Source organism: Rana temporaria, chromosome 8 (genome assembly GCF_905171775.1).
Source record: "Rana temporaria chromosome 8, aRanTem1.1, whole genome shotgun sequence".
NCBI classification, from domain to species: domain Eukaryota; kingdom Metazoa; phylum Chordata; class Amphibia; order Anura; family Ranidae; genus Rana; species Rana temporaria.
Genome location: NC_053496.1, coordinates 28,945,207 through 29,067,102, shown reverse-complemented (window position 1 = coordinate 29,067,102; position 121,896 = coordinate 28,945,207). Strand labels below are relative to the sequence as shown.

Genomic DNA, 121,896 nt, shown 5'->3' with positions numbered 1-121,896 from the left:
AAAATTTGGCTTTTTTTCCCCCCCACAAATAGAGCTTTCTTTTGGTGGTATTTGATCACCTCTGCAGGTTTTTTTTTTGCGCTATAAACAAAAATAGAGCGTCAATTTTGAAAAAAAATCAATATTTTTTACTTTTTGCTATAATAAACATCCCCCAAAATATATATATATATAAAAAAAATATTTCCTCAGTTTAGGCCGATACGTATTCTTCTACATATTTCTGGTAAAAAAATCCCGCAATAAGCGTTTATTGATTGGTTTGCGCAAAAGTTATAGGGCCAGATTCACATACAAATGCGTTACGCTGCGGCGGCGTAACGTATCTCATTTACGTTACACCGCCGCAAGTTTACAGCGTAAGTGCTTGATTAACGAAGCACTTACCTGTAAACTTGCAGCGGCGTAGCGTAAATCCGCCTGGCGCAAGCCCGCCTAATTCAAACGGGGCGGTGACCATTTAAATTAGGCGCATTCCCGCGCCGAACGTACTACGCATGCTCCGTCCCTAAAAATTTCCCGACGTGCATTGCGCTAAATGACGTTGCAAGGATGTCATTGGTTTTCGACGTTAACGTAAATGGCGTCCAGCGCCATTCACGGACGACTTACGCAAACGACGTGAAATTTCAAATTTCAACACGGGAACGACGGCCATTGTTAACATTGGTTAGACCAACTAGAGGGCAGCTTTAGTTTTACGTGGCGTATCTCTACGGAAACAACGTAAATTAACAGGGACGGGCAAAGCGGACGTTCGTGAATCGGCGTAACTAGTCATTTGCATATTATACGCCGACCGCAATGGAATCGCCACCTAGCGGCCGGCCTAGAATTGCAGCCTAAGATCCGACGGTGTAAGTCACTTACACCTGTCGGATCTTAGGGCTATCTATGCGTAACCTGATTCTATGAATCAGGCGCATAGATACGACAATCTTATCTCAGAGATAGGACGGCGTATCAGGAGATACGCCGTCGTATCTCTTTTGTGAATCTGGCCCATAGTGTTTTCAAAATAGGGGATAGTTTTAATGCATTTTTATTAATATTTTTTTTTACTAGTAATGGCGGTGATCAGCGATTTTTTTCGTGACTGCGACATTATGGCGGACACATCGGACACTTTTGACACATTTTTGGGACCGTTGTAATTTTCACAGCGAAAAGTGCTATAAAAATGCACTGACTGATTACTGTGAAAATGACAATGGCAGTGAAGGATTTAACCACTAGGGGGCGCTAAAGGGGTTAAGTGTGCCATAAGGGAGTGATTCTTACTGTAGGGGGGCGTGGCTGGTCGTGTGACGTCACTGATCGTCATTCCCTATAACAGGGAACAGACGATCAGTGACAAGCCACAGAGAAGAACGGGGAAGGTTTATTTACACTCACCTCTCCCTGTTCTTCAGCTCCTGTGACCCGATCGCGGGACACCGGCACGATTGGGCCTGCGGGTCCCACGGGCGCGATCACGGAGCTTCGGACCAGGTCGCGAGCGCTCCGCCGGTGGCTAGCGCGCGACCCACGGCTGGGCTCTTAAAGGGCAACGTACCTGTACGTGCCTGCGCCCAGTCGTGCCATTCTGCCGATGTATATCGGCGTTAGGCGGTCCTTAAGTGGTTAATTATTTTTTTATATTTATAGCAAACTCTTCCATTCATTCACGTCTCCATGCTTTATTGTTTTGAGAAATCCCTTTGAAAAACACCCCCTTAGCATTTCTAGCCGCAGCCATCTTAACCTTTTCATTATTGGGCACTTAAACCTCCTTCGTGCCCAGACCAATTTTCAGCTTTCAGCGCTGACGCATTTTGAATGACAATTGCGCGGTCATACAACACTGTAACCAAATTATATTTTTATAATTTTTTTTCCACAAATAGAGCTTTCTTCTGGTGGTATTTGATCACCTCTGCGATTTTTTATTTTTTGCGCTATAAACATAAAAAAACTGAAAATTTGGAAAAAAACACAATATTTTTTACTTTTTGTTATAATAATATCCCAATTTCTCTCGGTTTAGGCCAATACGTATTCTTCTACATATTTTTGTTAAAAAAAATCGCAATAAGCGTATATTGATTGGTTTGTGCAAAAGTTATAGCGCCTACAAAATAGGGGTTAGATTTATGATTTTTTTTCATTTAATTTTTTTTACTAGTAATGGCGGCGATTCGCGATTTTTTTGTCAGGCCTGCGATATTGCGGCGGACACATCGGACACTTTTGACACAATTTTGGGACCATTCACATTTATACAGCGATCAGTGCTATAAAAATGCACTAATTACTGTATAAATGCGACTGGCAGTGAAGGGGTTAACACTAGGGGGTGAGGAAGAGGTTAAATGTATTCCCTGGGTGTGTTCTTACTGTGTGGGGGGAGGGGGGTGACTGGGGGAGGTGACCGATGCTGTGTCCCTATGTAAAGGGACACAGATCGGTCTCCTCTCTCCCTGACAGCATGTGGAGCTCTATGTTAACACACAGAGCTCCACGTCCCTGCTGTGTCACCGACGATCGCGGGTGTCTGGCGGACATCACGGCCGCCAGGCACACGCATCGGCTCCCGAGCGATGCGGCGGGCACGTTGTTTCCCCGCTGCGCTCCACCAGCGGCGTGCACGGGGAATGACAACAACAGGACGTCCACTTGGATGTCTTTCGTCCATAGTGCGGATCCCAAGTGGATAAATAAGGGCAGATGACTCATTAAGCATTAACTTCCTGGAATCCATCTGTCCTTAGCTCAGGCATACAGGCAGGAGTGTGTGCTTAGCTGAGAAACCCCTTCCCCCCCCTCCTGAAGACTCATGGGAGGAGGCAGGAGGGTGTGCTTAGAAGAAAACCCCTTCTACGGATGAAAGAAAAATGTGCTCATGGCATATGATATCATTTTGGCCTTGGGGCAAAAAAATAGGAAGCAACTAATTAAAAAAAAAGTTTAAAAGAAGTAAATATAATATACCTTCCTATCAAATTACTAAGCATTACAAAATAGTTAACGTTGAGTTTAGCTTTGCCTTACATGGATATTCCTTGAGGGTCCCTGGATAAGTCTCAGCAAAGTAAAAAAAATGTTGGTGCAAATCCAGTAAAAGTTTATTAGTCTTGGTAAAAAGTCAGAAGACAAAGCCAATGCCGGGCTCAAGGCTCCCTCTTCATCAAGATGAAATTCCAGCACTTTGGTGATATCCACAAAGAAATCTCCTTTATTTCCAAGAAACCATTCAGAAAATCCACTTGAAAGGCCAACAACACACGTTGGCCAAATGTCCCGATTAAGGCCTACCTGCCTGAAAGCATTACATTTTCAAGAGAAGTTTATGCAATGATTCCTTAGAAATAAAGGAGATTTGTTTGTGGACACGACTTACGTGTCGTCATTTCATTATGATATTGTCTTACTTGGGTGTGCGGCCCAGTCTTAGTCCGTAGGGTTCAATATTGAGTTGGCTCACCCTTTGTAGCTATAACAGCTTCAACTCTTCTGGGAAGGCTGTCCCACGCCTCCTTCACCGCTGAAGAAGTCCCCGCCCATAGAGGACGTAACGCGTACGGAAGGAGCGTCGTGACGTCACCCGCGGCTACCATTTTGCTCAATATACACGCTGTATACATCGGCACCGATCGTGGTGCCTTCATTGTGAGTGTTTTTCTATCTTTTATTACGATTAAATCGTTTATCCAAATGGAGAGCACTATGTTTTGGCATTTGTTTATTACATGACCTGGGATGACCTATCGGTTTCTCTGTAACGTCTCTACTACTGCTGGATTTGCTGATATTTACACATAAAGCGCCTTTGACCCTCCATAATCAAAGGGTCCAGGTGGTGAGGTGAGAGGCCATTTCATGTGGTGGTGGATGTGTGTCTAGCACGTGTGAAGTTACCTACACAGTCATCTGTCTGTCTACATTGGCACTCACTGGAGGTGTACTGCGATTTTATGGACTTTCTATTCATCTTTTATTATTTTATTTGAGCGCTGCACCATCTGTATTTGTGTGTCTATGGGAATGTTTGACCATTCTTCCAAAAGCACATTTGTGAGGTCAAGCACTGATGTTGGACGATAAGGCCTGGCTCTCAGTCTCCACTCATCTCAAAGGTGTTCTATCGGGTTAAGGTCAGGACTCTGTACAGGACAGTCAAGCTCCAAACTCGCTCATCCATGTCTTTATGGACCTTGCTTTGTGCACGGGTGCGCAGTTATGTTGGAACAGGAAGGGGCCATCTCCAAACTGCAATTGTCCAAAATGTCTTGGCATGCTGACGCCTTAAGATTTCCATCTGCAGCCCCGCAACTGAAACCGGCCGCAGAACAGGCAGCCTACCAGGAGATCTCCCGATCTCCCGGTAGGCCAGTCCGGCCCAGACTGTAACTAGGGGGCCAAGCCCAAACTCTGAAAAAGAACCCAACGCCATAAACCCCCCTATCGGGGAAATAAGCACATCCCCAGGCGCAGTAGTGCAGGGATCGCGAACCGGCATAGGCACGCTGGCGCAAACTAGCTCACAAGGGCACGCAGCGACGTGAAGAGGCAAACGCGCATTCGCAGTGGCACGCGCACAGCGTGATAGTGGCGACACTGCCTATTTAAACCCGCTGCTGACAATGGTGCATTGCTGGTTTATCGTGAGCTTCCCTCTGTGTTCCTGTGCCTTGTTAATCCTGCTGATCTGACTTCCTGTGTACCAACCCAGCTTGTCTTTACCTGCTCTTCTTGATTCCCTGGGTTGACCCTTTGGCTTGTACCCTGACTTATCTCGGCCTGCTTCCAGCATCTGATCCCGGCCTGGCTTACGGACTCTGCCTTACCTGTCTCCTGTGCAAGGACTTGGCTGACCCCTGGTCACACTGATCTTGGACACTGATCTCTTACCGTGAATGACCCCTGGCCTGGCTCCTGACTCAGCTATCCGGCCTGCTCTACTGGTATGCACCTCTTGGACTTCCAAAGCACGGCTGCCTTACCATATACCTTGCCTGTCTCAGAAAGTTCCTGGCAATCAGCTCCAGCAATCAAGCAACCCGTGCTTCTGTGGGCACCTCACCTCCTGTGTCACCTTCAGGGGTGTGCTGTGCTCGGCTGCAAGGGAAGCCCTCCCAGCATCTCGGCCTCCTACCAAGTTCCTGACAACCCCCTCCCCCAAATAATTTGGACCAGTGCACAAAGCAAGGTTCATGAAGACATGGATGACCGAGTTTGGGGTGGAGGAACTTGGCTGGCCTGCACAGAGTCCTGACCTCAACCCGATATAACACCTTTGGGATGAATTAGAGCGCAGACTGTGAGCCAGGCCTTCTTTCCAACATCAGTGCCTGACCTCACAGATGCGCTTGTGGAAGAATGGTCAAACATTCCCATATGCACACTCCTAAACACTGGAACCCTACAGACTGGGATGCCAATAAAGTTCATATGCGTGTAAATGCAGGAATGGGCTCCTGATCATGTGACCACTGTGGCAGCTAATCACAGTGATCAGAAGATCAGAAACTCCGCCTTCGTCTTCCAGTGTTGAAAGGGCCAGTGAGAAGGAGTTAAAGGGTGAAAACAAACGGCAACTACCCCAACCTATAACTGGCCTTAAAGGGGTTGTAAAGGTTAGTTTTTTGGGGGTTTTTTTAGGCGCTCCTGGCCCCTCCTCTTCTTGAGTGCCCCCACAGAGACCCGCATTCCATGGGGGCACTCGTACGACACGCTCCCGAGTCCTGCTGCTGCATCCATTGACACAGACAGAATGCATAGAATGCATTAAGGTGAAAAACCCCTTTAACAGCAAGGAGCACAGGGTGATGCATGTCAAACATAAACCAGGAAAACGTTGTCACCTATCCATGAATGGGAAGAAGCAGTCCTTTTCTTATCGAATTACTTCAGTACCGTGTTTTCCCGAAAATAAGCCTGGGTCTTATATTAATTTTGGCAACCAAAAACACAGTAGGGCTTATTTTCGGGATAGGGCTTGCTATTTAATGTGCTGTCTTCTCTACCTCTCTCCCTCCCTGCCTGACAGGAATCCTCTGTGTGAAGTAAAGTAAAAGTGGTTGTGGGCTGCTAGATCCCTCCGAGCATTGCAGATCCCCCACTGGCAGGCAGTAGAAGGAGATCGGAGTGCCGCTCTGGGCTTCCATTCCCCTCCTGAGCTCTCTTCTGCGATCCAAGCATTGCAGAGGGAGGGGGACTGAGATCCCCCACTGACAGGCAGGAGAAGGAGATCTGAAGTCCACTCTGGGTTTCCATAGCCCTTGTGAGCTCTCTTTACTGCGATCCGAGCATTGCAGAGGGAGGGAGGACCAAGATCCTACACTGACAGGCAGGAGAAGAGGAGGAGACAACCACTTCAAATTAGGTCTTATTTTCGGGGTAGGGCTTGCTATTTAATGTGCTGTCTTCTCTATCTCTCTCCCTCCCTGCCTGACAGGAATCCTCTGTGTGAAGTAAAGTAAAAGTGGTTGTCTGCTGCTAGATCCCTCCGAGCATTGCAGATCCCCCACTGGCAGGCAGTAGAAGGAGATCGAAGTGCCGCTATGGGCTTCCATTCCCCTCCTGAGCTCTCTTTTGCGATCCGAGCATTGCAAAAGGAGGGGGACTGAGATCCCCCACTGACAGGCAGGAGAAGGAGATCTGAAGTCCACTCTGGGCTTCCATAGCCCGCCTGAGCTCTCTTCTGCGATCCGAGCATTGCAGAGGGAGGGAGGGCCAAGATCCCCCACTGACAGGCAGGAGATCTGAGTGCCACCCTGGGCTTCCATAGCCCGCCTGAGCTCTCTTCTGCGATCTGAGCATTGCAGAGGGAGAGGGGGTCGAGATCCCCCGCTGACAGGCAGGAGAAGAGGAGGAGACAACCACTTCAAACTAGGTCTTATTTTCGGGGTAGGGCTTGCTATTTAATGTGCTGTCTTCTCTACCTCTCTCCCTCCCTGCCTGACAGGAATCCTCTGTGTGAAGTAAAGTAAAAGTGGTTGTGGGCTGCTAGATCCCTCCGAGCATTGCAGACCCCCCACTGGCAGGCAGGAGAAGGAGATCGGAGTGCCGCTCTGGGCTTCCATTCCCCTCCTAAGCTCTCTTCTGCGATCCGAGCATTGCAGAGGGAGGGGGACTGAGATCCCCCACTGACAGGCAGGAGAAGGAGATCTGAAGTCCACTCTGGGCTTCCATAGCCCGCCTGAGCTCTCTTCTGTGATCCGAGCATTGCAGAGGGAGGGGGGGCCGAGATCCCCCACTGACAGGCAGGAGATCTGAGTGCCCCCCTGGGCTTCCATAGCCCGCCTGAGCTCTGTTCTGTGATCCGAGCATTGCAGAGGGAGAGGGGGTCGAGATCCACCGCTGACAGATAGGAGAAGAGGAGCAGACAACCACTTCAAACTAGGTCTTATTTTCGGGGTAGGGCTTGCTATTTAATGTGCTGTCCTCTCTACCTCTCTCCCTCCCTGCCTGACAGGAATCCTTTGTGTGAAGTAAAGTAAAAGTGGTTGTGGGCTGCTAGATCCCTCCGAGCATTGCAGACCCCCCACTGGCAGGCAGGAGAAGGAGACCGGAGTGCCGCTCTGGGCTTCCATAGACCACCTGAGCTCTCTTCTGCGATCCGAGCATTGCAGAGGGAGGGGGGTCGAGACAGACAGGAGAAGAGGAGGAGACAACCACTTCAAACAATGTCTTTTTTTCGGGGTAGGGCTTATATTGCAGCCCTCCTGGAAAACCAAGGTAGGTCTTATTTTCAGGGTAGGTCTTACTTTCGGGGAAACACAGTAGTTTATGATTCATTTTTTTTCCTTGCATCTCTGCAATCTTCACAAATAAATACTTCAGACCACAAAGATAAATAAAAAACAATATCATTTTATTAATACTCTTGAGGAATATTTGGTGAATTACAAAGTTGGTCTGTTTGAGTATGACATAGGAAAGGGAGGACGGAAATACAGATAACTTTATAACTTAATACAGGTGTGTTGAAGAACAGTGTACAGATGGGACATGGTCTGGCAGCACGGTATACAATACTGTTTATGGGATTAGTAATAAAATGATTATGTAGTCAACATGAAGAAGTTTCCGCCAAGGCTGGTGAAGTCTTCTGGTGTGCACAGGAGACAATACAGATATCCATATTGTATAAAGCAAAGTTACAGGATGTAATGCTTCTTAGGAGCTCAGTGGGTGACCCTGCCGGCCCTGTTCCATTCAATAAAAGTCATTCGATTGTTCGATCAACTTTTTTCAAAGGAACTAGGAGGACATTTTTGGCTTTATCCTCTCAGCTGCAGCTGCTGTTTGGGTATTCTGCCAACTGTCGCCAGCTGTCAGATTACAGTAGCTCAGCAGGAAGATCTGTTTAGCGTGGATGAATAAATCTGTTAGATTTCTTTTGCTCAGTCCACAAGCTGAACAAAAGAAATTTAACAGTGTGTGGCCAGCTTAACAGTGCCAAATCAGTTGGCTACTTGGCCAATGCCGTAATTTCCAGCCTGTTTATCAGCCCCCCAAGAGATCTTTTTTCCAGGCCGTTTAAAAGTGACTTTACTTCTGAATATAGTCCATAGGACATATGTATAAAGAAGTCACATTTCTTATATTTCCTATCGATTTTAGCCATTTCTCCAGCCATTCTTTTATACAACATCAGCCCTAAATTACTGTCAGTCGCCCTCTGCTCAGAAAAGATAGTTAAAAGCCTCAAAATGTCTGTAAAATACAGTACTCTGAAAGCACCTCGAAAATGTTAAATAATGCTTAAAACAGCTTGCCATTACTTGTTAATGCTCTTGTATTAACATTCACATAAAAGTGAACTCTGAATCTTGTATAGCAGCTTACTTACACATTAACACTGTATATAAAGGTACATGGAGTAGACTCAGACTGCACTACCAAGAGGCAGAGGGTGGATGATACATGGGAATATTGAGTTGTGGCCAAGGGAGCAATGATCCATTGAAGGCATGAACTGGGGGACAAGGGAGCAATGGTCCAGGGGAAAGGTGAGTTGGGGGGCAGGGGAGCCATAGTTGATGGGAGAAGTGGGTTGGAGGGCAGGAGTGCAATGGTCCATGGGAGGACTGGGCAGGGGGCAGGGGAGCTATGGTCCATGTGAGGACTGGGTTGGGGCAGGGGAGCTATAGTCCATGTGAGGACTGGGTTGGGAGCAGGAGAGTTATGGTCCATGTGAGGACTGGGTTGGAGCAGGGGAGCTATAGTCCATGTGAGGACTGGGTTGGGGGCAGGAGAGCTATGGTCCATGTGAGGACTGGGTTGGGAGCAGGAGAGTTATGGTCCATGTGAGGACTGGGTTGGAGCAGGGGAGCTATAGTCCATGTGAGGACTGGGTTGGAGCAGGGGAGCTATAGTCCATGTGAGGACTGGGTTGGGGGCAGGAGAGCTGTGGTCCATGTGAGGACTGGGTTGGGGGCAGGAGAGCTGTGGTCCATGTGAGGACTGGGTTGGGGGCAGGAGAGCTATGGTCCATGTGAGGACTGGGTTGGGGGCATGGGAGCAGTGGTCCACGGGAGGCCTGGATTGAGGGGTAGGGGAGCAATGGTCCCTAGGAAGGAATAGGTTGGGGGACAGGGGAGAAAATGGTCAATAGGAGGACTGGGTTGGGGAGCAGAAGAGCAATGGTCTATTGGAGGACTGGATTGGGGGACAGGAGAGCTATGGTCCATGAGAGAACTGGGTTAGGGAAGAGGATAAATGGGCCATAGGTGGACTGGATTTGGGGGCAGGAGAGCAATGGTCTATGGGAAGACTGGGTTGGAACGGCAGGAGAGCAATTGTCTATGGGAGGATTGAGTTGGGGCCCAGGGGATCATATGCCCCAAGGGCCAGTACTAATTATATATGTTGGGCTGGTGGTCAACAGTAAATACATTTTACCATTCGACCACTCAGTGATACATGCTCCCCATTTAGAGTTCTGATCCTAGCAGAGGGAGGTCTTCCAGCACCGACCTTCTTTGCCACTCTGCAAGGTCATGAGACCAAATGCTGAGAACAACGAAGGAAGTTGATGCTGCAAAATATTAAAAGGTGACATTATAAACCACGTGCTTTAGTAACATTTGTCTTTCACCATTACTATCAATTAATACCACACCATGGCATGTTTTTTTTAGGCCACAGAAACGTGTCCCTACTCCTTATGGTTAAAGCGCTAGTTGTTTGCTCCCCAAGGCCAAAAAGGTCTTGGTTCTCCCCTGGAATAGTCTCAGGAGGAATATTCTAGGGGAAGGTCCTAAGACTAGACCTCTACCCACCTTGTGCTACTACACCCCAATACTCTACTACTTTCAGATTACAGGTTAAAGCAACAAAGACCAAGTGCAATGCTCCCTCTAATTAGCAGAATAACCCTATACAACTATTCCATTTGTGTCTTTTGTTTCGTCACCAGTAAACAGAACCAAAAAACGGCCATTTTTCTGTTTAGAACTTTTTTTTTTTTATGAAGACTTGCATTTTTATCCTTTTAATTCCATTTTCATTTTTTATTTTTTTAATGTTTCAATGACCAAAACATTTAAAATACAATAAAAATAATTTATAGGAAGACAACAAACAGTAATGAGTACAGAGAGCTGTTTTTCTAGACAACACCGGAAGACCACAAAACCATTGGGACAAAGCTGCTGCAGGCAAAAATCAAACAGGTAGAAAAACACTGTATGTGCACGGCACTGCTAAATCTTTTTACAACTCAACGTAAAAAATATATATCTCAGCAGTGACCATAAGGCCTCCATACACACGATAGGATAGCCAGAGGACAACGGTCTGAAGGATAACCGATGAAGCTGACTGATGGTCCGTCACGCCTACACACCATAGGTTAACCACTTGAGACCCGCGCTATAGACAAAAGACGTCCACAGCGTGGCTCTCAAGTGCCAAGTGGACGTCTTTGGATGTCCTTTTATGTGCATTACCCACGCGCGCCACTGGGGGGCGCGCAGCAGGTAAACACTGTCCCGGCGCATCGCTGAAGAGCCGATGCGTGTACCTGGTGGCCGCGATGTCCGCCGGGTACACGCGATCATCGGTAACACAGCAGGGACGTGGAGCTCTGTGTGTAAACAAACACAGAGCTCCACGTGCTGTCAGAGGAGAGGAGACCGATCTGTGTCCCTTGTACACAGGGACACAGCATCGCTCACCTCCCCCAGTCACCCCCCTCCCCCCACACAGTTAGAACACACCCAGGATACACATTTAACCCCTTCCTCACCCCCTAGTGTTAACCCCTTCCCTGCCAGTCACATTTATACAGTAATTAGTGCATTTTTATAGCACTGATCGCTGTATAAATGTGAATGGTCCCAAATTTGTGTCAAAAGTGTCCGATACGTCTGCCGCAATATCGCAGTCTCAATAAAAATCGCAGATCGCCGCCATTACTAGTAAAAAAAAAAATAATAAAAAAAATAATAATTCTGTTCCCCATTTTGTAGGCGCTATAACTTTTGCGCAAACCAGTTGCTTATTGCTAATTTTTTATTATTTTTTTTTACAAAAATACGTCGAAAAATACGTATCGGCCTTAACTGAGAAAAAAAATTGTTTTTTTTTTAAAAAATTGGGATATTTATTATAGCAACAAGTAAAAAATATATATTTTTTTTTTAAATTGTCGCTTTGTTATTAGCGCAAAAAATAAAAACCGCAGAGGTGATCAAATACCACCAAAATAAAGCTCTATTTGTGGGGAAAAAAGGACGTCAATTTTGTTTGGGAGCCACATCGCACGACCGCGCAAATGTCAGTTAAAGCGACGCAGTGCCGGAAGCTGAAATTTCGCCTGGGCACGAAGGGGGTTTATGTGCCCAGTAAGCAAGTGGTTAAATAGAACGCGGTGACGTAAAACACAACGATGTGCTGAAAAAAAACTAAGTTCAATGCTTCCAAGCATGCGTCGACTTGATTCTGAGCATGCGCAGGTTTTTAACCAATGCTTTTGCATACTAACGATCGGTTTTGACCTATCGGTTAGGCGTCCATCGGTTAAATTTTAAAGCAAGTTCCTATTTTTTTTAACCGAAGGTTAAATAACCTATGGGGCCCACACACGATCGGTTTTGACCGATGAAAACGGTCCTTCAGACTGTTGTCCTCTGGCTATCCTATCGTGTGTACGAGGCCTAAGTCATTATATGTGATTGAAGAACATGGCCAATACAAGAGGATGGATATGACATATACCTTACTTCTGTGTATCATTGGCATTATATCACAATGCCATATTCTTTGGCAAGTAAACCTGAAGAAGGGCAATAATTGGGTTGATCCTATATAATGGACTGATACCTGGGCTATTCTCTTCATTGTATACATAGCTCAGAGTTGGAAAATGTGTACATGAATGTTTATAGCAAGCGAATTGATACAAAACAGAGCGCTGAAGGAACTATAAAAGTCAAAAAAGAAATCAACCACGCAGAAAAATGAGATGTGGTTTTGTCACCTATTACCAAGCTGATCGGTACAGAAAAGACAATCGATTGTCCAAAAAGTCCATGTGTTGAGCCCTAAGGCAGCACCAGTGTTAGGTAAACCCTAATCTAGGACCTACCTTATCAACAGTACAAGTTTCATTATCCTATTTCTGAGACTGCTACTAGAGGTATTGTCTTGTACACATCTGTGAGCCGATTGCAAACATCTGCTGAGGAGCTAACAATGATTTCCTGACGCCACCATGACAGCATAGTGGTCCCTATTTTTGGACTTAATTTTTTGTGGTATAGCTGGAGGCCTGGCACTCTCCACACACAGGTTGTAAGGAGTCCATGTGGGATGGATTTTAAACCCAAAATGATAACAACCTGACAGCTAACAGGTTTTGGCAGGAGTTAGCTTTTATCATTATGGTCCAGTTACCAAATAACGGAAAATTGTATCTAGGGCCGAAACACTGAATCGATTAATCGACAACTAATCGATTATAAAATTAATCGATTACTATTTTTATAATCGCTTAATCGCCCAGTAACATAATGGGGTTTAAAAAAAAAATTAAAAAATAGCCCTTTATAGTAGAAAAAGAGCAAATCGCTACTGTAAATATTACTTTCACTGTCCCACAGTACAAAATGAACCCCTTACAGTAGCGATTATTTGCTCTTTTTGTACTAATTTTAGTTTTTTTTTAACCCCATTATGTTACTAAACGTCTCAGGCCTGGGATCACACCTCTGTTTTTTTGGTGCTTTTTGCAGAAACACACTACAGTTCATTTACATGGTTTCTCATCCATGATTTTTTCAGCTGCTGCGTATTTGGAAAGGGCAAGGACTTTTTTTAATGCAAAACTGTGTTGTTTAGTTTTTTTGGTTCAATATACTTTAATTGATAATCTGCAGAAAAACATGTAGGGCCAGATCCACGTAGCGCAGGGTATTTTTAGGCAGGCGTAGCGTATCGTAGTTACGCTACGCCGCCGCTACTTTGAGAGGCAAGTGCCGTATTCACAAAGCACTTGCGTCTAAAGTTACGGCGGCGTAGCTTAAATGTGTCGGCGTAAGGGCGCGGAATTCAAATGACAAAGAAGCGGGCGTGTTTTATGTATATTAACTGTGACCCCAGGTAAATGACGTTTTGATCGAACGGCCGTGGGGGTATCCCAGTGCGCATGGTCCAAATGACGTCGGCAAATCGTCATGCTTTCGACGTGAACATAAATTATGGCCAGCCCCATTCACGGACGAGTTACGCAAACGACGCAAACTTAACATTGGCTGCGCCATGTTTTTGGTGGTTTATCTTTACGCCTGAAAACCCCTTACGCAAACGGCGTATCTTTACACGCCCCTAGCGGCCAGCGTAAAATTTGCAGTTAAGATACGACGGCGTAGGAGACTTACGCCGGCCATATCTTAGCAACATTTAAGCGTATCTCAGTTTGAGAATACACTTAAAGTTGCGACGGCGGGGATTCGGACTTACGACGGCGTATCTACTGATACGCCCGTCGTAAGTCTTCGTGGATCTGGCCCGTAATGTGTTTTTGCAGCAATTTGTGTTTTTTAATCTGCCAAACAAATTGGCCAAAAAATATGTAAAAATGCAAATCGCCGCAAAATCACCTTTTGTTTTGTGTTTTAAGGTTATTAACCGATTATTCGATTTATTGAAACAATAAATCGGCCAAATTACTTACCGTAATTTTCCTTTCCAGACGTCAAACCATGGCAGCATGAGGTCCCACCCTTGTATGTTTCGTATGTAGCTAATTACAGACAATGGGGTGGGGCCTAACTAGGCCTTTAATTTATGCTATTCACTGGTCCTGAGGGAGCGGTCAAGAAGCGGAGCTCTATCACTAGTATGCTGCCATGGTTTGGCGTCAGGAAAGGAAAATTACGGTAAATATTTGATACAATTTCCCGTTATTTGGTAACTGGACCGTAATGATAAAAGCTAACTCCGGCCAAAACCTTTTAGCTGTCAGGTTGTTACTATTTTGGGTTTAAAATCCATCCCACATGGACACCTTCCTTACCACCTGTGCGTGGAGAGTGCCAACCTCCAGCGATACCACAAAAAATTCCAAAAATATCTTTCTTGCTTATTTGCACAGTGACACTTTATACATTGATCACCCTTTGACGTTGTATGATATTAATATTATTATTTTTGTGGACCAGCAAGTGTATTACACCATACACTATATATGAGCCGTCCTGGTCCTTTATTTTCTGTAGTTTGCACATATTTGTTTGTTTAGTTATCTACATCTTTAGCGCAAGATCATTTTAAGAGTTATTTCTTTACTTTAACATAGCACACAGGAATGAGCTGTGATATTCACTTTGTACCATTTGTCTGTCACCTGGATAAAGGGAACCTGTGTATCCCCGAAATGTCGAAATTTGTTTTTTTATTTCTTTTAGCTTGAGTAACAAATCTTGAAATTAATCCCTTTGAGACATATAGGTAGATTCAGTAAGAGTTAGGCCGACTTATCAGTAGATAAGCCGACCTAACTCAGAATCTACGCTGACTTATGTTTAAGCGTATGCTCAAACAGAGATACGCTTAAACATATCTAAGATACGACGGCTTGCGCCGTCCTATCTTAGATTGCAATATTTTGGATGGCCGCTAGGTGGCGCTTCCATTGCGGTCGGCGTAGAATATGTAAATGAGTAGATACGCCGATTCACGAACGTACGCCCGGCCGACGCAGTACTTTTACGCCGTTTATGTAAGAGATAGGCCGCGTAAAGTTAGAGCTAGGCCCTATTGGAATAGTAATGTCAAGTATGGCCGTCGTTCCCGCGTCGAAATTCGATTTTTTTACGTCGTTTGCGCAAGTCGTCCGTGAATCGGGATTTACGTCGTTTACGTCCACGTCAAAATCAATAGGCCCGTGCGGCGTACTTAGCCGCAATGCACACTGGGAAATGTAGGCGCCCGGCGCATGCGCAGTTCGCAAAAAACGTAAGGTCATGCCCCATTAGCATACAACACGCCCCCCTCAAACACATTTGAATTAGGCGCCCTTACGCCCTCCGATTTAGGCTACGCCGCCGTAACTTAGCAGGTAAGTACATTGTGAATCATGTACTTGCCTCGCTAACTTACAGCGGCGTAGCTTAAATAACTTAAGCTACGCCGCCGCAAAGTTAGGCATAGGTACCTGAATCTACCTAATACTGATCATTTTTGCACTTCGGGTTATTCTTGCTGTCTGTGTCCCCATTGGAGAAACTGAACAGATGACAGAGAAAAGTGTCTCCAAGAGGGACTCAATAATAAAGATGCATTTGTAGTATAGTTTGTGATGCTTAGAATGGCTGTTTTATTTTTATTTTCCCATCGTATAGGTTTTCCTTCACCCTCCCATGGGGTATCACCAGAACAGAAAGTATGACAAATTCTGGCATAGGTTCTAACCCATGGGTTCTCAACCTGTGGTCCTCCAGCTGTTGCAAAACTCCCATGAGGCATTGCAAGCTGCTGAGGCCCCGTACACACGACCGAGTTTCTCGGCAGAATTCAGCCAGAAACTCGATGGAAGCTGTATTCTGCCGAGGAAACCGGTCGTGTGTACACTTTTGGCCGAGGAAACCGACGAGGATCTCGTCGAGCCAAATAGAGAACATGTTCTCTATTTCCTCGTTAGTCAATGGGGAAACATGGCTCGCCGAGATCCTCGGCGGCTTCACAAGGAACTCGACAAGCAAAACGATGTGTTTTGCTCGTCGAGTTTCTCGGACGTGTGTACGGCGCCTGACATAGCTCCCAAAGGCAGAGGCATGATGGAACTTGTAGTTCTAAAACAACTGGATGGCCACAGGTTGAGCACCTATGTATCTAACCCGTCCCTGTTGTATCCAAAAGCTTTGGTTGGACTTTTTAAAAAACGTTGAAGCTATTTAATCGTTTCTTGAAACAGTGCAAGCTGTCCTTTGACAGCCTCATGGTCCATTTTACCAAATTTTTCATATTTTTATGATAAGCCATCTTAAATATTAGGCAGCTAAAAGAGCCTAAGGCCGCGTACACACGATCGGTTAACCAGAGGATAACGGTCTGATGGACCGTTTTCATCGGTCAAAACCGATCGTGTGTGGGCCCCATAGGTTATTTAACCATAAGTTAAAAAAAAGCCAACTTGCTTTAAATTTTAACCGATGGATTGCTAACCGATAGGTCAAAACCGATCGCTAGTAGGCACAACCATCGGTTAAAAATCCACGCATGCTCAGAATCAAGTCGACGCATGCTTGGAAGCATTAAACTTCATTTTTTTCGGCACGTCGTTGTGTTTTACGTCACCGCGTTTTGACACGATCGGTTATTGAACCGATGGTGTGTGGGCGCGACGGACCATCAGTCAGCTTCATCGGTTAACCGATGACAACGGTCCTTCAGACCGTTCTCATTGGATGGACTGATCGTGTGTACGCGGCTTTACAGTAAGATGGACTTTATGCCAGTTGGACTATTGATTGAGTTACACAAAAGCTCCTGTTTACAGATGCAATCTAGCTGGAAACAAATATTGGAAGACCCTTTAACCTTGGTAAAGCAACAAGACGTGTTGTCCCGCACATAGGAGGCAGCTGATGCAATATTAAAATGGAAGACAATAAACCTATTCTCAAATAATTCTTTGTCCTTAAATACTTGACATGTAAGAAAATACTTACCTTAAATCTGCATAATATTATTATTATTTTCTTTCATATGCTATAAATGTGTCTACTGGCTCTTAAAGTCCATTTAAGTTAGAGGCTTATGGTATTGGATTGTCAACAGTAGAAGATAAAACAGAATGAGAAGTTTTGTGCCAAGTCTGGGGTGGCGATTGTCTGAAGCTCCATGATACTGGTTTGGTGGTTTTTATGTCCCTCGCCTCCTTTCCGCCGCCCGAGGTGCAACTTTTCTCATATGGTTCTTGGAGTTCAGATTTCTAGATGGAATTTTTTCTTTTGAGCTTGAGGACCTTTCCTTTTTCAGCTGAAAGTTAAGCTGTGGATATATAGATAAGCATATGTAGCATTAAAAGGTGGCTCCGTTCATATTTTATTTATTTATTGTTGTAATATGTTCAAGACTAAGAGGTGCATTAAAAAAACGTTTTTTTATTTAGTTTAACCCCTTCCATACAGGGCACTTATACACCTTCCCGCCCAGACCAATTTTCAGCTTTCAGTGCTGTTGCACTTTAAATTACAATTGCGCGGTCATGCTACACTGTAAACAAACTAAATTTTTATCATTTTGTACCCACAAATAGAGCTTTCTTTTGGTGGTATTTAATTACCTCTGGGATTTTTATTTTCTGCAAAAATGTTTCCGTTATAAAACATTGTACGTTTTCTCCTTCACTAATGGGCACTGATGGTAATGCACTGACTGGCACTGATAAGGTGGCACTGATGGGCCCCGATGAGGTGGCACTGATGTGGTGGCATTGATGATGGGCACCAATATGCGGCACTGATGGGCGGCACGGATGGGCACTGATGGGTGGCACGGATAGGTGGCCCAGATGGGCACAGATAGGCAGCACGGATGGGCAGGGATAGGCGGCACGGATTGGCAGGGATAGGCGGCACGGATGGGCAGGGATAGGCGACACGTATGGGCATTGATAGGCGGCACGGATGGGCACTGATAGGCGGCATGGATGGGCACTGATAGGCGGCATGGATGGGCACTGATAGGCGGCATGGATGGGCATAGATGGGCACTAACTAATGTGTTGTACTAATGGATGCCAATCAGTGCCAAACAATGCCTGCCAATCAGTGATGCCCATTCTGGGCACTGATTGGCATCCATTGTGGCACTGATTGGCATCCATTATGTGTCATCCCTGGTGGTCTAGGGTGGCATACCTTTGATTTAATTTCCTGGTGATCTAGTGCAATCCCTGGTGGTCCAGTGGGCATCCCTGGTGGTCCAGTGGGCATCCTCAGGGGGGGCTGTGCTGATAATCGATCAGCACAAACCCCCCGATCGGCTCTCCTCTACTCGCGTCTGACAGACCGATTACCGGCTTTTGCTGTTTACATCGTGATCAGCCTTGATTGGACACGGCTGATCACGTGGTAAAGTGTCTCCGTGAGAGACACTTTACCTAGATCGGTGTTGCGGGGTGTCAGATTGACACCCTGCAACAACGATCGCCGCGATGCGCGCCCCCGGGGGCGCGCAGCGGCTCAGAATCCTGAGGACGTCATATGACGTCCAGTCAGGATTCTACAACCACTTTGCCGTCGTCAATCTGTCATTGGCGGGCAGCAAGTGGTTAATCAAGTAAATGGGAGCTATTGTATATGAAACTTACATATTTACACTACTGCAGACTAAGGCCTCGTACACACGTCCGAGTTTCTCGGCAAAAAACAGCAAGAAACTTGCTGGGAGATATATTTTTGTCGAGGAAACCGGTCGTGTGTACAAGAGAGCATGTTCTATATTTCCTTGACGGGAATGGAGAAAATTGGCTTGTCGAGTTCCTCGACAGCCTGACAAGGAACTCAACGAGGAAAACGATGTGTTTCGCCCGTCGAGTTCCTCGGTCGTGTGTACGAGTCTTCATTTTAATACTATGCTGTGAATGGCAAGAAAAACGTATATGCATGTGGTTGCGGTGAGCTAGTGCAAGGTTCAAAGGGTTATAGCAGGTGGTAAAGAGGCAATAAAACACCTCCTCCCCATATGCAAATGCCCATCATGTTTGAATCGCTCTTCAGAGATAAAACCACGTGTTAATGAGCCCTTAAAGCAGGAGTCTCCAAACTTTCTAAACAAAAGGCCAGATTACTGTCCTTCAGATTTGGGTGGGCCCGGACTGTGGCCAGTGGGAGTAGAAAATGCCCCTGGTGTAAGCAATCCACAGTCTTGGTTGTCAGTAATAAATTTACATAGCTCCATTGGTCAGTGGACGGGGGAATAGTTCCCCATTATTGGGTATAGGTGGGAGGAAGATTGCCAAGTGTTGGTATCAGTGGGAGGAATATTGCCCCATCATTGGTGTCAGTGGGAGAAAAAGTCCTCACCATTGGTGTCAGTGGGAGAAAAAGTCCTCATCATTGGTTTCAGTGGGAGGAAAAGTACCGCAATGTTGGTGACAGTGGGAGGAAAAGTGCCTTGTATCAGTGGGAGGAATAGTGCCCCAAGGCCAGGATAGAGGCAAGCATCAGGCCTGTGGGCTGCAGTTTGCCTTAGAACCAGACAGTCAAAAAGTAGCTTTTAAATAAAGCCAGGCTTTCATGATTCATGGTCCATGAAAGAGTTTCAGTAGACTTGGAACCCAGGGATCAAATATCTACAGACATAACTAATTCCAGAGAGAGGAGACTCAATGGAGGGAAAGCAGTGATCAAGGGTCAGTAGAGGATAAGTAGAATTATCTTTTTCCTTTTCGACTCCCTTTTACCTCCCTATGTGTTTTACAATCTACTTGATCCTTATTCGCCTGGCTAAAATTTACATCCCTTTTTGCCTTCTGCTTCGAAACATAAGCCTTCAAGTTAAATAAACTCCAAACTTTGGTTGAGTAATAATATTTGGAATGTATACACTACACTAAATATGTACAAAAATAATTCTCGCGCTAACATGTAATACCAACAGTATAAGACCAAACTCTGAAACAATTTGGGCCGGATTCAGAAAGAATTTCCGTTGGCGTATCTATTGATACACCGCATAAACTCTAGAATGCGCCGGCGTATCTTCTTTCTGTATTCAGAAAGTAAGATACGCCGAAATTTGGCTAAGATACGACTGATGTAAGTCTCTTACGCCGTCGTATCTTAGTTGCATATTTACGCTGGCCGCTAGGTGGGGCTTCCGGAGATTTACGCGTAGAATATGTAAATTAGGTAGATACGTTGATTCCGAAACGTACGTCCGCCCGGTGCATTTTTTTACGTCGTTTACGTAAGGCTTTTTCCGGCGTAAAGTTACCCCTGCTATATGAGGTGTAGCCAATGTTAAGTATGGACGTCGGGCCAGCTGCGAATTTTGCGTCGTTTACGTCGTTTGCGTAAGTCGTTCGCGAATAGGGCTTTGCGTAAGTTACGTTCACGTCGAAAGCATTGACTATTTGCAGCGTAATTAGGAGCATGCACACTGGGATATGTTCATGGACGGCGCATGCGCCGTTCGTTAGAAATGTCATTTACGTGGGGTCACACTTAATTTGCATAAAACACGCCGACATCTTCCATATTTGAATTAGGCGGGCTTACACCGGCCCTTATACGCTACGCCGCCGTAACTTCGGGCACATAATCTTTCTGAATACCATACTTGCCTCTCAAAGTTACGGCGGCGTAGCGTATAGGAGATACGCTACGCCCGCCTAAAGATACACAATTGTATCTGAATCTAGCCCTTTGTATTACTGACTATACTGAAATTGATAAAAGCCATTGACAAGAAAAAAGTAAGAAGCTTCTGGTCAGTTGGGTTATTAGAGAATACACAAAGCTCTAAAAAATTATTGACATGGAAGTGCCATGTAAACAGTGTTAGGCCTCTTCCACACAGGCTCAGCGGGAGATCTATCCGTTGATCTCGGCTGAGCCGGCGAATGACAAGACCCTCTCTGCTCACTGAGCGGTGAGGGGCTTGTGCAGCGCCGATGTCTCCTTTGGGGAGATCTGATGAAAATGGACAGCATGTCTGTTTTCATCAGATCTCACCCGATCCGCCATGGACGGATGGGGACGTATCGCCATCTGTCTGATTTTGGCGGATCGGGTCGGATGTCAGCGGACATGTCTCCGCTGACATCCGACGCTTCATTGGACTGCATGGAGCGGCCGTTCAGGTCCGCCGTCAAAACTGACAGGCGGACCTGAACGGTCCAATCGTGTGAAAGGGGCCTAATTCTTTAAAGTAAATATTTGATACGAAAAATAATAAATAATGGAAGGTTTAGTGTATCAACTTATGTTGACTTAAGTTGACCGATACCCATCACACAGTAGATTTCCTTTATAACTAAGGGCTAGATTCAGGTAGAGGGACGTAAGGTTATGCGGGCGTAGCGTATCTTATTTACGTTACGCCTCCGCAACTTAGACTTGCAAGTGCATTATTCACAAGGCACTTGCTCCGTAAGTTGCGGTGGCGTAGCGTAAATCTTCCGGCGTAAGCGCGCCGAATTCAAATTGTCAGGAGGTGGGCGTGTTTTACGTATATAAAACATGACCCCACGTAAATTACGTTTCTCACGAACGGCGCATGCGCCGGCCGTGAACGTATCCCAGTGCGCATGCTCCTAATCACGTCAAAAATATAGTCAATGCTTTCGACGTGAACGTAATTTACGCAAAGCCCTATTCGCGAACGACTTGCGCAAACGACGTAACATTTTTAAAATTCAACCCGGGAACGACGTCCATACTTAACATTGGCTATGCCTCATATAGCAGGAGTAACGTTCTGCCGGAAAAAGACTTACGCAAACGACGTAAAAAAATTAGCCGGGCGCACGTACGTTTCTGAATCGGCGCATCCAGCTCATTTGCATATTCTACGCTGAAATTGACGGCAGCGCCACCTAGCGGCCAGCGTAAATATGCACCCTAAGATACGACAGCGTAAGAGACTTACGCCAGTCGGATCTTAGCCTAATTTCGGCGTATCTTGCTTTCTGAATACAGAAAGAAGATACGCGCAGATTTGAATTTACGCGGCGTATCAGTATATACGCCGGCGTAAATTCTTTCTGAATCTAGCCCTAAAAGTTTTAGTAAAGTTTGGCAATGACGGCCTTTATTTCTTTCATTAAGTAATCCCTGGATCCCAGGTATGGTGAATATTCTAATCTGGTAAGGTCGTTTTATATATTGTAGGGAGCTCTCTGGTGCCCAAGAGAGCCTCGATAGGGCCTTTGGGGTCTTAAACAAGGTTAGGAAGAGGGCGCCAAGTTGTGGATGCCAGTCCAAATGTAATTTTTTATTTTCAGTGTTTTTTTTTTTAAAGACTCCCTTTCACCAAGGCTCACAATCATGCTGAAGGAATCTAGACCAGGTCCTGGGGCTATATTTGCAAGGAATGGTTGAAGACCAGAGACAATCAAAGAACAGAGTGTGCTTTAACCTGAAGGGGGATCCTTATATATATGTTACTAGTGTATTTTTAGATAGCTAAACAGTTCTGCCATTGGCAACTTTGGGAAGTACAGTATTTTGTTAAGAATTCTTATTGCAGGCATGCAACAGACTTGTAACTTACCTCTGTAGCTGCATCTGGACCAACAGTGACTGTTGCAGTCTTTGGATGGTATCCATCTGCTGAAACTGTTACCGTATATGTGTCTGGTAACAACAGGCGGAAATAATCTCCTCCTTCACCTACCAGGAAAAAAAAGAGATTTAGTACTATCATAGGTGTGCACAGCCTGTTGCATTAGGGTGTGCACCTCAACGCTCCAACACTTATGCGTATATGACATATATACACCGGCTCTCCATACAGAAACAATGGGTGAAGGGGGAGACCCGGGCAGAAGAAAAAGGGGCAGAAGGGGTGGCGGGGGTGGCATATATTGGTACCAATCTCCTGTATTTTTCTCCTGTGGCAGCTGAATGTCTGCAAGAGGGAGAGGGGAAACCTACTTTCAGCTGCTGCAGGAGGAAAATACAGATCGTTTCCACTAAATTCAAACTCTACCGCCTCTCCTGTCCAGGTTCTGGGGTTTGGCAAGGAAGGATCAAGGCTTTCCTATCAGCTGCCCACTATCAACAGGTAGATTATAATTGACAGGTTGCCAACCCCAGGATTAGGGTGTGCCCAGGCACACCTGGCACACCCCTTGCGCAGGCCTATGAGTACTATGTGCATGTTTAAAATATCAAACCACACACAAATTATACTTCATTTTCAGGTAGATGTTTGGAGACTAAAACCACCTTTCATCCTTCAGGGACTGTTGGGGAGAAGTGTTTATGTCTGCACAACCGCTGTGCCTATTATGAGGTGGTCCCGGTGCCCATGCTGGATGTTTGATTCATTTAATATTTGGGGGGACAACCAAAACTCACAGTTATTGGCCTGTATATCTCACTAGAAGAGTATCCTAGACATAGAAGCCAGGGGCTGCTTCTACCTACTAATCTCCACCTATAGCAAATGAATTACTTGTGGGTAGACTGACCCTTTAATATACTTACCAGAGAATATGTTATGGGTAATACCGGCCACTGAGATGACAGCGTTGGCTATTCCATTATTATTTTCATCCGTCACCATACCTTTAATGCCTTTGTGCACCTAAACAAAAAAAAACAGACACAAGTATTGCAGATCCTGGTTTGTTCAGTGTGGTCAGTTTTACAAGCTCCAGAAAGGTCTATGAACTACATCACAGATAGTAAAACCGAAGGTGAACCCCACCATCCGCTGATGCTGCAAATCACCTTGTGCATACAATTATAGGCTTTAATATCTCAATCTTGTGACTGATCATTGTCACTATAAATCATCTGTGCTCTCTGTATCCAACATACTTGTATCCTTTATTTAACACTTCTAATTACTACAACATGGAAAAGTGCACGGGCTGCACACATCGACCTTCAACATTAAAGCTTCGTACACACGATCAGTTTTCCCGACGGGAAAACTGCGAGGAGAGCTTTTGGACGGGAATCCCGTGTGTATGCTCCTCACAGTTTTTCCGACAGGGAAAACTGCCCAAAAACCGCCAGACAAAAAAAAGAGAACCAGTTCACTTTTTTCCCGCCGGGAAATTTTGCCCGGTGGTTTTTGACAGTTTTCCTATGGGAAAAACTGCGATGGAGCATATACACTTCCAAAGCTCCTTTGCAGTTTTCCTTTTGGGAAAACCGGCCGTGTGTAGGGAAAAGACTGAACCGAGAAGGTTCTCGGCTTTCCCCTCGGGAAAAGTTCCCGTCGGAAATCCCGTACGTGTGTACGAGGCAAAAGGCTTTATTAAAGTAAACTCAATTACTAAAATAGAGAGTTAGAGAGTTTTAACTAACGGAATAAAGAATGAGCTGTACGTTACATAATAAACTTATCTTCAGCAATAATTATGAAATAAAATAAATAATAAAAATGACCAGAAAAAAAAAAAGATAGTGAACAGTGTATTACTCTTCACATCGATGGTCAGTGTAGAAGTAACCCCTTACATTGGTGTTCAGTGTAGAAGTAACCATTTACAATGGAGGTCAGCAACAAGTAACCATTTACAATGGTGGTCAGTGTAAAAGTAATCCCTTACAATGGTGGTCAGTGTAGGAATGGCCCCTTACATTGGTTGTCAATGTAGAAGTAACCCCTTACATTGGAAGTCAGTGTAGAAGTAACCATTTACATTGGTGGTCAGTATAGAAGTAACTCATTACAGTGATGGTCAGTGCAGGAATGGGCCCTTACATTGGTGGTCAATTTATAAGTAACCCCTTACATTGGTGTTAATTGTAGCAGTAACCCCTTACTTTGGCAGTTAGTGTATAAATAACCCCTTTACAATGGTAGAAGTAACCCCTTACATTGGAGGTCAGTGTAGAAGCAACCCCTTACATTGGTGGTCAACATATAAGTAGCCCCTACATTTGTATTCAGTGTAGAAGTAGCCTCTTACATTGGAGGTCAGTGTAGAAGTAACCCCTTACAATGGTGGTCAGTGTAGGAATGGCATCTTACATTGGTGATCAATGTAGAAGTAACTCCTTACATTGATATTCATTGTAGCAGTAATGCCTTACATTGGTGGTCAGTATAGAAGTAACCTCTTACATTGACGTTCATTGTAGCAGTAACCCCTCACAATGGTGGTCAGTGTAGACGTAAACCCTTACAACGGTGGTCAGTGTAGAAGTAACCCCTTAATATGGCAGTCAGTGTTAAAGGAAACCCTTACGTTGGTGGTCAGTGTAAAAGTAACCCCTTACATTAAAGGTCATTGTAGAAGTAAACCCTTATAATAGTGGTCAGTGTAACAGTGGCCCCTCACATTGTTGGCTGGTGTGGAAGTAGCCCCTACAGTGAGTATTGAAGTAGATACTAAGGCCCCGTACACACGACCGAACATGTCTGCTGAAACTGGTCCGACAGACCAGTTTCAGCGGACATGTTCGGTCGTGTGTACGGCCGACCGGACAATTTTCCGGCGGATCGGACAGTTTCCATCGGACAAATGTTTCTTAGCATGCTAAGAAACATGTCCGCTGGAAGCCTGTCCGTCGGACATGTTCGGCCGTCTGTACAGACTCACCGGACATGTCCGCTCGGCCCCAAGCCCTCGCATGCGTCGAAGTGATTCGACGCATGCGTGGAAGCATTTACCTTCCAGGGCCGTGTCATCGTCACGTTGACGGCGCGGCACGTCACCGCGTATCGTGTCCGGCCAAATTTCTGTATGATGGTGTGTACAACCATCATACAGAAATCTCCGAGCGGACATGTCTGCTGAAAACGGTCCGGCGGACCATTTTGAGCGGACTGTCCGCTCGTGTGTACAAGGCCTCACACTGGTGGCCAGTGTTATAGTAGACCCTTAAATGGGTGGTGGTCAGTGTAGAAGTAACCTCTTGCACTGACAGTCAGTGTAGAAGTAACCCCGTTGGAGGTCAGTGTAGAAGTAAACTCTTATATTGGTGGTCAGTGTAACAGTGACCCCTCTCATTGGAGGCAAGTATTGAAGTAGCCCTGAGGCCTCGTACACACGATAGGTTAAACAGAGGACAACGGTCTGATGGACCGTTTTCATCGGTCAAAACCGATCATGTGTGGGCCCCATAGGTAATTTAACCATCGGTTAAAAAAAGCTAACTTGCTTTAAATTTAACCAATGGATTCCTAACCGATGGGAAAAAAACGATCGTTAGTAGGCACAACCATCGGTTAAAAATCCACGCATGCTCAGAATCAAGTCGACGCATGCTTGGAAGCATTGAACTTTGTTTTTTTCAGCACGTCGTTGTGTTTTACGTCACCGCGTTCTGACACGATCGTTTTTTTAACCGATGGTGTTTAGGCGCGACGGACCATCAGTCAGCTTCATCGGTTAACCGATAAAAACGGTCCATCGGTTCTCATTGGATGGACTGATCGTGTGTACGCGGCATGACACTGGTGTTCAGTGTTAAAGTGGCCTCTTACATGGCTGGTCAGTGTAGGATGAACCCCTTACATCGGTGGTCAGTTTAGGATGAACCCCTTACATCGGTGGTCAGTTTAGGCAGAAGAATAAAATGTTTCACAAAACCCTGGTTGAGAAAGGATGGATTACACTGGTAATGGTGGTGATAGTGTTACAAATCACTGCATATAATTTCTATAAATGAACAGAATACATTCTAGCAGGAGACACAAATACCAGATATTTTTTTTCCTAGATAACTGGAAATCCAGTAAATAAAATGTAATCAAAGCATTGCACTAAAATAACCTTTGCTTAAAAAAAATACCCAGTGCATCGTCATCCTGTCTCTTTCATCATGGTTCGTCTATTTAATTACCCTCCATTTCTACACGATGAAAAGTACACAGAGACAGTTATTCCAGAGCTGCAGGTCGGTTACTTGGAAAAGTCTGCAGAGCCTTAGGGTCTATAAAACGAGACTCTGAGCCTGGCCTAGGCTATGACTGCTGGAACACACGAGCTGGAAGGTCAACAATAAGCGCAGTGTATGGAGGTAATGTAGCCTGGAGCTGGGTGTAGGATGTGTGACTTAAGTGTTCTGTTCTTCCTGCATCCATTTCCTCTTCCCTGTCTGCCTGGCGCACGTCTGTTTTACCCTCAAATATGAAAGAGGCTCACAGCCAATCCTTCCAGAAATCTTTGTAGTGCTAATGGATGGGATCTCAGACACATTTAACATCTATAAAAGAGGACTAAGGGGGCCATTCCTTGTTCTTCCACTGAAGGGTATAAAATCTTTATAGTAAAGAAGGTGATAACTGAACTATACAAAAATTATGACATAAAAGCTAAACAAAACTAAATAATTAACATAGTAAAAGTGTGAAAACCTTTCCAATAATATTAATAATAAGGGCCATAAATGAATAACACAAAGCCTTTCCAAAAATTATAATATTAATAATAAGGGCCATAAATGAATAACACAAAGCCTTTCCAATAATAATAATATTAATAATAAGGGTCATAAATGAATAACATAAAGCCTTTCCAATAATAATAATATTAATAATAAGGGCCATAAATGAATAACATAAAGCCTTTCCAATAATAATAGGGTGATAAATTAACAGTGCAAAGCCCTCCCAATGATAAAGTTATGAAAACTAAACTATGAAAAAACTTTAAAATAATAAAAGTTAGATATGTGCATTCCCATTCGTACGAATGTTATTTTCGTACGAAAATGTTCATTTTCGTACCCGCAGAATAATGTGTACATACGAAAAAAATAAAGCACCAAAATACGAAAACGACGGGATTACGAATGAGCTGCATAACGAACAACCACAAATACGAACGAACGATCTGACGAAAATACGACAAAACGAAAACGGCAAAAGAACAAAAATTACATCTATAACAAAAGATTTGCATTCTGTATCCTGTTTGAATCCCTTCTCTGTTCGCACCCTCAGTCGCATGCTCACACGACATCCACAACAAAAGACCCGCACCCTGTATTTTGAATTCCTTTTTTCTGTTTGTATTTTGGATTCAACAGAATGCAAATCTTTTGCCACAGATGTCACACGAACACTCGACCGAAAACACCAAAAGAAAAAGGACCCAAAATACAGAATGCAAATCTTTTGTTATAAATGTCATTTTCGTTTTTTTGAATGGGCAGTGAGTGTAGTTAGTTAGTAAAGCAGCTTCTCTTTTGTGCTGAGTAGTACAGTAAAGCCAAATAAACTTTTCTGTGGATTTTCATCTGAAGGGAGATCAGTTGGCCAGACTTTTGAACCCAAAAATGGTTTTCTGATGGAGTTTAAAAACGAACAAATTTTCTGAGAACGAACGGAAAACGATCGTTTTTATGTTTGTTGTTAAAAAAGTCTGACCAAGTGTATGGGGCTTAACAATCGTTAATATGGATGAGCCGCGTGTTGAAAGTGTCGCGAATCCCCGCGATATATTTACAAAAGTACAAAATGACGAAAATCCTTTTTCTGTTCGTATCTTCAGTCGCATGCCCACATGACATCCACAACAAATTGTCATAGATGTCACACGAACACACGACCGAAAACACGAACAGAAAAAGGAATCCAAAACACAGAATGCAAATCATTGACGAAAATTCACGAAAATTATTGTCTAACAAGTAATGAACATGAATTAAACAGAATAACGAACCATCCCGCATGTACGAAAATAAAACGGTAACGAAAATACGAAACGATCGGAATACGAAAAAATCTCGTCATACGAAAAACAAACGGGAACGAACAGGAAAACGGGCGTCTTACGAAAAACGAACGGAAACTAACCTACGGAACGATACGAAACAGAACAAAAAAAAACGAAAAAAATTTCTGTGCACATGTCTAATAAAAGTCAAATAACTGAACAATACAACATATTAACCATAATAAAAGGGAAAAAACTGAACAATACAAAACCCTTAGGCCTCGTACACATGACCGAGAATCTCGTCGTAAAAGAAACGTCGTTTTCCTCGACGAGGTTCTTGTCAAGCTTTCCTTGCATACACACTCTCAAGACAAAATCTCGTCGTTCTCAAACGCGGTGACGTAGAAGACGTACGATGGCACTATAAAGGGGAAGTTTGATTCCACTGGCGCCACCCTTGGGGCTGCTTTTGCTAATCTCATGTTACTGCGTGTTAAGTAAAAGTTTGGTGAATAGAAAAAAAGATTGAAATTGGACCAAATAAGGACAAAAAGCAAAAACAAAAGAAACAAAACAAAACCAAACAGAACCTCACTGCTTTTAAGGTATACATGTGTATAAAAATATAGGGGCCATCTATATATTATAAAGTTTGAAAAAAATCAACCCCAAATGGACGCCTAGATGTTGTTAAGGTTACACAAATAAGATGTAAAGGGAAGAAGGACGCCGGGAGTACTGAACATTGCTCTCATTCATACAAAGGAGACACGTCCCATTCAAAGTTTAACCCCGCCGGCTTCCTAGTATTGAGGTCGAATATCCAGAACGCCTCTCTTTTGCAGAGTGTCCTGAATCTATCACCTCTTCTGATAGGCATGATAATCCTCTCAATTCCTTGTGCAGTGGAACCTTGGATTACGAGAATAATCCGTTCCAGGAGAATGCTCGTAATCCAAAGCACTCGCATATCAAAGCGAGTTTCCCCACAGAAGTCAATGGAAATTACTTCTATGGCATGCAATACCGCATGTGGCCAGAGGTGGGGGGCACGGGAGAGCCTCGGAAATACTCGGGACAGCTCAGCTGAACTCGGAAACCCTCAGAAAGGCTCAGGAACAGAGTACCGTATACACTCGAATATAAGCCAAGTTTTTCAGCAAATTTTTTGGTGCTGAAAATGCTTATACTCGATTCACCTTTTTGCGCCTGATCTCCCGGATAGTTGAAAGATACAAATCCTTTTACAATAATAATAAATGAGTGAAAACTGAAGCATACAAAATCTTTACAATAAAAAAAAAAAAAGGGATGAAAACTGAATATTGCAAAACCTTTACCATAATAAAAGGGTGATAACTGAATAATACAAAACTTTATAATAAGAAAGGGGTGATACAAATTTGCCCTTTACAATAATATAGGGATGAAAAATGAACAATGAAAAAAACAGCTTTACAAAAAAGGTCATAGCTAAATGATACAAAACCTTTTCGTGTTTCATGTTCTCATGTGAATTTAGAAATGTACCAGTTGTAAGAGTAAAAAAAGTAAAAAAAAAATGTTTTTGTGATATTGGTCAACTATTGATAGTAGTGTGCAAATGATTGGCTCCCACTGGTCCCCCTCCCATTAGGGCAGGGTAAAAAAGAAGGATAATATAAAACATATTTAGGTAACGATACAAGCTGCATTTTTTTAGAACTCATAGTTGATATTTTGGGGATTTGTGATGGACATAAAAATATTATTTTTTTGTTGTGTTTAACATTAGATTATAGAGCGATCTCCTATTATTTGCATGGAGTTCATGGTGGAATCACATTACTTTGAAACCCATCAGGTCACAGAAGGCTGCCTTGACTTCCCATCTTTAGTCATACATAGGGCCATAAATACAGTGGAACCTCGGTTTAAGAGTAACCTGGTTTGAGAGCGTTTTGATTTGCGAGCAACTTTATTTTTTAATTCTGACTCGGTTTGCGAGTGTTGACTCGCAAGACGAGCAGAATTCAAGCTAAATAGGCCTGCAGTACCTCATTTGGCCTGAGGTACGGGGGTGCAGGGAACGAGCCAAAGTGTCCTCTGGCCTTTTCGGCGCTCTCTGTCGCCCCCCCCCCCCACCTCTGGCCGCATTCGGTATTGCATCCCTTTGAAGTCAATGCAGAACAAATTATTTTAGTTTCCATTGACTTCAATGGGAAAACTCGCTTTCATATGCGAGTACTTTGGATTACGATCATACTCCTGGAACGGATTATGCTCGTAATCCGAGGTTCAACTATAATGCCTTTCACATGAAGTGGTGGTTTAAGTGTTGCAGGAAAAGTAATGTTGCCAGTTGATAGACTTCTTAGAGACTCCTAGGCTTCAATCTAGGCTGGCCTCCAAAGAGGAGGGCTTTCGTAGCAGTGAAAAGGTTAAAGCGGATGTGCCACTAAAAAAATATATTAAAAGCCAGCAGCTACAAATACTGCAGCTGCTGACTTTTAATATAAGGACACTTACCTGTCCTGGAGTCCAGCGCCGATCGCAGCAGATGACGAGCCGATCGCTCGTCACCCTGCTGCTCCCCCCGCCATCCACGCTGAGGGAACCAGGAAGTGAAGCGCTGCGGCTTCACTGCCCGGTTCCCTACGGCGCATGCGCGAGTCGCGCTGCGCCCGCCGATTGGCTCACACGCTGTGTGCTGGGAGCCGAGTGTTCCCAGCACACAACGGGCGACAGACGGGAAGTCAGAAAAACCCGTCTTTCGCCCGTAGCGTGAGGCCGGAAGTGGGTGCAAATACCTGTCTTTAGACAGGTATCTGCACCCCCCTCCCCCCTGAAAGGTGTCAAATGTGACACCGGAGGGGGGGCGGGTTCCGATCAGCGGGACTCCACTTTAGGGTGGAGAACCGCTTTAAGGTGTAGGAGCACCAAAAACAAGAAGTTAGAACTCAAATAATTATATTTTTTCATCCTTTTGCTTGCCCAGACTCTCTAAAGCCTCGTACACACGACCGAGTTTCTCGGCAAAAACCAGCAAGAAACTTGCTGGGAGATATTTTTTTGCCGAGCAAACCGGTCGTGTGTACATTTTCGTCGAGGAAACTGTTGAGAAACTCGACGAGCCAAAAAGAGAGCAAGTTCTCTATTTCCGTGACGGGAATGGAGAAACTTGCCTTGTCGAGTTCCGACAGCCTAACAAGGAACTCAAGAGGAAAGCGATGTGTTTCGCCCGTCGAGTTCCTCGGTCGTGTGTACGAGGCTTAAGAAAATTATTGGAGAACTTGAGCAAACAAAAGGACAAAAAAACGCATTACTCTGACCTTATGTGTTTGAAGGTCCTACGCCTCAACCGCTCCAGTGTTGTGTGCATGAACCCAAGTATTATGGAGAGAAGAGCTAAGGAGTGTAAAGACACCGTATCAGGAATTTTTTCGTTTTTAAAATAAGTTACATTTTTAGTTCACAAAAAGATTTTATTGCACAAATTAGTTTTGTTTACAGATGTTTTTTTTCTTATTATATTAGTGACTTATGAGGATTTATTTATTGATTTTTTGTAAAAATAAAAATCACAGATACTATTGCTCAGGTGTTTGTACATTAAAATCTCTTATTTAAGAAGTTCTATGTTGGAAAAATGGAAAGTGGAGCCATTCCAGGTGGAGACAAAATAATAAATTATTAAATAAATAAATAAACAGTTAAAGGGTCAGTCCATCAAAAACTGTTTTTTCATTTTCATAAAAAAATGCTGAACTGTTAAATCCCCTTAAGTTTCTTGTATCTCTGAGGACCTTTTTTGGTGAGATCTCTGTGCTCCGTTCCAGTATACCCGCTATGGCCATTATGAGGAGTTCCCACTATATTTATGTTATTTATTTTATTTTATTGAGAATGTAACAGAAGGAGTTGGAACAAACAACACTGTTTAAGGACACCCAAATCTTCTAGGTGGAGAGAAATTATAACATTTGGTAATTATATGAGGGAGATCCCGTTGATGGAAATTGACTTAGGCCACCAGACTCTACCAATCACTTTTGGGTGGCATGACAATTTAATGTTCTCCTTCTGGATGGATCTATGAAACAAAGAACATTTGGTCCTTCCATCTCTTACACATTGGGTAGAGAACTCACCTGTTCTATAAATGAGATCAGAGCCTCGCGGTTCCCATCCCACTCCCGCGGCAACTCCGCCTCCTTGGGGAACTTATTGCAGCTCAGTTCCAACGTTATTTCAAAACAGTTTTTGTAAAGGTAATTGAAGTCCTGCATACCTGTTAGAATAAATAAAATTACAAAATATATAGTTTGTAATATGGAAACTTGTGCTGTATTGGGTTTCTATTGCTGTTACACTGCTAACATTTAATATAAGGAAACTTACCTGTCCAGGGATCCAGCGATATCCTCACCTAAGCCCATTTTTCAATCGGCATCGGGTGCAGGCGCCGGCATCTTAACCCCCCTGTCGGTATTCCTGAGTCTGGCTCGTGGTGGAATTTCAGGACCAAAATCGGTAACCCAGAGTCCACAGGCACAAGTTACTTACCTTGTCCCTGGATCCTGCAAAGCTGCCCCGGTCCATGGTCGGACCTTTGGTCGGACAAAGGTCCGACCATGTGTACAGGGCTTTACATTATTCTGCAGCCCAAATGTAAGTGACAGTAGTTGATCCACACACCAATATAAACATATTCCAGTGGAGGTAAAAGGTTAATTCTCTCTATAATTCCTCACTAAGGTATTGAGCACAATTCTAACATAAAGTAGAAGGTCGATTACTAACATCTTAATATACAAACACACACTCAGTGATTCAAACATGAACGTTCCATTAATAAAACAAAGATGCCGATTGTAATGTAGCGGCATAATTAATGAAGTGGAATGTTGTGTGTTATGTTCTCAGTGGTGTCACCAGCCCAGGAATGTAAAATGTCTGTAGCCAGTTACTCCCAGAAATAATCTCATTAACTATTTTAGGCATTTTGGTTGGTTTAGCTTTCCATGACCTCAAACAATCCACCCGGCTTGGTTATGCTTAATTATTACAGGAAGGCAAACATAACCAACAGCTATACATTTAGAAATTCTTGAATAAAACTGAAAGTTTAAAAAAAAACAAAAACCTGAGTTTTTATTAATTTGCGACATTCTGTTTATGGTGCAAAACGGATTTCATAAAATGCTAAAGTTAGCACATTCTATTGAAGATGACAGTGGTCTGTATTATAATATATGTGTAGTTTGTAATCTAAAGAGTACATTCTACACTACTAGAGGTGAGGATGTCCTACACTACGAGAGGTGAGGATGTCCTACACTACGAGAGGTGAGGATGTCCTACACTACGAGAGGTGAGGATGTCCTACACTACAAGAGGTGAGGATGTCCTACACTACGAGAGGTTAGGATGTCCTACACTACGAGAGGTGAGGATGTCCTACACTACGAGAGGTGAGGATGTCCTACACTACGAGAGGTGAGGATGTCCTACACTACGAGAGGTGAGGATGTCCTACACTACGAGAGGTGAGGATGTCCTACACTACGAGAGGTGCGGATGTCCTACACTACGAGAGGTGAGGATGTCCTACACTACGAGAGGTGAGGATGTCCTACACTACGAGAGGTGAGGATGTCCTACACTACGAGAGGTGAGGATGTCCTATACTACGAGAGGTTAGGATGTCCTACACTACGAGAGGTGAGGATGTCCTACACTACGAGAGGTGAGGATGTCCTACACTACGAGAGGTGAGGATGTCCTACACTACGAGAGGTTAGGATGTCCTACACTACGAGAGGTGAGGATGTCCTACACTACGAGAGGTGAGGATGTCCTACACTACGAGAGGTGAGGATGTCCTACACTACGAGAGGTGAGGATGTCCTACACTACGAGAGGTGCGGATGTCCTACACTACTAGAGTTACATAGTTACATAGTTATATAGTTAGTCAGGTTGAAAAAAGACACAAGACCATCCAGTTCAACCACAAAAAAATAAACAAACAAAATAAAAAACACAATACAATCCCATACACCCAACTCCATACCCACAGTTGATCCAGAGGAAAAAAAACAGCAGAGCATGATCCAATTTGCTACAGCAGGGGAAAAAAATGCTTCCTGATCCCCCGAGAGGCAATCGGATTTACCCTGGATCAACTTTACCTACAAATCTTAGTACTCAGTTATATTATGTACATTTAGGAAAGAATCCAGGCCTTTCTTAAAGCAATCTACTGAGCTGGCCAGAACCACCTCTGGAGGGAGTCTGTTCCACATTTTCACAGTTCTTACTGTGAAGAAACCTTTCCGTATTTGGAGGTGAAATCTCTTTTCCTCTAGACGTAAAGAGTGCCCCCTTGTCCTCAGTGTTGACCGTAAAGTGAATAACTCAACACCAAGTTCACTATATGGACCCCTTATATATTTGTACATGTTGATCATATCCCCCCCCTTATTCTCCTCCTCTCAAGAGTGAATAAATTCAGTTCTTCTAGTCTTTCCTCATAGCTGAGCTCTTCCATGCCTCTTATCAGTTTGGTTGCCCTTCTCTGCACTTTCTCCAGTTCCCCAATATGCTTTTTGAGAACTGGGGCCCAAAACTGAACTGCATATTCCAGATTAAGTCTTACTAATGATTTGTACAGGGGCAAAATTATATTTTCTCTCTGGAGTCCATACCTCTCTTAATACAAGAAAGGACTTTGCTCGCTTTGGAAACCGCAGCTTGGCATTGCATGCCATTATTGAGCTTATGATCTACCAAAACCCCCAGATCCTTCTCCACTACAGACCCCCCCAGTTGTACTCCCCCTAGCATGTATGATGCATGCATATTCTTTTTTTTTTTTTTTTACTTCAGACTCCACCTCATAGAGTGTGCATTTACATGCTCATGTTCTGCGTACCAGCCCATTGCATCTCTATTTCGGTTTTGCATCATTAGTGTCTCTGTTTCTTATGTAAGTTGTTTTTGTTTTTCCTCTTATGTGTTTTTTTTATTTTTTTTTATTTAAATATATATATGTATTATTTTCTTGAATACATATTTAACTTCTTTTGCTAGACGTATACAAAAGTTTTTCCCTTAATACTTCACCCCCCTTACCCTTCCCTCCCCCCCCCTCCTATCTCACCCAAAACAATCTCCTTATACCTCTACTTCTCTCTGATTTTTCTATGGTGGCATTAAATATCTTCTCTTAACTTTTCCGCGTAACTCCATGATTTCTTAAAGGTTCTCCAATTTTCCCATTTCATATTTTGTAATATGTTATTGCCCTCCATGTCCTCCTGCAGTTCCTCCATTTTATACGTTTCTTCAACCGCATCGATCCATTCCCAGATCGATGGGCATTCCACCTCTTGCCAGCCCCTTGGAATTAATCTTTTGGCAGCATTCAGTAGGTGTGGTACTAGCGATTTTTTATAACTTTTAATGCCTTCTTCCCCTCCGTGGAACAGGACAACCCAAGGGTCCATCTTTATCTTTTTCTTTGTAATCTCTTCGACGCAGGCCAATATTTTTTCCCAGTACCTCCTTATCTTAGGGCATCCCCACCACAGGTGCGCCATATTTCCTGGTGAACCGCAGCCCCTCCAGCACTCTCCAGTCTGTCCCTCTTTAAACTTTTTTAATTTGTCTGGTGTCATGTACCATCCGGCTATGCATTTAAAACACATCTCTGCTGTGCGGCTATCCACCGCGGAGGAGTGTGTCAGGGTCAGCATTTTCTCTATTGTGATCCTATCCCGCTGTGTCCCTAGTTCCCTTTCCCATTTTTTAATGAATGGAGGTATGTTCTGCTCTTCCATCTTCAGTAACATCTTATATAGTCCCGAGATAGATCCTCTGGCATTTTTTGTAGAGCATATTTTTTCCAATTCCAATAACTGATCTCCCGACCTCAGTGGGTGTGGAAGGTCTTGGATAAAATGGTTTAGTTGCCGATATCTCCATTCATTAATTTCCAGGAAAAAGTTTTTTAATTTCAACTCCTGTAGTGTTAAAATGTGCCCTTCCTTCATTATATCCCTTAATTGTATAGTGTCCATTTTAATCCAATTTCCCCCCACTTGTGTTTTACCTGGTGCAAAATAATCGTTATTCTTTAGTGATATAAGGGGTGAATTGTACTCTTTCACAATTTTCTTATAAACCGTGTCCCAAACTTTAAGTGCATTTTTAGTTATCTCGTGTGCGTTTTTATCTATTGTCCTAAATTGGGGAGGGTTCCAAATTATCTTATCTAACCTTGCCTGTGATAATTCATTTTCTACACTAACCCACCTTTTTTCTTTGCTAGCTCTGGCCCACTCCACCACTCTTGTTAATATCACCGCCTCATAGTATCTCTTGACATCGGGCACCGCTAATCCACCCTTTTTTTTTGGTTGTTTTAGGGTCTGAAGTGCTATCCTGTGTTTCTTATTTCTCCATATATAATTCATTATTAATTTTCTAAGGGCCGAGAGCAATGTCCCGGGGAGGGCAATGGGGATCATCTGGAATTTATATAAAATTTTTGGTAGAATAACCATTTTGCAGTAATTAATTCGTCCTATCCATGATATTGCCCTGTTTTCCACCCTTTTTGTTTCTGTCTTAATTTCATTTAATAAAGGGATAAAATTTATCGTATACATCTCCCTAGTAGATTTTGCTAGCAGTATCCCTAGGTATTTAAGTTCTTTAACCCAAGCAAATTTGTACTTCGTTTTCAGGAGTTGCTCTTCTATCTTGCTTATGTTTATACTCATAATCTCCGTTTTTGTGATGTTTAATTTAAAGTTTGAAATTTCTCCGTATTCGCTACATAGGTTTAGAAGGTTTGGGATTGATGTTTTGGGTTCCATTAAATAGAAGAGGACGTCGTCTGCAAAAGCTGCAAGTTTATGTTCTTCCTCTCCTATTTTAACCCCTTTTATTTTTTGAGAGTTTCGGATCCTAGCCAGCAGGGGTTCCAATGCGAGCACGAACAGTAATGGCGATAGAGGGCACCCTTGCCTTGTACCGTTTCTCATTAAGAAGGTTTGAGAGAGACTTCCATTTATTTTTATTTTGGCCGTGGGGGACCTGTAGAGGGTGCCAATCCACTCCATCATCCTCTGTCCAAACCCCATTTCCTTCAGGGTGAGCAACATAAGTCCCCAGTCTACCCTGTCAAACGCTTTTTCTGCGTCTATCGACAGGAGTAGACCTGGGGACCCCGCCGCCTTCATTTTCCGGAGGATTAACAGTGTTCTAACCCCATTGTCTCTCCCCTCTCTTCCCTGGACAAACCCCGTCTGATCCGGGTACACCAATTTCGCCATTTCCTGTTTAACTCTCCGGGCCAATACCTTTGCAAACAGTTTTAAATCTGTATTGAGCAGAGATATCGGCCGGTATCCTGAACAATTTCCGATGTCCTTCCCTTCCTTAGGGATAACGGTGATAGTTGCATGCATATTCTTAACCCCCAAGTGCATAACTTTACATTTGTCAACATTAGAGGTGAGGATGTCCTACACTACTAGAGGTGAGGATGTCCTACACAGCTAGAAGTGAGGATGTCTTACACTACTAAAGGTGAGGATGTCCTACACTACAGGGAGAAGAGCACTTTCTACATACTACAGGGGAATACATTCTACACTACTAGAGGGGAATATATTCTACACTACAACATGGAAATACATTCTACACTGTTAGAGAGGACCACATTCTACACTGTTAGAGGTGAGCACCTTCTACACGAGGGGAGCACATACTACACTACTAGACGTGAACACATTCTACACTACTAGGGGGGACCACATTTTATACTACTAGAGGGGAGCACATTTTACACTACTAGTGGGGAGCACATTCTACATTACTAGAGGGGAGCACATTCTACATTACTAGAGGGGAGCATATTCTACACTTCTAGAGGGTAGCACATTTTAAAAACATCTTATTGGTATAACTGATGCATACCTTTCGATAGGGAATACCAAGAAGCTCCATTAGTAATGCCATAAGGAAAGTAATCCCCACAATTAAACTCTCTATGCATCCATCCATGAGCAAAGGAATAAGACATTGCTAACTGCAAAGACAAAAACAATTCAGATATCAGCCAGGTAATATTGATGTACAATGTCAACAAATGTAGAGTATGAAAATATCGGTAACTAACAAAAGTGCCAAGCGCAACAAGATTGGATATCAGCTGAAGAGTTGCCACTTTAAAAGTACCAACAATGCACATTGTTAACCACTTAAGCCCCGGACCAATATGCTGCCCAAAGACCCAAGGGGTTTTTGAAGTTCGGGACTGCGTCGCTTTAACAGACAATTGCGCGCTCGTGCGACGTGGCTCCCAAACAAAATTTGCGTCCTTTTTTTCCCACAAATAGAGCTTTCTTTTGGTGGTATTTGATCACCTCTGCGGTTTTTATTTTTTGCGCTATAAACAAAAATAGAGCGACAATTTTGAAAAAAAATCAATATTTTTTACTTTTTGCTATAATAAATATCCCCCAAAAACATATATAATTTTTTTTTTCCTCAGTTTAGGCCGATACGTATTCTTCTACCTATTTTTGGTAAAAAAAACCCGCAATAATCGTTTATCGGTTGGTTTGCGCAAAATTTATAGCGTTTACAAAATAGGGGATAGTTTTATTGCATTTTATTTTTTTTAATTTTTTTTACTACTAATGGCGGCGATCAGCGATTTTTTTCGTGACTGCGACATTATGGCGGGCACTTCGGACAATTTTGACACATTTTTGGGACCATTGTCATTTTCACAGCAAAAAATGCATTTAAATTGCATTGTTTATTGTGAAAATGACAGTTGCAGTTTGGGAGTTAAACACAGGGGGCGCTGTAACATTTAGGGTTCACTTTGTGTGTGTTTACAACTGTAGGGGGGTGTGGCTGTAGGACTGACATCATCGATCGAGTCTCCCTAATAAAAGGGATCACTCGATCGATGCGCCGCCATAGTGAAGCACGGGGAAGCCGTGTTTACACACGGCTCTCCCCGTTCTTCAGCTCCGGGGAGCGATCGCGACGGGGCGGCTATAAACGAATAGCCGTGCCGTCGTCCCGGATCGCTCCCCGAGGCTTACCGACTGCCGCATGTACGGGGGGGGGGGTCCCGATCGGACCCCCGACCCACGTCAAGCAGAGGACGTATAGGTACGTGCATGTGCCTGTCCGTGCCATTCTGCTGACGTATATTTACATGAGGAGGTTGGCAAGTGGTTAAACAAAGTCAACTATTAACATTAGTCTCTGAAAAATAATGTTAATAGCACATATTACTCAACTTGTGTTCAGGGTAGTCAACCACCACACTACATAGGTTAGCCATGCTACAACAAAAGTCTAGGAAGGATGACCTCTACAAAACATGTGTTTGAGAAAGACAATGTTTACACAGCATGTGCTAAGAAAGTTACACCATTGTGTATGTACAGTATGGGACAAAGAAGGTCAACCACTATATGACAATTGTTCACTACACAATATATGTTTAAGGATGCCAGCCAAAAACATACATCCAAGAAGGTCTAGCAATACACAACATTTATCCATTAAAGATGAACTATTCTAAAAAGTGTGTCAAAAAAAGTCATAACTCCCTGAATCAACTAAATTAAGCAAAAATGCCTACAACCAGGGATGCTACGCGGTTTATTTACTAAAAGCGTAGCGTGCAAAATATGGAGCCAATCGGCTTCTAACTTTAACTTGTTCAATTAAACTTTGACAAAAGAACCTGGAAGCTGATCGGTTTCTATGCAGAGAGGCATCAGATTTTTCACTTCAGTTTTAGTAAATAAACTCTCTATATAAAACTAAAACATTTGAGAAAGCATCACAGTTCACCACCTTCGGAAAAAAAACATGTCAGTCAGCTGGAAAAGTGATGGCCTCTGTTTTTTTGGGATTGTAAAGACATATTGATGGTGGATTTCCTTCCAAATTGGCCAGTCCATAAATGTACAGTTTTATGCTAACTTGCTAACCCAACTTTGTGAGGAAATAAAATCCCAAAAACTTGGGATGCTGACAAAAGGTTTGCTATTCCACCAGGGCAATGCTGAGTAGAGTTGAGCGAACCCGAACTGTAAAGTTCGGGTTCGGTACGGACTTTGGGTTTTTCCCGAACCCGCACCTGAACCCGAATAATTGGAAAAAGTTCGGGTCCGGGTTCGGAGTTCGAAAAAAAAAAATGCGCGAAGGTCCCCGCAAATTCAATAACCAGACCCTTTAGGTCTGGTATGGATATTAAGGGGAACCCCGCCGTCAATTTAAAAAAAAAATGACGTGCGGTTCCCCCTAAATATCCATAACCAGACCCTTCAGGTCTGGTGTGGATTTTAAGGGGAACTCCACCCCAAATTTAAAAAAAAAATGGCGTGGAGTTCCCCCTAAAATCCACACCAGACCCCTTTTCCGAGCACGTTGACCTGGCCGGCCTCAGAAAAGAGGGGGGGACAGAGTGCAGCCCCCCCCTCTCCTGATCCGCACCAGGCCACATGCCCTCAACATTGGGAGGGTGCTTTGGGGTACCCCCCAAAGCACCTTGTCCCCATGTTGATGGGGACAAGGGTCTCATCCCCACAACCCTTGCCCGGTGGTTGTGGGGGTATGCGGGCGGGAGGCTTATCAGAATCTGGAAGACCCCTTTAACAAAGGGGACCCCCAGATCCTGACCCCCCCCTGTGTGAAATGGTAATGGGGTAATTGGTCCAGCGATGAGAAGGTCCGTCCATTCAGAGCACAGCTCCGCGAATGACGCTCCGGAACTTGACATTTCTTTTATAGGGGAGGCGGGCCACGCGTCACGTGACCCCGTCCCCCTCTGACGCACACTGTGCTACGTCACTGGGAAAGCCTATTCCTTACTAATGTTGAGGGCATGTGGCCTGGTGCGGTTCAGGAGAGGGGGGGGGCCGCACTCTGTCCCCCCCTCTTTTCTGCGGCCGGCCAGGTCAACGTGCTCGGATAAGGGGTCTGGTGTGGATATTTAGGGGGAACCGCACGTCATTTTTTTTTTAAATTGACGGCGGGGTTCCCCTTAATATCCATACCAGACCTAAAGGGTCTGGTTATTGAATTTGCGGGGACCTCCGCGCATTTTTTTTTTTAAAAGTCCGTGTCCCATTGACTACAATGGGGTTCGGGTTCCCGAACCCGAACTTTTTTTTTAAAGTTCGGGTTCGGACCCAAACCCGAACATCCAGGTGTCCGCTCAACTCTAATGCTGAGCCTCACACTTCCACAGTTGCAATTACAACAATTCACCAGTGTGGCTACAATTTAATACCCCGCCCACTATATTCACAAGATTTAGCACCTTTGGTCTTCTACCTCTTCGGTGGAACTAAAAGTTCTTTAACCACTTGGTATCCTGTCTATAGGCAAAAGACGGCCATAAGGTGGCTCTCAATTGCCGGGAGGATGTCTATAGACGTCCTCCGCTCCTCTGGCCACTGGGGGGCGCGACCGCCACATCACTGCAGTGCCGATGCGCGTGCCTGGTGGCCGCGAAGTCCGCCAGGCTACCGCGATCGGTTGTTACTCAGACAACAACGTGGATCTGTGTGTGTAAACACAGAGATCTACGTCCTGTCAGGGAGAGGAGGCCGATGCTGTGTTCCTTGTACATAGGGACACAGATCGGTCACCTCCCCAAGTCAGTCCCCTCCCCCCACAGTTAGAAACACTATGCAGGGTACACATTTAACCCCTTCCTCACCCCCTAGTGTTAACCCCTTCCCATTCCACATTTATACAGTAATTAATGCATATTTATAGCACTGTTCACTGTATAAATGACAATGGTTCCACAAATGTGTCAAAAGTGTCCGATGTGTCCGCCATAATGTTTCAGTTCCAATAAAAATCGCAGATCGCCGCCAATACTAGTAAAAAAAAAAAAAAAAAACATAATTCTGTCCCCTATTTTGTAGCTACTATGGGCCAGATTCACAAACGAGATACGACGGCGTATCTACTGATACGCCATCGTATCTCTGTTTCTAACTATGCGACTGATTCATAGAATCAGTTACGCATAGCTAGCCCTAAGATCCGACAGGTGTAATTGAATTACACTGTCGGATCTTAAGGATGCAATTCTAGGCCGGCCGCTAGGTGGCGAGGCCATTGTGGCCGGCGTAGGATATGCAAATGAAGACTTACGGCGATCCCCGAACGTCCCGAACGGCCCGTCGATCTAAATCTACATCGTTTCCGTCGAGTTACGCTGCGTAAAACTAGGGCTGAGCCCTAGTTCTCTTAAGCCATGGTAAGTATGGCCGTCGTTTCCGCGTCTAAATTTAACATCAACGTCGTTTGCGTAAGACGTCCATGAATGGCGCTGGATGCCATTTATGTTAACGTCTAAGCAAATGACGTCGGTGCGACGTCAGTTAGCGCAATGCACGTCGGGTAATTTACCCGACGGAGCATGTGCAGTACGTCCGGCGCGGGAGTGCGCCTAATTTAAATGGGACTAGCCCCATTTGATTGGGCCCGCCTTGCGCCGGACGGATTTAAGTTACACCGCTGCAAATTTCCAGGTAAGTGCTTTGTGGATCGGGTACTTAGGCAGAAAATTTGCGGCGGTGTAACTAAAATCGGAAAAGTTAAGTTGCGCCCGCTGGTTGTGAATCTGGCCCTATAACTTTTGCGCAAACCAGTCGCTTATTGCAATTTTTTTTTTTTTTTTACCAAAAATATGTAGAAGAATACGTATCGGCCTAAACTGAGAAAAAAAATCGTTTTTTAAAAAAAATAATTGGGATATTGATTATTACAAAAAGTAAAAAATATTGTGTTTTTTTTCAAAATTTACGCTCTTTTTTTGTTTATAGCGCAAAAAATAAAAACCACAGAGGTGATCAAATACCACCAAAAGAAAGCTCTATTTGTGGGGAAAAAAGGACGTCAATTTTGTTTGGGAGCCACGTCGCATGACCGCGCAATTGTCAGTTAAAGCGACGCAGTGCCGGAAGCTGAAATTTCGCCTGGGCAGGAGGGGGGTATATGTGCCCAGTAAGCAAGTGGTTAACAGAGTAGGTTATACATGCTGTAATGCATTTTTTTGCAGAGCAGAAGGAAACTGACATTATGGCACTGGAACATGGATGGACTAAGTGCAAAGACTCGAAAAGGGATTATGTTGAGAAATTACAGTTTGAAAAAAATCTAAGTAAACTCTTTCTATGCAGGGCTAAGAAAGAACTTTTCAATCCACCCTCATAGAAAGTTAGAACCCCTTTTTTCTTTCTTTGTCCCCTCTGGTGAGATTCCCCCTTTCTATTTGTAATGGTAACTGGGCAGAAATTTATGGGAAATCCCAAATTTTACAATGTCACCAGAGCAGAAGATAAGGGTAAAATTTCCAGTAAGGACAGTAAACCTGATTTAGTGGCAAGAGAGGATTTTCCTTAACTTTTGTGAGATTTTGAATTATTACCTGCTGTATTTAACCTGGTCACTCAAACTAGGGCATAACATTTGCTGGCTATACACATATATCTGTATGGACAATGTCAAAATTCCGAGCAACATGTAGTTATACCTGGTGTGGGCTAGAGACTATAGTCTGGAAAATAGTTTTACATGAAGAAGTAGTCAGCAGGGGAGGGCTGGGCCGGGGGGCAGGGTGGCAATTGCCTCCCAGGCATCTCTAACTTATGTTCAAAATGGCCCACAGCCGCTGCCCTCTACCATTTTCTTTTTTATTTTGCACTAGGAAGTCGAGCTGGGGGCTGGGAGCCACATCGGCTCACCACTAGCTGTTGCATTCCGTTGTAGTCCATGCTCAAGCTCCCGGTGGGTGGAAAACAGAGCAGTACAGAGGAAACTACAACTCCCTGGGACCGGATTCTTGGAAGCAGGCAGAGGCAGTGCATGCCAGGACCTAGCAGGGCTAGGTGCTGGCTGCAATTTTACCCCAGGACCAGGAGCATTACCCCCCCATGAGGCCGTGGCGTGCAAGGACCTGCTGAGCTGAGATCACTGAGGTAAGAGACCCCGACATGCCTAGCTGACCCCCCCATTGATGGGCACTGGTGAGGCTGCATTGAAAAAACAGGTGGGCCATGGGTGGTGAGCTCATTCGGCGGTTCAGTAGGCCACTCCTGGTAGTCAGCTGGGATGGGAATGTTTTGCCAATTGCTCATTCTTCCCACTCTTTGTAGAGGACTGCCAAGCAGTATGATGTACATACCATTTTTAAAGTAGAGACCGATAATCAGCTTTAGGCCGGGTTCACATATGTGGTTCGTACCTGGGTTCCCGTGAGTATCAGTTCACCGGATCAGGTGCGAATCAAGTCTGAACTTTTGCCTGAATTCGCACCTAAATCGGAACCCAAACACGCACAGGACCCTCTTTCTAGGGACTGCGGCCGCCCCTGACATGTGTGAACCAGCTCCAGCTCCATTGAGAAACGGTCACACTCACATGTCATGCAAATTGGATGCGGGGAACTTCAATTCGCATATGTGTGAAGCCAGTCTTAGAGTAAGATAATATGATATGACTTACTGCTTTAAACAGTTTATCATCTGGTGTAGCAGAATAGCTTGTGGTGCGGCGGTAACCCCTGACCCGAAGATCTTTACTTTTATCAAATGGATAATTAGCTACAACAGCTCCACCGTGGAGGTTTGCAGAAAGAACAAAGTTGTGACTTTCAATCCAGTTAATTATGGCTTGTGTTTCCGGCTCCACCTGTGAAAGATCAGAAAGAATTATCTGCAACATGAATAATAATAATGAAAACTAATTATTAATGTAATACATAAAAACTTTAAATCATATAAACAAAAAGTAAAGCCTCGTACACACGACCGAGTTGCTCGGCAAAAACCAGCAAGAAACTTTTTTTTTTCGTCGTGTGTACATTTTTAGACGAGGAAACTGTCGAGGATCTCGTCTAGCCAAAAAGAGAGCATGTCTTCTTTTTCCTCGACGGCAATGGAGAAATTTGGCTCCCCGAGATCCTCGACAGCCTAACAAGGAACTTGACGAGCAAAACGATGTGTTTCGCCCGTCGAGTTCCTCGGTCGTGTGTACGAGGCTTTACAGATCAGTTCTAATTCACTTGTTACTTTCTGGTAGATGCTAAAGAATCAATAAGGTATATCTCAAGCTAAAACATTTAGAGTAGTTAGACCCCTTTCACACATCTGCTCCTCACACTCCATTATGAAAGCCAGAGGGCTTTCACTCTGGAGCGGCGCACTGGCAGGGCGTCAGAAAAAGACGCACCGCTCCTAATGCGCTCCTGTCCATTGAACTCAATGGGCATCGCTGTAGCGGTGGTTTGCGGGCAGTTTTAACCCTTTTTCGGTCGCTAGCGGGGAGTTAAAAGAGCCCGCTATCGGCCGAATAGTGCCGCAAATCCGAAGGCAAAGCATCGCTAAAAATATCGGCCTTTTACCACCGACGCTCGTGGCGCCAGAGTGTGAAAGAGTTCAAGAAGAAGAATTCCTTCCACAACCTTGTTTGCACAATGCAAAGAATTCCATTGCGTAGTGTGGAGAATTTTTAAAATGGAGCTTGCTGATTCAAAAAGAGTACAGAGATGACCTCGTAAGTGAGAAGCTGTCCCTTCACTATCCAATACCTGACCTTGAACTAGCTGCATTGCTCTTACTGCAGTGGAGCACAGTAAATTACTTGGTTTCTAAATTAGAAATCTGGTGAAACAGAACTACACATTTTCTGCCAGGTAGGACAAGTAGTTGGGATGGGATCTATGAGTCTCTAGTTGCCCAGAAAATCTAGTCCCCCACAGAAATTGATGCTCTTCATCAACATTCTGGAACAGAGATCCATAAGAGCCATATTTTGCTGTTCCCCTAGACTTAAGCCTTGTACACGCGACCGAGGAACTTGTCGGAAAAGACACATCGTTTTCCTCGACGAGTTCCTTGTTAGGCTTGTCGAGGAACTCGACAAGCTTGCTTTGCGTACACACTGTCAAGACAAAATCTCCTCGTTCTCAAACGCGGTGACGTACAACACATACAATGGCAGGGGAAGTTCGATTCCACTGGCACAACCCTTGGGGCTGCTTTTGCCAATCTCATGTTACTGCGTGTTAAGTAAAAGTTTGGTAAGAGACGATTTGCACTTTTCAGTCTGTTACAGCGTGAAAAATTTGCTATCTCCATTACAAACGCTACTTTTACTCCCGTCTCACACTTTATTCTGAGCATGAGCGGGTTTCTTAGCATACACAAGCTTGAGTTTCTCGTTGAAAACCAGCCCGACGAGGAACACGACGAGGAAAATTAGACTCCCGTCGAGGAAAAAGAGAAGTTGTTCTCTTTTTTCCTTGTCGCGTTCCTCAACGGTTTCCTCGATGAAAAACGTACACACAACCGCTTTCCTCTGCAAAAAAGCTCTCCCACCAAGTTTCTTGATGGATTTTGTCAAGTTTCTCGGTCGTGTGTAAGAAGCCTGACACTTAAAAATTGTGCTGTTTTTAATTTAGATATAGGTTCTAATTAGGGCTTTTGAACTTGTTGGCGGATAGGCTGAGGTGGGCCCTGCTAAATGTTCAGCTGTAGATTTTTTATCTAACTTGTATTTTCTATCAGTTCTTTCTAATAAGGGGAAAAATCTTCAGTCTGCCAAAAGATTCACCTTAAACAGCACCGTGAGCTGACGTAGTTGGCCAGGAACGTTGAAACTCACTGATTTATAGGGAGCAAAGTGGACAACTTGAAAGAATTTTAGATACTTTCCTGATTAAATATAAACTCAATTACTTGGCTTTTCCTAAATTAAAAAAAGGTTCAATAAAAGCAGCAGCACCGTAACAGGAAACATCTAGTTGTTTTTAATGTCAAAGATGTCTTATTTATTTTAAAGGTTTAGTTCACCCAAAGGTGATATTTTTATATGGAGTTTGGTAGGCTGGACCATGCGCCTTACATCTCTGAAGGGCTCCAGTAGTGAGATCTCCCAGCCGTAGTTTCTGTATATAGTACAACCCACTTGGGAGTTTTAGGCCCCTTGCATATGGGGCCCGTCTAGGAGCAGTGCATCTCTTCTGGTGTTTTAGTGTACTCGGGAAGGATAGGTGTAGTGTCCTGCCCTGCTGAAGGCAGCCTGTCAAAGCTTATGGCGGGTTGCAGCTGGACAGGGTTGGACATTGTACAGCCGAAGGCCTCGTACACACGACCAAGTTTCTCGGCAAAAACCAGCAAGAAACTTGAAAACCGGTCGTGTGTACATTTTCGTTGAGGAAACTGACGAGAAACTCGACGAGCCAAAAAGAGAGCAAGTTCTCTATTTCCTTGACGGGAATGGAGAAAATTGGCTTGTCGAGTTTCGACGGCTTAACAAGGAACTCGACGAGCAAAACGATGTGTTTCGCCCGTCGAGTTTCTTGGTCGTGTGTACGAGGCCTCATGTGTAAGGGGTCCTAGGTGTTTCCACCCCTCCGTGTTATAGAATAAAAACTGAAATTCCAACTTGACGATTAAACCCATAGCTCCCAACTGTCCCTGATTTCGAGGGAATGTCCTTCTTTGGAGCAATGTCCCTCATTCTTCCTCGTTTGTCCCTCATTTTGGTCTGATCTATATAGATGAATACAAAATGCACTTTTTATCTTAAAAAAAGTGTTTTCCAGTGCTAAATCTTATTTCTAAATTGCTGCATTTGTAAATTCCAAAAGCCAATATAAAGCAATAGTAGTGGTAAAAAAGCACTTGTGGGTTTAATAAAGCTTGTTTTTTTGTTCAATTCTCCTTTAAGAGGGCGTGTTAAGGGGTGTGTCCTATGCCTGCATCCTTTTGCTGATAGGTGTCCCTCATTCCCATCTCAAAAAGTTGGGAGGGATGTTAACCTCCCTGGCGGTATGATTCTGTCTGGAATTACGTACCAAAAGCGGTACAATTATTTTGCAAGGAAATTTGGCGTTTTATACTGTAGGCCTGTAATTTTTAGAAATAACTCACTTAAATCTGACCAAGCAAGAGTCTTGTAGGCATCCCGGGTATGATTTTTTTTTTAAAACAAAATTATAAATTATAATATAATAAATAATTATAAATAATTATAACAAATAATAATATAATTATAATAAAAAATATTCAATAATGTAATCAACTCAAAATCACTGAAATGTGCTCAGTTGCAGAATTGTCGCTGTCATTATTTTTTTTTTTATGACGAATTTCCCCACAAATCGCTATCGCACATTTCTGCAAGTGATTATAATTTATTATCGCTGTTTTCTAGCTGATCTAAAACCATTTTTGACATAAAGGGACACTTTTGGACAATCTACAGTTTTTAGGCAGAAATTAAATTTTTTATTTTTATAAAAGTACATGTAGGGCACTGGGCAGACCACTAGGGACAAGGGGGTGTGTATTTTTTACATACAGTACTGTAATCTATAAGATTACAGTATACTGTATGTAAAGTGTTTGTTTACTTTTTTTGAATTTGGCGCCGTTCTCCGCTCCCGTGCGTCGTAACGTCGCAGGGAACGGAGATCGGCGGCACACAGGGACACTGTGAATCGAGCGAGGAGGTCCCGCTCGCTCACACAGCGGGGTGGCATCGCTGGATCCAGGGACAAGGTAAGTAACTTGCCTGTGGATCCAGCGAGAAGGTAAGCCGCGCTGCTGCACACTCTGCACGTCCACCCCGAGCGTGACTCGGGGTTACCGATCCTAACATGAAAAACCAACCCCGAGTCACGCTCGGGTTTACCGCCAGGGAGGTTAAACCCCTTCATTAACTCTATTGAAATAGATATATTTATTTTGGTTGGCCTGACCCATTAAAGTACAAAGGAAAAAACAAGGTTGCATAATATCAAGTTCCCATTCAAGAGGGCTAGTGAGAACTATTAATGTTTAACTCCAAGTAAAACAACTTTTACATTTTGAATGGAGTGGGGATAAGTTAAAATATAACATTGAGAGTGAAAAACAGACGTTTATGGCTATATAGGTAGATCAGGCCCACCAGTTAGATAGAGTTTACATACTTAAATGGTCCCTCTCTCTTGCAAGGCGAGTAAGAGAGTCTTTTAACCTCCTCACTCCCCAACAGTGTGTATTTAAAGGGGTTGTAAAGGTTCCTTTTTTATTTTCTAAATAGGTTCCTTTAAGCTAGTGCATTGTTGGTTCACTTACCTTTTCCTTCAAATTCCCTTCTAAATGTCTGAATTTCTCACTTCCTGTTTCTCCTCAGTAAGCTTGCCCCCATCATCCAAGCCATTCTAGCTGGGGGTTAGTCAGCCAGAACAGCTTACTGAGGAGGAACAGGAAGTGAGAAATTCAGACAAAGAAAACAAAGAAAAAAAAAACATTTAGAAGGGAAAAGGTAAGTGAACCAACAATGCACTAGCTTAAAGGAACCTATTAGAAAATAGAAAATAAACTTTTACAACCCCTTTAACCATACCTCCCTCCTACCATCTGGGTACAAAGTGGAATACTGAACACCCCCCCCCCCCCCGCTTATGTTTCATGAGGCAGTGGTTCTCAACCTATCTAGTGCTGTGACCCCTTGATAAAATTTCCAAAGTTGTGGGGACCCCTAACAGTAAAATTATTTTCGTAGCGTGGGTTGTCAGCACCCAAGGAAAGACAAGTAAGACAACCTGTGAACATTTAGCGCTCCCTGAGTCCCTTCCATGCCTACAGTATTAAAACCCCTTATGGTACATTTTAGGATTTACCTCTCTTTCTCTTTGTTCTCCTTTATTTCTTTACTCACTGTGTCTCCAACTTTGTGGTGTCTCGTAGCAGTGACACCTATGCCGAAATCAGGAGATAGGGTCTCCTCCAGCCCCTCCCACTTCACATTACTCACCAGTCAGCTGACCTCTAGTCTCCCCTCCCTCACCCATGCCGTGAACCTGCGAAGAGGCTGAGTGGTCGACCACGGGCTGCAGGAACAGACCAGCTGGGCGGCCATGGGCTCCAGGGACAGCGCAGCTGGGCGGCCACAGGCTCCGGGAACAGCCCAGCTGGGCAGCCACAGGCTTCAGGGGCAGCCTTGCTGGGCAGCCGCAAAAAGACTGGGAGAGCAGTGCGGGATTCAGGAACAGCCCAGGATACTGTGACCCCTGGCAAATCATCATTCGACCCCCAAGGGGGTCCCGACCCCCAGGTTGAAAACCACTGCTCTACTGTAGATTGTCTCAGCATTTTCACATGTGTTGGTCTGCAACTCCATGTAAGTTTTGACAAGATGGTTTGAAGCTTACATGGGGTTTTTTATGCACCAATACCAGCTGGGTATATGCTGTTGGGAAGATGTGGAGTTAACTGACTCTACTGCTTTGCCCTGCATTGATAACTTAAAAAAAAGGTGACATTAATATTTATCGGGACAGAAAAGTCATACTGTTTCAGTAACACCTTTGCACATTGACGTCTATACCAACCTGCTCCTTCCAGTTGTCCGGGAGAGGAAGGTGATCAGTTGGTCCTCCATTCCTCTCATTGTAGTACATAACCATGTTTAGATCAGGGAAGTTCCGATTCAAATCTACTTCGTTGAAGTTATTTCTTCCAGTCAAGTATCCATTAAAATACGGCCCCTGTAAGGTAAATTCGTATTTTTAGTACTATATATGAGGTCAGTAAACATTCTGAGCAGCAACACAAGACCAAAAAAGAAGCCAGGAAATGTTTTGTGTTGTCTGTAGCAGCAGATTTCAAACTTTTCCCTAAAGCCCCGTACACATCCTCGGTTTACTCGGTAAGAACCAGCAAGAAAACTAGTGGCAGAGCTTTCTTGCCGAGTATACCGAGCGGGTGTACGAGGCTTTCAGGATTCTTGACAAGAAAACTGCCCAGAATCTAGACGAGAAAAATATAGGCATAGGTAGGGTGCAGCAAGATGGCGGCGACGGCATAGAATGTCGCGATGACGTCACCACTTTCTTGCCTTTCAAGAGAACTGCGATTCTTTTGAAAGGTCTGTGTGTACACTCGGGCGGCAAGAGATTCTTGCCAAGAATCTCGTCGGGAAAAACAACATTTTTTTCCTGACGAGATTCTTGCCCGTGTGTACGAGGCCTCAGGCCTCGTACACACGACCGAGATTCTCGGCAAAAAACAGCAAGAAACTTGCTGGGAGATATTTTTTTACAGAGGAAACCGGTCGTGTGTACATTTTCGTTGAGGAAACTGTCGAGAAACTCGACGAGCCAAAAAGAGAGCAAGTTCTCTATTTCCTCGACGGGAATGGAGAAACTTGCCTTGCCGAGTTCCTCGACAGCCTAACAAGGAACTCGACGAGGAAAACGATGTGTTTCGCCTGTCGAGTTCCTCGGTCGTGTGTACGAGGCCTCAGAGTTCAGGTTAGTAGATGACACAGGATTTGCCTATCTTTTATGTCATCACTGCAAATCAAAACCCAATTAGAAGGTGTGTTTAACCCGCTATGTACACTCTACGCCAAATTAAAAAGTAAATAAATATTTTTGAGAATAAAAAGTCTTTCAAGACTTGATATTAGTAACAGATTACTCCGGACACATACAGTAAAGAGCACTTGTGATCAAACTACCCAGTATAACACGCAATCGTAGTCCAACAGGTGATGCAATCACTCGTATCGCTGAAGTCCAAGTTCAAGGTTCAGTTCCTACCAGGCAGACCGTGGCATGGTGTAGATCAGCTATTCTCAACCTTATAACCCTGGGGGAAAAACAATCTGATCTCAAGGAATCCCTAAAAATGTGCAGCTCACGGAACATTGGTGTGATGATCAGTGAGTTGTAGGTGTAACAACAAATATGTAGAGATATAAGAATAAATAAGGGTTAAAGTAAAATCATACCCCTTTGCACTTGGACTCAGTGCAAACCCCAGTCTACATCGGTGCTCAGTGCAAACCTCACTCTACATTGGTGCTCAGTAAAAACCTTACTCTACATTGGTGCTGAGTGCAGCAGTCTACATCGGTTCTCAGTGCAAACCTCAGGCCTTGTACACACGACCGAGTTTCTCGGCAAAAAACAGCAAGAAACTTGCTGGGATTTTTTTTTTTGCAGAGGAAACCGGTCGTGTGTACATTTTTCGACAAGGAAACTGTCAAGAATCCCGTCGAGCCAAAAAGAGAGCATGTCTTATTTTTCCTCGACGGGAATGGAGAAACTTGCCTTGTCGAGTTCCTCGACAGCCTAACAAGGAACTCGACGAGGAAAACGATGTGTTTCGCCCGTCTAGTTCCTCGGTCGTGTGTACGAGACCTCACTCTACATCGGTGCTGAGTGCAAACCTCACTCTACATCGGTGCTCCGTGCAAACCTCATTCTACATCAGTGCTCAGTGCAAACCTCACTCTACATCTATACCAACATTTATAGATCAAGTGCTGGAGCAAATTGGTTCATGCTGGGGTTTTTCGCCTTCCTCTGGAACAACTGTGGGTATAAGATTGCGTATATAGGTTTGTATAGTTTTTTTTTCCCCTTGGTTGAACTAGATGGACTTGTGTCTTTTTTCAACCTGACTATGTAACTATGTAGTCAACAAGATCAGGGCATTAAAGCCACCTTTGAGCGGATATTAATCATCATAGTAAGACCCTAGGTAAGAAACCCTAGAGTACACAGATAAATTATACACTGTGGCCCAGATTCACGTACGGCCGATCTACGTTGCGCGGGCGTAGCGTACCGTATTTACCCTACGCCGCCGCAACTTAGAGAGGCAAGTGCTGTATTCACAAAGCACTTGCCTCCTAAGTTACGGCGGTGTAGCGTAAATGGGCCGGCATAAGCGTGCGTAATTCAAAGTAGGCTGTAGGGGGCGTGTTGTATTTAAATGAGGCTTGACCCCATGTAGATGCATGGCCGAACGAACGGCGCATGCATGCTCAGTATAACGTCGTATTTACGCCCAAAGATACGTCGGCTCAATGTATGTGACGTGAACGTAATTTACGCACAGCCCTATTCGTTTACGACTTACGCAAACAACGTAAAAAGATACGCTTTTTCAGATGTCCATACTTTGCATGGGATGCGCCACCTAGAGACCAGCTTTATCTTTATGCCGGCGTATCTCTAACATAAATGGCGTAACTAATTGTGACGGGCGCACGTACGTTCGTGAATCGGCGTATCTAGTCATTTGCATATTCTACGCCGAACTCAACGGAAGCGCCACCTAGCGGCCAGCGTAAATATGCACCCTAAGATACGACGGCGTAGGAGAATTACGCCGCTCGTATCTTAGCCTAATTTAAGCGTATCTGGTTTCCAGAATACGCTTAAATTTACGACGGCGCAGATTCGGACTTACGACGGCGTATCTACTGATACGCCGACGTAAGTCTCTGAGAATATGGCCCTGTGTATTAGCTTTACACCAATTCTACACAGATATTTGCATTCATTTTTCAAAGCGTGGTAACATACTCCGACCAACGCAGATAATAGAAAACAGGATGCCATTAGGAATTGTCTATGATTAGAACCCATGACTTCGCCATAAGATTGCTATATAAGGAAACAATGTCATTCTATTCATAGAGGGAGCATCCCCTAGTTTATGTTCTAGAGAGAAATTTACAAATCCTTCAGCTTTACCACTTTGGTAAGTGTAGGATGCAATAAACCTAATTACAGTACAATGAAAATATATGAATACAATTTCCATGTATGGAAAACAAAGGAAAGGCATTCCAGTTACCATGTCAATATTGTGTTCTGTGGCTAAGTGGAATTTGTACACACTAAGGAATAATACGTTCCTTATGTATCCTTAGGGTGGTTTCTGGCACACGACACAGAAGAGCACACAGGAGGCCTCAGCTCCACTCAGAGAACAGCTTGATTTTCGGCTTTAATTGGTGTCCAAGAAACGACAACTTCCCTGGAGCTACAATCTGAACAATGCCATGTCTGGTTCTTGTTCCCCAGATAGTCACTCGCCACTTTGTGTCCGCCAATGCTGTGGAATTACTTGAACTTACTACCTGACAGCAGAGGTTCTTCCACAATTTTACCCAAACTGGCTACAACAAAGGACCTGCCACTGCCCCGCAATGGGGGCACCACCATTATTCTCCTTCTCACTGACAATGCAAGCCCCTTATGCCGCGTACACACGAACGGTTCGTCTGATGAAAACGGTCTGATGGACAAAGGAAAGGCATTCCAGTTACCATGATTTTCGGCTTTAATTGAGTTGGAACCTGTTTTAAAATTATCTGATGGATAAAAAACCGATAGAAAAAAACGATCGTCTGTGGGCAAATCCATCGGTTAAAAATCAACACATGCTCAAAATCAAGTCGACGCATGCTCGGAAGCATTAAACTTCATTTTTCTCAGCACGTCGTTGTGTTTTATGTCACCGCGTTCTGACACAATAATTTTTTTAACTGATGGTGTGTAGATAAGACTGATGAAAGTCAGCTTCATCGGATATCTGATGGAAAAATCTATCAGACCGTTTTCATCGGATGAACCGATCGTGTGTACAGGGCATAAGAATGCATGTTTACTATGCAAGACTTGACAGCACAGGAGCTACTCAAACCAATCTTCAGGCTTCGTACACACGACCAAGTTTCTCGGCAAAAACCAGCAAGAAACTTGCTGGGAGATATTTTTTTGCCGAGGAAACCGGTCGTGTGTACATTTTTGTCGAGGAAACTGTCGAGAAACTCGACGAGCCAAAAAGAGAGCAAGTTCTCTATTTCCTTGACGGGAATGGAGAAAATTGGCTTGTCGAGTTCCTCGACAGCCTAACAAGGAACTCGACGAGGAAAACGATGTGTTTCGCCCGTCGAGTTCCTCGGTCGTGTGTACGAGGCTTCACTCTTTGCAAACAAGTAAAGCCAGAGAAGTGTCCTCAATACTGAAGAGGTACATTGAGATGCCATAATGACCAATTACATAGCACCAACTGGAAGGTCTCCGTTGTTTTCCAGGGTAATATCGTTACCATAAGCCCAACTCCCTCCCGGGCAACCACTGTGGAAGGAACTAGAAACCACTAGGCCACAACTAAGAACCATGGGATACAGGGCCATCTTTAATGTTGATTGGACCCTGGGCAAAAAAATTCTTGTAATTTTGCTCTCCACCTGCTCTGAGACATACAATAAATATCAGCTAGACTTAAAATCAGTTTATTGTAACAGGCAGTGATTGCAATTGGTTGCCAGAGGTTACAGCAAATCATTACCACTTACTGACTGGTTGCTAGAGGCTACAGCACACATTAACTACTAGCCGACCGCGCACCGTCATTATACGGCGGCAGGTCGGCTCTCCTGGGCGAGAGCCCGTAGCTATACGTCCTATCGTATAGCCGCCACTAGGGGGCGCGTGCGCGCCGCCGGAGGCGCGCGCGCGCTCCCCGCTCGCCCCCGACTCCCGTGCGTGTGCCCGGCGGGCGCGATCGCCGCCGGGCACACGCGATCGCTCGGTACAGAGCGGGGAACGGGAGCTGTGTGTGTAAACACACAGCTCTCGTTCCTGTCAGCAGGGGAAATGCTGATTTTCTGTTCATACAATGTATGAACAGAAAATCAGTGTTTCCCCTAGTGAGGCCCCCCCCCCTCCACAGTAAGAACACACCCAGGCATACTTAACCCCTTCCCCGCCCCCTAGTGTTAACCCCTTCACTGCCAGTGGCATTTTTATAGTAATCTAATGCATTTTTATAGCACTGATCGCTATAAAAATGCCAATGGTCCCAAAAATGTGTCAAAAATGTCCGAAGTGTCCGCCATAATGTCGCAATACCGAAAAAAAAATCGCTGATCGCCGCCATTACTAGTAAAAAAAATATTAATAAAAATGCCATAAAAATACCCCCTATTTTGTAAACGCTATAACTTTTGCGCAAACCAATCAATAAACGCTTATTGCGATTTTTTTTACGAAAAATATGTAGAAGAATACGTATCGGCCTAAACTGAGGAAAAAAAATGTTTTTTTATATATTTTTGGGGGATATTTATTACAGCAAAAAGTAAAAAATATTCATTTTTTTCAAAATTGTCGCTCTATTTTTGTTTATAGCGCAAAAAATAAAAAACGCAGAGGTGATCAAATACCACCAAAAGAAAGCTCTATTTTGTGGGAAAAAAAGGACGCCAATTTTGTTTGGGAGCCACGTCGCACGACCGCTCAATTGTCTGTTAAAGCGACGCAGTCCCGAATCGCAAAAAGTACTCTGGTCTTTAGGCAGCAATATGGTCCGGTGGGTAAGTGGTTAAGGCTCACTGATTAGTTGCTAGAGGTTACAGTACGTGATTTCTTCTTGTTGATTGGTTGTTGGAGATTACTGTACAGTAATAATGCTCACTGATTGGTTGCTAGAGGTTACAGCACAGGGGCATGATATACTGTACATATGAATGCCACCTTTACTTACATATGAATGCAGCCGGCCTCAGATATTTACATATGAAGGCCACCGCTATTTACATATGAATGCCCCTGTTATTTACATATGAATGACATTTATTTACATGGTCTGCAGGTGAGTCATCTGTACACAACAATAGGGCAGAGCTGGGCAGCATTAGTAGCAGCACTTCACACTGAGATATCGGGACACAGCAAAGGACTCAGGGCCAGATCCACAAAAGGGATACGACGGCGTATCTACTGATACGCCGGCGTATCCCTGTTTCTATCTTTGGAACTGATCCACAGAATCAGTTTCCAATAGATAGGCAGAAGATCCGACATGTGTAAGGGACTTACACTGTCGGATCTTAGGATGCAGTACCTCGGCCGCCGCTGGGGGCATTTCTCGTCGAAATGCCGCTTCGGGTATGCAAATTAGCACTTACGGAGATCCACGAAGCTTTTACGCTTCGTTTTTTCTCCGTAAGTATTAGTTTGCAAACGCAAAATTAGGGCTGCTTTTACAAGGCCTAAACTGTTTACACCTTGTACACCTTGTAAAAGTAGACCCTTCTATCCCGCGTCGCCATCTTTTTTTTTTCAAATTTTTTTTTCCCGCCGCAACTCAAAACCCAGCGCAACGTAAAACCGCGCAAAGCACGTCGGGAAAATGACGTTGTGAGCATGCGCAGTACGTCCGGCGCGGGAGCGCGCCTAATTTAAATGGTACTCACCCCATTTGAATAGGAACGCCTTGCGCCGGCCGGATTTAAGTTACACAGCCGAAAATTTCTAGGTAAGTGCTTTGTGGATCGGGCACTTAGGTAGAAATTTTGCGGCGGTGTAACTTAAATGGGAATATTTAAGTTACGGCGGCTGGCTGTGGATCTGGTCCTAAAACTTCAAGGGACAAGGGAATTTAAACTGGGATAGTTGGCAAGTATGAGGCAGCTGCTTTGGGCCCAGGCCAGCTACCCCTTTTGCCCTGCCTTAACGACCTGTTAGGCCTTGTACTCACGGCAGGACATGTCCGATGAAAACGGTCTGCAGACCGTTTCCATCGGACATGTCTGGCCGGGGACTGCCCGGGGACTTCTGTTCGATGGCTATACACACCATCGAACAGAAGCCCGCGCGTAAACATTACGCGGGGCGTGTCCGCGGTGTCGCCGCGTCGATGACGCGGTGTCGCCGCGTCGATGACGCGGTGTCGCCGCGACAATGACGCGGCGACGTGGGCGGGCCGCCTTAAATATGCTTCCACGCATGCGTCGAAGTCATTCGACGCATGCGAGGGATGCGGGCGGCAGGACATGTACGGTAGGTCTGTACAGACGACCGTACATGTCCGGGCGGACAGGTTTCCAGCGGACTGTTTTAAAACAAGTCCGGGAAACAGTTGTCCGCTGGAAACCTGTCCGATCCGTCCCAAAATGGTCCGCTCGGGCCAACACACGGCCAAACATGTCTGCTGAAACTGGTCTGCGGACCAGTTTCAGCAGACATGTTTGGTCGTGAGTACGGGGCCTTACATATCCATTTGACCACGTATTGATGAAGATTTCCTTGTCATGTGCACTGTAGAAGCAGTTCTACTGGTGGAACACAAACATATTTGGTTGAAATTAATTTAGTTTAGAAACAAAATGTGCCCACTGAATGAAAGGATAGAGCTTACTAGTACCTGGTCTGCAGCAACTTCATAGCCATCTGGGTTCATAGAAGGCATGATATGTATCCGTGTGTTCTCAATGAGTCGGACAATCCTCTCATTCCTGTTCCGATACTCTTCACACAGAAACTCAGCCAGTTGTAGGAGAAGCTCTCTTCCCAGGATCTCATTCCCGTGCATGTTGGCTACATACTTAAACTCCGGCTCCACTATGGAGAGAACAGAACATACATTGATTGAATACCTGAGCTTTACACCATAAGATAGAAAAGACTTGAAGAATACTCCAACATGGAAATATGAAGCATGCTATTGCTAACTTGATTGTAAAGTTGCACATTGTCCGGTGGTCTTCCGACCTGCTGAGTCACAGACCTGGAACATTCACACTCAGTGACATCACACTCCCAACCTACCTACTTTTTCAAGGTCGGTGGCCCACTTTAAAGCCATATAAGGATGAGGATGACAGCCACAACCAGGGATGGACTGGCCATTGGGACTACAGGGAGTTTCCCGGTGGGCCGATGGCTCAGTGGGCCGGCTACAGTGACAGCGGACCGCCTCCCCCCTCCGCTCCTCTGCCTCTCCCTTCCCGCAGCACTCACCTCCTCTCCCTGCCCACAGCGCTCACCTGGGGGGAACAAAGAAGCAGGGGGAGGACCAGAGGAGCAGGGGGGACGACAGAGGAGCATGGGGGGAGGGGACAGACAGCTGACTCAACAGCTATGGCCTGGGAGCTTCTCACTTCTGCCTAATCTTGTCCCATAAGGGGGGGGGGCACCAAACTGATTCTTTGTGCCGGGTGAAATAATGTCTAGCTTCCCCACTGGTCCTGCCTATCAGAGTACCAGTACCAGCCGTTCTACTCTAATAAAGTAGAACGGCTAGTGGCTAGTGAAGGGGGAGAGGGGGCTTGGGTGGCTGGGGGGGGGGATGGCGGGAGTTGTCCGGCTGCCGTGTGAGAGACCTGTCAAAGTGGGCCAGCCTGGATGAAGTCCAGGGCCAAATTTTTGTCCCAGTCCAGCCCTGGCCACAACTCACATGTTTTAAAAACAAGATAGTAGGCAGCTCCATATATCTATCCACATGGGTTCTCTTAAAGTAAGGATTGTGAGTACATAGGTACATTTGGGTAACTGCGTTTTACATTTGCCCCATGTGACCCTGGCAACCATGTTGGGTCAAGCAGAGTCTATTTAAGACTCTGACTGCTTGTTTTGGTGCACTTTAAACGAGTGGCTAGGGTAGGCACACGTTCCCCCGTTTTGGCAAGGTCAGTGTCAGTGATAGGGAAAGATTTGGGTGGGTTAGGGATAGAGCAGGGCCTATGTCTACCTTCTCAGGACACCTCCCTTTTGGGTCAAACCAGCCAGGTCACCTACAATCCTTGTGACAGATGTTGTTTGCATCCCTGAATCTTCTGAGTGGCACCGGTGAAATAAGCTTCCCCGCCGGGCCTGTTTGTACTATTAACTTGCTGTTTTAATACGTCATTCTTGCATATCGGGACTTACTGCCTACCATCTCTGAGGATTATTGTAGCATCCCATATTATGTATGTTTTTGAAGATTTAGGGGTTGGGAGGGAAAAAAAACTGGGCTAGATTCAGAGAGGAGATACGCCGTCCTATCTCTGAGTCCGGCCGATCGTATCTATGCGCCTGATTAATAGAATCAGTTATGCATAGATTTCCCTAAGATACGACCGGCGTAAGTGTTTTACACCGTCGTATCTTAGGCTGCATATTTACGCTGGCCGCTAGGTGGCGCTTCCGTATAGTTAAGCGAGGAATATGCAAATGAGCTAGATACGCCGATTCAGAAATGTACGTCCGGCCAGCGCATTTTTTTTATGACGTTTACGTTAGGCTTTTTTCGGCGTATAGTTACCCCTGCTATATGAGGCGTATCCTATGTTAAGTATGGCCGTCGTTCCCGCGTCGAGTTTTGAAAATGTTACGTCGTTTGCGTAAGTCGTTCGGGAAAAGGGATGTACGTAATTTACGTTCACGTCGAAAGCAATGACGTTTTGTGGGGGATTTTTGAGCATGCGCACTGGGATTTTTTCACGAACGGCGCATGCGCGTACGTCAAGTACGCGGGTCACAGTTAATATACATAAAACACGCCCACATCATCCACATTTGAATTAAGCAGGCTTACGCCGACACAGATACGTTACGCCGCCGTAACTAAGGGCGCAAGTTCTTTCTGAATACAGAACTTGCGCCCTAAATTACGGCGGCGTAACGTATCTGAGATACGTTACGCCGGGCAGAGAGATAGACGATTCTATCTGAATCTAGCCCACTGTCTTTAGAGATAAATTTGGGCCAAAACTTGCCTGATTTCGCTGGCTAACTCCCTCTGGTGTACCTAGAATTATTTCCTAAATGTTCCGGGATCCGAACCTCCATAAATCCAGGCTGGGAATTTACTCATTCTTAGCTCCTCCCCCCTGTCCATTGCAGGACAGTTCTCACATCAATAGGTGATGTTAGCTATAGGGAAGACATGGTTAAGGAAATTATGTTTGGATAGTTGAAAAGGATAAGAAGTTTTCTTTTCAACTCTGGGACCCCTTTATGGAGATTTCCCTTCTTTTCCTCCTCCAGTGACCAAGCAGGAAGTGAAACACTCGAGCTGGAACACAGGTAGCCATTACCAACTGGCAGAAGTTCTGCCCCTTCTCGGTGCTACTAAAACAAGTGCTCTTTGTAGAGATTCTTCTTCTGGGTGATCCAGAGGCGTTGCTAGGGGGGTGCGGGGGGTGCGGTCCGCACCGGGTGACACCCGCTAGAGGGGTGACACCATCCGTTTTTTTTTTTTTTTTTAGCTGACATGCCCAGCCTGCCCTGTGCAATTTCAGCCTGCCCTGTACCACCCCAGCCTACTCTGTGCCACCCCAGCCTGCCCTGTACCACCCCAGCCTGCCCTGTACCACCCCAAACAGCCCTATATCACCCCAGCCTGCCCTGTACCCCCCCAAACAGCCCTGTACCACCCCAGCCTGCCCTGTACCACCCCAGCCGGCCCTGTACCACCCAGCCTGCCCTGTGCCACCACAGCCTGCCCTGTACCACCCCAAACTTTCCCATGCCACCCCAACTTGCCCTGTGCCACCCTAACTTGCCCTGTACCACCCCAATCTGCCCTATGCCACCATAACTTGCCCTATACCACCCCAACCTGCCCAATGTCACCCTAACTTGCCCTGTACCACCCCAACCTTTCCCATGCCATCCCAACTTGCCCTATGTCACCCTAACTTGCACTATACCACCCCAACCTGCCCTGTACAACCCCACTACACCAACCTGCCACTATACCACTCTATACTACCCTAACCTGCCACTATACTGCCCTATACTATCATTTACAGGGGCTGGTTTGGGGTGCGCCCTGTGCCCGTGCGCTGCCTGCTTGGTGCTGGGCAGCCTAGACAGATGGGGGGTGACACCATGTTTTACTGCACCGGGTGACACCAACCCTAGTGACGCCACTGGGGTGATAACACAATACGTATAGAGAATCTACTCAATGGGTAAAAAAAAAAAAAACACGTGACAGAGGTTCCAACCCTTCTCCACTCTTTAAAAAAAAAAAAAAATAGCTTGTAATTTAATGTTGGCTTTGTCTTATTGGTCCTTTAGGTTGTGCAAGTTGATAAATAATTAATCTTAATGAAGAAATTAAACATCTGTATTGATCAATAATCCCCTCAGGATCATCTAGGTAAGATCACTTTTCACAAATGATTGGGAATAATGGAAGGACGAGATCACTGCTGAAGCATTCAAAACGTATAATAACTTTTTTTTAAATATAATATTTTTTTGTGTAACTTTAATCGTCACTGGGACAAAAGGTGACAAAAGACTTTTTGGGTTAGAATAATGTTATGAAATACAAGAGGTCGAAAAAAAAAAAATCCTAACTCAAAGCATACGTTTCCTTCCATAAAGGAGTTATTAATAACATGTAACCCCGACAGGATTTATGATTAGAAACATCTGATATAACAATAAATAGAAACTCTCCATATTATTAGATATTCCGAGATGTGATGACATTGCCCTCTGCCTCCCTTATTATGAATGCAGGATAGGAAAGTATTTCCCCAACAATCACAGCTTTATCACAGAAAAATAGATCATCTCTAGAGTTCAAGTGCTTAGGTGTGATGGTTGCTTTAGTTTTCTTATTTTTTTCAGGTCAACAATATTTTCAGCAAGTATAGCAAATATCTGTTGATCTTGCCGGAGTGCCAGTGTCGTTCTGTGCACCAAGTTTTTCCAGCTATTTTCTGAGAACTTCAAAAGACCTCGGCCCGGATTCAGAAAGAATTTACGTTGGCGTATCTATTGATACGCCACGTAAATTCTAGCATGCGCCGGCGTATCTTCTTTCTGTATTCAGAAAGCAAGATACGCTGAAATTTGGCTAAGATACGACTGACGTAAGTCTATTACGCCGACGTATCTTAGTTGCATATTTACGCTGGCCACTAGGTGGCGCTTCCGGAGATTTACGCGTAGAATATGCAAATTAGGTAGATACGCCGATTCAGAAACGTACGTCCGCCCGGCGCATTTTTTTACGTCGTTTACGTAAGGCTTTTTCCGGCGTAAAGTTACCCCTGCTATATGAGGCGTATCCTATGTTAAGTATGGACGTCGGGCCAGAGTCAAATTTTTCCGTTGATTACGTTGTTTGCGTAAGTCGTTCGCGAATAGGGCTGTACGTAAGTTACGTTCACGTCGAAAGCATTGACTATTTGCGGCGCAATTTGGAGCATGCGCACTGGGATACGTTCATGGACGCGCATGCGCCGTTAGTCAAAAACGTAATTTACGTGGGGTCAGCCTTCATTACCATACAACACGCCCACTGCATGGATAATTTGTATTCCGCGGGCTTACGCCGGACCACATACGCTACGCCGCCTTAACTTAGGGCGCAGGTTCTTTCTCACTAAGTTACGGCGGCGTAGCATATCTGAGATACGCTACGCCCGCATAAATTTACACCGGGCTTTTTTGAATCCGGCCCCTCCTCTCTATGTAATAGAGGTAAGAGGAGCCTTGGGGGACAACTCTGCTCCTCCATAGATGCAGTGCAGGAAGTCAGTGATGCCGCTTTAGGACAGGAAGTGTGGTAAGGGTTGGATTACTAGGTGATAAGAAAAGGAAAAAAAAATCAGAAAGAAATTAAATAAAAATTAAAAATGTAACTGCCACAGGACTGGTAAGCTTACAAAATTATATATATATATATATATATATATATATATATATATATATATATGTGTGTGTGTGTGTGTAAAAAAACTGTGCTAGATGTGGTATGTGAAAAAACTAAATGTAAATATAGTGTGCAAAATAAAGCTGCCAGCACCAAAAGTCTTAAATACAAAAAACTTAATAGAATAATTATAATTCTTTATAAATATATATATATATATATATTAGAATATATTTTTCTTTTCAATACCTGAATATTTATAATACGTTTAGATTATTAGCACTGCATCCATTCTTTATAATTATAATATATATACTGGGGGTGGGGGGGGGGGGGGTTAAAGACACATTAAAGCTAGTTTTATCTTTTGGATTCTTTGAACTGTGTAGGTTGATAGGGAGGTGTTATCTTCACTGAAAACAAAGCATTCAAGCATCTGTATTGATAATCATCACCTCTGGCGATCCCCTCCCAGTAATACATTAAAGAGATAATAGATTAGGAATGCAAGCAATGCGAGGAAACACCAAACAATTAGGACAATTAAATGCTAATGCTATTATTTCCACTTGTCGACAAAACAATACAGATACAGTGATTGATGTTTACCTACACAGTCTGGGATTTGTCTGCTCTGCTGCTACTGTAACCGCTGTCATTCTACACCAGTCTCTAGTACCAGGGTCCCTCCTGAGGGTTCTAGGGGTTGACATCAATGGTCTTTTTTAGTTACAGTACAGACCAAAAGTTTGGACACACCTCATTCAAAGAGTTTTCTTTATTTTCATGACTATGAAAATTGTAGATTCACACTGAAGGCATCAAAACTATGAATTAACACATGTGGAATTATACATAACAAAAAAGTGTGAAACAACTGAAAATATATTTCATATTCTAGGTTCTTCAAAGTAGCCACCTTTTGCAGCAGACACATCTCTAGAACTGGTAAGAGGAGACTGTGTGAATCAGGCCTTCATGGTAGAATATCTGCTAGGAAACCACTGCTAAAGAAATGCAACACGCAGAAGAGACTTGTTTGGGCTAAAGAACACAAGGGATGGACATTAGACCAGTGGAAATCTGTGCTTTGGTCTGATGAGTCCAAACTTGAGATCTTTGGTTCCAACCCCCGTGTCTTTGTGCGACGCAGAAAAGGTGAACGGATGGACTCTACATGCCTGGTTCCCACCGTGAAGCATGGAGGAGGAGGTGTGATGATGTGGGGGTGCTTTGCTGGTGACACTGTTGGAGATTTATTCAAAATTGTAGGCAAACTGAACCAGCATGGCTACCACAGCATCTTGCAGCGGCATGCTATTCCATCCGGTTTGCGTTTAGTTGGACCATCATTTATTTTTCAACAGGACAAAGACCCCAAACACACCTCCAGGCTGTGTAAGGGCTATTTGACCAAGAAGGAGAGTGATGGGGTACTGCGCCAGGTGACTACCTCTTGAAGCTCATCAAGAGAATGCCAAGAGTGTGCAAAGCAGTAATCAAAGCAAAAGGTGGCTACTTTGAAGAACCTAGAATATGAAATATATTTTCAGTTGTTTCACACTTTTTTGTTATGTATAATTCCACATGTGTTAATTCATAGTTTTGATGCCTTCAGTGTAAATCTACAAACTTTTGGTCTGTACTGTGTGTGTATATTCTTCCCAATGACCACCAATGTAATGAGCAATCCTCCTACTGACCACCATTAAGGAGCATTATTTTCACTGACCACCAATGTAAAGAGCATTCTTCCCAATGACTACCAATGTAAGGAACATTCTTCTCACTGATCACCAATGTAAGGAGCATTCTTCTCACTGATCACCAATGTAAGGAACATTCTTCCCACTGATCACCAATGTAAGGGACATTCTTCCCACTGATCACCAATGTAAGGAACATTCTTCCCACTGATCACCAATGTAAGGGACATTCTTCCCACTGATCACCAATGTAAGGGACATTCTTCCCACTGATCACCAATGTAAGGGACATTCTTCCCACTGATCACCAATGTAAGGAACATTCTTCCCACTGATCACCAATGTAAGGAACATTCTTCCCACTGATCACCAATGTAAGGAGTATTCTTCTCACTGATCACCAATGTAAGGAACATTCTTCCCACTGATCACCAATGTAAGGGACATTCTTCTCACTGATCACCAATGTAAGGAACATTTTTCTCACTGATCACCAATGTAAGGGACATTCTTCCCACTGATCACCAATGTAAGGAACATTCTTCTCACTGATCAACAATGTAAGGAGCATTCTTCCCACTGATCACCAATGTAAGGAACATTCTTCCCACTGATCACCAATGTAAGGAACATTCTTCCCACTTATCACCAATGTAAGGAACATTCTTCCCACTGATCACCAATGTAAGGAGCATTCTTCTCACTGATCACCAATGTAAGGAACATTCTTCCCACTGATCACCAATGTAAGGGACATTCTTCTCACTGATCACCAATGTAAGGAACATTCTTCCCACTGATCACCAATGTAAGGAACATTCTTCTCACTGATCACCAATGTAAGGAACATTTTTCTCACTGATCACCAATGTAAGGGACATTCTTCCCACTGATCACCAATGTAAGGAACATTCTTCTCACTGATCACCAATGTAAGGAACATTCTTCTCACTGATCACCAATGTAAGGAACATTCTTCCCACTGATCACCAATGTGGGGAACATTCTTCTCACTGATCAACAATGTAAGGAACATTCTTCCCACTGATCACCAATAAAAGGAGCATTCTTCTCACTGATCACCAATGTAAGGAACATTCTTCCCACTGATCATCAATGTAAGGGACATTCTTCCCACTGATCACCAATGTAAGGGGCATTCTTCTCACTGATCACCAATGTAAGGGACATTCTTCCCACTGATCACCAATGTAAGGGGCATTCTTCTCACTGATCACCAATGTAAGGGACATTCTTCCCACTGATCACCAATGTAAGGGACATTCTTCTCACTGATCACCAATGTAAGGAACATTCTTCTCACTGATCACCAATGTAAGGGACATTCTTCCTACTGACCACCAATAAGGAGCGTGCTTCATACTCACCACCACCAGTCCTAATTGGGACAATTTTCCCACTGCGTTTTGACCAGGAACATCTCACTTGCCCTCCTTTTTAGTCTTGAATATACACTAGACACTTTTACAAACACTTGCTGCTACAATGACTCTTAGGAATACATAGTATATGTACAGTTACATCATTTCTAGATGTGTTTAGGACTATCATTTATTTTTTCGAGAGCAATAATTCTAGCACTAGACCTCCTCTGTAACTCTAACCTGGTAATTTTGTTTTTTAAAGCCCCGCCTATGGCGATTTTTAGGTACCGTAGCTTGTCGCCATTCCAGGAGTGTGTGCAATTTCAAATCATAACACGTTAGGTATCTATTTACTCAAAATAACATCATCTTTCCCATTATACAAAAAAATTGGGCTAACTTTACTGTTTCGTTTTTTTTTTATTCATGAAAGTGTGGTTTTCCCCCAAAAACTTGTGTTTGAAAGACCGATGCGCAAATACAGTGTGACATAAAATATTGCAACGATCGCCATTTTATTCTCTAAATTCTCTACTAAAAAATATATATATATATATATATATATATATATATATATATATATATATATATATATATATATATATATATATAATGTTTGGGGGTTCTAAGTAATTTTCTAGCAAAAAATACAGATTTTAACCTGAAAGCAACAAGTGTCAGAAATATCTATAAATTGATAAAGAAAGGACTGGGGAAGTGAAATAGCCTAAGAAAAGGTTATTTTAAAAGAGGTTACCTGTAGCAACAAATGATGATCTTCACCAAAATATGATACAACTTAAATTTATTCCGGTATCAAAAATGTTAGAGAGTGCAGTTATTTAGAACTTGATGACACAAAAATGGATCATTTAAAAAAAACTGTCAGAAATAGGCTTAGGCATGAAAGGGTTAAACTGCTGAGGCTGCAAAGCAAGGGACTGATGAATCTACGTCCTCAGTCACTTTTGGCCAGGAAGGGGGGCCCTGTCAGGTAGGCTGTATGTGGTTTCTAACAGCAGCCCTGTGAGTAGGATTAGTATGAGAGAACCTGAAAATTAGCAGCTGCCTCCACATCCCGCTGTTAAAGGGGTTGTAAAGGTAAATGTTTTTTCACCTTAATGCATTCTATGCGCTCACCCCCGACATCCTCTTGGCCGGTCAGCCGGGCTGTTGATTGGTTACAGTGGATAGATTGAAAGCAGTGCAGCCATTGGCTCACGCTGCTGTCAATCACGTCCAATGATGCGGCGCGCCGGGGGGCGGGGCTGAGTGATACAATGAGCGGCTATGGCCGCCGGCTGTATCACGGGAGCGCGCCCGCAAGAACTCAACACCATGCTTGCATGCTCGAATGAAGGTGTTGAGTACTTGCGGGGGGAAGCCGAAACAGCCGCCGGGGGACCCCAGAAGACCAGGTTCGGGGCCACTCTGTGCAAAATGAGCTGCTCAGTGGAGGTAAGTATAACATGTTTGTTATTTAAAATATATATATATATATATATCTTTACTGATCCTTTAAGAACCAGAGGAGAAGATGCTGGGAAAAGAAGCGCAGTGATTGCACTGAGCCACTGAGTGCTCCCTCTAGTGCTTGACCCACAAATCTCTATTTTAAATACAACAAAAGTGTGGCAAGTGTGTTAAAAAAAGTGAAAAATGCAAAAAAAAAAAAAAAATGTAAAAGATAAATAAAAAGTGACTTTCACATGAACCTGAAATAAGTGCTCAGGGACAATACACTATACTTCCCCTTTAACGCACAACTGTAGAAGTTGCATAACGCTTGGCTTTATTTAGAAGACGTCTGAATCGCCTTCATGTATAAACTGTCTGAAGACGAGGAAATGATCAGAACAGAAGAGGAGTTGGTAGAGTGGAGTTTATTTTCCAGCGCAGACTTCCTGCCCACTAATCCCATAGAATAGGCTTCCAGCTGTCATTTTGTTGCCTGCCTCTGCCAGCAATGGCAGCCAGCACACAGCCACAGGCTGCACTGCAACCTTATGTAATTGGCAGATCGCTTCCTCGTTGTCTGGAGACTTCTACATACTCTCTGGATATTACTAGTCTACATATCACAAAATATACTCTATATTATATAACTGTATGAGCCTCTGTCTGGAAAAGTCTGTCTGTCTCCCGGCACACTGGGCTTAATTAAACTCAATCCAAGCTAGCTTTAAATTTCCTGGGCAGCGGAATAAAAGAAAGAAAAAAAAAGAAGAAGAAAAGCAACACCACCTGCACTCGATTGAATGTTTAACACAAAAACTTCCCACTTTAGTAAATCCCCCTCAATTTAGTTTGGATTAGCAAAAATTAGAACAACTCTCCTGAAGCCACATCCGTATTCATAGCTCCCAACTGTCCCTGATTTCGAGGGACTGTCCCTGATTTGGAGCAATGTCCCTCTTTCCCCCGCATTTGTCCCTCATTTTGGTCTGATCTATATAGTTGTAATACTTTCAAAAAGTTGTACAGTCCCTGACAAAAGTCTTGTCGCTTGTGTACAAATTGACCTGAAGTGCCGCTAAAATATATTTCTAATCAAGATTTTGCTACAAGAAACGGGTCATTTTTGTAATAATGTTTCAGTGCAACTGACAAAAAGTATTCTAATATTCACAGATTGGTAAAGCCCATTGGGCCAGATTCTTGTAGAATGGCGTATCCTTGCGGCGGCGTAACGTATCCGATTTACGTTATGCCTCCGCAACTTAGACGGGCAAGTGCTGTATTCTCAAAGCACTTGCTCCGTAAGTTGCAGGGGCGTAGCGTAATTCGGCCGGCGTAAGCACGCCTAATTCAAATTTGGATCAGGGGGGCGTGTTTTATGCAAAACTACTGTGACCCGACGTGATTGACGTTTTTTCGGAACGACGCATGTGCCGTCCGTGGAATTCCCAGTGTGCATTGCTCCAAAGTACGCCGCAAGGACGTCATTGGTTTCGACGTGAACGTACATGACGTCCAGCACCATTCACGGACGACTTACGCAAACGACGCAACTTTTCAAATTTTGGCGCGGGAACGACGGCCATACTTAACATTGTTTCGCCGCACTTATGCCACCATATAGCAGGGGCAACATTACGCCGGGAAAAGCCTAACGTAAACGTCGTAACTTTACTGCGTCGGCCGCGCATACGTTTGGGAATTCGCGTATCTAGCTAATTTTCATACTCAACGCGGAATTCGACGGAAGCGCCACCTAGTGGTGAAAAAAAATGCAGTTTAGATCCGATGGCGTAAGAGACTTACGCCTGTCGGATCTAATGGATATCTATGCGTAACTGATTCTAAGAATCAGACGCATAGATACGACGGGTCACATTAGGACTTACGACGGCGTACATGGCGCTGCGCCGTCGTAAGTCCTTTGACAATCTGGGATTTTGAGTGTTGTCGCCTTGTTATATGAGCTTCACCTGTGACTAATAATGGATCAATTAGGTCTCATGTGTGTATAAAAAGAACACCAGTACACTAGACCTTCTCAACTGCAACTAGACCTCTGCAAACATGCCTGTAGCGCCCCCCTACTTTCAGTACGGGCGCTACACTAAAGTTAGTGGGGAATGGGAGGCTTAGTTTTACTCCCATTCACAAATTATGGAAATTCAGGCTGCTGTCCATTCCAGAATTTGTCCTGTAGGTCAGTCTGCGCTCCAGGGGTACGTTGACACCCCTGGGCGGCAGTTGGCGCTAGTGGGATTCTGGCAGACCCACCTGCTCCCAGCAGCCAATCAGAGGAGTGTTCCCTCGTTAGGCATGCTGGGGGGGCATATATCTGGGGCAGCCGCTTTTGGCGGGTTCTGCTTGTGGGGCCCGAGTTCCAGGTGCCGTACCCACCTTCAGGGTACGCGCATCCATGGGCCCCGCCACCGTGTCCTGCCATGCTGAGGCCGTGTACCATGCGGAGCCTCTTCCTACTATTGAAAGGGGCCCCAGCGACTTGCTGGGTCCCTGCCTTCTGCTGAGAGGATCCTAAGCTGGGAGCTGTGCGATGGGGGATCGGCCCGGGAGAACCTAGAACTAGAGGTTGTCCAGGAGGCCCAGACGAACCATCGGAGATCCGTTCACCACACCGTATGACGGGTATGCTCAAGCTGTCAGTGGGTGACATTGATTGAACTGACTGGGAGGATTTGCTCAAACTGTTTTATCACAAATCCAAAATTATCCAGCCTGTGGCAGAGGCCTTGAGTCGGGCCTGTGGCAGAGGTCTGTTTCCTCCCAGTGATTTATAGGTGACGCTCCAGCTGCCAGGCCTGAGATAGCTGCCTGTCCGGGGGCACTTTACCCACCCTGATTGGGGTGGCGACAAATTGAGCTACACGATTGCTGGGAGCAAGCTTGCTCTCTCTGAATATCCAAGGCCTGATACTAAAAGTTCCTCTAAGCTCATCAACCTTCTTTATCGTGTGTCATGTTGATGTTGGCCAGGTTTGGCCTTGGAATAAAGCATTGAAAAACTGAATTGGTGTCTGGACACTTGCTCTTTGCTTACACTCACAGAAGTCACCCCTAGACCAAGTCAGGAAGGTAACTTAGAAAGCCGGTCCCAAAACTAATCAGCGGCTCCTTCGGGGGTGAGCGCTACATGCCTAAGATTCACCCAGAGACTAAAGTGTTGATTATCAAGAGGTTGAAGACCAGATCCACTGCTGATGTGGCAGACACCTTCAATGTGTCTCAGCGTCAAGTTCAGAGGATAAAAAAAAAGATTTGAAGAGACTGGAGACGTTTTGGACAAGGCCAGGTCAGGCCGACCCTGCAAGACAACTGCCCGAGAGGACCGTTGGTTGGCTCGAAAATCCAAGGCCAGACCATTTTCCACTGCAGCAGAGCTCCACGAGACCTGGTCACCTAAAGTCCCTGTGTCAACCAGACTAGTTTGTCGGATTCTGTCTCGAAATGGCCTCCATGGTCGAATCAGTGCCCATAAGCCAGCACTAAACAAAAGACAATTGAAAAACCGTGTGGCATTTGCCAAGGGCCACAGCCTGCTAAAAGGATGGACTCTGGAAAAGTGGCAGAAGGTGGATTTTTTAGATGAATCTTCTGTTGAATTTGTTGCCACAAATATTGCAGGAGACCTACTGGAACCCACATGGAGCCGAGATTTACCCAGAAAACAGTGAAGTTTGGTGGAGGCAAAATCATGGTCTGGGGTTACATCCAGTATGGGGGTGTGCGAGGGATCTGCAGGGTGGAAGGCAACATCAATAGTCTAAAATAATAAGAAATCTTAGCTACCTCTTATATTCCCAACCATAAAAAAGGCCAAATTTTACAGCACGATGGTGCTCCATCGCATACTTCCATCTCCACATCAAACTTCCTTAAGGCAAAGAAGATCAAGGTGCTCCAGGATTGGCCAGCCCAGTCACCAGACATGAACATCATTGAGCATATGTGGTGTAGGATGAAAGAGGAAGCATGGAAGACGAAATCAAAGAATATTGATGAACTCTGGGAGGCATGCAGGACTATTTTCATTGATATTCCTGATGACTTCATCAATAAATTGTATGAATCCTTGCCAAACCGCATGGATGCTGTCCTTCAAGCTCATGGAAGTCATACAAGATATTACATTTGGATCTCACAACACCACTACTTACCGTATTTATCGGCGTATACCACGCACTTTTTTGCCCTAAAAATCAGGGCAAAATCGTGGGTGCGCGATATACGTCGATACCTGCTTTCCCGCGCCGAGTTTGAATACTGCGCCGGCATATACCGAGCGCAGTACACGCGTGTATAGTCAGGCAGGCTCGGCTCCTCTCGCGCTCACATCCTGTACGTCCAGGACGTGAGCGCGAGAGTAGCCGAGCCTGCCCGACTATACATGAGTGTACTGCGCCGACATATACTGAGCGCAGTACACTCGTGTATAGTCGGGCAGGCTCGGCTCCTCTCGCGCTCACGTCCTGGACGTACAGGACGTGAGCGCGAGAGTAGCCAAGTCTGCCCGACTATACACGAGTGTACTGCGCTCGATATATGCCGGCGCAGTATTCAAACTCGGCGCGGGAAAGCGGGGATCGAGCGGGAAGGACGCCACAGAAGAACGCCAGACCCGACGAAGAGGACACCCAAAGCCGCAGACGGACGCCGGACCCGACGAGGCCGCCGATAGATGCCGCGCAAGACACCAAAACTGTAAGTACAAAAATCTTTTTTCCACAGGAATGCAGGTCCACTTTAGGGGTGTGCGCTATACGCCGGAGCGCGCAATACCCCGATAAATACGGTAATTTGCTGACATATTTTTGGGTTTTCAGTAAAGTTGTTCAATATCTGTATAGGCGACAAAACTTTTGTCTTGCCAAAATTTGACCTTTCTGTCTTGATTAAATGATACATCTTTTTTTCAGTAAAACTAATTTATTTCAGTGCATTAAACATCATTTGGGAGGGCTTTAGCTTTTCATATGAGCTATTTCTAACACCAATTGATTAATTAAAAGTCAGGTTAATAGCAGGAGTTTCTACAAAATAGAGAAGCGACAAGACTTTGGTCAGGGACTGTACTTTCAAAAAGTGTTTCCGAGTGCTAAACCTTTCATCCAATTTCTAAATTGCTGCATTTGTAAATTTTAAAAGCCAATATAAAGGAAAAGTAGTGGTAAAAAAAAAGTCCTTCTGGATTTATTTAACTTTTTTTGGGTTAATTCTCCTTTAGGGGGGTGTGTCCTATGCCTACATACGTTTGCAGGTAGATATCCTGGGTATGGGGTTAAATTGATAGGGCTCTAGATCGGACTTTGTAGGCAAAAATGGACGAGAGTAGAATAAAAATGATATTTTTTTAACAGCGAATCATTTACAAATATGCACACTGAAGCTGATAAAAGCTATAAAAAAACGTCAGTAGCTTTGCAGGGAGCCTTTCAGCGTTTTTTAGCGTACAATAGCTTTAATCAGCGTTTTTCAGTGTAGCTTTTTTTTTTACTTTTTTTTTCAATGGATTAAAAAACGTAAAAAAAAAGGTTGGCACCGGCGTTTTTCAGCGTTTTTCAGCGTTTTTCAGCATTTTGCTTTTTTCAGCGTTTTTTTCCGCCAAAAAACGGCACTTTGAACGCAAATTTCGGGCGTTCAGAAAAAAGCCAATAAACTCCAAAGCTCATTGGGCCTGATCCACAAAAGGGATACGCCGGCGTATCAGTAGTATCCCTGTTTCTATCTATGGAACTGATCCACAGAATCAGTTTCTCATAGTTAGGCAGAAGATCCGACATGTGTAAGGGACTTACACTGTCGGATCTTAGGATGCAGTACCGCAGCCGCCGCTGGGGGCATTTCTCGTCGAAATCCAGCGTCGGGTATGCAAATTAGCACTTACGGAGATCCACAAAGCTTTTACGCTTCGTTTTTTCTCCGAAAGTATTAGTTTGCCGTCGCAAAATTAGGGCTGCTTTTACAAAGTGTAAAGTTAGTACACCATGTAAAAGTAGACCCTTCTTTCCCGCGACGCTGTCAAAATTTTTTTTAAATATTTTTTTTCCCGCCGCATCTCTTTTTTTTCCCGATGCAACTTTTTTTACCCGGCGCGATTCACAAAACTCGGCGTAACGTAAAACCGCGCAAAGCACGTCGGGAAAATAACGTCGGGAGCATGCGCAGTACGTCCGGCACGGGAGCGCGCCTAATTTAAATGGGACTCGCCCCATTAGATTAGGAACGCCTTGTGCCGGACGGATTTAAGCTACACCGCTCAAAATTTCTAGGTAAGTGCTTTGTGGATCGGGCACTTAGGTAGAGATTTTGCGGCGGTGTAACTTAAATGTCAAAAGTTAAGTTACGCAGGGTTTTTGTGGATCAGGCCCATTAACACTAAAAAACGCCCAGGTGTGCATTCGCACATAGGCTAACATAGAGCTCAGTTTATGGGCTTTAAATAAAAAAAAAGCCAAAACGCCAATAAACTGCAGTTGGAGCCTAAAAAACATATATATAACACAAATGAGTTCAGATTAGGTTTTTGCACACACACCCAGGAACAAGAGATGTCAGCTGTAGGGTTCAAATCACTGAGCAATCTTCTTTTCTTTTTTTTTTAATACATCATCCACTGGATAACATACATTGCCAATTCACAAAGCTTTAGCACCAGGATAAGTATCATTATTTCAACCTGTCATTTTCAACTCTCATTTGATTTAACTGAAAATAACTGTCACTTAACCACTTAAAGCGCAGTTCCACGCAAAATTTGGAATTTGGTCTGACAGTGTGCATGCAAGACAGCTTGAACGGAATTCTGTCGGAAAAATCCGCCTGAGTTTATCCCGACGGAAATTCCGATCGTGTGTACGGAGCATAACAGTCGACTTGTGTCTAACCGGGCTGTTGGAAGACTTTTGTCGATCAGCGGGCTGCAGCCACTGGTCAGTGTATTCTGACAGTGGGAGGAGTCCCTGCTGTCACAATACATGGGGCAAAGGCATGGCATGGGGCAGGGTGCGCTAGGTGACTTGGGAATCTCTATCCTCTCAAAAGTGAGACATCCAGGGTTCTGTTTAGTTCCCTGATATTTCCCCAAAGCCCCCCCCCCCCAACAGGGCTCCTACATTTTTTTGAAAATAAATAATAAATAAAAAAAAATTGTAAAAAAGTTATAATAAAAAAATTATAAATTTGTAAAGAAAGTTATAATAAAAAAAAAAAAAAAATTGTAAAAAAGTTATAATAAAAAAATAATACATTTGTAAAAAAAATAAAAAAAGTTATAATAAAAAAATAATAACATTTATAAAAAGTTATAATAAAAAAATTATAAATTTGTAAAAAAAGTTATAATAAAAAAATAATAAAATTGTAAAAAAGTTATAATAAAAAAAAATTGTAAAAAAATTATAATAAAAAAATAATAAATTTGTAAAAAAAGTTATAATAAAAAAAAATAATAAAATTGTAAAAAAGGTATAATAAAAAAATAATACATTTGTAAAAAAAAAAACTTTTAATAAAAAAAATATAAATTTGTAAAAAAAGTTATAATAAAAAAATTATAAATTTGTAAAAAAAAGTTATAATAAAAAAATAATAAAATTGTAAAAAAAGTTATAATAAAAAAATAATACATTTGTAAAAAAATAAAAAATAAAAGTTATAATAAAAAAATAATAACATTTATAAAAAGTTATAATAAAAAAATTATAAATTTGTAAAAAAAGTTATAATAAAAAAATAATAAAATTGTAAAAAAAGTTATAATAAAAAAATAATACATTTATAAAAAAAAAAAAAAAAAGTTATAATAAAAAAATAATAACATTTATAAAAAGTTATAATAAAAAAATTATAAATTTGTAAAAAAAGTTATAATAAAAAAAATTGTAAAAAAGTTACAATAAAAAAAATTGTAAAAAAGTTATAATAAAAAATAATAAATTTGTAAAAAAAGTTATAATAACACAAATAATAAAATTGTAAAAAAGTTATAATAAAAAAATTATAAATTTGTAAAAAAAGTTATAATAAAAAAATAATAAAATTGTAAAAAAGTTATAATAAAAAAAAATTGTAAAAAAATTATAATAAAAAAATAATAAATTTGTAAAAAAAGTTATAATAAAAAAAATAATAAAATTGTAAAAAAGTTATAAAAAAAAATAATACATTTAAAAAAAAGTTATAATAAAAAAATTAATAATAACATTTTAAAAAAGTTATAATAAAAAAATAATAACATTGTAAAAAAAAGTTATAACAAAACTCTCTGCTCTACTGCCATATATACACACATACACACACACACACACGTGTGTGTTTGAGCTTTAGAGCGCACACCCCAATGCAATAGGCTGCACACACCTATGACGTGGGGGTTGATTTACTAAAAGCAAATAGACTGTGTACTTTGCAAGCACAGTTGCGCTCTGCATGGGAATTTGCTCCAGGGCTTAGTAAATGGTAAAACTTCACTTTGTAAAGAATTCCCAAACATAGGTAAGGAAAATTAAAAAACAAAACAACATTTTTTTGCTTGCACATGATTGGATGGTAGAAGTCAGCAGAGCTTTCCCTCATTTATTAAGCTCTGGAGCAACTGTACTTGCAAAGTGCTCAGTCTATTTCCATACCTCCCAACATTTTCAGATGGGAATGAGGGACACCTACTTGCAAACGTATGTAGGCATAGGACACGCCCCCTGTCACACCCACTTAAAGGAGAATTAACCAACAAAAAGAAAAGTTAATTAAAGTCACAAAGGACTTTTTTTTTACCACTACTATTCCTTTATATTGGTTTACAATTAACAAGTGCAACAATTTAGAAGTTGGATGAAGGGTTAAGCACTGGCAAACACTTTTTGAAAGATAAAAAGATAAAATTGCCCCGAAATTCCTGTGGAAAAAAGATTTTTGTACTCACAGTTTTGTTGTCTTGCGCGGCGTCCATCGGCGTCCGTCTGCGGCTTCGGGTGTCCTCTTCGTCGGGTCCGGCGTCCTTCTGCGGCGTCCTACCTGCTCGTTTCCCGCGCCGAGTTTGAATACTGCGCCGGCATATACCGAGCGCAGTACACTCGGGCAGGCTCGGCTACTGTCGCGCTCACGTCCTGTACGTCCAGGACGTGAGCGCGAGATGAGCCGAGAATGCCCGACTATACACGAGTGTACTGCGCTCAGTATATGCCGGCGCAGTATTCAAACTCGGCGCGGGAAAGCGGGTATCGGCGTATATCGCGCACCCACGATTTTGCCCTGATTTTCAGGGCAAAAAAGTGTGCGGTATACGCCGATAAATACGGTACATCTATATAGATGGGATCAAAATGAGGGACAAATGAGAGGGAAAGCGGGACATTGCTCCAAATCAGGGACAGTCCCTCGAAATCAGGGACAGTGGGGAGCTATGTATTTGCCTTTAGTAAAGCAACCCCAATGTCTCAGCGGGGAGGATTCTTCCATTCACCTTTCATGTGTGGATGGAGGAATCCTCTCGTTTTTTTTTTTTTATTATTGAAAAAAGTTTAAATCTATGAAGATTTGGTAGCGCCATGGCGGTTGGGTACTTACGTGGCTCGTGGACCCCGGGATAGTCGCTGAACTCAATGACGTACAAGTGTCTCCCTAGGTGGCTGCGCCCCACGCTGTAGATCCTGGTGATGTAAGGACAGGAGCTGTGCACGTCGTACAAGGTTTGCATGAGTTCCTCATAGCGGTGGTATTTGAAGCTGATGCTGAGTGACACCTTACACAGGAGGAGAAGTTGGAGGAGGCAGTAGAGTGTCACCTTCATTCCTGCAGCCTTTCCTTGGTGTCCCATATACAAAGCTCTCCTGATCCTTCTCCCCCTGCAATCACTCTGCTCTAGTTACACAGAGAACTGCCAGCCCACTGCAGCTCAGTCTGAGAGGGGGGACTCAACTTTACTCTGGCAGAGCCCCTCCCTGTACAGCATCCTACAGAGTGACTTACAGCCTTCATTTCTAACGTTTGTTTGTCAAAGAACCCCCCCCCCCCCGGCCCCCCTTCCTCCTCCAAACTCCCAGCCCTCCTCCCCCTGCCCCGCGCTCCCACCAGGTGAACTGGCCTCAGTTCACTTATTAACTGCCATGTCAACTGGCAGAGCTGCCTTCCTATTTACTTTAAACACATCGGAGGCCACGTGACAAGGTTGTGGGACGGAGTAGAGATTGCCTTCGCTCAGCAATCGCGACGTTCGCCCTAGAATTGCTCTAGGAAACGTTAAAGTGGTATTAAACCCCGAAAACAAAAATGTATTACAGTATTTATCGATCAGGGCAAAATCAGGGCAAAATCGTGGGTGCGCGGTATACGCCGATACCCGCTTTCCCGCGCCGAGTTTGAATACTGCGCCGACATATACCGAGCGCAGTACACTCGGGCAGTCTCGGCTCCTTCCGCGCTCACGTCCTGGACGTACAGGACGTCAGCGCAAGAGTTGCCGAGCCTGCCCGACAATACACGAGTGTACTGCACTCTGTATACGTCGGCGCAGTATTCAAACTCGGCGCGGGAAACGAGCGGGGAGGACGCGAAGACGCCGCACCCGACGAAGAGGACACCCGAAGCCGCAGACGGACGCCGGACCCGACGAGGCCGCCGATGGACGCCGCACAAGACACCGAAACTGTAAGTACAAAAAAACTTTTTTCCACAGGAATCCGCTGCAACTTTAGGGGTGCGCGCTATACGCTGGAGCGCGCTATACCCCAATAAATACGGTATATTGCAACTTATTAATTCTTGAAGGGTTAGTTTGCTTTTTATTTTTGGTAAAAAAAAAATGAAAAGGTGAACTAACACCATACAGCCATGGCCAAAAGTTTTGAGAAAGACACAAATACTAATGTTCACAAAGTCTGCTGCCTCAGTGTTTGAGATGGGAAATTGCATATACTCCAGAATGTTATGAAGAGTGATCAGACGAATTGCAATTAATTGCAAAGTTCCTCTTTGCCATGAAAATTAACTTAAAGCGGGAGTTCACCCAATTAATTTTTTTTTCTCTTTTCCCCTTAGATGTATGCTCGTTTTGTCTAGGGGAATCGGCTAGTTGTTTTAAAATATGATCCGTACTTACCCGTTTTCGAGCTGCATCTTCTCCGTCGCTTCCGGGTATGGGTCTTTGGGAGCGGGCGTTCCTTCTTGATTGACAGTCTTCCGAGAGGCTTCCGATGGTCGCATCCATCGCGTCACTAGTAGCCGAAAGAAGCCGAACGTCGGTGCAGCTCTATACTGCGCCTGCGCACCGACGTTCGGCTTCTTTCGGAAAATCGTGACGCGATGGATGCGACCGTCGGAAGCCTCTCGGAAGACTGTCAATCAAAATAGGAACGCCCAGTCCCGCAGCCCATACCCGGAAGCGGCGGAGAAGATGCATCTCGTAAACGGTAAGTACGGATCATATTTTAAAACAACTATCCGATTCCCCTAGACAAAACGAGCATCCATCTAAGGGGAAAAAGTGTCCTGTGTGGGTGAACCCCCGCTTTAATCCCATAAAAAAAAAATTCCACTGCATTTGTGAAGAAGGCTTCAGGGTGCCCAAGAAAGTCCAGCAAGCGCCAGGACCGTCTCCTAAAAAGGATTCAGCTGCGGGATCGGAGTGCCACCAGTGCAGAGCTTGCTCAGGAATGGCAGGATGCAGGTGTGAGCGCGTCGGCACGCACAGTGAGGCGAAGACTTTTGGAAGATGGCCTGGTGTCAAGAAGGGCAGCAAAGAAGCCACTTCTCTCCAAAAAAAACCATCAGGGACAGATTGATCTTCTGCAGAAAATATGGGGAATGGACTGCTGAGGACTGGGGCAAAGTCATATTCTCCGATTAAACCCTCTTTCCGATTGTTTGGGGCATCAGGAAAAAGGCTTGTCCGGAGAAGAAAAGGTGAGCGCTACCATCAGTCCTGTGTCATGCCAACAGTAAAGCATCCTGAGACCATTCATGTGTGGGGTTGCTTCTCATCCAAGGGAGTGGGGGGCTCACTCACAATTTTGCCCAAAGACACAGCCATGAATAAAGAATGGTACAAAAACACCCTCCAACAGCAACTTCTTCCAACAATCCAACAGTTTGGTGAAGAACAATGCATTTTCCAGCACGATGGAGCACCGTGCCATAAGGCAAAAGTGATAACTAAGTGGCTCGGGGACCAAAACGTTGATATTTTGGGTCCATGGCCTGGAAACTCCCCAGATCTTAATCCCATTGAGAACTTGTGGTCAATCCTCAAGAGGCGGGTGGACAAACAAAAACCCACTAATTCTGACAGACTCCAAGAGGTGATTATGAAAGAATGGGTTGCTATCAGTCAGGAATTGGCCAGGAAGTTGATTGAGAGCATGCCCAGTCGCATTGCAGAGGTCCTGAAAAAGAAGGGCCAACACTGCAAATACTGACTCTTTGCATAAATGTCATGTAATTGTCGATAAAAGCCTTTGAAACGTATGAAGTGCGTGTAATTATATTTCACTACATCACAGAAACAACTGAAACAAAGATCTAAAAGCAGTTTAGCAGCAAACTTTGTGAAAACTAATATTTGTGTAATTCTCAAAACTTTTGGCCACAACTGTACCCCCGCTTATAGGCGTGCGCAGGGTGTGTGCCGAGTGTGCCTGGGCACATCCTAACCACCCCGTGCGGTGCAGATTCCCCCTGCTGATATTTCACCAAAGCCGTCAACGGGGCTCCTAATTAAAAAAGAGAAAAAAAAACGACTGACACTGTCCACTGCTCTACTGATACCATTTACTGCCCTACTGACACCATCCACTGCTCTACTGACACCATCCACTGCCCTACTGATACCATTTACTGCCCTACTGACACCATCCACTGCTCTACTGACACCATCCACTGCCCTACTGATACCATTTACTGCCCTACTGACACTATCCACTGCTCTACTGACACCATCCACTGCCCTACTGATACCATTTACTGCCCTACTGACACCATCCACTGCTCTACTGACACCATCCACTGCCCTACTGATACCATTTACTGCCCTACTGACACCATCCACTGCTCTACTGACACCATCCACTGCCCTACTGATACCATTTACTGCCCTACTGACACCATCCACTGCTCTACTGACACCATCCACTGCCCTACTGATACCATTTACTGCCCTACTGACACCATCCACTGCTCTACTGACACCATCCACTGCCCTACTGATACCATTTACTGCCCTACTGACACCGTCCACTACCCTACTGACACCGTCCACTGCTCTACTGACACCGTCCACTGCTCTACTGACACCGTCCACTGCTCTACTGACACCATCCACTGCTCTACTGACACCATCCACTGCCCTACTGACACCGTCCACTGCTCTACTGACACCGTCCACTGCCCTACTGACACTGTCCACTACCCTACTGACACCGTCCACTACCCTACTGACACCGTCCACTGCTCTACTGACACCGTCCACTGCTCTACTGACACCGTCCACTGCTCTACTGACACCATCCACTGCTCTACTGACACCGTCCACTGCCCTACTGACACCGTCCACTGCTCTACTGACACCGTCCACTGCCCTACTGACACCGTCCACTGCTCTACTGACACCGTCCACTGCCCTACTGACACTGTCCACTGCTCTACTGACACCGTCCACTGCCCTACTGACACCGTCCACTGCTCTACTGACACCATCCACTGCTCTACTGACACCATCCACTGCCCTACTGATACCATTTACTGCCCTACTGACACCGTCCACTGCTCTACTGACAACATCCACTGCCCTACTGATACCATTTACTGCCCTACTGACACCATCCACTGCTCTACTGACACCATCCACTGCCCTACTGATACCATTTACTGCCCTACTGACACCATCCACTGCTCTACTGACACCATCCACTGCCCTACTGATACCATTTACTGCCATACTGACACCATCCACTGCTCTACTGACACCATCCACTGCCCTACTGATACCATTTACTGCCCTACTGACACCATCCACTGCTCTACTGACACCATCCACTGCCCTACTGATACCATTTACTGCCCTACTGACACCGTCCACTACCCTACTGACACCGTCCACTGCTCTACTGACACCGTCCACTGCTCTACTGACACCGTCCACTGCTCTACTGACACCATCCACTGCTCTACTGACACCATCCACTGCCCTACTGACACCGTCCACTGCTCTACTGACACCGTCCACTGCCCTACTGACACTGTCCACTACCCTACTGACACCGTCCACTACCCTACTGACACCGTCCACTGCTCTACTGACACCGTCCACTGCTCTACTGACACCGTCCACTGCTCTACTGACACCATCCACTGCTCTACTGACACCGTCCACTGCCCTACTGACACCGTCCACTGCTCTACTGACACCGTCCACTGCCCTACTGACACCGTCCACTGCTCTACTGACACCGTCCACTGCCCTACTGACACTGTCCACTGCTCTACTGACACCGTCCACTGCCCTACTGACACCGTCCACTGCTCTACTGACACCATCCACTGCTCTACTGACACCATCCACTGCCCTACTGATACCATTTACTGCCCTACTGACACCGTCCACTGCTCTACTGACAACATCCACTGCCCTACTGATACCATTTACTGCCCTACTGACACCATCCACTGCTCTACTGACACCATCCACTGCCCTACTGATACCATTTACTGCCCTACTGACACCATCCACTGCTCTACTGACACCATCCACTGCCCTACTGATACCATTTACTGCCATACTGACACCATCCACTGCTCTACTGACACCATCCACTGCCCTACTGATACCATTTACTGCCCTACTGACACCATCCACTGCCCTACAGATACCATTTACTGCCCTACTGACACTACCCACTGCTCTACTGACACCGTCCACTGCCCTACTGATACCATTTACTGCCCTACTGACACCATCCACTGCCCTACTGATACCATTTACTGCCCTACTGACACTACCCACTGCTCTACTGACACCGTCCACTGCTCTACTGACACCATCCACTGCTCTACTGACACCATCCACTGCTCTACTGACACCATCCACTGCCCTACAACTTGATTGGAGTCCACCTGTGGTAAATTCAGTTTATTGGACATGATTTGGAAAAGCACACAACTGTCTATATAAGGTCCCACACGTAACAGCGTATGTCAGAGCACAAACCAAACTCTGAAGTCCAAAGAATTGTCCTACAAGACAGGATTTTATTGAGGCACAAATCTGGGGAAGGCTACAGAAACATTTCTGTAGCATTGAAGGTGCCAATAAGTACAGTGGCCTCCATCATCCTTAAAGGGGTTGTAAACCCTATTTTTTTTTTTTAAAAATAACAATCATATCATACTTACCTCCACTGTGCAGTTTGTTTTGCACAGTGTGGCCCGATCCTCCTATTCTGGCGTCTCCCAAAGCGCCCTCCTCCTCGCATCGGTTAACCCTCTAAGAGAAGAGCTCTCCCTGGGGGTTACCTTGCGGGCGTACTCCCGAGTCCAGCATTTGCATCCATACACACGAATGCCGGTATCGGCCCCGCCCCCCAGTGCCTACGTCATTGGATTTGATTGACAGCAGCGGGAGCCAATGGCGGCGCGCTATATCAATCTTTCCAACCAAGAGCCGAGAATCCCGGACAGAGAGGTACAGCGCGTCTTCGCCAAGGGAACAAAAGGGCTCACGCCAGTAAACCAGGGGGGGGGGGGGGGGGGGGGTTGGGATGGTCACCTTCAGAAAGGTATGCGCAGGGCTGAATGGATCTAGATAGTTAGAAGAGAAATGGACTGTACTGTTGGACTGTATTTCTGAGTAATTCGGTATAGCCTTTTCAACTTGTAGCTGTGCGGTGCAGCGTGGTGTGGAGGCAATAATTCACACAGACAGGTGCAATCAGTGGCGGCTGGTGCTCAACATTTTGGGGGGGGCACAAACAAAAAAAAAACATAAATTGCAGCCTCACTGTGCCCATCAATTGCCGCCACTGTGCCCATCAATTGCTGCCACTGTGCCCATCAAACGCAGCCACTGTGCCCATCAAACGCAGCCACTGTGCCATAAAATTGTCGCCACTGTGCCATGCCATCAAATGCAGACACTGTGCCATGCCATCAAACGCAGACACTGTGCCCATCAATTGTCACCACTGTGCCCATCAATTGTCGCCACTGTGCCATGCCATCAAATGCCACCCCTGTGCCCATCAATTGTCGCCACTGTGCCATGCCATCAATTTTCGCCACTGTGCCATGCCATTGTCGCCACTGTGCCCATCACTTGTTACCACTGTGCCATGCCAAACGCAGCCACTGTGCCATCAATTGTTGTCACTGTGCTATGCCAAACGCAGCAACTGTGCCATGCCATTGTCGCCATTGTGCCCATCAATTGTCGCCACTGTGCCATGCCAAATGCAGCCACTGTGCCATGCAATTGTCGCCACTGTGCCCATCAATTGCCGGCAGTTTGCTTCTAAAATGCTGCCAGATTGCCCCCCCCCCGCCTGGCACTTACCTTTCTTGGTCAGCCATCCTCGGATCCTCCTCCACGATCCCTCAATGTAGTCCCGCTGGCTCTGATAGACACTTCCACAGCCAACCAGCTGCCGTTATTTAGATGGCCGGCCCCCTGGCGAGTGGGCGGCAGCGGCGGCGACAATACATAGATTCATGCAATGCATGAATCTATGTATTGTTTTTCAGTGGCGGTGCAGGAGCGAGAGGAGGCGGTGCTCCTGCGCCTTCTATGGACGCACCGCCACTGGGTGCAATAGAAACTTGTATTGAAGTAATGCAGCAATGCTTCACAACAGACCTCAGGAGCAGGCTGCCCAACCCGGGTGCACTCACAGTTTCCAACAACGTAGACAGAGCGGGCACCAGCCAGATTAATAGCATCTGTTCAGATGGGCAGAGTGCGGCCTGGCCACCTCCTGCCCAATCAGTAACGACCCTACACTTTCCCCCCTCATCAGGAACCTTTCCCGATCACTACCATTGTCCCTAACATGCGGGGTACCCTTCCTTGCACAAACCACTCGCGTACAGCGCGCCATACCCCAGGGCCTGGGTCTTAAATAGACTGTGCCATATCTAAGATGGCTGCCAGAGTCACATGAGTGGCCAGCATCCAATTGGATTGCTGCCTCAGTGACTCAGGAAACCATAGAGGAACCCTGTTCCCCATCAATTCCGCTCCCTCTGCATTTCGTGCCACCTGCAGTGGAGACAGCAGACTGCACCTACCTACAAACAGATTCATGCCTGGTTTGATGTTACACAAAGGGTTGCATGGAGGTAAATGGTGTATTTGGAAGAACAGGGCCTGTAAGCATAGGTGTGTGCGCCCCAAATCTCAAACACAGAGCAACAGAAGCAGTGGCTAGGGGTATGCACATGCCATGGCTGTGATGCTATGCGATGGCAGAAATTATAGAGATCAAAGATTTTTTTTTTTAGAATGTTATTTTTTTTTTACATTTTTGATTTGCCCTGTTGGGAGGGGGGGGGGGGGCTTTGGTGAAATATCAGGGGTCTAAACAAACCCTTGATGTCTCACATTTAAGACTGAGCCTCAGCTGCACAGATGAATGAATAGAAAGCAGGCTGCCTATCAATTCACAAACTGAAGCATAGTAAAATCAGTTTACTATACTTCAGTGATAAATGAACACAGGACCGATTGGTACCGATCGCTCACTGTGTTCGTTTGGAAAAGAAAGGGGCTAGTAAATTACATATTTACCAGCCCCTTCCCCCTGATCAAGGAAGGAAGATGAGGAAAATCTGGCAGTGCTGCAGGGTGAGAAAAAAGAGGATCAGTGTTTGCAATAAGGCAGTACAGCTGATCCTCCTGCTCGGCAGATGCCCGAGCCCTCCTTTTGATAGGACCTGGGTCCAGTACAGGAGGGCTGGCTGTACTGCCGTATCAGTGGCCCTGGTGCACAGGGTGATTAGGGTGTGCCCAGGCACACTCGGCACACCCCCTGCGCACACGCCTATAAGCACATATTGGGGTGAAAAGGAAGGAATGGAAGGTCATTATGAAGGACTAACTCTGCAGAGGAATTATCAGGATGTGTTTAGTTGCCAAGGGTGACCATGAAATGGTGGGAATGTATTAGCAGCCAGACAGTGTATAGTGGTATCAGGCATGGGTGACAGGTCATTCTCTAGCTCCTTTCCTAGCATTCAGTTCCCCAAAAGCAATTGGGGCCAAACCAGCAGTACAGAGACCCCATGGACCTAGCCACATGGTACGGGAGAGCTGAAGGAGCCAATCATGTGCATGCATGAGGTCCATGCTTAGTGCAAGGCGGGGACCCAAATTGCCACTGGGAGTGAGATCGCAGAGAATCGCTGGACTGATGGCGTGGGACACAGGCTCAGCGTTGTCCCCCTCTAAATGCTACGTTCATACAAGATGTACAGTCATATGGGACAGAGGTTTTTACAGCAGAAGCAGTGGCGGTGAGTCCATAAAGGGCGCACGGGCGCCGCCCCCTCTCTCCTGCACCTGTCTATTACCATAGATAGATTCATGCATTGCATCAATCTATCTATGGTCGCCGATGCCCCTTGTCGGGCACCGGGCACCTGAATTACAGCAGCCATAGGCTCTAAAGCCCCATACACACTATCAGTTTTCCTGATGGTTTTCTCTTCAGGTTTACCAAAACCATCTAATAGGAGGTCAAACCTCAAGAGTTTCAATTTGAATGCAATCAGGCAGGTCCTTGTACTACATGGTTTTGGTAATCCTGAAGAGAAAACCAGCAGGAAAACTGATAGTGTGTATGGGGCTTAATAGGCGTCCAAAATGGTCAACAGCGGGCGCAATGATGTGCATTCGCTGTTCACTCAGCGTTGTGTTAGGAAAGCGAATAAATCGCTTTCCTAACACTGACCCGCCTCTCGGCCAATCAGGTAGCCGGGTCTGTTACCAGTCACCTGATTGGCTGAAACGACAGGTGATATGATTGGACGCCACCTATCAGACGTCCAATCATAGGACAGGGCGGACGGGAGAAGACATTGAGGAAGACATGGAGGACACCGGACATTGCTCGCCGCCTGCTACAGCCAGGTAAGCGCCGGGTAGACGGTGGGCGGGGGGAACAATGGCAGCATTTGGGGCACAGGGCCAGCGATTAATGGGCACAGTGGCAGCGATTAATGGGCACAGTGGCAGAAATTGGGGCACAGTGGCAGCGATTAATGGGCACAGTGGCAGCGATTAATGGGCACAGTGGCAGCATTTGGGGCACAGTGGCAGCGACTAATGGGTACAGTGGCAGCATTTAATGGGCACAGTGGCAGTATTTGGGGCACAGTAGCTGCGTTTGATGGCACAGTGGCTGCGTTTGATGGCACAGTGGCAGCTTTTGATGGCACAGTGGCTGCGTTTGATGGCACTGTGCCAGCATTTGGGGCACAGTGGCAGCGTTTAATGGGCACAGTGGCAGCATTTGTGGCACTGTGGCTGCAGTTGATGGCACAGTGGCAGCTTTTGATGGCACTGTGGCTGCATTTGATGGCAAAGAGGCTGCGTTTAATGGCACATTGGCTGCGTTTGATGGCACAATGGCTGCATTTGGTACAGTGGCGGCGTTTAATGGGCACAGTGAGGCTGCAATTGATGGTTTTTTTTTCAGAATCTTTTAGTTTGTTTGTGCCCCCCCCAAAAAATGTTGAGCACCAGCCGCCACTGAGTAGGAGGTTGCATGCTGGTACACAGCTCACAAGGTGTACGGCTCACTTCTAATCCAGGGTTCCGCCTTAATGTTGAACTTCACATGACGGTGGCCCCACCTGGTGCCAAGGCATTGGTGAGCACGTACACGAGGAGTGGTACCCCCCCCATGCAGGGCGGGAAGGGTGGCCCCATTACCTTGGGATGTGTGTGCCATACATCAATGCCTGTTGTAATAATGACTAACCTGTCTGGAAATAATTTGCTGAAAAAGCTGGTCGCTCCCTTGTAGCAGACCCTTGTCACCGCACTCCGGCACCGCCTAATTTGCCACAAAGGTTACTGAAACCAGCCAACCCAGCATGGCGTCATCTCAAGCATGCCTTGGATGTGCCGGATTCTAAACGCTTCCTCCCAATCAGCTGAGGTCACATCGGAGGGTCTGAACTAAAACTATTTGCAGGACTTTCTTTTATCCACATTTGTGTGTCAACACTCGCTTTCTTACGCTCAATGATAAGCATTTCCTCCATAAAAAGTGCTTTTACTCCGGACATTGGAGACAGCAGACCACACGCATGTAGGAAGACGTCTGACCTTTTTTTTTTAAAACTTTATCCTTTTGATAATTTTTATTTAACAAAAGACAAATGGCAGATGTCATTTTTCAAACAGCACTTTCCTAATAATAAGATAGTGATTTCCAGATCCCCATGTATTTTACAGGAGGATAAATCACAGACATATGAGGAATAAGAGACCCTCCGCAGTTACATACAATACAAACATACAATACAAACATAAAATATTAAAACTTAACCACTTACCATGCATAAATTTAACACAGTAAGTCCTTCTTAAAGGGGAACTGCATTCTACTCACATAGGGCCATATTCTCTAAGATTGTAGGCGGGCGGCGCGTAAGTCATTTACACTCCGCCGCCCCAACCTACAGGAGCAAGTGCTGTATTCCCCAAACACTTGCTCCGTAGTTTGGGGCGGCGGAGTGTAAATGGCCCGGCGTAGCCACGCGTATCTCCAAGGGGGCGGCTTCTATTTAAATTAAGCGCGCCCCCGATTCTGAATGAATGAAAAACTTATATAGCGCGGCACATGTGAACTGAATCGCCTCTCGCCAATTCTAACGAACTGCGCATGCGCCGGGCTTAAAATAGCCCAGTGCGCATGCTCCAGTTCTCGGCGTAAAACGTCAATGACGCCGACGTGTGCGTCATTGACGTAAAGTCGTATTCAAGAACGACTTAGGGAAACGACGTAGCCGACGGAAAAACATGACGCGGACCCGACGCCATACTTAACATGGCCTACGTGGGACTTGCGTAAACTTACCCCTCATATAGCAGGGGTAAGTTTACGCTTATGCAAACGACGTTAGCGACGGTTACGCGACGCAAATTCGTTCGGGAATCGGCGTATCGGGCTCATTTGCATAAACAAATGAGACCTGAACGTAAACGCCATCTAGTGGCAGGCGGAGTAATTACATTTAAGATCCGCCAGTGTAAGTGACTTACAGATGGCGGATCTTAAGTGTATCTATGCGAAAATGATTCTAAGAATCAGTCGCATAGATACACGGGCCAAAAAAGGGAGATACGATGGAGTATCCTGAGATACTCCATCGTAACTTTACTCAGAATATGGCCCATAATTTGTAATAAAAACATCTTTGCCATTCTTAAGCTTCCCTCCAACCACTTTGCATTTTACTTTATACACAGTGGGGCAGATTCAGGTATCTGCGCGCCTAGTTACGGCGGCGCAGCGTATCGTATTTACGCTACGCCGACTCAAGTTATAGGAGCAAGTGCAGTATTCACAAAGCACTTGCACCGTAAGTTGCGGCGGCGTAGCGTAAATGGGGCTGGCGTAAGCCCCGCGTAATTCAAATGTGGAAGGGGGGCGTGTTTTATGCTAATATGTGATGACCTGACGTGATTTACGAACGGCGCATGCGCCGTCCGTGTACATATCCCAGTGTGCATTGCTTCAAATGACGTCACAAGGACGTCATTGGTTTCGACGTGAACGTAAATTACGTTCAGCCCTATTCGCGAACGACTTACGCAAACGACGCAAACAATTCAAATTTCGAAGCGGGAACAATGTCCATACTTAACATTGGCTGCGCCACCTAATAGCAGGAGCAACGTTACGCCGAAAACGACTTACGCAAACGACGTAAAAAACTACCGCCGGGCGCACGTACGTTTGTGAATCGGCGTAACTAGGTAATTTGCATAATTTGCAAAAACGACGGGAGCACCACCTAGCGGCCAGCGTGAGAATGCACCCTAAGATACGACGGCGTAAGAGACATGCCAGTCGTATCTTAGGCTAATGTCGGCGTATCTTGCTTTCTGAATACAGAAAGAAGATTTGAATTTACGCGGCGTATCTATAGATACGCCGGCGTAAATTCTCTCTGAATCTACCCCAGTATCTCACAAAAGTGAGTACACCCCTCACATTTCTGTAAATATTTCATTCTATCTTGATTAATGACACTTTGCTACAATGTTGTGTAGTGAGTGTACAGCTTGTATAAAAGTGTAAATTTGCTGTCCCCTCAAAAATAACTCAACACACAGCCATTAATGTCTTAACAGCTGGCAACAAAAGTGAGTACACCCCTAAGTGAAAATGTCCAAATTTGGCCCAAAGTGTCAATATTTTGTGTGGCCACCATTATTTTCCAGCACTGCCTTAACCCTCTTGGGCATGGAGTTCCCCAGAGCTTCACAGGTTGCCACTTGAGTCCTCTTCTAGTCCTCCATGACAACATCACAGAGCTGGTGGATGTTAGAGACCTTGCACTCCTCCATCTACCGTTTGAGGATGGTCCCACAGATGCTCAATAGGGTTTAGGTCTGGAGACATGCTTGGCCAGTCCATCACCTTTACCCTCAGCTTCTTTACCAAGGCAGTGGTCACCTTGGAGGTGCGTTTGGGATCATTATCATGTTGGAATACTGCCCTGCGGCCCAGTCTCTGAAGGGAGGGGATCATGCTCTGCTTCAGTATGTCACAGTACATGTTGGCATTCATGGTTCCCTCAGTAGCTCCCCAGTGCCGGCAGCACTCATGCAGCCCCAGACCATGACACTCCCATCACCATGCTTGACTGTAGGCAAGACACACTTGTCTTTGTACTCCTCACCTGGTTGTCACCACACATGCTTGACACCATCTGAACCAAATCAGTTTATCTTGGTCTCATCAGAGCCTTCTTTTGGTGGTATTTGATCTTCTCTGTGGTTTTTATTTTTTGCGCTATAAACAAAAAAAAGACCGAAATTAAAAAAAAAAAACACAATATTTTTGCTATAATAAATATCCCATCTAAAAAAAAACAACAATTTTTTTTTCTCAGTTTAGGTCGATATGTATTATTCTACATATTATTCGTAAAAAAAAATCGCAATAAGCATATAGTGATTGGTTTGTGCAAAAGTTATAGCGCCTACCAAATAGGGCAGGGATATGCAATTAGCGGACCTCCAGCTGTTGCAGAACTACAAGTCCCATGAGGCAAAACTCTGACAGCCATAAGCATGACACCCAAAGGCAGAGGCATGATGGGAATTGTAGTTGTGCAACATCTGGAGGTCCGCTAATTGCATATCCCTGAAATAGGGGATAGAATAGTAATGGCGGCGATCTGCTATTTTTGTCAGGACTGCGATATTACGGTGGACACATCGGACAAATTTTTTGGTACCATTCACATTTATACAGCGAACAGAGCTATAAATATGCACTGATTACTGTATAAATGTGACTGGCAGGGAAGGGGTTAACACTAGGGGGCGATCAAGGGGTTAAATGTGTTCCCTGCTAGGTGATTTTTACTGTGGGGGGAGGGGACTGACTGGGGGAGGTGACTGATCAGTGTCCCTATGTACAAGGGACACACCATTGGTCTCCTCTCCCTGACGGGACGTGGCTCTCTGTGCTTACACACAGAGAGCCACGTCCCTGGCTCTGTAACTGCCGATCTCGGGTACCTGGCGGCCACCAGGCACGCGCATCGGCACCTGAGTGACGCTGGCGGCATGCGTGCACCCCCTAGCGGCCCGGGAGGCCCGAGGACATCATATGACGGCCTCCTGGCATTGTAGAGCCACCTTGTGGCAGGCATTTGTCAATGGCCGGGGTCTCAAGTGGTTAATGGCTGTGTGTTGAGTTATTTTGAGGGGAAACAATTGGGGGGTGCAGAGGAGAGGGGAAGGTAACCACAGCAAGAAAGCGCCACAAGCCAAGGGCACTTGAGCCGCCATAGTGAGTACTCAAAGGCTATCAAAAAGTGAAGAAAATAATCAATAATTGGAACCTATAAAATATTGTCACAGAATAGATATTTAACTATATAGACATATGTACAATGGAGTACCACTTGGACATAACCTGAAAGCATAAGCAAAGGTTAAGCATCAATTCTGACAATACTTCTAGAAAGAGGAACCCAGACCGGGTCATGTGGCTTCATCAGGGGGAACCCTGGCTTCATCAGGGGGATGTCTCTATCAGCTGACTTGTAGGGCTGCACATACACAAATTAAATGAATGGTCTCTCAAGTTCAACCCCAATACAAACGTAGCACTACCACCGAAGGAGCTGCTGGTTTAGATTTGGGTTTTGCATGTTACCTCTAAGTTCGTTGTCAGGGGAAAAAAGTCTGTAGAAATGTCCACACAAGATGTAAAACCTTCAACTGTTAGGTTTTATTTTTTTGCTGCATAACACTTGTGAAGGAAGTAAAGAGTATGGAGAGAAGGGAAAGGTTCAGGTATGTGGTACAGAATGCACAAAAACTATCAAAAGTTCCAATATTCACCACCTGGATATGCCCCTCTCACATGGCCTATGATGCACGGACAGTATGAGAACAGTGTCTGCCACAGACCGTCTGAGAAACAAAAGATGGATAGCCAGGAATCCTCTGCCACAGGATTAAGTCCCAAACTTCCTCCCCAGGAGGGCCACGAGGTGAAGGACCCCGAAAACGGCGTCTACCCCTTCCCAGCATGCACCACTCCCACTGGGCTGCCACCGAGAAGGATCACTTAACACACCATGGCTTGCAACATGGGCCTGAGGTGGTAGCGCCACCTACAGGCAACAGGGGAAAATCCTACCAAGCACAACTAAAGCCAGAACAGAGGCTAATTTGAATGAAATTCAACAGAGTCTGAGCCCACTATTGGCTCAGACACCCCCTAAATTTAGAATAGCGCCCCGAAGATTGGGGGCAGGGCTCTACACAAAAATAATCTTTTTGTTGTTTTCGTTATAATTTATTTTGGATTTGTTGAAATATATTATTATTGTAATATATCTGAATCTTCCAACAAAGAAAATTTTGTCCAAATTTTGATTCGCAACAAAACAAATCGCACGTGTCTAAAAGCAATTATGAGCCAAATGTTTGGCTCGAGGTTACATTGCTCTCCCAATGACCTCAATGGGCAAGTTTGACAGGTGATGCGGCCCGTCAAACTCTGACAGCCAAATACGGGCCCGGATTCAGAAAGGAGTTACGACGGCGTATCTCTGGATATGCCGTCGTAACTCTAAGGCCCCGTACACACGACCAAACATGTCTGCTGAAACTGGTCTGCGGGCCAGTTTCAGCAGACATGTTCGGTCGTGTGTAGGCCCGAGCGTGCAGGATTCCAGCAAACATTTGCCCGCCGGGCCTTTTCTGTACAGACCTACCGTACATGTCCGAGAGCCCGCCATCCCTCGCATGCGTCGAATGACTTTGACGCATGCGTGGAAGCATTTAACTGGCAGGCCCGCCCACGTCGCTGCGTCATCGTCGCCGCGACGCCGCGGACACGCCCCGCGTAGTGTTTACGCGCGGATTTCTGTACGATGGTTAGTACAGCCATCGTACAGAAATCCCCGGCCAGACATGTACGGTGAAAACGGTCCGGCGGACCGCTTTCATCGTACATGTTTGGTCGTCTATACACGGCCTAAGGGTCGTATCTATGCGACTGATTCAGAGAATCAGTTACACATAGATTTCCCTAAGATCCGACCGGCGTAAGTGTCTTACACCGTCATATCTTAGGCTGCATATTTACGCTGGCCGCTAGGTGGCGCTTCCGTATATTTACGCAAGGAATATGCAAATGATGTAGATACGCCGATTCACAAACGTACGTACACCCGGCGCATTTTTTACGTAGTTTACGTTAGGCTTTTTCCGGCGTAAAGTTACCCCTGCTCTATGAGGCGTATCCTATGTTAAGTATGAACGTCGTTCCCGCGTGGAATTTTGAAAATGTTACGTTGTTTGCGTAAGTCGTTCGCGAATAGGGCTGTACTTAAGTTACGTTCACGTCTAAAGCATTGACGATTTGCGGCGTAATTTCGAGCATGCGCACTGGGATTCTTTCACGAACGGCGCATGCGCTGTTTGTAAAAAACTTCAAATACGTGGGGTCACACTAAATTTGAATAAAACACGCCCACATCATCCACATTTGAATTAGGCGGGCTTACGCTGGACCACAAACGTTACGCCGCCGTAACTTAGGGCGCAAGTTCTTTATGAATAAGGAACTTGCACCCTGATTTACGGCGGCGTAACGTATCTGAGATACGTTACGCCCGCCGAGAGATAGGAAGATCTCTCTGAATCCGGGCCTAAGTTTGCTGTGACATTGTGGCCATGGCATGTGTGCAGCCCCATCCGGCTTTAATGCTAAAATTGAGGTGGTCGGTTGATAAAAACTCTGTGCAAGGCCGACAATGCCTTTAGCTTCCATAGAGTATGACATCATCCCTCCAGTGTCCATAGCTCCAAGGTTTTGTTGGACGGGGGAGAGTTCTTGTCCACCAACAGCACACTCACCAAAGTTTTGCTGTCACTTGACCACATAGAAATCTTGCAATAAGGTATTTACTTTGGAATAAAGTAGAAAATATATGCATTGAATACAGAGCAATGGAGAGACAACATTTAAAAGATGTGTTCAGCCTTTCCTTCTCCTTTAACTATTCTTTGTATTATATAATATTGCATATTGCTGGACATCAAGTGATCGCCTAGTCAGTTTAAATATTAATTTCTGCATTTACAATATTCTTGACTGCTCAGGACAGAATTGCATAAAAGAGCTGACAGCGGGCAAAGGCAGCTCAGCTGTAACTGTAGGCCGTTATATGTGCGTTTATGACATCTGTCCACAAGGTGGCAATACATTGCAGTATATGTATGTGTATGAAGACAACTCACCTCTATGCATCAGACCCCCAGCAATCCAGAGCAACCAATCAGATATCTTTTAACAATAATTTAAAATTATTATAAAGATAAAAAAATGAAAAAAAATTAAGCTAGTTTCATGAAATAATGTTTACAACAGGGATAGACAAATCTATTGTCTCCGTTTAAAATGGAGATGATCAATAATTAGCCTTAACCACTTCAGCCCCGGAAGAATTCGCCATTTTTTGCGATTTGGCACTGCGTCGTTTTAACTGACAATTGCGCGGTCGCGCGACGTGCTACCCAAACATTGACGTATTTTTTTCCCCACAAATAGAGCTTTCTTTTGGTGGTATTTGATCACCTCTGCGGTTTTTATTTTTTGCGCTATAAACAAAAATAGAGCGACAATTTTGTTAAATATAGCAATATTTTTACTTTTTGCTATAATAAATATCCCCCAAAAATATATAAAAAAAAAACAATTTCTTTCTCAGTTTAGGCCGATACGTATTCTTCTACATATATTTTGTTTAAAAAAAAAAAAAAATCACAATAAGCGTATATTGATTGGTTCGTGCAAAAGTTATAGGCCCGGATTCAGATACATTTTCGTATCTATCGGCGGGCGTAACGTATCTCAGATACATTACGCCGCCGTAACTTAGGGCGCAAGTTCCGTATTCAGAAAGAACTTGCGCCCTAAGTTAAGGCGGCGTAGTGTATGTGGTCCGGCGTAAGCCCGCGGAATTCAAATTATTCATGCAGTGGGCGTGTTGTATGGTAATGAAGGCTGACCCCACGTAAATTACGTTTTTGACTAACGGCGCATGCGCCGTCCGTGAACGTATCCCAGTGCGCATGCTCCAAATTACGCCGAAAATAGGCAATGCTTTCGACGTGAACGTAACTTATGTACAGCCCTATTCGCGAATGACTTACGCTGAAGACGTAAGCGACGGAAAATTTGACGCTGGCCTGACGTCCATACTTAACATAGGATACGCCTCATGTAGCAGGGGTAACTTTACGCCGGAAAAAGCCTACCGTAAACGACGTAAAAAGATTTGCCAGGCGGACGTACGTTTCTGAATCGGCGTATGTACCTAATTTGCATATTCCTTGCGTAAATCTACGGAAGCGCCACCTAGCGACCAGCGTAAATATGCACCCAAGATACGACGGCGTACTAAGACTTGCGTCGGTCGGATGAAGCCAGATTTCAGGCGTATCTACGTTCAAGAATACCGCGCATAGATACGACGGCGCATCTTGTAACTTACGCGGCGTATCAATAGATACGCCGGCGTAAGCTGTAAGTGAATCCGGCCCTATATCTACAACTCATGATAAAGTAGTGTGATGGTCAGTGGGAAGAATGTTCCTTACATTTGTGGTTTTTGGGAAGAATTACCCCCTTACAGATATCTAAAAAGATCAATGGTGTGAGTGGCAACGTATCTGCATGGCAGAATTTGCTCAATACTCAAGGAACCCCTAGCAACCTCTGGAAGAACCCTAAGGTTTCATGGAACCCTGGTTGAGAAACCCTGCCCTAAAGGCTATTAGGCATCCCCAAAGGTCAAGTGAGCTGACATTTCACTCCAGGGTTGGATTCTTGACTTGTAGTGAGGATATGAACAGATGGGTGTAGTCACTTTTGATAATATATAGGTAGATTCAAGCAGCTGTGCCTAAACTTGCGGCGGCGTAGCTTAGTGTGTTTAGGCTACGCCGCCGTAAGTTAGCTAGGCAAGTACATGATTCTCAATGTACTTGCCTGCTAATATACGGCGGCGTAGCCTAAAGCGGGCGGGTGTAAGGGCGCCGAATTCAAATGTCTTGGAGGGGGGCGGGTTTGATGGTAATGAGGCTTAACCTCACGTTTTTTACGTTTTTTTTTAACTGCGCATGCACCGGGCGCCTACGTTTCCCAGTGTGCATTGCGGCTACGTACGCCGCACGGGCCTATTGATTTTGACGTGGACGTAAACAACGTAAATCCCGATTCGCGGACGACTTACGCAAACGACGTAAAAAATGTAAATCTTGCGGCGGGAACCACTTTAACATTGTTATTCCACCTAATAGATGGAATAACTTTAGGCCTGCTAATGCCTTACCGAAAATGGCGTAAATCGACTGCGGCGGCCGGGCGTACGTTTGTGAATCGGCGTATCAACTCATTTACATATTCTACGCCGGCCGCAATGGAAGCGCCACCTAGCGGCCATCCAAAATATTGCAATCTAAGATAGGACGGCGCAAGCCGTCCTATCTTAGATATGTTTAAGCGTATCTCTGTCTGAGCATACACTTAAACATAAGTCGGCGTAGATTCTGAGTTAGGTCGACTTATCTACTGATAAGCCGGCAGGGCCGGACTGGGAATGAAAACCAGCCCTGGAAATAATTTCATACCAGCCCCACAGCATTAACATACCAGCCCAAAAAAAAAGAGAGAAATCCATGAGAGAGCCAGAGAGGGGCCGGGCTGGAATGGTGAGAGAGAGAGGGGTGCAACGACGAGAGAGAGAGGGGTGCAACGGCGAGAGAGAGAGGGGTGCAACGGCGAGAGAGAGAGAGGGGTGCAACGGCGAGACCAGAGGCGTTTCTAGTGAAAATGGCGCCTATGGCAAGCACTGAAACTGCGCCCATGTCAAAACATTTGAAACCCATCTTTCAGATAACCATAACAAAAAAACAAAAACAAAATTGCAGTAATATCTAGGGTTGCCACCTGTCCAGGATTCACCCGGACAGTTCGGGTTTGGGATCTTGTGTCCGGGTTTCAGTCTGCCTGAAACCCGGACACATTATTTAGACTGGGCTGTGGCTCCCCAGGTAACTGAGGTAGTCACACAAAACTCTGTTGCCATTCGGGAGATGCGAGCCGCTGTCTGGGGGCAGGTTTGGCATCACTGAGGGGGAGCCACGATTTCAGCAAGAGCAGTTTGGCCACACCCACTGTTTGCCGCAGCGCGCTGCATTACCACTGTCCTTGAGGCACCCAAAGGTGCCCCAGGTCTTTTATTATCCTATTGTGTATACTTCGGGAAAAAAACCTGCCCTGTGCCGCTAAAGTGTTCGGGTTTGGCTTGAAGAAAAGGTGGCAACCCTAAGTAATATCAGCACCCATGATTGCAGTAATATCAGCACCCAAGGGGCAGCAAAGGTGACAGAGGGGGGGGTGCAAATTGTAATCTGTATAATAATCTCTCTCACAAGGCATTGCACGTTGCACCCCCCCTCCGCCATCCTCTCTAAAATTATTATACAGATTTCAAATTTATTGTAGGGGCAGCAAAGGTAGGTGACAAAGAGAGAAGGGGGTGGGCCCAGATATGTGACATTGGGATGGGACACTGGGATGGGGGAGGGGAGTACAGGGGGACACTGGGATGGGGGAGGGGAGTACGGGGGGGGGGACACTGGGATGGGAGCACGGGGGGGACACTGGGATGAGGGAGGGGAGTACAGGGGGGACACTTGGATGAGGGAGGGGAGTACAGGGGGGACACTGGGATGAGAGAGGAGATCACGGGGGGGGGACACTGGGATGAGGGAGGAGATCACGGGGGGGGACACTGGGATGAGGGAGGAGATCACGGGGGGGGGGACACTGGGATGAGGGAGGAGATCACGGGGGGGGGACACTGGGATGAGGGAGGAGATCAGGGGGGGGGGACACTGGGATGAGGGAGGAGATCGGGGGGGGGGGGACACTGGGATGAGAGAGGAGATCACGGGGGGGGGGGGACACTGGGATGAGGGAGGAGATCACAGGGGGGGGGACACTGGGATGAGGGAGGAGATCACGGGGGGGGGGGACACTGGGATGAGGGAGAAGATCACGGGGGGGGACACTGGGATGAGGGAGGAGATCACGGGGGGGGGACACTGGGATGAGGGAGGAGATCACGGGGGGGGGGGACACTGGGATGAGGGAGGAGATCACGGGGGGGGACACTGGGATGAGGGAGGAGATCACGGGGGGGACACTGGGATGAGGGAGGAGATCACGGGGGGGACACTGGGATGAGGGAGGAGATCACGGGGGGGGACACTGGGAAGAGTGAGGAGATCACGGAGGGGGACACTGGGATGAGGGAGGAGATCACAGGGGGGACACTGGGATGAGGGAAGGGAGTACGGGGGGGCACTGGGATGGGGGAGGGGAGACACTGGGATAGGTTAGGGCAGTACGGGGGGGACACTGGGAAAGAGGAGGGGAGTACAGGGGGGACACTGGGATAGGGGAGGGGAGTACTTGGGGGGGGACACTTGGATGGGAGCACAGGGGGGACACTGGGATGAGGGAGGGGAGTACGGGGGGGACACTGGGATGGGAGCACAGTGGGGACACTGGGATGAGGGAGGGGAGTACGGGGTGGGACACTGGGATGAGGGAGGAGATCACAGGGGGGACACTGGGATGAGGGAGGAGATCACAGGGGGGACACTGGGATGAGGGAGGAGATCACAGGGGGGACACTGGGATGAGGGAGGAGATCACAGGGGGGACACTGGGATGAGGGAGGGGAGCACAGGGGGGACACTGGGATGAGGGAGGGGAGCACAGGGGGGACACGGGGATGAGGGAGGGGAGCACAGGGGGGACACTGGGATGAGGGAGGGGATCACAGGGGGGACACTGGGATGAGGGAGGGGAGCACAGGGGGGACACTGGGATGAGGGAGGGGATCACAGGGGGGGCGATGGGAGGGGAGCACAGGGGGGACACTGGGATGAGGGAGGGGAGCACATGGGGGACACTGGGATGAGGGAGGGGATCACAGGGGGGACACTGGGATGAGGGAGGGGATCACAGCGGGGACACTGGGATGAGATCCCAGGGGGGACACTGGGATGAGGGAGGAGATCACAGGGGGGACACTGGGATGGGGGAGGGGAGCACAGGGGGGACACTGGGATAAGGGAGGAGATCACAGGGGGACACTGGGGTGAGGGAGGGGAGTACAGGGGGGACACTGGGACGGGGGAGGGGAGTACGGCGGGGGGGACACTGGGATGGGAGACACTGGGATAGGTGAGGGCAGTACGGGGGGGACACTGGGATGAAGGAGGGGAGTACGGGGAGACACTGGGATAGGGGAGGGTAGTACTTGGGGGGGGGGACTTGGATGGGAGCACAGGGGGGACACTGGGATGAGGGAGGGGAGTACGGGGGGGACACTGGGATAGGGGAGGGAAGTATGGGGGGACACTGGGATGAGGGATGTTAGTACGGGGTGGGACACTGGGATGAGGGAGGGGAGTACGGGGTGGGACACTGGGATGAGGGAGGGGAGTACGGGGTGGGACACTGGGATGAGGGAGGGGAGTACGGGGGGACACTGGGATGAGGGAGGGGAGTACGGGGGGACACTGGGATGAGGGAGGGGAGTACGGGGGGGACACTGGGATGAGATCACAGGGGGGACACTGGGATGAGGGAGGAGATCACAGGGGGGACACTAGGATGAGGGAGGGGAGCACAGGGGGATACTGGGATGAGGGAGGGGAGCACAGGGGGGACACTGGGATGAGGGAGGGGAGCACAGGGGGGACACTGGGATGAGGGAGGGGATCACAGGGGGGACACTGGGATGAGGGAGGAGATCACAGGGGGGGGCGATGGGGGAGGAGAGCAAAGGGGGGACACTGGGATGAGGGAGGGGAGCACATGGGGGGACACTGGGATGAGGGAGGGGAGTACGGGGTGGGACACTGGGATGAGGGAGGGGAGTACGGGGTGGGACACTGGGATGAGGGAGGGGATCACAGGGGGGACACTGGGATGAGGGAGGAGATCACAGGGGGGACACTGGGAGGAGATCCCAGGGGGGACACTGGGATGAGGGAGGAGATCACAGGGGGGACACTGGGATGGGGGAGGGGAGCACAGGGGGGACACTGGGATGGGGGAGGGGAGCACAGGGGGGACACTGGGATGGGGGAGGGGAGCACAGGGGGGACACTGGGATGGGGAAGGGGATCACAGGGGGACACTGGGATGAGGGAGGGGATCACAGGGGGGACACTGGGATGAGGGAGGGGATCACAGCGGGGACACTGGTATGAGGGAGGGGATCACAGCGGGGACACTGGGATGAGGGAGGGGATCACAGCGGGGACACTGGGATGAGGGAGGAGATCACAGGGGGGACACTGGGATGAGGGAGGGGAGCACAGGGGGAACACTGGGATGGGGGAGGGGATCACAGAGGGACACTGGGATGAGGGAGGGGAGTACAGGGGGGACACTGGGACGGGGGAGGGGAGTACGGCGTGGGGGGACACTGGGATGGGAGACACTGGGATAGGTGAGGGCAGTACGGGGGGGACACTGGGATGAAGGAGGGGAGTACGGGGGGACACTGGGATAGGGAAGGGTAGTACTTGGGGGGGGGACACTTGGATGGGAGCACAGGGGGGACACTGGGATGAGGGAGGGGAGTACACTGGGATAGGGGAGGGGAGTATGGGGGGACACTGGGATGAGGGAGGTTAGTACGGGGTGGGACACTGGGATGAGGGAGGGGAGTACGGGGTGGGACACTGGGATGAGGGAGGGGAGTACGGGGGGGACACTGGGATGAGGGAGGGGAGTACGGGGGGGACACTGGGATGAGGGAGGGGAGTACGGGGGGGACACTGGGATGAGGGAGGGGAGTACGGGGGGGACACTGGGATGAGGGAGGGGAGTATGGGGGGGACACTGGGATGAGGGAGGGGAGTACGGGGGGGGACACTGGGATGGGAGCACAGTGGGGACACTGGGATGAGGGAGGGGAGTACGGGGGGGACACTGGGATGAGGGAGGGGAGTACAGGGTGGGACACTGGGATGGGGGAGGGGAGTACGGGGGGACACTCGGATGAGGGAGGGGATCACAGGGGGGACACTGGGATGGGGGAGGGGAGCACAGGGGGGACACTGGTATAAGGGAGGAGATCACAGGCGGACACTGGGATGAGGGAGGAGAGTACAGGGGGACACTGGGATGAGGGAGGGTAGTACGGGGGGGACACTGGGATGAGGGAGGGTAGAACGGGGGGGGACACTGGGATGAGGGAGGGTAGTACGGCCTCTCACCATTGCATGGTTAACCCCCCCCCCCTCTCTCTGCACCTACCTTTTCTGACCTGCAAATAGTAAACTGTATAATCTCTCTCTCACACCACCATTGCACGGTGCCCTCCCCTCTCTCTGAATTATACATACAGATAGTTTAAGGTAGGTGACAGAGAGAGGGGGGGGGTGCACCGTTATATGGTGAGAGCACTGAGAGAGAGTCGAGATACAATACAGGATTTCAAATCTATTTGCTCTGTACCTTGTGCTCCACAGGTGGCCGGCGCCATTCACTGCTTCTCCTCTGCGGCTCTGCCTTCATCACACGTGACTCATAGAAACATAGTGGGCGGTGCTGGCGCCGCACGGGACGATGGAAGATCTGACGCTCGGTTCTCGGCTCGGCTCCTCCCCTCCCTCAGACACGTTTGCTCCAGTCAACACAGCGCGGGAAGGAAAGGAAAGTGCAGCGACTAGCATGGCGGCCGCAACCCGCCGCTGCTTTTTATTAGCATACATATTATTGATGTGACACTGACTGCACTAGCTGACTGCATAGGGCAGGCCGCGTATAATTGCAAAGTGCGGCCGCGATGGCGGCCGCCGCCGTGGCCCACAGGCAGCTCAGCTGAGTAATTTGACTGACAGCAGGCGGCCTAGCGGGAATTTTCCCGGTCTCCCGGTAGGCCAGTCCGGCCCTGTAAGCCGGCCTAACTCTACCTGAATCTACCTAATAGTCTATTCGGGCCTATAAATTCAAGGGAGAGAGAGTTTAGAGCTTAGAAAACCAAAGCCACTAACTAAGCTGATACAGACCGGCACTCTGTAGTATCTTGACTGTAAAGCAGTGACAGCGCTCATCGAACGAGCCACTAGATTTCCTCTAAAGGTCCAAGCTTGTTTTTAGCTTCTCTGGACATGCCTCATGCATCAGAGATTCTTCCCTGGTGCTCCATAGTGTTGAGCGGAATACGCCATATTCGATTTTGCGATATATCACGAATATATAGACGAATATTCGTGAAATATTCGCTAAAATCGAATATTCGTTAATTTTATCAAAAAATATTTTTTGCGAAATTTCGCTAATGCGAATGCGAAGTTGATTGCGAAATTTTGAAACATTAAATTTCACCTGCCCTTTGGAAAAAGTGTGGTTTTACGTAATGGACCCTGCAACTAACAACAAGGTATTAATAAAATAAATACATTATTATATAGATTTGAGGGTTTACTTTGACCAATTTGTATATTGATTCGTTTAATAAATATTGAATAACCATAGATTTGGAAAATACAGATCTCTCCTCTAGACTGACCTGTATTGAGTTAGGTAAAGATCAACCGTACACTGGGGCCCCTGATTCTGTTGAGTTAAAAAAAAGCCAAGTAAACCGTTTACGTTGACATCTCTTAAATGTCTTTATGTTAAACAGTTATTATTCTCATTAAAGAGGTGAAATGCAAATGATGATGACACGGGACAAAAGATGGAAAATTCTTTGAAGATGTGATACACTGGAAAAACGCACAGAAACACTCCACTCTCTCCTATGACAACTGTGGTCGGAGAACTCTGATTGGCTCTGATGCAAAAGAAGGGCGGAGAAAGTATTCGCGAATATTCGGAAATCGAATATTCGCGATTGCGAATATTCGGCAACATAAAAGGATCGCCTCAGCTACTCGGCCCAGGGTCTCTAATCATACCAGCAATGCTTTTAGACGTCGATGGAGATCACTAGGATGTGATCTGTTTTAAAAATAAATTTGAAAAAATACGAATATTCGGAATAGCGAATTTTGGCCGCGAAATTCAAGTTATTCGCGAATATTCGAATATGCCATATTCGTAACGAATATTCGCAATGCGAATATTCGTGAGCAACACTAGTGCTCCAATCTAAAATTCAGCTTCACTTCTTCCGTGCTACACCTGTAGCCAGGTAGTGCAAGATTTAGGTCCCAACATTGGGCCTACATTTCTCCGGCATATGTGTCCTCCCCAGCAGTGTTGCCAACTGTCCGTAGATTTACGGGCAGCCCGTAAAAACAGGGCACTTTTCTCCTGCCCGTAAAAGCCTGAAGCAGCAGAAAAGTGTCAGTAAAAATGGCGGCGACCGACTCGGGTCAGAACTAGTTACGGAATTTGCAGAGAAGATACGATCCTCCTGAGCCGAGTCTTCCTGCTGCCTCTGCCCAGCCCACCCGCCGTGCCACGCAACCAATGATGTGTCAGGCAGGAGCCGAGCGGGCGAACGGAGGAACATCGTGGTGGAGTGGACAGAGCAGACACTGGCGCATGATGCGTGTGGGAGTCGGAGATGTGCAGACTTTGACCGGACTGGTGCGAGCGACAGACCCCTTCCTGGCTGAGGATGACTGAGCCTGGTGGTGAGTGTAGTGGCAATGCCAGCCCACAACAAGGCAGCTGAAATGTGCACTTAAAGATGTAGTTTTGTAACTTTTGTGCCAGTAAATTTTGGGTGTCGTGCCAGTAAATTTCAATCTGATAGGTTGGCAACACTGCTCCCCAGCAAAACCTGAGAGGTAACAGAGCTCCTCCCAAATATTTACCCTCATCCCCAGCATGCACCATATTTAGAATTTAGATGCTATTACTTATGGCAGGGTCCCTAACACATACTTTTTCTGGGTAAGTGGCTCAAAATACTGAAGGCACCTACCGTGTTTCCCCGAAAATAAGCCCGGGTCTTATATTAATTTTGGCAGCCAAAAACACACTAGGGCTTATTTTCGGGGTAGGTCTTATCATGCCATGTGCTGTCTTCTCTCCCCCATGCCTGTCAGAAATCCCCTGTGGAACCGTGTAAAGTGCTTGTAAAATCCTAGAATCCACTCATACAGCACCACATATTGCAAAATGTGTATGTCTCTGCAATCCATTAGTGCCACATACCTTCTTATAGTGCTTGGCACATCTGTAACCCACTGGAGCTCTCTTCCCCTCTTTGAGCACTGCAGAGGGAGGGGGGCCTGACATCCCCCCCTGACAGCTTGCAAAAGAGCAGAGTGACATCAGCTGAGCGCCGCTCTGCGCTTCCATGGCCAGCCGGAGCCCTCATCCCGGCTCCGAGCACTGCAGAGGAAGGGGGGCCCAACATCCCCAGCTGACAGCTTGCAGAAGAGCAGAGTGACATCAGCTGTGCGCCGCTCGGCGCTTCTGTGCCCCGTCGGAAGCCTCTTCCCAGCTCTGAGAATTGCAGAGGGAGGATTGGCTTGAGATCCCCCACTGACAGCTGAGAGGAGAGAAGAAAAGGAGAGCAGCGTGAGATCAGCTGAGAGCAGCGGGAGGTCAGCGATATGCCTAAGGTATTTGGAACAACTAGATAGCATAAACACACACACACAATCTACACTTAATAACACTGTAATAGAGTGGACTCTAGTATTTCAACAGCACTTTAAAATAGGGCTTATTTTCGGGGTAGGGCTTATATTGTAGCCCTTCCCGAAAATCACACTAGGTCTTATTTTCGGGGTAGGTCTTATTTTCGGGGAAACACGGTAGTATCTTCAGCAGAAAAGGTCAACAGGAGTGGTCCATGTTTCTCTGGTGGCAGGTTCTCTTTATCAGATTCAGCCAATGCGCAACCTGCCATGGATGAGAAGCAGGGCCAGATAAACTATTCCCCCCGAGAATGTTGGGCCGGGAACATCTTTTCCAATCTAAAGGAGGTCACCCACAGAAAGGGATCTCCTTCTACTCTACCATGAGCAGAAGTTGATGAAACAAGAGACGTTGCCTCCTGGTAACATCTGGCACTGGTGCCCGGTCTGAGGTCATCTCACAGATCTGATGAGAAGGGCAGGATTGGCAGGAAAGGAAGATGGAGTGAAGTCATGATACTGGTGGCGTATAAACAGAATGAATGGCATGAAAGCGATCTGGGCTCTCCTCGCCGTCCCGCCGATCGGCTCTTTGAACATCACTTCCCAGAATCCTTACACTTTCCTCTCCGGCCAGGGCCTTTCCCTTTGTTCTGTGTGTCAACTAATTAACCAAACGAGCAGCATCCACACGACTCAAATGATGCCACCATCATGCCTCAATCTTCCGAATAAAGTGGGAAGAAGAAAATAAACAAACGTTTGCATGCACAGTTGACACACACCGTCCATGTGTTCAGAATGTGACGTCAATGGCGACGAATCATGACAATTGTTAGCAGGCAGCATTTATTTCATCAGCATTAGCAGATTATGGGCCAGATCCACAAAAGGGATACGCCGTCGTATCCCTGTTTCTATCTTTGGAACTGATCCACAGAATCAGTTTCCAAAAGATAGGGAGAAGATCCGGCATGTGTAAGGGACTTACACTGTCGGATCTTAGGATGCAGTACCGCAGCCGCCGCTGGGGGCATTTCTCGTCGAAATGCCGCTTCAGGTATGCAAATTAGCACTTACGGAGATCCACAAAGCTTTTCAGCTTCGTTTTTTCTCCGTAAGTATTAGTTTGCAAACGTAATATTAGGGCTGCTTTTACAAGGCCTGAACTGTTTAGGCCTTGTAAAAGTAGACCCTTCTATCCCGCGTCACCGTCTTTTTTTTTCAAATTTTTTTTTTCCCGCCGCAACTCGTATTTTTTTTTTAAGCCCGTCGCGATTCTCAAAACCCGGCGCAACGTAAAACCGCGCAAAGCACATCGGGAAAATGCCGTCGTGAGCATGCGCAGTACGGCCGGCGCGGGAGCGCGCCTAATTTAAAAGGGACTCGCCCCATTTGAATAGGAACGCCTTGCGCCGGCCGGATTTAAGTTACACAGCCGAAAATTTCTAGGTAAGTGCTTTGTGGATCGGGCACTTAGGTAGAAATTTTGCGGCGGTGTAACTTAAATTGAAAAAGTTACGTTGCGCCGGGTTTTTGTGGATCTGGCCCTATATTATTAATATTTTATATTTTTAATTATTTATGCCATTAATTCAATATAGTCCATCAACATTATATAACTGAAAAAATGATCATGCAGGAAAATATTAAAACCAAAGTCATTCACTGACCACTAATTTAAGGGGGGCCTTTTTGTCACTGACCACCAATGTAAGGGGGGCATTCTTCTCACTGGCCACCAATGTAGGGGGGCATTCTTCTCACCGACCACCAATGTAAGGGGGGCATTCTTCTCACTGGCCACCAATGTAGGGGGGGCATTCTTCCCACTGACCACCAATGTAAGGTGTATTTTTCTAACTAACCATCAATGTAAGGGAGTACAAGGGGGTGGGTTGTTCTTCTCATTGACCACTAATGTAAAGGGGGTATTCTCACTGACCACCAATGAAAGGGGCATTCTTCCCAGTGACCATAAATGTAAGGGGGCATTTGTTCTGAGGCCCCGTACACACGGCCGAGGAACTCGACGTGCCAAACACATCGAGTTCCTCGGCCAGTTCAGCCCTGAAGCCGCCGAGGAGCTCGGCGGGCCGAGTTCTCCCATAGAACAACGAGGAAATAGAGAACATGTTCTCTATTTCCTCGTCGAGCTCCTCGTCGGCTTCCTCGGCGAAATTGTACACACGGCCGGGTTTCTCGGCAGAATTCAGCCAGAAACTCGGTTGGAAGCTGAATTCTGCCGAGGAAACTGGTCGTGTGTACGGGGCCTATGGCTTCCTCTGGAAGGTTGAGAAAGATTCAAATTACCAGGTGTTTATAGGTAATATCAGAAAATAACCAGCAATCTGATTGGTCCCTATGGCGTTGATGTCATAATACTGTCCTAATGTGACGCCTCCTCGGTCACAATTACAGAAAGGCTACATGAGGAGGACATAAGGCCATGGTATCTGCAGAGGGAGGAGGTGGCGGAGGTAATACAAGGAGGTGTTTGGGAAATATTTGATGGCTTTGCTCTGTATTGGTACAAGTTTCCCTTCACTTATTCCAGCCCCATTCATGCAGTAATTGTTTCTCCATCAGTTTCATTCCTTTAGGATTTTTGAATCGTATAAAAATAAGTATTTTCCACTTGGACCTCGAAGTCCAGGTAGATTTTGATGCGGAGCTCCTTTTAATGGGAGCAAATAAAAATCAGTAGGAAAAAAAGACAAACATGCCCTACATGGAAGCATTTAACCCTCTACTGACTGAACACTTACAGCCCTGGCCAAAAGTTTTGAGAATGACACAAAAACAGTAAAACTTTGGATTGCGAGCAGAATTCCTTCCAGAATCATGCTTGTAATCCAAAACACTTGTATATCAAAGCAAATTTTCCCATAAGAAATAATGGAAACTCGGATGATTCGTTCCACAATCATTTATTCATGATTCTCAAAGGGCTTACGACGGCGCAACGCCATTTTCACCGTCGTAAGTCCTAATCTGGCCCGGCGTATCTATGCGACTGATTCTTAGAATCAGTTACGCATAGATATCCATTAGATCTGACAGGCGTAAGGCTCTTACGCTGTCAGATCTTAGATGCAATTTTTTTTCCTGCCGCTAGGTGTCGCCGACGTCGTTTTCCCCCGTCGTCTATGCAAATTAGCTATTTACGCGAGATTCCCTAACGTACGCGCGGTCGACGCAGTGAATTTATGACGTTTCCGTAGCTTTTGCGACGCGTAAAGTTGCCCCTGCTATATGAGGGGCAACAAATGTTAAGTATGGCCATCGTTCCCGCGTCAAAATTTTAAAAAGTACGTCGTTTGCGTAAGTCGTCCGTGAATGGCGCTGGACGCCGTTAACGTCGAAACCAATGACGTCCTTGCAACGTCATTTAGCGCAATGCACGTCGGAAATTTTTAGGGACTGCGCATGCGCAGTACGATCGGCGCGGGAACTCGCCTAATTTAAATGATCCACGCCCCCTACCTGGATCATTTGAATTAGGCGGGCTTGCGCCGGAGAATTTACGCTACGCCGCCGCAACTTTACAGGCAAGTGCTTTGTGAATCAAGCACTTGCCCCGTAAAACTTGCGGCCGCGTAACGTAAACAAGATACGTTACGCCGCCGGAGTTTTACTCCATTCTACGAGAATCTGGCCCATAGTCCTTCAGTTTATAGTCCATGCTACACTTAGAGGTGCCTCTCTTCTCTTTTATACTCAGTTATGACATGAAGGAGGTACTTGTATATCAAGACATCGCTTGTATATCAAGTCAAAATGTATTAAAAAATGTTGCTCGTCTTTCAAAACGCTCTCAAACCAAGTTACTCTCAAACCAAGGTTTTACTGCTTCAGTGTTTTTAGATCTTTTTGTCGGATGTTACTATGATATACTGAAGTATAATTACAAGCATTTCATAAGTGTCAAAAGCTTTTATTGTCAATTACATTAAGTTTATGCAGAGTCAATGTTTGCAGTGTGGACCCTTCTTTTTTAAGTCCTCTGCAATTCCCCCTGGCATGCTGTCAACTTCTGGGCCAAATCCTGACTGAATGGAGATTTCTTCATACACTTCGCTGTGGAGATGGAGTAAAGCTGAGGGGCTGCCTCTGTACAGTTCAATTAAAAAGTATTAATCACTTCAGCCCTGGAGGATTTGGCTGGCAAATGACCGGGCCACTTTTTGAGATTCGGCACTGCGTAGCTTTAACTGACAATTGCGTGGTCGTGCCACGTGGCTCTAAATAAAAATGTACGTCCTTTTTTTCCCCACAAATAGAGCTTTCTTTTGGTGGTATTTGATCACCTCTGCGGTTCTTATTTTTTGCACTATAAACAAAAGTAATGCGACAATTTTGAAAAAAAAGCAATATTTTTTACTTTTTATTATAATAAATATCCCCCAAAAAATATATAAAACATTTATTTTTTCTCAGTTTAAGCCGATACGTATTCTACATATTTTTGGTAAAAAAAATAGACATTAGCGTTTATTGATTGGTTTGCGCAAAAGTTATAGCGTCTACAAAATAGGGGGTAGTTTTATGGCATTTTTATTATCACTTTCCCTACCGAGTCATTGTAAAATGACGTCGGTGGGAACCCTCCCTCAGAGTGGACGTCATATGACGTCCTTGCATTCCCGGGTGGCTAGGGGGCTGATGGTGCGCGGTGAGCGTGCCGGCAGCCGCGATGTCCGCCGGGCACCCGCGATTGCCCGCAATCATGCTAGAACTTTTGCGCAAACCGATCAAATACACTTAGAGCAGTATTCACAAAGCACTCGCCCTGTACGTTGCGGCGGCGTAGCGTAATATGGTCGGCGTAAGCCCGCCTAATTCAATGTAGGCAGGTAGTGGGCGTGCTACATTTAAATTAACCGTGACCCCATGTAAATGAAGGGCCGATCAAACAGCGCATACGCGCGCATGCTCAGAATCACGTCGCATATACACCCTAAGATACGTCGGCTCAATGCTTTCGACGTGAACGTCACCTACGCCCAGCCCCATTCACGTACGACTTACATAAACAACGTAAAATTCGACGGCTGTTCCGACGTCCATACCTTAGAATAGGTTGCGCCACCTATAGCAGGGATAACTTTACGGCGGACGTACGCCTTACGTAAACGGCGTAGATTACAGTGACGGGCGCAAGTACGTTCGTAAATAGGCGTATCTAGGTAATTTACATATTTGGCGCGTAAATCAATAGAAGCGCTCCTTGCGGCCAGCGTAAATATGCGCCCAAGATCCGACGGTGTAGGAGACTTACGTCGGTCGGATGGAGGCCAAATTCAGGCGTATCTAGAAATAGGGAATAGGGCGCATAGATACGACGGCGCATTTGTTCACTTACGCTGCGTATCTGTAGATACGCCAGCGTAAGTGTTCTCTGAATCTGGCCCATAGTGTTTTTTTCAAAATTGTTGCTCTAATTTTTTGTTTATAGCGCAAAAAATAAAAACCGCAGAGGTGATAAAATACCACCAAAAGAAAGAAAAGGGCGTCAAATTTGTTTGGGAGCCACGTCGCACGACCGCGCAATTGTCATTCAAAGTGCAACAGCGTTGAAAACTAAAAATTGGTCTGGGCAGGAAGGGGGTGAAAATGCCCTGTATGGAAGGGGTTAATGTGGTTGTAAACCCTTTACAACCACTTTAACCTACAGGTAAGCCTAGAATAAGGCTTACCTGTAGGTGCAAGAAATATCTCCCAAGCCTAAAAGGTTTAGGAGATATTTGCAAAGAATAGCGGCACCAATGTCTACGGCGCACTGAGCGTGCCGCTACTAACAGCATCATGCGTCATTGCAGCTCTGGCCAGTCACAGCGCCGGAGCAGCGATACCCAGAAGTCACTCCGGGTATTATGGCGGCATCGGAGGAGGCGAACAAGGGCCGATGCGGGGGCTTTGATCTCAGGTAAATACTTCATAATGAGCTAGTATGCTATGCATACTAGCGCATTATGTCTTTGTCTTGCAGGTTGTCTTTTTTTTTTACTAGAGGGTTTACTTCCTCTTTAATATTTCTTGTTTTACTAGTAGTAGCAGCAGGGTGATATGGTGGATGGTAGTAACTAGTAGCAACCATCCGCTACATTAAAAAAAAACTGGGGCAAATTTAGGTATTTGTACAATCTTATATAAAAAATAAATTTATTCCAGTTAGGCCCCTTTCACACGGTCGGACCGTTCAGGTCCGCCTGTCAGTTTTGTCGGCCTCTCCATACATCCCTATGGAGCATCGGATGTCAGTGGTGACATGTCCGCCTGACATTCTACCCGATCCGCTAACATCAGACGGATTCGTCCCCATCCGTCCATGGCGCATCGGATCGGGTGAGATCTGATGAAAACAGACATGCCGTCTGTTTTCATCAGATCGCTCCATAGGAGACAGCGGCGCTGCACAAGCCCCTCCCCGCTCAGTGAGCAGAGAGGGACCTGTCATCCACCGGGTCAGCGGAGAACTGCGGATGACAGCGGATCCGCCCCCGTGTGAAAGGGGCCTAATGGACTCGTTATAAATATAGTTGTTAAAGATATCCAAATCAGCCTCCTATTAGCACTCTGATTGGGAGGGTAAGGAGCAGACTGAGAGTCAATAAAGCTCAGCTGCAGTGCACATCGCTGTCCTTTTAAAGCTGGGAGCTTACCGAGAGGAGGAGAGAGCAAAGCAGTGGCGGTTCGTCCATAGAGGGCGCTGGAGCGCCGCCCCCTCTGGCTCTCACCGCCACTGAGTCTAATGACATACATTCATGCATTGCATGAATGTATGTTATTGTTGCCAGCTGTCGCTGGTCTATTCAGATGGCTGGAACTTGAGCGCCGGCCACCTGAATAACGGCAGCTGGTTGGCTGTGCGGAAGTACCTATCAGAGCCAGCGGCTTTCCGAGTACAGCCCTCGACTCCCGGATGTCTTATCCTCGGAACGTATGGGGGGTGCGTTCCTTGGATAAGACTGACGGCCGTCTCAGCAAATCAGGTTCCCTGATTCTGGTTATCGGTAACCTGATTGGCTGAAGCGTCACCAAGGCGGGAGAGTACATCGAGGGACGTGGAAGGAGTAAGGTAAGTGCATTTTACAGGGCACAGCCGCGACAATGGGCACAGAGGCGACAAAGGGCACAGTGGCATCAATGGGCACAGTGGTGACAAAGGGCACAGTGGCATCAATGGGCACAGTGGTGACAAAGGGCACAGTGGCATCAATGGGCACAGTGGTGACAAAGGGCACAGTGGTGACAATGGGCACAGTGGTGACAATGGGCACAGTGGTGACAATGGGCACAGTGGCAACAATTAAAGGGCACAGTGGTGACAATTAAAGGGCACAGTGACATGCACAGTGGCAACAATGGGCACAGTGGCGACAATTAAAGGGCACAGTGGCGACAATTAAAGGGCACAGTGGCGACAATTAAAGGGCACAGTGGCGACAATTAAAGGGCACAGTGGCGACAATTGAGTGGCACAGTGGCTGCGTTTGATGGCATGGCACAGTGGTGACAATTGATGGCACAGTGACTGCGTTTGATGACATGGCACAGTGGTGACAATTGATGGCACAGTGACTGCGTTTGATGACATGGCACAGTGGTGACAATTGATGGCACAGTGGCTGCATTTGATGGGCACAGTGAGGCTTCAATTTTTTTCTTTTGTTTTTTTTTTTTTCGTTTGCACCCCCCAAAAATTTTGAGCACCAGCGGCCACTGGAGCAAAGAGATGATGGCATTATTATGCACTGCTCCTTCATTGCCCAATCACAGGCTGGGGCAGGTCCTGGACCAAATACTGGACCTGGCTATGATCTCTGGCAGGGGATTTAGAGCATAAGATGATTGAAGAGAATTACAGGAGCACTGCAGGAGACAGTACACATGTTTATTAGCTGTGTATGCGATTGTGTAGAGTTCAGCTTCATGGTTCCCCCGTTCTTCATAGTGGTTTGTAAATGAGTCAGAGATCTACTTTGAGAAAGCCGTGAATTGCGCTCTGTTGCCATAGCAATTTATGCGTCAGATCTGTAGCCCTGAGGAAATTGTATACCACAAGTATATATTACTAATACACAGTAATCATCTAGATCTACACACCAGCAAAATGCATAAATTGCTGTTTGTATTTATTTTATCAGGCCCCTTTCACACGGGCGATCGGCTTGCTCAGTGAAGGATCGCTCCGCTGATCGGAGCAGGCGGATGACAGGTCCGTCTCCGCTCACTGTGCAGAGCGGACACAGACACAGCCCCGCTCTTCTCTATATGGAAATCGGGTGAAAACGGACTTCTCTGATCGTATCTTATCTGACAATAGGACCACCACATGTCTGGATTTGGCGGACAGGATCGGATCGGATAGTGGACATGTCACGCTGAGATCTGACGCTCCATAGGAGTGAATGGAACGTCAGATCAGGTCTGCCTGACAGGCGAACCGATTCGGAAAGCCCATGTCAAAGGGCCCTTAGGGTGAAGATCCTTAACCACTTCCCGGCCTATAGCAGAATGATGGCCGGGTAGTGGTTCAGTTGTCCTGACTGGGCATCATATGACGCCAGTGGGGCATGCATCGCGGCAATCGGGGGTGTCAGTCTGAGCCGATCGGCAGCTCTACTGACAAATGGGCACTGACTGGCACCAATAAAGCCAGATAAGTGATGCCCATCAATGCCACCCATCAGTGCCATCAGTGCCACCTATCAGTGCCCATCAGTGTCCATCCGTGCCACCTATCAGTGCCACCCATAAGTACCCATCAATCAACTATGAGGGCCCATTAGTGCTGCCTATGAGTGCCTATGAGTGCCACCTATGAGTGCCCATCAGTGCCGCATACCAGTGCCTATCAGTGCCCATCTGTGCGGCTTATCAATGCCCATCAGTGCCACTTCATTGGTGCCACCTCATCAGTGACCATCAGTGCCACCTTATCAGTGCCTGTCAGTGCAGCCATATCAGTGCCCATCATTGAAGGAGAAAACTTGCTTATTGACAACATTTTATAACAGAAACAAAGAAACATATTTTTTTTTTCAAAATTTTGGGTGTTTTTATTATTTGGTGCGCAAAAAATAAAAACCCCAGAAGTGATCAAATACCACCCAAAAGAAAGCTCTATTTGTGGGAATAAAATTATAAAAAAACTGTTTGGGTACAGTGTAGCATGACCGCGCAACTGTCATTCAAAATGCGACAGCGCTGAAAGCTGAAAATTGGCCTGGGCAGGAAGGGGGTAAAAGTGTCCGGTATTGAAGTGGTTAAAGATGAATCATTTACACTCAAGTCCATAAATATTGGGACATCGATACAATTCGAATCTTTTTGGCTCCATACACCACAATGGATTTGAAATCAGGTGAACGGTGTAGGAATTACAACAGTTTGTCCATCGGAAATTCCAATCGTGTGTACGGGGCTTAAGCCTTAAACAATTGGCTTACCGTACACTTTAATGAACTTTTATTTATAATATGCATTCCCATTATAAAATAGCTGATGGTGTGTTTTTCTGCCATTTGCTCTGGTCCAGGTTAACACAGTTACCAGCTAAAAGCACTGGGCCATATTCCCGTAGATTTCCGGCGGGCGTCGCGTAAGCCATTTACACTACGCCGCCCCAACCTACAGGAGCAAGTGCTGTATTCCCCAAACACTTGCTCCGTAGTTTGGGGCGGCGTAGTGTAAAAGGCCCGGCGTATCCCCGCGTATTTCAAAGGGGGCGGCTTATATTTAAATTAAGCGCGCCCCCGTTTCGATCGAACTGCGCATGCGCCGGGCTAAAAATAGCCCAGTGCGCATGCTCCAGTTCCCGGCGGAAAACGTCAATGACGCCGACGTGTGCGTTATTGACGTAAAGTCGTATTCAAGAACGGCTTAGTAAAACGACGTACCCGACGGGAAAAGACGACGCGGACCCGACGGGAAAAGACGACGCGGACCCGACGCCATACTTAACATGGCATACGTGGGACTGGCGTAAGGTTACCCCTCATATACAGTTGTGTTCAAAATTATTCAACCCCCCAATGCTGTAAAGGGTTTTAGGGAATTTAGTGTACATTTGTAATTGTATTCAGAATGAAATCCTACAAGGACTTCTTAAAGAACCATATGCAACTAAAATGACATCAATTGGTTTTGTAATACAGTAGTAAATGTTTATTTTGTGAATTCTTCATTTACACAATTATTCAACCCCTTAAAGACTACCACTCTGAAGAACAGAGGTTCATTGAAGTGTTTTCAATCAGGTATTGAAAACACCTGTGGATGTCAGGGAGCAGCAATAAAGCCTAATAAGCACCAATCAGGCAGCTTTAAAATGACTGTGATACTCAGCTCCTTCTAGACATTTACTGGTGTGGTTACAAACATGGTGAAGTCAAGAGAATGGTCCGGGAAGACAAGAGAAGAGGTGATTACTCTTCACAGGAAGGGCAATGGCTATAAGAAGATTGCAAAGATGTTAAACATACCAAGAGACACCATAGGAAGCATCATTCGCAAATTAAAGGCAAAGGGCACTGTTGAAACGCTACCTGGTCGTGGCAGAAAGAAGATGCTGACTTCGACTGCTGTGCGCTACCTGAAGCGTAGAGTGGAGAAAAGTCCCCATGTGACTGCTGAGGAACTGAGAAAAGATTTGTCAGATGTGGGTACTGAAGTTTCTGCTCAGACAATACGGCGCACACTGCGTAATGAAGGCCTCCATGCCAGAACTCCCAGGCGCACCCCCTTGCTGTCTCCAAAGAATAAGAAGAGTCGACTGCAGTATGCAAAAATCATGTGGACAAACCACAGAAGTTTTGGGATTGTGTTCTGTGGACTGATGAAACAAAATTAGAAGTGTTTGGGCCCATGGATCAACGCTATGTTTGGAGGAGGAAGAACAAGGCCTATGATGAAAAGAACACCTTGCCTACTGTGAAGCATGGCGGGGGGTCAATCATGCTTTGGGGCTGTTTTGCTTCTGCAGGTACAGGGAAGCTTCAGCGTGTGCAAGGTACCATGAATTCTCTTCAGTACCAGGAGATAGTGGATAACAATGTGATGCAGTCCGTCACAAACCTGAGGCTTGGGAGACGTTGGACCTTTCAACAGGACAATGATCCCAAGCATACCTCCAAGTCCACTAGAGCATGGTTGCAGATTAAAGGCTGGGACATTTTGGAGTGGCCATCGCAGTCACCAGACTTAAATCCGATTGAGAACCTCTGGTGGGACTTAAAGAAAGCAGTTGCAGTGCGCAAGCCTAAGAATGTGACTGAACTGGAGGCTTTTGCCCATAACGAATGGGCGAAGATACCCGTAGATCGCTGCAAGACACTTGTATCAAGCTATGCTTCAAGTTTAAAAGCTGTTATAACTGTAAAAGGATGTTGTACTAAGTACTAAGATTGAATGTCAACTGGGGGTTGAATAAAACTGATAATGATGTGAGCACAGAAAAGACATTTGTGGTTATTTCATTATAAATGTCATGTTATATTTGTCTGACCTACACGTGCCTCTTTGATTTAATTGTCAGCAGGATGACAGGATGATCAAAATCAATGTCAAACTGGGCAAAACAATCAATTTCAGTGGGGGTTGAATAATTTTGAATACAACTGTAGCAGGGGTAACCTTACGCTTACGCAAACGACGTTAGCGATGGTTACGCAACGCGATTTCGTTCGGGAATCGGCGTATCAGGCTCATTTGCATAAACAAATGAGACCTGAACGTAAACGCCACCTAGCGGCCGGCGGCGAATTACATTTAGGATCCGACAGTGTAAGTGACTTACACTAGTCGAATCCTAGCCTAAATCCGGCGTATCTTGTTTTGTGAATACAAAATAATGATACGCCGGCAGGAAATTCGATTTACGCCGGTGTATCAGTAGATACACCGGCGTAACTTGTTTGAGAATATGGCCCATAGTGCAGAAGACTTGTGGTCTTGTGCTGCGGTTTGCTTCAGTAAACAGAAAAATAATGACAGAAATGCATTTTTACCAACCACGGGGAAAGTTCGCACATCAGCGGTCTTACATGATCACAGCCACAGGGACAGAGGAAGAGACCGAGCTCTACCGGGGATTACACAACACACACAAAATACATCCAAAACTTTGTCGCTTCAGAAGGTAAACGGTATCCTACCATGCCATCTTCATACATGGCACAACGCATAAATAGACCATCCTCTCAGTGAATGGTACAGTACTAGACTTGGTACAAATAAGGCCGGACTTACCTTTAAATCCCTGAAGCTCATATTTACGACCACACTGTGATATACTGTACATTCTCTCTTTCTACAAACCTAAAGAGTGGGTTGTCTCTTCAAGCCTCAACGTTTTAATAGGAGGGCCAAGGGCTGTGGGAAGTCTAAGGGGTAGATTCACGTACAGCGGCGCATTTAATGTGCCGGGCGTAGCGTATCTAAGATACACTACGCCGCCGTAACTTTTATTTTTTTTCTAATCCACAAAGAATCAGCGCCGTAAGTTACGGCGGCGTAGTGTATCTTTGGCGGCGTAATGGCGCGGAATTCAAATGTCTGTGATGGGGGCGTGTTTTATGTAAATACGTCGTGAACCGACGTAAACAAAGTTTTTTTTGAACTGCGCATGCGCCGTCCGTGGGGGTATCCCAGTGCGCATGCTCGAAATTAACCCGGAACAAGCCAATGCTTCCGTTGGTGACGTCATTCTACGCAAATCCCTATTCGCGAACGACTTACGCAAACGACGTTAACATTTCAAATTTCTAGGCAGGAAGGATGGCCATACTTAACATTGAGTACGCCTCATAACAGCAGCTTTAACTATACGCCGGAAAAAGCCGAACGCAAACGACGTCAAAAAAATGCGCTGGGCGGACGTACGTTCGTGGATCGCCGTAAATAGCTAATTTGCATACTCGACGCGGAAATCGACGGAAACGCCACCTAGCGGCTGCCGAAAAATTGCAGCTTAGATCCGAGGGCGTACTAAGACGTACGCCTGTCGGATCTAGCCGAGATGCCGTCGTATCTTGTTTTGCAGATACAAAACAAAGCTACGACGCAGGAAATTTTAAATTACACCGGCGTATCAATAGATACGCCGGCGTAATTCTTTTGTGGATCTGCCCCCAAACCTTTATCTGAAACCAGCCAGATGGGGAAACATGTATCTTTGAAGGCTACAAATGAGCAGCACTGCCATAGGCATCTGTCATAGCTCCCAACAGTCCCTTATTTGGCGGGACTGTTCCCTCTTTTGAAACCAAAATCGTCTGCCCTTCATGCAGTCTCAGTTTCTCTTTACGGTCTGATTTGTACATCTCTTTACAAAATTTACTATTTTGCAACTGTTACGGATCCCTGTCGCACTCCGCTTGAGTGCTTTCGTCATATACCACTTCCTCCCAGTCTGAATCTAGATATCAGATATTCCAACCGCTATCAACTATCAACGACAAACATGACGATACTTGTTTGATTGCTGAACATTAACTGTTTATTAGAACCAGAATACAAGTCTTATATACAATAGTAGAGGAGGTTATTACCTCCTGCTCATATTACTCTAACAATACCTCTGTAAACAGAAACCTAATTAACATGAGCTAATTAACTAATCCCTTAAAGCAGCCGATGTGACTCTGTGCCCCTCTGGGCATTGTTATGAAAAATCAGGATTTCACTACAGGTCAGACTTGTTGTCACCGATCTTCACAGAGTAGATTATACATTATCATAAGTCAGGGGTTGACAAATTTGCTTGGAATCTAGGAGCCAGCTAAAAGAGTTAGGAGCCAGAAAACGCGCCCCATCCCGACGAGCTTGCGCGCAGAAGCAAACACATACGTGAGTAGCGCCCGCATATGTAAACGGTGTTCAAACCACACATGTGAGGTATCGCCCGATTGGTAGAGAGGGAGCAATAATTCTAGCCCTAGTCCTCCTCTGTAACTCAAAACATGCAACCTGTAGATTTTTTTAAACGTCGCCTATGGAGATTTTAAAGGGTAAAAGTTTGTCGACATTCCACGAGCAGACGCAATTTTGAAGCGTGACATGTTGGGTATGAATTTACTCTGCGTAACATTATCTTTCATAATATTTAAAAAAATGGGGATAACTTTACTGTTGTCTTATTTTTTAATAAAAAAAGTGTAATTTTTTCCCAAAAAAGTGCACTTGTAAGACCGCTGCGCAAATACGGCGTAACAGAAAGTATTGCAACGATCGCCATTTTATTCTCTAGGGTGTTAGGATAAAAAATATATATAATGTTTGGGGGTTCTAATTAGAGGGAAGAAGATGGCAGTGAAAATAGTGAAAAATGACATTGGAATTGCTTTTTAACTTGTAATGCTTAACTTGTACTACCAACGGCCACCACCAGATGGCGCCAGCTCACATCTGGTGGTAATAACTTGTAATACCAACGGCTCACCACCAGATGGCGCCAGCTCACCTTCCAAGCCAAGTCGCCAGGACACTATTTCTAGTCGCCATTGCGACCTGGCGACCGGGATTTGTCGAGCCCTGTCATAAGTATAAACACAGGACACCTTCTCACAATAGAAGGAACTCCAGCAGGAGTCGGCCAATGTACAGATACCAATGTGATCAGCTCTCGCAATTAACATGTTGAGTTCAGAATCAAACAAACCAAGAATAGTCTTTACATATATCCTGGGAGATATTGTGGATAAATATTACTGTCCCATTTTAAGTAATCCAAGATATTTTTTTCTCAGTCACCCTGTGCCTCTAATGGACACAGGGTGACTTAGACACAAGAGGTGCATGGGGAGCTGAAACAAGGGTCTGCGGATCGGATCGGGTGAACACGGACAGACGGTCCGTGTTCATCTGATCCCCCCATAGAGGAGAGCGGAGAAAAGACAGGGCGGTCCCTGCACAATGTGCGGGGACCGCCCTGTCATCTGCCGGCTCAGCGGGGATCAACAGAACGATCCCCGCTGAGCAAGCGGAGGTTCACGGGGCAGATCATTACTGATCCGCTCCGTGTGAAAGGGCCCTTATGCATCTGTGTTATAACTTGATAATAATGGTATATAATCTGCCAATTGAATGTTTATACAGATACAACCAACATTCCATTATTAACTGTAGCTAACTGTAGGCCAATGGAGGTTAGCAATGCAGCACCAGAAAAGCTCCAACATTTTCACTAAGCTCCATGGATTCTTCTAAAAGTCTGTGGGCCGGATTCAGAGAGCATTGCCTATCTTTAGGCGGGCATAGCGTATCTCAGATACACTACGCCGCCGTAAGTTTTAGCAGCAAGTTGTGTATTCACATACAACTTGCGCTTAAACTTACGGCGGTGCAGTGTAACTGGACCGGCGTAAGCCCGCCTAATTCAAAATAGGCTGGTTGGGGGAGTGTACTATGTAAAATAGTAGTGACCCCACATTTTTGACGTTTTCAACGAACGGCGCATGCGCCGTCCGTGGACATATCCCAGTGCGCATGCTCCAAATGACATCGGCAAATCGTTATGCTTTCGACGTGAGCGTAAATTACGTCCAGCTCTATTCGCGAACGACTTGCGCAAACGACGGCCATACTTAACATTAGCTACGCCTCATATAGCAGGGGTAACTATACGCCACTATATGTTTCTCTTATTGGCACTTCTGGATCTGTGGAATTTGTATGCCCGCTCCCTTCTTCTGATTTTCGGTGAGGCAGCGTTAGGTGTCTGGGGCTTTGAGTGGCACTACATGCTTTCTAAAGCATCAGGGTAAAGAACTATTCGACAGGACTGCCTGTGGTCAACCCGCAGCTGATCTTTTCCCATTACTGATGCAGAACATGTCTCTGGGTGGAGGTAACCATC

The 121,896-nt window shown here is 45.7% G+C and overlaps 1 protein-coding gene across 1 annotated transcript; it reads right to left on the bottom strand.

Moving 5' to 3' along the window:
* Nucleotides 1-16,851: 16,851 nt before the first annotated feature.
* CPN1 (carboxypeptidase N subunit 1) lies at nucleotides 16,852-78,627 on the bottom strand. Its single transcript, XM_040361455.1, has 9 exons — nucleotides 78,212-78,627; nucleotides 58,849-59,045; nucleotides 51,225-51,380; nucleotides 45,344-45,529; nucleotides 38,762-38,873; nucleotides 32,923-33,062; nucleotides 23,655-23,754; nucleotides 22,717-22,835; nucleotides 16,852-17,484 (listed from the first exon to the last, which is right to left on the bottom strand). Exons 1-9 carry the CDS (start codon nucleotides 78,459-78,461, stop codon nucleotides 17,356-17,358), a joined length of 1,389 nt encoding a protein of 462 aa, XP_040217389.1. The 5' UTR covers nucleotides 78,462-78,627; the 3' UTR covers nucleotides 16,852-17,355.
* Between the last annotated feature and the right edge of the window lie 43,269 nt (nucleotides 78,628-121,896).

Excerpts from the sequence above, each read along its gene's own strand:
- CPN1 (XM_040361455.1), bottom strand. The coding sequence starts at position 78,461 with ATGGGACACCAAGGAAAGGCTGCAGGAATGAAGGTGACACTCTACTGC. Across the intron at positions 59,046-78,211 it reads TCCCGGGGTCCACGAGCCAC|TGGAGCCGGAGTTTAAGTAT; the intron begins GTAAGTACCCAA and ends TTCTCTCCATAG. Across the intron at positions 45,530-51,224 it reads CGGACAACTGGAAGGAGCAG|GTGGAGCCGGAAACACAAGC; the intron begins GTTGGTATAGAC and ends GATCTTTCACAG.